Raw genomic sequence first — 144,179 nt, forward strand, 5'->3', positions numbered from 1 at the left:
GAGGACATGTGGCCTCTTTAAGAATGCAGGCACCCCAGCAGGGTTGACTGCATTATGGGACTCTGTAGCCACATTCCAGTTGGTGTGCCCAATGCTAACTCCTGTCCACTGTCGAAAGCACCTACAGTGGGTATGTGAGCATCAGAACTGGACTTTGGATGGCAGAAGATCTCTTGAGCCAATGAATCCTATTCTTTTGTATCATGGTGATGGCTGGGTATATTTTGGTTGTTCACCTGAGAAAGAGAGAGTACCAGGATGCACTGGGGGAAGAAGACAAGCCGGTGGAGGTGGTAGATGCTTTAGGCAATGTTCTGCTGGGAAACCCTGGGTTTGGGCATTTATGTGGATGTTAATTTGACGTGTACCACCTACCTAAACATCATTGCAGACCAGGTATACCCCTACATAGCAATGGTATTCCCCAGTAGAAGTGATATCTTTGAGGAGGATAATGCGCCCTGACACACTGTGTGAATTGTTTGGGGAGATTTGTGGAATGTGATGTTCAAGAGTCCAAGGTATGGCCTCCTTTGAGCATCTGTGGGGTGTACTGGAACTCTCTTCTCTTGCATCTCCTAGTTCCCTATGGAACATGAGACTGTGACAATCTGCTTCCATCTTGTTCTGTCATTGGCTGCTGTTGTGCTTCGCCCCATGAGAGGTGTAATTCTTTCAGTTCAGCTTCTACAGTCCTCCTCCAGTTTGCTTTTTGGTCTTACTTGCTTCCTTTTCCCAGGTGGTGTGTCCAACTCATGGCTACTTTCGGGATGGGGTTCTGGTCCATCAGGAGGACATTCCCAAGCATGGTGGAACAAGTCCAATCTGCATTGGTTCCATCTCACAATTTGACAGCAGTTAGGTGGCCAATTGGTGAACAAAGGATGTTGTGTGGCCCCTTTAAGAAAACTGGCAGGTCCTATCTCGTCTTTCGTTATCAGATCCTTCAGCACTTTGCATTCTGCACTTCACTGATATTAAACAGAAAGTTGTTCCAGAAGCCTAACCATCCATCGTTTGTTTCTTCTTCCTTCCTAAACCTTTTGAAGTGAGGATTCCACTGTTTGCAGAGAAACAAAGGCATCAGTGCCCACGGGAAAGATTCAGAAATGGAAGAGATGTGAGTAGATATGATTAACCTTACAATATGGCACATGTAGTTTATAACATGTAATGAATGAGTAATATCACAAAAAACACGTATAAAAGGTAGGGGTAGACAGGAGGTCTCTCCACTTATTGACAGGTGGCAAAGAACACTACAGTTGTGGTCATGCGAGTGTGTCATCTGCAGCTGATGGTCAAAGTTGATGGATCTTGAGTGAGGTAAGGTAAGTATCCCGGAGAGGAGATTGGGGAAGGGGTCAACAATGTGTTAAGAGGAGCAGTACTGGATCGTGGTCCTTGGGACAAATGAGTGAGCCATAGTGCCTCCTCTAAATTCTTTACTGGTGTTCACATAAGACTTGTGTCAGGCTCCTGTGTAAGACATTGTAATTGTGTCTAATTAGCATGTATCTGGTGTAGTGGTATAAGTCAAAACACGATCAAGTGTGACATCTGTCACACACGTAAATGAGTGTTTAACTGTGTTGAGTCTTGGAGGACCACCATCTTTTATAGTTGTTATGTATCTGCTACATATACACACTAATGAGAAAAACATCAGAACCACTCCCAAGTGAAGTGAATGACATCAGATATCTTGTAACAGTGGAACATGTTGAGGTCCGGGATATTTTAGACCAGGGGTTCCCAATGCGTCGATCACGATCGACAGGTAGATCGCATTGCATTAAAAAAAAACATTTTTTTAAATGTTAATCTATCATATCCTCCCTATGGCATTTGCCACTTGATTGACATACATGGTGGCCAGTCTGAGATCTCTCTTCTTCTAACACACTGGTCAACCCGCACGCATGATCAAACGCACGAGCTACTGCAAAACTCTGGCAATGATCTAGTTAGCCTTCTAATTTATATCAACTAAAGAAGGGATTTAAAAAAAAAATGTTGGTTTGGGTATGGGCCGGATGTGGAATTGGAAGAGGATTTTTTTTCTCACAATGTCACAATCGAAGTGCATTTGTCTGACGTCTGAGGTTTGATCCCTGATGAGGGGTGCAGTGGAGTGTGTATGCCTGATGAGCCAAAAAATGGGTGAAACACGTGTCGCATACTCTGCATTATTTGACAGTTAACTATGTAACATTCTATGATCTGCTTCTCGCAACTGAGAGGGCACCCATGGCGGATGACTGGCGACTTGCAGACCAACCGCAAGCCTTACCTGGTAGGTAACCACCCATACAATCAGATTGTGATTCAGACTTCGAATGCTATATATATATATATATACATATATACATACAGGGGGTCCTTGGGTTATGACACAGTTCCGTTCCTACAACAGTGATGTAACCTGAATTTTGCTGTAAGTTGAAACACACCCTAGGCTAAGTCACTTACCTATCCTAACACATTTGAAAAATCATAATCTACTGTAGAACATAAAAACACATCTAAGCCACAGAAAAAGGAAAAGGACATAAATATATTATACTGTACACTGTACTGTAGTAACAGAAAAAATGAGTGTAAGAAAAATTCCTTACATTTTATTTTTTCTGATCTCTTTACAATGTCTGATTTCACTTCCATCGTGATGGCTTTCCTCTTCTTCAAAGCACTACCATCTGAAGACTCTGACGTTCATTTAGGAGCCATGATAAGGGCCACAAAGTCGCCAAACAAAGCCACACAAACGGAACACTTCCTCCACGCACAACAAAACTAGTTCGCCCACATAGTCTGTAAGTACGACGCTAATGGCGTTAGCCAAAACACATGTCTCAATTTTTTAAGTTTTTATTGGAGAGGGCGTTGTAAACTCGATACGTTGTAACCTGAGGACTCCCTGTGTGTGTGTGTGTGTGTGTGTGTGTATATATATATATGTATATGTGTATATACACACTCACCTAAAGGATTATTAGGACCACCATACTAATACGCTGTTTGACCCCCTTTCGCCTTCAGAACTGCCTTAATTCTACGTGGCATTGATTCAACAAGGTGCTGAAAGCATTCTTTAGAAATGTTGGCCCATATTGATAGGATAGCATCTTGCAGTTGATGGAGATTTGTGGGATGCACATCCAGGACACGAAGCTCCCGTTCCACCACATCCCAAAGATGCTCTATTGGGTTGAGATCTGGTGACTGTGGGGGCCATTTTAGTACAGTGAACTCATTGTCATGTTCAAGAAACCAATCTGAAATGATTCGAGCTTTGTGACATGGTGCATTATCCTGCTGGAAGTAGCCATCAGAGGATGGGTACATGGTGGTCATGAAGGGATGGACATGGTCAGAAACAATGCTCAGGTAGCCCGTGGCATTTAAACGATGCCCAATTGGCACTAAGGGGCCTAAAATGTGCCAAGAAAACCTCCCCCACACCATTACACCACCACCTCCAGCCTGCACAGTGGTAACAAGGCATGATGGATCCATGTTCTCATTCTGTTTACGCCAAATTCTGACTCTACCATTTGAATGTCTCAACAGAAATCGAGACTCATCAGACCAGGCAACATTTTTCCAGTCTTCGACTGTCCAATTTTGGTGAGCTTGTGCAAATTGTAGCCTCTTTTTCCTATTTGTAGTGGAGATGAGTGGTACCCGGTGGGGTCTTCTGCTGTTGTAGCCCATCCGCCTCAAGGTTGTGCATGTTGTGGCTTCACAAATTCTTTGCTGCATACCTCGGTTGTAACGAGTGGTCATTTCAGTCAGTTGCTCTTCTATCAGCTTGAATCAGTCGGCCCATTCATTCTCCTCTGACCTCTAGCATCAACAAGGCATTTTCGCCCACAGGACTGCCGATACTGGATGTTTTTCCCTTTTCACACCATTCTTTGTAAACCCTAGAAATGATTGTGCGTGAAAATCCCAGTAACTGAGCAGATTGTGAAATACTCAGAGCGGCCCGTCTGGCACCAACAACCATGCCACGCTCCAAATTGTTTAAATCACCTTTCTGTCCCATGCTGACATTCAGTTTGGAGTTCAGGAGATTGTCTTGACCAGGACCACACCCCTAAATGCATTGAAGCAACTGCCATGTGATTGGTTGATTAGATAATTGCATTCATGACAAATTGAACAGGTGTTCCTAATAATCCTTTAGGTGAGTGTGTGTGTGTGTGTGTGTGTGTGTATATATATATATATATATATATATAATATAGCATTTTTAATGTAGGTAGATCATTTTGACCTGGTCATTTTAAAAGTAGCTCGCAAGCCGAATGTGGGCACCCCAGTTTTAGACGGTATGCTGTCATTTGGTACTCCTAGTCAATTTTTCTTAGGTGTAAAGACCTGAATGACTCTGAGGAGAGCCAAATCATTCTGGCCAGACAACTGGGTCAGAGCATTTCCTAAATGACAAAGCTTGTGGGATGCTCATGGTCATTCATGGTGCATACCTACCAACACTGGTGCAAGGAGGGATAAACCCCAAACAGTTGACAGGGTGTTGGGCAGCCAAGACTCATCAATATGAGAGGTTTCTGAGAGACTATGCAGTACGATATCAACCATCAGAAAGGCTACTGTGGCACAAATTGGCGATGATGTCAACGATGGCTGCAGTAGTAATTTGTCTCAACACACAGTGAATTGAAACCTGCTGTGAATGAGACTGTAACCACAGACCAGTCAGAGTCCCTATGCTAACCCCTGTCCAGCATCAAAAGAGCCTACAATGGGCACACTCTGGACCTTGGACCAATGGAAGATTGTTGCCTGGTCTATTGAATCCCGTGGTCTGTTTTTATGAGTATGTGTGCATCGCTTACCTTAGAATGAGAAGGCACCAGGAAACACTGTTGGAAGAAGACTTGCCAGTGGAGGGTGCGTGATGCTTTGGGCCATGTTCTGCTGGTAAACCCTGGGTTTGGGCATTCGTGTGGATATTACTTTGATGTTTACCACCTACCTAAACATCATTGCAGACCAGGTGCACCCCTTCATGGCAACAGTATTCTCCAATTGGAAATACAGGATAATTTTCCCTGCTACACTTCACAAATGGTTTGAGGAACACAAGAAGGGCTTAAGGTGTTGTCCAGGCCTCCCAGTTCCCTAGATCTGTGTGATTTTATTAAACCAACAAGTCCACTCTGGAACGGCTCCACCTTGCAACTTAAAAGGAGTTAGAAGACCTGCTGCTAGCGTCCTGGTCCCAGATACCACAGGACACCTTCACAGAGTCCATGCCTCAGTGGGTCAGCACACAGAGGAGTAAACAGAATATTAGGCGAGTGCTCCTAATGATTTGGCTCATAAGTTAGGACAAGACACCAGTCTATGGGGTACATACACTATCTTCCTCCCTCAATTTTGCTAGAGCACAAGGCAGGAACCAACTCATGGGAGACGCATCTTTGTAGCATATTCCACATATACTTTACATCAGATTCTCAATTTGCTTGCTTCAAAAAACGGCCAAGGGAGCCGGGGCCCATCCCTATAGTTCTGAGCACAAGGCAGGAGCTAACCCAAGATGGGATGCCAGTTCATTAGAAAACACTGATGTAGCAGGCATGAGATTGTTAAACCTACTTAATGGAGTTCTGAGTCATGTGGGGTGATTTAGCTTACCCCAACAACGATGGGGTACAAGCCAAGGGCCAACCTTGAATAGAACTGGAAACTTCACACTGATGGAACTGGGATTTGTACCCAGGAGCTGTGAGTCCGCATCCCACCCAGTTTACTACCAGCACCATTTATAGATTATGACGCGGCCCTTAGACTAAAGCCCACCCCACATGCTCAGTTTAGGGTAGCCGCCCTGTCATTTCCCATATTTACAGTAAGGCGGTGCCACGTTTTCGTCAGTACAGTAAGTGTTTACCTTCATGAATAGCAGCGAGCGTGAAGGAGGAGGAGGAGCAACTCCCTTCTAAATACACAGAACCATCGGTGGAAACTTTCATTTGGCTCTGGGAAAGCAGCAGCTACAATGGACACTGCCACTCCGCCAGCTCAAAAGTAAGTGCATGGCACGCAAAGGAGTGCCCGCGGGCACAAAGGGTTAACAGGCTCCAGGAAATGAACGTTTCAGCTTTTGTTAATTTGCATTTATGCCTAACAGGTTTGATGATGCTAAATTGACTGTGTGTGTGTGTGTGTGTGTGTGCGCTCACCCTTGAATGGACTGGTGTTCTCTTCAGGGATTATTCCTGCCTTGTGCCCTATGCTTGTTGGGATGGGCTCCAGCTTCCCCACGACCACAGTGGGTCTAGAAAATGGGTGAAATTCTGTTTTTTAGTTTTGCATCTACAGGGCAAAGCTGAAATGTTTTATCTGTTGTTGGCATCACAGAGTAAGCGTCCCACACTCCGTGGGTGTCTGTCTGGAGTTCATGTGTTCTCGTCCTGTGGAGAATTTCCACAAGTCAGAAGTGGACTAACATGGGCAACCACTTCCTGAAATCTGTTTAATCCCGATCGTGGGTACCAGAGCCTTGCCTGGCAACACTGGGCACAAGGCAGGAACCAGTGCAAGAAAAGTGCCCAATCAGTTGAATATGAGGTGATTTATCTGGACTTTCAGAATGCATTTTATAAGGCGCCACATGAGAGGGTGGGCATCCAACTGGATGAAGTGGAATTTCAGGGTGGTGTTTGTAGATGGATGGCAAATTTGGCTCAGACACAGGAAGCAGAGAGTGATGGTGTGAGGGACTTTATCAGAACTGGCTGAAGTTAAGAGTGATGTCCCACAGGGGGTGGTACTAGAACCGCTGTTATTTTTAATATATATAAATGATTTGCTGCGGTAGGCTGGCGCCCTGCCCGGAGTTTGTTTCCTGCCTTGCGCCCTGTGTTGGCTGGGATTGGCTCCAGCAGACCCCCGTGACCCTGTGGTTGGGATATAGCGGGTTGGATAAAGGATGGATGGATAGGAATGTAAGTAAAAAGCTGGTAAAGCTTGGTGGTCCGGCAGATAATCTGATATCCATTGGATCATCACAGAGAAACTTGGGCAGCATTCAGGCTTGGGCAGATTTGTGGTAGTTAAAGTTTAATGTTAGTAAATATGAAAAATTACATGTAGGAAGTAAATTGATTTAGAAGTCGTTCATCTTCTCAGATGCTTGCAGACTGGTCTCTAAGAGCAGTCGCACCAACTCTGGAATCAAACGATATTTACTTTTTATGTCTCTCTTATATGTATTTTGATCCATAAGAGTGATAAAGTCACGTCTGACGTCTCAATTAGACTGTCCAAAAATAGACTATTAGAAAGCGGCATAGCCATTAAGTATTGTCCTGCCAATGGAAAGCGTCTCTCTCACACCTGTTCAAGCTCAGGCACAGACATGTTGAGATGTTGTTTCACCTTCGTGATATCCCTCAACCCCCACACAAATACGTTTAACCTGGGGTTGGCATGGTCATTTTTAAAGAAAGGTCTTAAGATTTACCAGCAAGACCTTATCAATGGTCTCCCAACTGCAGACCAGAATACTCCTAGCAACTGCTGTGAAGGTTAGGGATAGGGTAGGGGATGCGATATGGCCGTAAAGGCAACACTAGTGTGATCAATTTTAATTGTGAATTATCAATGCCCAACCATAAGACTCATACTCCTATAAAACCCATAAATTTATCACTTACTATATTTATAATAAATAAATAAATAAATACTTTCAATATATTTAAAATTGGCTAAAAAAACTGCTTAAAAATAGTTCAAACAGAGTGGCCCATCTCAGTATTGCAGCTAAAAAAACCTTAATTTATATATTTACTTAATAAATCTACTAAAAACATTATTCTAGGGATTACTAGGGTTATAAATATATATATTTTTTAAATTAGGGATTATAAAACCTTAGGGCTCATATTTGCTAATTTTAAGTTAAGTGTTTATGTTGGGGTAAGACATAATAATATGAGTTAGGGTGGCACGATGGCGCAGTGGTAGCCTTGTAGTTGGGAGACCTGGATGTTCGCTTCTCGGGTCCGCCCTGCGTGGAGTCTGCATGTTCTCCCCGTGTCTGCGTGGGTTTCCTCCCACAGTCCAAAGACATGCAGGTTAGGCGCATTGGCGATCCTAAATTGTCGTGGGTGTGTGTGTGCCATGCGGTGGGCTGGCGTCCTGCCCGGGGTTTGTTCCTGCCTTGTGCCCTGTGTTGGCTGCGATTGGTTACAGCAGACCCCCGTGACCCTGTGTTAGGATATAGCGGGTTGGATAATGGCTGGATGGATGGAATATGAGTTGATTAGGTTCTGCCACCATACTTTAAATGAGAAATTAGCCGACTGAGATGTTAAATATAAATCATCATCCCGCTCTTTCCAAAACACCCACTGGACAAGACAAGGGATCAGGAAGAGGTTCCACAGTCCTATTAAAGGAATTTATTTGCTCTGAGCGTTCATAATTTAAAATAGGCGGAATTTGTGTGAAGGTAAATCTAGATCCCAGAAAAGCTCTTGCCATGGCATTTAACACATTTCCCATATGCCAATGTGGGTGAGTTGATTTAAGGAGATCCGTAAGTCCTGCATATATTAGGGTTAGTGCAAAACACCGTGGAGGGCCGGGTTCAAAGGGTTAAGCTTTGTAACACACTGGTGAGGCCTCATCTCGAGTACTGTGTGCTGCTTGGATCTCCATATCACGAATAAAGACGTAGCAGCACTAGAGAAAGTCCAGAGAAGATCAGCTAAGCCAATACTGGGACTAAGACGTATGAAGAGAGACTGAAGGAGTTAGACTTTGCAGTTTAAGCGAATGGAGATTAAGAGGGGACATGACTGACATTTTTTAAAATTATGTAAGGAACTGGTGCAGTGGATTGAGGGTGCTACTCTTAGCCAGTGTTCCCCAACCATTTTTTCTGTGGTGGCCCACTTTTTGTAGCCAAAAAGCACACCATCGTTCTACTAACCACAAACAAATTATATCTCGTACATGTGCTCAACTGTCTGAAGTGGTGGGACTACCAGAAAAAACGGTAAAATAGCAGCTCTGAGATCACAGATAGCGCACTTAGGGGGCATCTCCCAGCTTCGTTCCTCTCCCTGAGAGGTAACTCGTATGTCCCACTATCCTCCGGTCCCGTGAGACTCACTGGTGAGCACCCACCCAGGGCAGATGGACTCTAGCAACCACGAGAAGCCTTCCAAGTGCTGCGTCTGTAACATTTGCGTCTGCTTCTCCAGGTTGTCCTGTCGTCCTCGGACAAGTCTTGACCACCTGCGGAGCTTGTCCTTCTCAGGTTCAGACCCTGGTGCGCTACACTATTATTTTCATGACTCACTTCGGTACCTTTCACGGCGCACTACTGAAAAATGCAGCTTTAAACCAAGGACATGGGGACGCAGCTGGAAACGTAACAGTAAATTTTGCCCAGAATTTAGAAGGTTTTTCTTCAACAAATCACACAAAGGACCACAGACACATTGAATAAGAAAGCCAAGTAGTGTTGTAGACAGTAGGACTTTATGGGACCTTCAAAACTTGGCTGGATGATATTTTGGAGAAATTTGATGGAAAGGATTGGAAAACTTTTAATGGGCTGAATGGCCTGCCCTGGTCAAAATGGTTCTAATATTCATTCCTGGATGGGGTGCCAGTCCATCAAAGTTCAGGGGTCATTGCAGTACTTTTATGTTTCATTTGCAAATATCTGATGTACCGTTCACTTGTGTTAGAGAAGCTGTATCCATCGGTGATGATGTTGATCCATCTTCAAATCAAATCATTTCAGATTTTAATGACACCTACTCGGTGCATCGTGTATTGAAATACTTAAATACAGAAGTTCAAGAAAACCAAAAACGTTTTAAAAACCCACCACCAGACAGGCATTAGAACACACTGGACACGAGCAGGCCATTCGGCCCAAAAAAGCTCGCCAGTCCTGTCCACTCATTTCTTCCAAGAAAACATCAAGTCGAGTTTTGAAAGTCCCTAACGTCTTACTGTCTACCACACTACTTGGTCGCTTATTCCAAGTGTCTATCGTTCTTTGTGTAAAGAAAAACCTCCTAATGTTTGTGCAAAATTTACACTTCACAAGTTTCCAACCCGTGTTCTTGATGAACTCATTTTAAAGTCACCATCTCGATCCACTGGACTGATTCCCTTTATCATTTTAAACACCAGTCAGGTCTCCTTTTAATCTTCTTTTATTTAAACTGTAAAGGCTCAGCTCTTTTAATTTTTCCTCAGAACTCATCCCCTGTAGTCCTGAATCAGCCTAATCGCTCTTCTCTGGACCTTTTCTTGTGTTGTTATGTCCTTTTTGCAGCCTGGAGACCAAAACTACACCCAGTACTCCAGATGAGGCCTCACCAGTGTGTTATAAAGACCTGAGCAGAACCTCCTGTGACTTGTACTCCACACGTCAAGGCACTATATAACCTGTTAGCCTTCTTAATGGCTTCTGAACACTGTCTGGAAGTCGATAGCTTAGAGTCCACTACGACTCCTGAATCCTTCTCATAAGGTGGACTCTCAATTTTCCATAAAATAGGCATAAGAGCGTCTGACTTGGAAAAATAAGAAAGCGGAGAGCTGGGGCAGTCAGTAACCAGCTTGTACGTGACATTAGTCATGGTCGTTATGCCCACCAGGCGGGGGGCTTCAGAGGATGACTGGAAGACAAGGATGTAGTCAAAAAAAACTACATAGTGAGGGTCCGAACCAGGAGAACAACAATCGGTAACCTGAGATAAAAATCGAACTCGTAGAGAGTTGAAAAACCAGAGAAACAAAATCTAGAAAAAGGAATCCGTGTAGAGAGATGGGAAAGCAAACCCCGTGGAGGAGTTTTAGTCTCGTTGTGTTGTGATTGACAGGCCACGACCTCTAAGGACACGCCCACTCCTGGACAGCCTTAACAACGGGAATCGACTATAATGCCGTCAAAATGACAATCAAAATTAAAACTATATTTAAAAAATAAATGAGCCCAACAATTAGCGTTCTGGAATACCCCTAGGGGTCCAGATAGCTCAGCAATTGCTCCGCAGCGAAGTTTAAGACGATCTCAACGAGTTTACACAGTCAAGTCGAGTGTCCTGAGTAAACAGCAGCATTCCCATTTGTGGACGTCCCGTTCCAATTGTCGAGTTATTTTCTGTTTAGGGTCACATTGAGGTTATGCTTATCATTATTATGTAATTCATATTTTACATTCCTCACCACGTCCACGGTGATAACCTCACTAAAGCCAGCCATATGCCATGACGCTTATTACATAGCAGCACATCTGGTGTGTTTGCTTATATTATTTGTGTTTACACTTGGGTGCCATAACTGGTGTCGTGTGTGTGTGTGCCATCTGATTTGTGAAAAGACGACGTGAAGAACTCAAATACACATATTTAATATTTGCATCACTTGACCTACTTGGCGATGTAACCTCCTTTGTGTTATGTTTACCCCCAGAAAAACGAGCCAAAAATGTTTTACGCAGAAACGCACAAATACCAAACTGTCAACATAAATACTGTATGTCGAGTGTCCACTGCTGCACTGAGGCAGATTTAATACACATCCTTCGTGTGACATGTCTTGAAATGGTCACCAACCAGGGGTGACGGGTCCTTAAAAAAAATGAGAGAATGTTCTCGTAAAAATGGCCTGTTCTTGTGAAGATGTTTGTGTAAAAAATGGCGCATTCTTGTCAAAATTGTTCTAATATTCTACACAAAGACGTCATATTGGAAGATGGACAACGGAGCATTGTCAGGCAATGTGCGAGAACTACATGATTAGTCAGTTTATGTAACAGATAGTTGGAATGAAATGGCCCGTTCTCATCAAATTTACTTGCGCCAAAAATGACCCGTTATTGTCAACATGTTTCTAATATGTCAGAATGTTCTCGTCAAAATGGCTTGGTTTCATCAAAATGTTTGCATAAAAACGGCTTATTCTTGTCAAGACGTTCATATCAAAAATGACCTGTTCTTGTCAAAATTGTTGCAATATTCTACACAAAGACTTGGTGTTAGAAGATGGACAACAGAGCAATTGTGAGTTTAGAAGAACATGCAGAACAGGAGGCAATGGGTGAGAACTGCGTGATTACTCCATTTACGTTACATAAAGTTGGAACAAAATGGCCTGTTCTTGTCAAAATGTTTCAAATATGTCAGAATGTTCTCGTCAAAATTGTTCTAATATTCTACACAAAGACATAATATTGGAAGATTGACACAGTTTAGAACAGGGGTCTCCAAACTTCCCCCAGAGAGAGCTAATTTTACATAATGAAAATGGCCGCGAGCTCCTCATGTTTTCTAACGTTTCTTCTCATCGCTTATTTCAACCGACACTAGCTGATTAAGCTCGTTTTGCCTGAACATTTACAAAATGTTGGTGTCCACAACTCACATTTTGCATTAAAACATCACAAAAAATACTGAGTTCACCTGCAAGTGCCTTTTGTATGTCTGTGCGCGTTTTCTAGTGGATGTCGCACTATTGAATTAAAACAAAACCATGCAATTCCAAATCCACAGATCTGACCTCATCATTTGTCATTTTGTCACATGTCACTGTGTCACTTTATTCACAGGTCCAGTCGCATGTGTGATGTGATGACTGGCACTGAGGTGTGTGGTGGAGTGGAGCCCGTCGGCGTCACCTCTTATGGAGTCATTTCGATGTCCGTCTGTCCGTCGTGTTCTGAACTTTGATTTCATGACATTCACGTCAGACTCGCAGAGGTATGGAGACCCAAACACAGCTGACATTTTCAGAGCTGCTTGGTGAAGATTCTTATGGTCATCCGGCTCTAGATAAGCTCCAGAAATGTGGCTGAGACTTTAACTTCACGTTATTTTGAAGGTTTACTAATATATAAAATATAAAATTCAATGTTTGTCTATCTGTCTGTCCGCTTTTCATAAAAGAACTACTTAACGGATATAGATCGGGTTTTTTCTAAAATTTGCTTGAACATTCCAGTTCTCATTTCGCTTAGATAGATAGATAGATAGATACTTTATTAATCCCAAGGGGAAATTCACACACTCCAGCAGCAGCCTACTGATATAAACAATATTAAATTAAAGAGTGATAACAATGCAGGTATAACAGACAATAACTTTGTATAATGTTAACGTTTACCCCCCTGGGTGGATTTGAAGAGTCACATAGTGTGGGGTCTCCTCAGTCTGTGGCTGAAGCTGCTCCTCTGTCTGGAGATGATCCTGTTCAGTGGATTCTCCATGACTGACAGGAGTCTGCTCAGCGCCCGTCGCTCTGCCACGGATGTCAAACTGTCCAGCTCCGTGCCTACAATAGAGCCTGCCTTCCTCACCAGTTTGTCCAGACGTGAGGCGTCCCTCTTCTTTATGCTGCCTCCCAGCACACCACCACGTAGAAGATGGCGCTCGCCACAACCGTCTGGTAGAACATCTGTAGCATCTTATTGCAGATGTTGAAGGACGCCAGTCTTCTAATGAAGTATAGTCGGCTCTGTCCTCTCTTACACAGATCATCAGTATTGGCATTGTGTATCACAGTTCACTTGCGGTACTGCTGTATTTGCGCGAATCCAAGAAACACGCAGCGGCCCAATGACGGTCTCCTCACTCACTCGCCAACGTCGGGGCGTGTACCTTAACTCCACTTAGCTAGTGAATGAAAGAACAATTGAATTCAACTTTGTTTGATATTTAAAATAAAGTGTTACTTCGGTCTTGATGAGTTTGAGTCCGGATATTCTCTTAGGTGTATGCCGCATTGAAAAGACAGATTGCAGTTTAGATTGTGGATCGTGATTTTCTGTTAAAAGGATCGTGATATGATTTTTTGGAAAGATCGCCCAGCCCTAGTTTGACTAATCAAGTTTTCAAATTTATGTAGGATTCATTAACCCTTTGGTGAGCTACTTGGAAAGGGCCTGCGAGCTACCGGTAGCTTGCAAGCGACGTGTTGGAGACCCCTGGGTTTAGAAGAACATACAGAACAGGAGGCAATGGACGAGAACTGTGTGATTGTCAGTTTGTGTCACGTGGCACCTGTGGCAGGTGAAGGCTTCCCCTGCTGCTTATGAATTTTGATGGCACAAAAACATGCTGGCCTACTGGGATGGTCCCATGACACCTCTTTCACCTTTACATCCGTTATGGTTGGCGTCCTCTCTGTGATGGTGAGCAGATCGTTCCATAGTTTCAGCCTATGGTTTCTCAGCAGGGTCTTAAGGTGGTCCTGGTGTGGCCTTTTCTGTTCCTTGACTGTGTCCTCCGATCTGTAAACACTAACGGGACACTTGGGTTGTTGTGGTCGCCATGTTAGGTTATTGTGAGAGGGATGTCTGACTCTTCAGCTTCTCAGTTTTTAAAATACAATATTATATTCAAATCAGATTTAGGCTACAGTTTCAAACATTTGTACTTTCAGATTTACTTCATTTTTTTCTCTCTCTTTTTTCTTTTAAGAAAAGGAATGTTTTCTGGGATGAAGATAAAGAAGAAGAAAAAACCAGATAAAGGACTGGTCATTGCAAATAAAACTGCTCTCGGTAAGGCCTACAAAACAAACACGGATCTGTGAAGTTTGGGGAGCCTTTATTATTTGTTAAACTTTAACTTTGTTTGAACTGTCACTGTGAGAGGCGTTTATTTTATCATGTTACACTGGATACACGCTATCAGAAGGTGCTTAAAGTAGAAGTGCGTCCCACCATATGTCAACACTAAAGCCACAAGGAGGGCACTAAAAATGTGAAGTCGCTCAGTTGCTCCGTGTTCTTCTTCAAGCACCGGCTTGAGATGTCCGAGTAACTGCTTATCATTTTGTGGTGGTACTGACGAGTGATTCACACGAAACAAGGTGCAAGGCGATACATGCGGTGGGCTCACACCCCTTCACTCTCTGCACACTTTATTGTGTTTATATGCTTCATTTGAAATGGGTGTTTGCTGTTTTTGCCAGTCAATCTACTCTCGATAACCCATCATGACTAAGTGAAGACCCGTTTTTCAGAAAGGTTTATAAATTTATTACAAATCAAAAACTGAAATCTCTTCTTCATTGAAGTACTCTGACCCTTTGCTGTGGCCCCTCAAATTATGTTCAGGTGGTCCTGTTTGTTTTAATTCTCCCTGAGATGTTTCTAGAACTTAACTGGAGTCCATCGTGGCAAACTGAATTGATTGGACATTTTTTAGAACGGTCCCTCGATGTGTAGATGGTCCCACGATTCACTCTGCATGTCAGGACAAAATGGCAAGCCATGAAGTCCAAAGAACTCTCTGTAGACCACCATGATCAAACTTTGTATAGCTTTGAGTGTTTCCAGAAGCTCGGTGGCCTCAAGAATTGTGACATGGAAGAAGTTTGGAACCACCAGGACTCTTCCTAGAGGCTGACCTGATTAACTGGGCAAGAAGGACCTTGGTTGGTCAGGGAGGTGACCAAGAACCCAATAACCACTCTAATAGGGCTTTGAAAGTCCCCTGCTGAGATGGGAGAACCTGTTGGAAGGATGAATGTCTCACCAAAGCTTTCCATCAATGAGATGTTTATGGAAGAGTGTCAAGACAAAAAACGCTCTTGAGTAAAAGGTGTGCAACAGTTTGATGGAACCTGAGTGCGTGAGGTCTGATGAGACAAACAAATGAACTCTTTGGGTAGAACTCCAAGCACTATGTCAGGAGAAGACCAGACACTGCTCATCACCTGCCTAATACAATCCTGTATGGTGAAGCATGGAGGTGGCAGCATCATGCCATTGTGGTGCGGGGACAGGTAGACTGGTTAGCATTGAGGAAAGGAGGAATGCAGTCAAATACAGATGGGTCCTTGACGAAAATCCACTCCAGAGTGCACACCACCTCAGACTGGCATGTTGCTCCATGACAATGACCTGAAGCATACACTCAAGGCAACACCACAGTGACTTCAGGACGAGTCTGTGAGTAGCCCAGACTAAGCCCATAGAGCATGTGTGAAGAGACCTGGAGAAGGCAGTTCACAGATGCTACCAATCAAATCTAATGGAGTTTGAGAGGACCTGCTGGGAACAATGGGATAAACTGCCCAAATCCAGGTGTGGAAAGCTTGTGGGAAAATACCAAGAAGACTCAAAACTGGAATTGCTGCTAAAGGAGCTTCCACAAAGTACTGTATGGAGGGTATGAATACATCTATGAAGGAGAAATTAGCTCAATGCAGTCTGATGGCACTGTATATAAGATGGTGGATAATTTTACTAAGCAATTGCCACCGCGTACCTACAACATGGAAGTACCTGAAGAAAAAGATTGTGCAAAATGAAGGTGGGAAAAAATAGACACACATATTAAAATAAATTTAACGTGTCATTAATACACTATACAAGAAATGTACTCCATAGTGCAGATGTGACATATTTTGTCACTGGTAAATTTCCTGCCCACACTCCGTTCTCATTCACACCTAAGGGACTTCATCACAGTTGTGAAGTGTCCTTCTAAAGCTTCTCCTCTCTGAGGAGAATTCTGAGGCTGGAAATTTGAAAATGTTTATCTTTCTGTGTACACCATCAATGGAAATACAGCAGGCATCCAATTCCTCGATTTTTCTTGTCAACATCTCATCTAATTTTTCTTAACTGCTTTTCCTGGTGAGGGTCAAGGTGGTAGCATGCCAAGCAGGTCAGCTATTCCCAGGTGTCCCCAAGCCAGTCAAGATATAAAATTCCTCCAGTGTGTCCTGGTCCTGCCACAGAGTCTCCAGCAAGTGACATGTGCCCAGAGCAAGTGTAATGTTTAGGGATAGGAGGGTTACGACATAACAAACCTCCTCGACTGGTTCCTTGACATCCGGAGGAGCAGCGGCTACAATCTGAGGTTCTCCAGAATTACGAAACTTCTCACTCTATCATGGAGTATCAGCCCAGCCACCCTGTAAAGAAACCTCATTTCTGCTGGTTGCATTTGTGATCTCATTCCTTCAGGTATTACCCACAGCTCATGACCATCGGTGAGAACATTGATGTGGATCGACCGGTTAAACCGAGAGTCTTGCCCTTAGACTTGACTCCTTCTTCACCACAATGGACCAGTACAACATCTGAAGAACAGCCTTTGCCGACCCAATTCACTTTATTGATCTCACGTTCCCTTCTATCATCTCTCATAAAGAAGATCTTGAGATAGTTGAACTCCTCCACTAAGGGCATTTGTTCTCTGCTCACCTGGAAAGAGCAATCCACTCTATTCCAAGAGAGACCCTGGACCTCCGACTTGGAGACTTGTCCACATTATTTTTTTTTTTCAAATATTTGACATTTGTGAGAATAGAGGGTGGGCAACAATTAATAAGAACTCGGTGTGTCATAACAATAAGAGTAAAATTGAATACAGTGAAGTTTCCATTACTGTGTTTGTTTTTTTTCTGTCAAATAGATGGATCTGAACAAGAGCCACCACAAACAGTTCCAGTTGTTGCTGAAGTTTCTGAAGTTGAAGATGTCAATATGGAGGGGCCTTCCAGCAGTTTTTCCACTAGACCCACCTTGAGGAAAAGGTAAAGCCTAGTAAACTGCACATGGTATGTTTGGTGAGGGTGCAAAGAGATGTGTTGAGGTCAGGAATGGTCGAAACCTTACCGTCCTCAGTCTGGATGTTCTTCAGGTGTGTAGTGTAACACGTATCATATCGGAAGATTATTGCGAACAAACTGTCCAGGAGGAGGAAAGGAAGCCAAAAGACGTGCTTAAACTCGATTCCTGTTGATGGTTTTAGTTGACGGTGCTTAACATGGAGGCAAATTACTGGTGGGATTCTAATTAAGGCGATACAGCGACATTCGATCAAATAGTTTCTTCTTCCTGTTCTAATTGTGGGTATTTTGTTATTGTTTTTTGCATCATTTTGACATCATTTTGGGAAGTTGACAACTGCTATGTTGTGCATAGGCATCTAGGCAACTGTCCTCCGAGATTGTGTGTCTACTCTTCCAAGGTCAAAAGTGGAAAGTTCCTCTCAGTTCTCCTGTTCGCTGTCCAGGTTTGTGGATAAACTACAAAGAATTCACAAGAGTCTTTTGTTATTTTGTTTCTATGTTGTTTCCGACCCCTTTTTCGGATTCTTAGAGTTCAATTCTTGGTTAAGATGAAGGTTTGGTTTTCATCTTTGGGTGTCTCCTGGCGTTTCTCTTCTGGCCACCTCCATGATTATTTCTCTGATAAACTTTAACAAGTCCCCCAAGAAGAATCCTGAAGAGACACTGATGCTCAGAAAAGGAGCCGTTACGGTGAAGCGTACAGCGTTGTGTCATTGAGATTATACAATGGCAGTAGAGCGGGAAGCAGGGTGTCACTTGTGATAATCAAAGCCCACTAATACCTGACAGTTCTGCATCACTGCAAGGATTCACTAGGGTGCTTGTGACATCAATTTTGTCATCAGTCCTGGTACGTTGACCCTCATGTCAGTGACTGCGTTCCTCCAGAATTTTGTAACCATGTGGCCCCATGCGCATTAATTGCACACGCGCTAGACGAGAAACCGTGCGCTTATTGAAGGAGCAGATTTGTGAAATGTCTCCATTTTCACTTTCACAATCCAACCTTAAAAACTCAGAGCAACAGCCAAATGTCCACAGGTTAAAGATGAGAAGTTGGCCAGACCCGGGGCAACGATGAAAGTTTGTGCAGGCAGAAATGAAAACATCTGCGAGATCGATATGTAAAAACAAATAAAAATCATAGAGGGGAAAAGCCAGGGGGGATTCTGCAAGCACGAAGTGACACGCAGTCCAGAACACCAAACGCTTGAACCGGTTTGTGAAGTGTCTCACGATGGGTCACCACGGGCAATTGATCGACATTGTTCCTCTTTGGCAGTAGGTGGTGATTCTCCAACCCAGCACCCCAGTTAATGATGGTTGGCGATGATGTTCCAAGAGTGAAAACCTAACTGGGGCTCCCAAAGACACCGAAATTGGGTCGCAAGAAATATTTTAAAAAAGAGTTTAATTAACAGACCAGGGTACGCATCCCCTCTGCCCAACCACGTCTGAATCTGCCTGTGCCCGAGTAGAAATGGGCCTTGACGAAGGTCTATATGTTGAAATTGGAAGAGGTCTTGGTGTCATGATCTGGGCTGATTTTTGGGGTCTTTTCCTATAGTGGAAGCCATTTTGAGAACCATTGTGAGGGTCTAATCCCATGTTTCAAGGGGCGTGGTCTCCATGGTCATGACCTCGAGTTCATCAGCAGATGGGATCAAAGGTCGGCGGTAGTACTGAGCTTTATCCAATCTGAAGATGATAAATCTTTCAAAACCTTCATCGTATGCTCTTTGTGACTGATTTTTCGCATCTTCTTGCCCGAGTTTTGACTGTGATTTTTGCCTCTCGTCTGGTTGCTTTGTTTTATTTTTATTTGTTTTGTTTTGCCTTTTGCGCGGATCTCCCAGTGAAGCTCAAAACCTGTAGTTCTTTTTTCCTGCCAAGTCAGGACACCCAGTGAGTCCTGGCACACTTCAAGCGCTGATTAGAGGAAACATTTGAGCCAGAGGAGAGTTAATGAAGAGCTCTTGTAGGAACCCTTGAGGAGAAGGACCTCAGGTGTGATAAAGTCCAAGTCTTAAACCGAAAATGATCCCGGGGGCTTTCTGCGCAGAAGGAGAAGGGCTCTGAATATTTTCAGAATCCACTGTAACTATTGTATACTAAACCTGTATTTTTCTGATTTAAAATCTAAACAGGTCCAAGCCAGCAACCAAGATTCACGATAGTGAAGCCAAAACGCAGACATATCAGGTAATGTCTAATATTTGTATTTCCATTTAAAGTAAAATGCATGGAGATGTTCTACTGGAGATGGCCATCCTCTATTTAGAATTCCTAAATTTAAAATAACTTTAGAATGCTGAGCAATTGGTGGCATGATGGCTCACTTTGCAGGCACCGACTGCTTGAGTATTGAGTTTCGATTCCAGCCAACTTGGGTGGGCGAGCGATTCGTAGAGTTTATATCGGCTTTTTGAGGATGTTCATTCCAGGGGACACCTGTGTTGTTGAGTATATCAAACGGTGAGCGTGTCTTTTTACTAACCTGTTTGTACTCTCAATGGTTCAGGAGGGATTCGGGTTACCAATGAATTCGGTGCGGGCAGATAGCAGTAACCGGATTTTTTATATAGTACTAGGGTGTTGCACCATGTTAGCCATTATGGATTGTGGTAAATAAACAAGCCTCGACACAACAAAAAAGGTTTGGGTCAGCCTCCCGTATAATTGGAAGTGGCTGCAAATGCAAAAGTTTACAGACAGAAGTCCAAAACAGAACTGAACAGGTTAGGAAACACGGAAGGAAGAAGATCTTGGACCGGAACTGGAAATGAGGTCATCAGGCTGCGACTTCTCGGGACGTAGAAATGACGTCATTATGAGGTGGGCTCTTCTGCTGGTCTGGGAGTGACGTCTTCTGGGACGGAACCGGAAGTGGCGTCATGGGAGTCGGACGGAATTTCCTGCCATTTGGTCTGCGGGGAGATAAGAGAAAGGATTAGTGCACTCTGGCGCCCCCTGGTCTGAGCGAGAATTACCTTCTTTTGAGCCCTTGTGTCCTGTGTGTGACAGGATGTAATGAGATTTTTTGTAATGAGAACGCTTTTTATTGGCTAACTAAAAAGATTACAATATGCAACTCTGGCCCCTTCTTCAGGCAAGATGTAAATCACGTCTAATTGTAATTAAATTGTGCTTGAAGGACGGGGCTTGTGTTGCCTCAGAAGCTTGCATATTGTAATCTTTTTAGTTAGCCAAGAAAAGGTGTCATTTTGTTTGACTTTTGATTTTTAAAAGTGTAGTGTTGCAACTTGCACTGACAATATCTGGTGGGACACAGCTGGGATGCATACCATGAATGAAATACCATGTAACAGATAAAGAGTCGGGGTGCCAGAGTACGCCCTGTTTCATGTCCAAGAACAGTAAGATCGAAAATAATAAGAAAAGGCATATTTGGATCCTGTCGCCAGTTCTAATGCCTCTACATGGTACAGTTCCCTCTTCCTAAGAAGTAGGTTTCAGAATGAATGCTAACTTACAGTATTGCGTCTGTTTAAATAGTTGGTGGCACCGAAGGGACATGGCTTATATACTTCACCTCCACTCTGAAGAGATGCAAATGGAAACTAGGTTAAGTGATTGTTTGTCAGCTTTAGTCTTCATCCTGTGTTTCACTTTGCAAGACCCAATGTCCCCTGTGCTCCCAGGACACTGAAAATTACAAACGATGGCTTCTACTATCACTCATACCTCAAGGATCAGGTTGAGTGGCTTCTTATATGCCAGACCCCAGCAGTACTTCCTGTATCACATGATTATACTCTGGAAGCACTTCCGGGTCAGGCGGAACCTCCTTAAAACTAGTGAATCCACTCCCCACAGCTCCCTCTGGTGGCACCTCGTATCCAGTCAGGACTACAAATCCCAAGGTGCCCTGCGGGTGTACTAACAGGAGCTCACCTTGAGTGATGCTGCCATCTGATGTACTAAGGAACTTCATGAACCAAAGAGACAGTCCTTCCCTGTCCTTCTGTTACATAGTCACATTCAGGAAAAGGTATCCGCAACTACCCTGGGCAGGACACTTTTACATCCATATTCTTCCTTTATGGCTGCCCATTTTGGTAAGAAACCACCATCCCTCCTGTTTGGGATTCCAATCTGTTCAACTTGATGCCTACAATGTGCACATTTGTATCTGTGAAATTGTCAAAAAGTCAAGACTTGGGTGTGTATGATTTTATTATATTTTTAAACTCTAATACATCATGTAAAGACAAACAAAAATATGAATTCAAACTCCCCAAATGCCTATGCATCTTTTACTTACCGTATAGATTGCTATAAACATCATCGAAGCCCGGCAGCTGGTGGGTGAAAACATCGACCCCGGAGTGATAATTGAAGTTGGAGATGAAAAGAAGCAAACAACGGTTAAGGAGGGCACAAACTCGCCATTCTACAACGAGGTGAGGCGGCTCTAGGCCCCTATTTACCGTTCAACTGCTGCGTGTTACGATTTCTGTTTTTTTCATATTTCATGACATTCTTGTGTTTTTCACATTTTTTTCTCGCACTCCCTTATGTTCAGTTTGTCTACATTTTGTTTTGTGCTTTCTTTTTATCCCCGAACCCTTCGTCTACCCTTTTGTCAATTAGGATTCTCAGATGTTGCCAAGGATACTTTTTTTTTTCCTCCCAGTTCAGAGTAAAGTTTTTAGGGGTTTTGAATTTTGTATTATTTTGTATATATATTGAGTTTTAAATGGTGTCAATTCTTATTTACATCATTGGCTTGCTGATTTTGTTTCTCGGGGTCGACGCCATTTTGCTGACTGGCTGCTGAGCCGGTGTTCTGTAACGTAACGTAGGTGATGCTTTATAAACCAGCTCATCTAAGATCAAGGATAAACACAAAGGTGCTATTTAATCTGTTTCTGGCTTTGCAAAATTAACCCTTTCTTTTTGACTTGGGGTTTGGTTAGTGTTCAGTAGTGATGAGCGGTCCCCGCTCTATTCACTTTGCCTCAAGTTCAGCGAAATTGCCGAAATTTGTGGGAATGTCACTGAACTCCATGAAATGTATTAAAGTCAATGGGTAAAGGAGAAATTGAACTAGTTTTGAGAGGGTTATAAAGGTGCTACAGTCTACGAAGTGTCCCTGGGGGCCTAGGGAAGCCTCTGCCAGCTACGCTGCAGTAATTATTGTGCTGTGAGGCAGCTGTGCTAAACACTGCACTCCCTGAGATAAAATACATGCAAAGGACATTTTAGACAATGGTGTGCTTTCAGTTTGTGGAAGGCCCTTTTATCTGCTCCAGCCTGACTGTGCTCCACGTCTATAAAGACATAATGGAACTCAAAGGACCTGCACAAAGCCCTGAATAATTGGAACACCAATTGTGAGTCAGATCTTCCCGATCAACCTTAGTCCCAATTGTGAGTCCTAAGTCCCTGACATGGGTAGAAATTCCTGCAGACAAACCCCAAAATTTTGTAGGAAGAAGAGAGTAGGCTGTTATTGAGGGGGGAGGCACTGCATTTTAATGCTCATGGTTTTGGAATGGGGTGTCCTACAGCCTCATGTAGGTGTGATAGTCACGAGTCTTCAAACTTTTGGACAATTAGTGAAAAACTAAACATAGTCTTATAGCTCCTGTTACAAAGCAGCAGCTAAAAGATGGCCAATATCTTCTTCTTCTTCTTCTTCATTATACTTTCCCACTTCCATGTGGGGTCGATGTGTTCTCTTCAAATCTGCTTCTATTTTATCCATTGTTGGAGACATCTGGGGGGGGCGCCCAAGAGGACCGGAGGAGGGCTTATGCCTTCCCGAGACCATGTGGGGGTGACCGCCCTGGTACCTTTGGGGGCCACGGGTACAGAGCTTTGAAGCTCAATCCTGTAGGGGCCCATGGTCACCACCAGGGGGCGCCCCTATGCCTTTGGAGCCCTGGACCGCAGCACTTCCAACTGGAAGTGCTGTGTTCAGAGGAGAAGGGACACCTGGAGTGCTTCCGGGGATGCAGCCGGCACTTCCGCCACACTGGAGCGTGTTGGTGGAAGATTGCTGGGACACACCTGGAGCACATCCGCCTCCCTTCATACAGGGGCTAGAGTCGGGTGGAAGAGGACAAGGTCTGTGGAGGAGGCAAGGAGGTGGCCTGAAGAAGATAAGGCATTGGACTATGTGGCAAGGACTTTGGGGATTTTTGGGCTTTGTGAGCACTCAGTTGTATATAATTATGTATAATAAACACGTGTGGGGTGATTTACACGTGTCTGCCTGTCTGTGTCCGGGCCAGCGTTCACATCATCCATCTCTGCTTTGGACGTTCTTGCTTTCTCTTCCCCATCTCCTCATCACATGTCCATAGCACTTCAACCTGCCCTTTTTCTTAGATATCTCAGACACAGTTGTTGATCCTCTGATTGTCTCATTTTTTATTTCTTGTAACTCCACACATCCATCTCCACGTTCTCATTTCTGGAAGTACCTAAGGAGCCCCAATTCTAAAGTGAAGCTAATAATCATTTGTTTTATTTTGCAGTACTTTGTTTTTGACTTCATCGGTACCCAGGAACTGCTCTTTGATAAGATTATCAAGTTATCGGTAAGTGTGTTTTCATACGACACAGTCGGAGTATTGAAAAAAGGGAACAATGAGGCTCTGCTTAGCACATTCCACTGATAAGAGTTCTGACTTGCAGCATTATCTACACATGGATTCAGGCCTCACATTTAATTTTTCAAAATTAATGTTCACCGTTTAAGACTTGATAACACTTTATCGTAATTTTGATTATTAACTCATTAATGTTTTTGATATGAAAATGATGGTGGGGCCACCCCAGACTTTCCCACCACGTGTGCAAATCTCACCCATTTACATGAACCTACCTCACTAATCCTGTCTGTCCCTCTTTTGTGAAACATCGATTTTGACCATTGATTTTTTGGGTTTGATGATCAAAATAAAAGACTTCCTAAAGTGGATGTCACATTACATGACTTCTTGTCATGGGTCATGTCAGATTTGTCAATCGCAGTCGCTGATCTCATCGCTGCACCATGTCATATTACACAAACAAAAATCGCAGCACATGTCGCATTGACTGGCTGAGTGCCGATCTCCCAGCACAATTGTCCCTTTTTCTGACAGCCAATATCGTGTTGCCTGACAGTTCGGCATTTTGCGAGGGGTTGACATCAGTAGCGAGTTTCACAGGATTCCCTGTCCTTTAATTCTTTTGCCATTCAGTTAAGGTATGTAAAATACAAGACCTCAGACCTGCAAGCTTCTCTTCTATTTGTGAAGATCAAAATATGCGTGTCCCTTATTCCTTGTCGTTACATTCTATGGATTGTATTTCAAGATGAACATTCTTTTTTTTTTTTGATATCCTTTATTTATCTCCAAAGGGGAAATTGTCTTTTTATGTGACTTTTGGAGGTCATAGCACTGGGCCAACCAAGGTACAGCACCTCTAGAGCACTTTTCAGGTTAAGGGCCTTGCTCCAGGGCCCAACAGAGTAGGATATGGTTGTTGCCTCTCCTGCATACACAGCCTACCCTTCCAACCAACAAGAAAATCAAACCTCAAAAATCACAAACAAAAGCTCAAAAGTTCATAAAATGGCCTAGAAGGCAATCTAGAGCAAACAGACCCCAAAGCAAATTACAATGCTACTTGCAGAACTCCACAGTAAATGAATGATCTCCAACTCCTGAGCCTGCTCAGTAGACCTAAAGAGTCGGGAGGAGGGCTCAGGAGTGATGATGTCGGGGAGACCCCACCTCCTGGGGGCTCTGCCCACAAAGAACATCAAATATAAGCATATTTAAAGAGGCAGAACATGATTACAGAATTACAAATACAGTGGTACCTCAGTATTTGTCCGCTTTGGAATAAGTCCAACTTGGTATACGTCCTGTTTCGATGCGAAAAATTTTGCTTGGTATACAACCTTTGGAATACGACTCACGTGCTAGAACACCACGCGCTACCCTTGTTTACCTCCCTCGAGACAAAGCCACGACTGCCCACGAGCGTCAGTACGGCAGTTGTTAGCATTTAGTGAACAACCCGCGCTATAACTCTGTGAATTTTCACGTGATTTTGTGTTTTTCCACGTAAATTGAATTGATTGTTAAAAAGTATGACGGTGGCATGCGTATCTGGGACTTGGCTGCTGCATACCGTATGCAGAGAATGACGGTATCTACGATTGTGAAAAACAAAGACGTTATTAAAAAGTAAAATGAGGTTAAATTTTCATTTATTTCATCTAACTGCTTTTGTATTTATGTATTTTAGTATTAAGCAGTGTTTAAATTATTTTATACAATCCCCTCAATGTATAATATGCCAATAACAATAGAATTTTTTTTTATGGGAACGGATTAATCATTTTCCCTTTATTTCTTATGGGGAAAATTTGTTTGGTATACGTCAAAGGATCTGGAACAGATTAAGGACGTATACCGAGGTATCACTGTAACATGAATTACAAGACATGAAAATGTTATGAACTGGAGAGTCCCAAAAGAAAATAACCCCAAAATATTCAAAATGCCAACAAGAGGAGGAATTACCATCAAACTCCGACTAGTCAAACAAAGTGCAATGAACAAGCTTTATTAATTGAAAGGTTTATTATTCAAAAAGGACTCTGTTTAACAAGAAGCTCCAAAGAGCAGAAAAAAAACCCACAGAAGGCAATGCCTTCAAAATAGACAAACCAAATTGCAATCACAGTCCCATTTAGGAATCTCAGGGGTGAAGCCACAAAACAGGAAAAAAAAGGGTCACAAAAATTTAGAAAAATCAGAATAATAAAAAAATCTAAAAAATAGAACAGACAAATGGGGGCTCGCCACCACCATGAGCGCATTCAATGAACCGCAAGGGACTAAGCCGTACTGAGGGCAGTCCCTCACTGTGATGGGCACATGGCCTGCCTCTTGGGGGAACCACTGACAAAACACAAGGAACATAACAGAAGATACTTTGACACTTAGAAACTACATAATCAGCAATGTTAATGTCAAAAAATGAACAAAATAAGCATTAATGAGATTTTTGAACCCCCGGCTGAAACATGACCTAAAAATCCTGACTCACAATAAGCAAAAACAACAATAAAACATAAATTCACACTAACACTGTAGATGACAAACAGCGCCCTGGGAAAAACAAAATGGAATCAAAAACGGCACAAAATAATTTGTAATAACTGAAAACAACTTATGATAATATACAGTATGCAAAATTCATATTCACTGTCTCCAAAAACCCATAGTGGTGATTGCCAACATGTTTAATCAAAGTAGTGATAAGTGGCACTTTGTTTCCCTTCTTATTTTTCTTCTCTCTTTGTATATTTTATCCCCTCTTTTTTATACGTTTGGGGACGTCTCAAGATCGCCCCCTAGTGTCCACCGAACACATTCACACTAAATCAAGAGTATCATTTGTGTTGCTTCTTATATTTTGATCAGGTTATGCATTCCAAGATTATGCGGAGCTTTTTAATTGGATCGTTTAAACTGGATTTGGCAACAGTATACAATGAGCCAGGTAAAGTATAAGAGCTAAACGAACATATGCAAATTCTAGAAGCTTTATCCTAGGCATGATTTGTAAAATTATTTTTTTTAACAGGCCACCAATTCTGCAATAAATGGGCGGTGCTTACTGACCCAACGGACATCAGGACGGGTGTCAAAGGTTACCTCAAGTGTGACATCACCGTTAGCGGCAAGGGTGAGTCGGTTCACATCACACAGAAGACGAGTGATGCAGGAGAGCAGATTGAAAAGTAAGTGCTGAACGTGGTGAAGGACTCGCTGTGAGCCAAATCGGTGTCCTTTGAGCCCTAAATACCATAATGTTTAATCATCGCAGGAATCTGCTGGTGCCCAGAGGGTTTCCTACAGACAGGCCATGGGCTCGATTTTATGTGAAGATTTACAAAGCCGAGGGTCTTCCTCGAATGAATTCCAGCATAATGGCAAATGTGACAAAGGCGTTCATGGGCGACAACAAGGACCTCATAGACCCATTTGTGGTCGTAACATTTTCTGGTCAAATGGTATTTACTTCTGCCTTTTATGGGTTTTTTTTCAGAATGTTTAGAATTTTGCCACCTAGGAATGACGCCAGGTCAGAATAAAAATGGTTGCAGTCTTCCAGTTATTATGATGGAAAACCAACAATATATTTAAAAGGAAAACCAGAAGAGGGATGCGGAACACTAAATGGTCAAAATCCGATCGAAAAATGTTGAAACAGCAAAGCCGAAGAGCAACACAAAAATCGAGGTCAGAATAACAAAACAAAAGTTGTGAAACCAAGAGATCAATGGAGAAAGAAAGAAGCATTCCCAATAGGCATAGCATCCACAGCTCGAATAAAGACACAACAAAATGGACGGCTAATACCAGCAGGTTACAAACTTGTAAGCCACTCCCCTCAACAACGAGAATGGTTACCCTGACAACTGGAAGAAACTGTGCTGCACTCAAGTCACACAAGATGGCAGCCAGAAGAAATAAAATTCAAAAATATAATACGAAATTTGGGCAATTTGCTTAATCAAAATTAAATACAGAAAGATGAGACAAGGAAGAAAGTACTTTTAGTTGTGCAACAGACAACACGTGATAAATAAACAAAAATAAAGAAAACAAAACAAAGTAAACGCTTTCTCATGCTTTGCCTGGTCAAGTTGATTTGGCATTTTTTACAAAAAATGTTGTGTTACAAGACCAAGAGATGAAAACGAGGCAAAGACGAGTAGCTGGGAACAAGATACAGAGAGAGAAAACCAAATTCACAAACCCAAAAATAAAATTCAAAGTCAAAAAAGGAGTCACAAAATCTAGCTTGAAAATGAAGCTAACTATCTCTAAGATTTATACAGAATTGCAAAAGTATTCACTTTGACCACAAAGGGGTGCCACTGAGCCACTAGCCCTCAGACACAACTTTTACCCAGCACTTTTCCGGGTTCATTTTTTATTTGTCAGCCTCATCTTCCAAGTGCACACAGCCCCAAGAAGCACAATTATAGAAAGTTCTCTCCTTCCTCTTCTTCTGGTGAGTTTTGCCGCTGCCCCCCAAATCTGACTCGTTGAGGTACAGTGGCAGACTCATTATTAAGCTGGATATGGAAGTGCTTCTGATATCATGGCACTGCCTGTTGGAAGCACTTCTGGGTCTTGTGGAAGCCAGGATGGTGCAGCACCCAAGGACCCTGACAGGGTGGCACTTCAGTACTCCAAATCTCATGCAGTCCTGCAGGGTGTCCAAACTGGGATGCCTCAGGAGGGACGCTGCCATCTGTCATATGGGGGGGGGTTGAACCTCACCTGATCTCTAATTCCATTATCCCATCTGGAACAAAGGTTGCAAACCATCCAGGCTGGGTTGAGTCCCCACTGACACAGTCCTTCTGGTATGGCCTACCAGCTGGGCAAGATATCAACTTCCATCCCAGCCAGGATGCCCATCCATCTTCCTTGGCACTTACACTACCTATAGAAAACAAATGAAGAATTAATAATATTATTTAACCCTAAGAATTTCTTAGTAGAATCCATAATCTTGGACGCCATGATGTACAATGTGTTGGCTTATAAAGTAAATTTGAAAATTCTGCCAGAACACATTTTACAACACCACCATCTACTATGAGACACATTAATTTAGCAGATTTTGTCGTTACTGAGAAGCTTTGGAGACCCAAGTGGCAGATCACTGCGAGTGGGGGAGAGTAGCAACAGAAGTGTCCAACTTCCTATCCTGTCTCAAGAACCGACTCAAAGGGAATCTGCCATATTTATAGCATCGACTTCCTGAGATGTGAGAAACACGACCAAATTGTTCACATGATACTTCTCAGTGTGTTGTATAAACAATAATGACAAGGCATTAAAAACCTAAATTGTAACACGTTCAAATCAAAAACCAACTTCAAATCTATATTCCAGAATCTATTGTTATTAACTGAGAGTCTCAAATCATAGAAGTTCCGAAAACAGTTCTAAAAATACTTACTAGCTGGGGATGTACCATCAAACCTCAGCTAGACAGAAGAGCAAACAAGCAAGCTCTGTTGCACGAAAGATGCTCCAAGGAACTGCGGTGGACAGCTGGGGCCCAGGCCCAGCCGGGACGCCTGGAAGGACCCGGAGAGAGACTATACCTCCCCTGGGCCACAAGAGGGCAGCCGTCCTGGTCTGTATGGGTTCCATGGGAACAGAGCATAGAAGCTCAGCCTTATTGGGTCTCGTGGTCATCACGGGGGGGCCCCTGCAGGATTGTGGAGCCCTGGACATCAGCACTTCCGCCACACCCAGAAATGCCGATGGAAGGAATTCCAGGGACACCTGGAGTGTTTCCGGGTGCTCATGCGGCACTTCATCCATTCCGGGAAGTGCCGCCAGAAGATCGTCAAGGAGCACCTGGAACACATCTGGGTGGCCGCCTTTCTCCACTCAGGAGTCAGGAGGAGGGAGACGAAGCTTGTGTGTGGAGGAGTAAAGGCGGCAGAAGAATAGTAGGGAAAGAAGGGACAAAGTTTGGGCAGATTAGGGCACTGTGTTGTGTGCAGGACATTTTGTAAATAAATAGTGTGTGATTTGGGACATTCGGTGTCTGTCTCTCTTATCACAGAACACAATAAAAGAGTCACCTAAACAACAAAGCAATCCAAAGCACACCCAGACCCAAAAACAGAATCCAAAAGCAGAGTCGGAAATTCACAAAAGTACAAAGCACATCAAAAGATACAAGAACTCACCAACTCCAACAGAGTGCCTTCACTATGAACCACCAGGAACTGTGGGAGACCCTCAGATTTATAATGCAGTGTCCCTTGGGCAGCAGCAAAACAAGATGGCATCTCAATGTAGCAAACATCATTTTTAATCAGGGAGAGTTGTTAACACCAGGACTCAATTCTGTGTAGTTACAAATTGCCAGAACCATCTCTAATAGTCTGTGGAAAATTCATTTCCACAGAATATTTTAAAGTAAGGTGAATCATAAAAAGTACAGATTATAGTAGAGGATTGGCATGAGTATAGTTGCTGTCTCTTACCAAGAGGGGCTTTGTTGACTTTGCAAAGGTCTGTCTAATTCCATTATGACACTCTTGTCACTCTGTCTTGTCAGGGTCGAACATGTGTTCAGAAAAGTTCGGCAGATCCAGTGTGGAATGAGCAGATTGTTTTCAAGGAGATGTTCCCACCTCTCTGCAGAAGAGTGAAAATACAAGTTTTGGACGAAGGGAGTGTTAACGATGTTGCAATAGGCACTCACTACATCGATCTAAAGAAGATTTCTAATGAACAGGATGGAGACAAAGGTAAGAACATTTTATTTACTGATCATCTTTGGAGGATTTATACAAGGGGGATTGTGTGTGTGGTTGATGAACAACTGGAACCCCTCTGACTAAATAACACAGATCTGTCTGTAACATTAGTACCGTTCTTCCTGTCTTGACACACATAATGTGTTTCTGGGTTTATTATTCACGTAATACATTTTTATTGATTTTTTTCAATTGTAACAATGTCTAGTAACTCAAAAAATAGTATTAAATTAAATCCCCGTAAATGTGAGACCTTGAAACTTGAACTCTTGTATCACGAGAGAAACGTGTAATCATCCAAGAAGAACTACGGTTTAGACTTTCATGTCACTGTGCGATCGTTTGGCTGTCATGTCTCTGCCAGGGGTTCAGATTCATATTTTGTGTCTCTTTTGTTCATTTTAGATTATTCTATTTATGTTGATGATGTAAATCATTCTTTATTTTTGGATTTGTCAATTGCAATAACAAAGCCAAGACAGGGAGAGGTTTTGAGGCACCCGAGGGCAAACCTCATATCACTGAAGGCTCAAAAAGGGTGAGAAATAAAATGTGGGTAAAGCGTTAAGTTGTGCCTTTTCAGACAGGAGTCTTGTTATGACTACCAAAGATGGCGGTTCTTCCAGTTAAGACTATTTTCAGGAGGAAGGGACACTAGAAGTGACATTAGTGGTTGAAAAACCGTCAATCTTCCTGTCCTCAGAGGGAGAGGAAAGAGATATCGTTATTCTAGAGTGGTAGAGAATTACCATTACCAGAGCCATTAAACTATTCCCAATGCACATGTACGTGACACCATGAATATCAGTTGCCTTTGTTCTGTTCAGTGCGTTTTGTGGGTGGTCTCCTCAAAAGGTGGTCCCCCAGTAACTGCCAGGAATCCAGAGGGTCTTCTATAGTTCCTGGCAGTTCATTGTGAATGCGCTCCGGAGTTGATGAGTCCTTGTGCCTTTTTCTGTGTTTTTTGTCAATTTCCAGATTTGCTCCGAGTTTTGACTTTGCCTCGGATTTTTGTTTTGGGACTTTGTTCACCTTGGATTGCCCTTGCTGGCAACTCGTGTTCTTCATGTAATTTGCAGAGCTTTTTGTGAAATAAATCTTTTTATTTTATAAAGATTTGGCATTTGCCCCTATTAGTAGCTGAGGTTTGTTGTACTATCCCCCTCTAGTGCGTCAGGGACTATGAGACTCCCAGTCCATGACATTGACATTCCAACACAGGACACCGATCGCCAAAGAGGGGCACCCATGCCCTTTGTGAAAGTGCTGCCGATCATCATCCTAGGTTTTTCCCGCTTGGAGGAGCGGCGACCCATCGCAAGTCTTTCCTCAAACTGTTTGAGACCCTTTCTCATTCAGTTCTATTTTAAATCACAGCTCAAGTTCTAAATCACATGACTCAAAATGGGTCAGAACCAGAGTTAAGAAGCACGGCAGTAGAGTATGGAATTCACAACACTAGACTGTCTCTCCACATTTCTCAAATGTCTTCACCCTGCATGGCATGTACCTTTTTTTTTAGGCAGAGCGGTGGCTCTGAGGCTAGGAAGGTCGCTGGTTCGAATCCCGTAAATGCTAAAAGGGACTCTGCTCTGTTGGGCCCTTGAGCAAGGCCCTTAACCTGCAATTGCTGAGCGCTTTGAGTAGTGAGAAAAGTGCTATATAAATGCAAAGAATTATTATAATTCTTATTAATTATTTTTAAATACATTTGACCACTTCTTTAGATATTTGCTTTACTCGACCGGCAGCGCCTATCAGTGCGGACCGACACTTCACATGACTACCAACCTGTATTTAGAAAAACAATTTGTGGATTCATTAAGCTGTCACATTTCCGAGGCCCTCCTTCCCCATCACCACTCTGTGATATAAACTGCTCAAAAAAATTAAAGGAACACTTTGAAAACACATCAGATCTCAATGGGAAAAAGAAATCCTCCTGGATATCTATACTGATATAGACTGGGTAATGTGTTAGGAACGAAAGGATGCCACATCGTTTGATGGAAATGAAAATGATCAACCTACAGAGCCCTGAATTCAAAGACGCCCCAAAAATCAGAGTGAAAAAATGATGTGGCAGGCTAGTCCATTTTGCCAAAATTTAATTGCAGCAACTCCAAATTGTACGCAGCACTTTGTATGGCCCCTGTGTTCTTGTATACATGCCTGACAACATCGGTGCATGCTTCTAATGAGATGACAGATGGTGTTGTGGGGGATCTCCTCCCAGATCTGGACCAGGGCATCACTGAGCTCCTGGACAGTCTGAGGTGCAACCTGGTGGCATTGGATGGACCAAAACATAAGGTCCCAGAGGTGTTCTATTGGATTTAGGTCAGGAAAGTGTGGTGGCCAGTCAATGGTATCAATTCCTTCATCCTCCAGGAACTGCCTGCATACTCTCACCACATGAGGCCAGGAATTGTCGTGCACCAGGAGCCACTGTACCAGCATAGGGTCTGACAATGGGTCCAAGGATTTCATCCTGATACCTAATGGCAGCCAAGGTGCCTTTGTCAAGCCTGTAGCGGTCTGTGTGACCCTCCATGGATATGCCTCCCCAGACAATCATTAACCCACCACCAAACTGCTCATGCTGAATGATGTTACAGGCAGCATAATGTTCTCCATGGCTTCTCCAGACCCTTTCACTTCTGTCACGTGCTCAGGGTGAACCTGCTCTCATCTGTAAAGCACAGGGCACCAGTGGTGCATCTGCCAATTCTGGTATTCTATGGCGAATGCCAATCGAGCTGCATGCTGCTGGGCAGTGAGCTCAGGGCCCATTAGAGGACATGGGGCCCTTGGGTCACCCTCATGAAGTCTTTCTGGTTGTTTGGTCAGAGACATTCACACCAGTGGCCTGCTGGAGGTCATTTTGTAGGGCTCTGGCAGTGCTCATCCTGTTCCTCCTTGCCCAAAGGAGCAGATACTGGTCCTGCTGATGGGTTATGGACCTTCTATGGCCCTCTCCAGCTCTCCTAGAGTAACTGCTTGTCTCCTAGAATCTCCTCCATGCCCTTGAGACTGTGCAGGGAGACACAGCAAACCTTCTGGCAATGACACGTATTGATGTGCCATCCTGGAGAAGTTGGACTACCTGTGCCACCTCTGTAGGGTCCAGGTATGGCCTCATGCTACCAGTAGTGACACTGACTGTAGCCAAATGTGAAACTAGTGAAGAAACAGTCAGAAAAGATGAGGAGGGGAAAAATGTCAGTGGCCTCCACCTGTTAAACCCTTCATTCCTGTTTTGGGGGTCATCTCATTGTTGCCCCTCTAGTGCATCTGTTGTTAATTTCATTAACACCACAGCAGCTGAAACTGATTAACAACCCCCTCTGCTACTTAACTGACCAGATTAATATCCCATAAGTTTCATTGACTTTATGCTATACTCTGATTAAAAAGTGGTCCTTTAATTCTTTTGAGCAGTATAGTTTTAAGAAACTAAGACATTGTAATAACGCCATTGTGTCTAGAACGTTCTATGTCGGAGAAGGATGAAGAAGACAAAAACAACATGGAGTGGTACTCGGAAAAACATGTAAAAAATACAGAACCAATTCAGCTTATAAAAACTGTAACTCATCATAAATAATTACAGGCAGACCTCTAATGTATTCAGGCTTCATGTAGATAATTAAGAGTATCCTTCATTGCAGGATTTTTGCCGACATTTGGCCCATCGTGGATCAATCTGTACGGTTCAGCTCGGAACTACACGCTAATGGACGACTTTCAGGAGCTAAACGAAGGCCTGGGTGAAGGGGTCTCGTTCAGAGGACGTCTTCTGATTGAGCTGGCCGTGGAGATCCTTTCTGGAGCGGGTGCCGAATCAAAGTTATCAAAAATAGCCAAAGAGCTGAAACTGACCAAGGAGTCCAAAAGCTCCAAAGACCAAAAGCCAAACGCAGAAGAGGAAGGAGGAGCAAAACCGGGACAAGCAGAAAAGACAACTGCCATCGGAGCGGAAGTCATTCCCGTTGAGCCGTGTACTCAGGTTAGGTTTGGAACAAGCCTCTCAAACTTTGTAATGTAAGATATCATTTGAAGACGATCGTAACGGTGGGCTTAATGTTAGTAATCATTTTTTCACGTGTTCTCTCCGAGTTTCATTTAAAGACAATCAAAATGGTGGACTTTTAATCACTGAATACATAATGTTGGTATTCATTTATTCATGTGTTCTCTCAGAGTTTCTTTGCGTTTTTTTCTCAATGCCATGGTATTCCTGCCACATCTTCAAAGACGTGTATGTTATATTAATGGTTGATTTCAAATTGGCCCCATGGGAATGTGTGTTTGTGTCAGCCCTGTGATGGACTGGCATCCTGCCCGGGGTTAGCTCTTGACTTATGCCCCATACTACTGGAGCGGGCACAGACCCCTCATTGAATTAGTGGGTTCCAGAACAGTAAATGATCTATTTGTGCTTTACTTACCACGCAAATTCTGATGGCAGTGAGACATGTTTTCAGGTGACTCTTATATATTTACTAATAATTTTAGGAGATTTATGGCTAACAACTTACTTTTAAAGTTACTAAATAAGGCAGTGTGTGGTAAACATCAGTTAGCACGACTAACATTTTTCTTTTTTTCATAGATTGATATGACTGGAATGGAAAACTTTCTCTTTTTTGCTGCTGTTTTCGAAGCGACTATGATAGACAGAAAGATTGGCGACAAACCCATCAGTTTTGAGTTTACTATTGGTAAGGAGTTCCCTTGCTGCTTTTTAAAAAAAATAAATAAATAAAATTGTGATGGTGTTTTCTTAACAAATCATATATGAGTTGTGTTTGTACTGGTAAGAGGATGCCCACTTTGCCAATTACAATGACCATCTTGGCGAGCACAAATTGCATCGGAGGCAGAATTGAAACCCGAAATTTCAATGAATATGAAGTTATTGCTAAGTAATGCCATGATGGGAGGGGTGTGGGGGGCAAGCAGCTTTCTGTACAGCGAGTTTTCCTGTGGCGAGAACCCAGTAACGTGCACAAGGATGTGTTTTGGTGTGTAACAGGTCACATAAATGCACTCCATTGTAGTAATGTGAGCGAGAGGCATAACTAGGATGGATTTTGCCAACATGCAGGCGACTCTACCTGCATTACATTAAGTCAAGTCAAGTTGGGGAGCATGCACTGGTACAGCACGTTGCCGCACACACTACACGACGAAACAACTCCAGATCCCAGTTTGCAACCCCCCAAGCAGACACGCGGTCCAGTCATACCCTCCCAAAATGACCCTCCATCTGCTGCAGCCAGGTGTTACGTGGGCGACCCCTTGGCCTGGTCCAGCCACTCGGGTCCCCAACAATGAGGATCTTACGAGCTGGATCACCCTCGGGGAAACGCGCCACATGGCCGTAGTGCCGTAACCGATGCTCCTTCACAGTGCAGGTCATGTGTGTCATTCGGGACACAAAGTCAAACCAACAGAACCCAAGGATTCTCCAAAGAGACGCACATGAAGGAGTCCAGTCTTCATCTCAGGTCACTGGATAGCGTCCATGTCTCACAACCATATAGCAAGACAGGAAGCACCAGGACTCTAAAGACTTGGACCTTCGTCCTTTTGCAGAGATATCTATATCTATCTGCAGAAAACAACACCGGTAAACACGGAAGTGTACAGAGTCTGTACGGAGCAGCATTCCCGTCTTCTACCCCTCAAAACTCTTTTGTGTAAATGTCAAGTTTCACAATTGCGAAATCACCAGTGAAGTGAATTTTAGTGTCAATTTCACTAATGTGAATCGAAACTTGGCTGTTGCGCTCATCACCACGTGCAAATCTTTGACATCTGGCTAGATTTATTTTTGATTTGTGCTTTGGTGAATTCTTTATTTTTTCTAGATCAATTGTTTATGTAACTTCAAAAAAGAAGAAGAGGATAACAAAGTCAAAATATTTTCATTTTATAAGATTGAACATCCCTCCCACCACCCCGTTGTCCATCCCCAGAGCTATACAAACAAGAGACGTGCGCGTGAGCGAGAGAGATAAGGAGATAGAGACACGCATGAGAGAGCTCAGTTGTGATCACATGACGCTCAGCAGACAAAGTGTATCCATACTACTCGTATTGCAAGACATCGCTCGTTTATCAAGTCGAAAGTTATTAAAAAATGTAGCTTGTCTTGCAAAACACTCGTAAGCCGAGGTTCCACTGTAATGACAAAGCTGTAGTCCTTGCTACTGAGAAATACTATTAGTCTCTCTAATGTTCACCAATTAGGTCCTGCTAGTTGTGGAAGAAAAGACTGGCAGTGTGGTGTAGTGGTTAAGACTTTGAAATTCAGATCCGGAGGTTGTGGTTTCCGAATCCCACTACTGACACCATTGTGTGACCACAAGCATCTGCCCTTGCTCCAACTGGAAAAACAAAAGAAATGTAACCAATTGTATCTCCAATGTAGTAAGTCACCTTGTATAAATAATAATAAGTTTAAAAAAAAAAAAAGTCTTAAATGAGATTAAAACAAGACTAGAAGGAGAACTCACGAAATATAACGTGTTTCAAATGAAATTCGTAATTTTGACTCCCTTTGCCTCAGTTATATCTCGTTTGTCTCCTTTTTGTCTGCAGCCGTTTCTCCTAAAGAATTCTAGGAGAAACCTCGGTGACAAAGTTGATTCTTAAACGAGAATCTCTCTGAAGTCTCATGAGCCGCCGAAGATCGACTTTTGAGTGTTGAAGTTTTCCTATACAAAAGAACTGCAATAGTGGGACATTCTCAGAACGTCTGGAGAAAAATGCCCTGATGCCTTATGGGAACACTGGTGACAGAGTGGGTCGGGAAACACTGTCTAGGATAATGATGTTTTGGCGAAAGACTGATTTTCTTTCTGATTTTGATATTTGTGTGTTGTTCTGGTTAATTTGATGTTAATCTCCTAGCCCTGTTGGCCCACCATTCTCTACCTTTTTGGCAGTACAGGGTATAATTCTTCCTACATTGTCTTGTTTAACCCATCCTTCTGTAATTAATTAAGTTGCATTGAAAAACTGGAGCCTTGAATAGGTCATTGGTAAGTCGAACTCTGCCCCTGTGTTAGATTGAGCTTGCCTCAGAAATGGAGGCCTAACCCTAAACCTAACCGTGAGAAAACAGAATTTTATGGAACGTGTGAGGAAATATAACATTTAGGTAACTATTTGTCCTGCAGGAAACTAACCATTGGTTATACTTTTTCTATTCTTGTTGCACTGTTCATCATTAAGATAAACAAAAATGTTTAACAAATTCATATTTGTCTTTCCAGGAAACTACGGAAACCTAATGGACCGGGCAGCTCCTTCACATGGCAGTAAGAAGAAAACGCCCGATTCTCATGACACTGAAAGTGCCCCACTTCTCCAGCATTCTGAACCAGACCCCGAGTCCATAACATGCAAATCTACCACAAAACCAGAGAAGCCAATTTTAATGGAGGGCAACAGGTTTGTACTGTGGTACTCACTTCTTTTTGTTTTCCAAAGTTATCAATGGATAGCATAGTGGCATATTGTTCAAGGTCACCGCCTCAGTTCATCTTCCTGTTGGGGTCAGTTTACACATTGTGTCCCGTTTCATTTAGGACTCTGCTCTCATTTATAGGGTGATGGGTAAGTCATAATTTGGCTGGGTATCCCGGGTGTGAATGGATTATGCAGTGGCCTGGAATCCTGGTCATGGAGGTCTTCCATTCGGCTCTAAATTGGTTGTATCACCCTTGACCTTGTACAGAAACAGACACTGAACGAAATCTCCAATTGGTGTAACGTTCAGGGGACTGCATGAACTGTTTTGAACACTGAAGCATTTTTACATTTTCTAATCCCTTCATCAAACCGTTAACAGAATTTTGTTGATTAAATATTGCTTTGGGACAAATGAGCTGGACTCCCTAAGAAAATTTAGGAAACTAACTGGGCCACCCTGTTTAATGCAAAAAAAAAAAAAAGGAAACTTAAATAGGCGCTCGGTGGTTGAAGAACAGAAAACAGGAGCACAAACCGCCTGGGTGGAATATGCAGCTCCTCAAACTTTAGGTCTCTATCAAGCAGGTCAATATCAGGGAGGTCCAACATGCTGGAGGTCTGCTTCTCAACTCACGCCTCCTTCTGGGGATGCCAGCATATTTGAATGGTCTGACATATGAAGACAGTGTATAAATACAAACACAACAGAAAATACAATAAAATGTGATAAAAATAATTTAAAAATGACAATAAAACATAACATACACAAAAATATAGATCCCTCCAAAACATGTCTGACTTGTTCACAAATCAAATGAATGAGAATCATGTGATTCGTTCTCAGGTAATGATTATGTTCCTGAATCAAACGAATGAGAATTGCGTGACTCGATTGCAAATTAAATCAACAAAAATTGTGTGACATGTTCGTGAGCCAAATGAATGAGAAATCATGTGACTCATTCTTGGGTAAAGCCTCAGTTTCTGAATCAAATGAATGAGAACTGCATGACTAGTTTGGAAAACAAATAAATGAGAATCGTGTGACTCGTTTGTAAATCAAATGAGCAAAAGGTTGTGTGACTTGTTCTTGAATTAGATGAACGAGAATCATGTGACTCCTTCAAGGGCTAAGATTCAGTTCCCTGATCAAATGAATGAGAGAATTGTGTTACTTGTTTTCAGGTAGTGATTCAGTTCCTCAATCAGATGAATGAGAATTATATGACCCGTTCACAAATCACATGAACAAGAATCATGTCATTCATTCTTGGGTAATGATTCAGTTCCTAAATCAAACTATAGAATATTGTGTACAGTACAGTAACTCGTTCACAAATCACATGAATGAAAATCATGTGACTTGTTTGTGTATCAAATGAACAAGAATTGTGTGACTCATTCTCAGGTAATTATTCAGTTTCCCAATCAAATGAATGAGAATTGTGTGACTCGTTTGGAAATCAAATGCATTAGAATTGTGTGACTCATTCTCGGGTAATGATTCAGTTTAAATTCAAAAGAATTCGTGAAAGATTCCTGCTTGATGTGCAAGTGTGTAAGACCAGAACTTGAACTCTGGCTTTAGACTTTGAAGAGTCATTTCATTCAATGCCCATTGTGCCAACATCCCATCCCAATCCAGTGCACCTGCTTTACCCGCTTTCTTGCTGGGTCAACTCTTCAATTGTCAATTTACATTTTTAATTTCTTTTTGCAGAAATTATTACTTCCTGCCATTCTTCAAGAACAAGCCGTGTGCACATTTCTCAAGCTCTTGGGAGGAGCACACCTTCAGATTGTTTCACTCCAATGTGCTGGATAAAATGGCAGTGACATTTGTAAGTAAATACTTTTCCTAAAAATATAAAAAATATAATCATTAAATTTAACCCACCAGTATTTAAGGTGAAGAGTTCACATACGAGATGTGATGTCATAATAGCAGCGCTTGGCACCATTACATAAAATTTAATGTGAGAAGCAACCAATGAACAATAGAAGTGAAATTTTGTATTTGAAATTATTTAGGGTAGAAAATGTTATTCAAAGTCAAGTCAAACTACAAAGTGTATAAAGATGGCAACACCTCTCAGCTTCACGGCTCAGACTTCCATTTCCACTCTGGTGACAGTCTGTGTGGTGTCTGCAGGCTCTCTCTTGTTGCATCTCAGTCTCCTCGGCATTCTGTCCCACCTACTGAAAACAGGTGGGCTCAGCAACTTAGTGACTTGAAATTGACCCCTGAGTCTGGTGTGTGGCTCACTGACTGACTGGCATCTCATCCAGAGGTGTACCCTGCTTTGCCATCTGAAGCTGCTGGGATTACAGAGGGCCCACAAAATAGACAGAACCTGAAATACTCCAAGGAGAGTCGATTTGGCCCAATATCTATCATATAGTGCCTTTCATTTCTATCTCTCAATTATATGGTGCCTTTCATGTCTGTCTATTTATTTAGTGTGGTAGACAGTAGCATTTTAAGGACCTTCAAAACTCGAATATAATTAGCAATCTTTGTTAGGCTGAATGGCTTTTTCTCACACTTCTTGTAATACTTTAATATTATAGTGCCTTTATATTTTTATATATACTCTGTGTGTGTGTGTGTGTGTGTATATATATAATATATCAAGTATACAGATAAATCAATATGAAATGAACTATATTTTATATAGTGCCTTTATATTTTTATATATAGTCTATATAATATATCAAGTATACAGATAAATACAACAACAACATTTATTTCTATAGCACATTTTCATACAAAAAGTTGCTCAAAGTGCTTTACATAATAAAGAATAGAAAAATAAAAGACACAATAAGAAAATAAAATAAGTCAACATTAATTAACATAGAATAAGAGTAAGGTCCGATGGCCAGGGAGGACAGAAAAAACTCCTGACGGCTGTTAGAGAAAAAATTAAAATCTGCAGGGGTTCCAGGCCACGGGACCGCCCAGTCCCCTCTGGGCATTCCACCTAACATGAATGAAACAGTCCTCTTTGGATTTAGGGTTCTCATGGAAGGACTTGATGATGAAAATAAATATGAAAAGAACTATCTTTTATATAGTGCCTTTATATTTTTATATATACAGTCTATATAATATATCAAGTATAAAGATAAATCAATATGAAAAGAACTATCTTTTATATAGTGCCTTTATATTTTTATATATACAGTCTATATAATATATCAAGTATAAAGATAAATCAATATGAAAAGAACTATCTTTTATATAGTGCCTTTATATTTTTATATATACAGTCTATATAATATATCAAGTATAAAGATAAATCAATATGAAAAGAACTATCTTTTATATAGTGCCTTTCCTATGTCTGTGCATCTATCATGCAGCACCTTTCATTTTTCTTTCTATCTATTATATGATGCTTTTCATATGTCTATGTATCTATCATGTACTGCCTTATATTTCTATCTTGTTAACTATTATATAGTGCCTATGATATGTCTATGTATCATATAGTGCCTTTCATTTCAATCTATCTATTGTATAGTGCCTTTCATGTATCTATGTATCTGTCATATACTGCCTTACATTTCTATTTATCTTGCTATCTATTATGTAGTGCCTTTCATTTCTGTCTATTATATAATGCCTTTCATGTGTCTGTCATATACTGCCTTGCACTTATATCTGCCTTCTTGGTTCATCCAGTCTCTTGCCAGTTTCTCAGACACATTCAATTTTGTTGCCACAGCGCAGCTAACAATTTCTTTCGCTACTTCAATGACGTTTAATTTAAAACAGGCTTCATATTTCTTCTGATTGAATGTTCCATCGTAGATAAAGGGATGCTCTCACGATAAAGATGTATGATGGTGTGAGATACAAAAAACACAAATCAGTGCAAACATCGCTTCAGAATAGTTTGTGTATTGCCGTGTGGTCATGTAGGCACAATACATAGAAAATAAAGGCCGTGTGCTCCGTGCTTACTCTTTCAGGTGGGTGTTAGCATATCATAATCTCTTGGAGTTTTCTACATTCGACTTATATGACCGACATTATAAAATACCACAAATTATATGATAAAATCAAGTACCGACTTAGCTGCGGGAGAACTTAAACACGAGTATATACGGTATCTATTTGTGTTAAGTGGGGGATCTGAAATTTGTAAACTTTGATTGTAAATCCAGAAGAGGACATTGAAGGGAGGCTCACAGCAAATGTTTCCCCCTGACTCTTAAGACTGAGGAAGTGAAGGAGACACCATTGGTCCTGTGAGCCACAGCGGTCACAACATGGCTACTGTAAATCTGATGTGCTCTTTAAAAACACAGAAATTTCAGCATGTTGAAAGACCAGTTAAACATAGACTGGGAAAATAAAAAGTGCAATTTCCTAGGTTCCTTATTGTCACATGTATAAAGTGCAGTGACATTCTCACTTGCCCGTGCTAATCCACACGCGTACACGTCGCCGCTCTCTGACGCCATGACCTTCTGTCTTCAGTATGTGAAACATTTCGGACTGCGGGGCTGCCGCTCCTCTTCTCTGTGCTGCAGTATTAGCAAATCTAACATGAAGGTCCTCGTACTGCAATGGTTACAATTAGCAGTAACAGTGACCTCAAATTGGGTTGTTTTGCCTTGGAAGGGCGGTGGGATTTCTTACTTTCTTAAACTCATCTATGAATGATATTTTAATAAAAAGAGCCATTGTTACAATCCGTACTGCAACTCCATCCCTGAATCGTGAAGTGTACAAGTGAAATCTTGGAGGTGAGTTATGGAGTCGACGCAGGAACACTGATGACCGTTAAAAAGTACCTGGATGGGAAGTCAGCTCAAGGCTAATGGCTTTATTGCTTCAGATATTTTGGTGCCCATATTATAATTTCAAAGTATTTTGTCTTTTAGGACGAAGGCTTAGAAGAGGTGAGCAAACTGGAGCGGTTATCAGACCCGCAAGCGTATGAGCAGATGAAGACAATAGTGGATGAGTTTACAACGAGTGCTGGGTGAGTTGAGCTGAAATGACCAGGAGATTGGTCAGCATCTACGCTCCTCGTACATTCGTTTACAAAACTGGCTTATTACAACATGTTTGTAATAATAATAAACGGTTTGTATATTGGGAGACTTGCCTGGACACCACCAGTCGGAAACCACATCTTTATAAAAGTCACACCAATCACCCCTTTTCCATGCTTTAAACTCAATGTCCGTGCCCACCTTTCCTCTCCGTATGGGAGCCTGGTCCTGCTTCTGCTCCCGACTCTATCTCCCTGTTTGTAGGAAGGCGACCCCTTTTATTCCCACCCGAATGTGTTCCAGGTGCCTTGTGACATTCTTCCGGCAGCACTTCCTGGTGTGGCGGAAGTGCTGCCCTTTGCACCAGAAGCCCTCCGGGTGTTCCTGGAAGGCTCTTCCTCCATCTTCCCGGGTGTGGCAGAAGTAAATGTTTCCCGGGTTCCACGAGGCTTGAGGCGCCCCCTGGCGGTGGCCACGGGTCCCAATGGATTGGAACTTCTTTCCTCCTCTCCCGTGGTCCTCTCCTGATCCAAGATGGTTGCCCCCTTGTGGCTCAGAGAACATAAGTGCCACATCCCTGTCCTTCCAGACGTCCCGGCTGGGTAAGGACCACAGCCATCTGTGACAATATCCATGCTTTTTTTGATTTTGATGCATATTTTATGTTTGCAGTTAAAGTTACAAAGTTCACTTGCATTGCCGTTGTGATCTTCAGGAAAGGAGTGAGGAACATAAAAGGGGTTGGCATACCAGCTGGCACACCCTGTTTAATGATGAGAATAAAAAAAGGAAACATTAATGGCATGCAAAACAGCTTGTCATTCGGCCAGCCGACACAAAGGTGAGGAATTGAACCTTCCACCTTCCTAGATGGTCCACAAGTGAACGTCCGCTTCCAGTGAAACGGAGGTTTTATAAGCGCCAACCCAGAAAAGGCAAAAGCAGTGCCCTCTGTCATCATATTACGTGGACCTTCCCTGATTGGATCCTGCCGACTACAACATCTCGGTCCCTGATTGGTCACACTGGTAGTGCTGTAAAACGTCACTGTACTCAGACTTCCTGTCTCTGTTCTCAGCTGCTTTGCTCGTCTTGTACTCACTTGTGTGTTACCCTCAACAACAATTCTACCTTATTGACAGTTTTTCATATTCACCATTATTGTTCTCCATGAATAAATCATTGCAGCTGCAAATGAATGCCTAGCATGGAGGAGACGTCCTCTTCCCGTTGCTGTTGTTGTGCGCTGCGCATGCCCAGTGTAGTCGAACGGCTACGTCAAATGTGCTTTTGGTCGCTTTAGAGTGCGAGGAGATGTTTTCTTAATTGATATGAAAGCGTTAAAGGTGATGGAGATCTTTTTCATTGAAAAAACACCATAGTGCCGACGTAGCCTGAATTTCTTTCTAATATGGACACATGACCTAAAAAAATGGAAGGAATGTATATGTTATCACACTTTCCTACAAATGTTACATCAAATTTCTTTAATTTTCTTCTCCTAACAGAAAATTTATTTCAATTGCTGAGAAGAAAGCAGCACTGAGTAACCCAACTAGTTTGGACAAGAAGAGGATGACGCTGTGTAAGCAAGAGCTGGTAAGCTGTGACGCGTTTTACTTCATCCCCTTGACGCGTGTGTGTGTGTGTGTGTGTGTGTGTGTGTGTGTGTGTGTTAATGAGACTGTATGGCGGTGAACTCTTTAGCAAGCGAGCACGCTGATGACAACACCTCCATCGGGCCAAAGGAATGTGTCTGTGACTCGACTGTGGATTCACGGCAGGGACACAACTAGCAGCCTCATTGCTTAAAGTCCAGCAGCCTACTCACTAGACCTCGCTGCCTCTCGTACAAACTTCTTCTTTTGGCTGCTCCCATTTTGGGTTCACCACAGCGGATCATCTGTCTCCATCTATCCCTGTCTTTTATATCATTACACCGACTGCCTTCATGTCCCCTCTCACCACTTCCTCTCTGGCCTTACTCTTTTTCTCTTGCCTGACGGTTCCATCCTCAACATTCTTTTCCCCCGATGTACCCTTCAGCTCTCCTCTGGACGTGCCCAAACCGTCTCAATCTCGCCTCTCTCACTTGGTCCCCAAACTGTCGTGGCTGTGTTGTCTCTCTAGTATACTCGTTCCTAATGCTCTCTACCCTCGTTACTCGTCGTGAAAGTCTTAGCTAAGGTTGTCAATACTGGGATGTGGTGAAAAGGGTGTGAGGCCTCCTAAAAGCTGCACCAAAATCAGGACCGGGTCTTCACTGGCCAGCCCAGAAGAAGTCCACCCCAACCAGAGTTACCGGGTCAGCAGTTTTCTCAGCCAATTGGGTTTTTTTTTGATCGCTGTGTTTGGGGGGCAAATAAAATGGGCTTTCACGGGTTGCTGTTTATTGGGCTACTTTTTCTAAAAACAACATGGTATTTTTGGCTGTTTTACAAGCCCCCCGTCCCCTTTTAATGTTTTTCATCCATCAGACAACCCCTTCCCCTGCTATTTGCACTTATGTATGTTCTTTACTGCTGTAATCTCTGTGGGTGACTCTCCATGGGGGGCCCACTCCCCCCTGTATTGTGTGATGGCACGTATATACCCATACTGTCACTCTGAAAGACCACTGAGGGGAATTCTTACCCCCGCTGGGCTTTGATGGTATGTACCTAACCCTCTTGCTCTGACACCCATCTCCAACCCATTGCTTTCAGGTGTGTTATTTTGTCTACTTCTGGCATTTGGAAAGTTTTTTATTTTTTTTTTCTTTTTAGACCAATTCGCTATTTTTAAGGGGCTAAAATGTATTTTCTTTTTTAAAAACCTGGTAACCCTGACCCAAACTCAGCCAGGCCACAAAGACTACCTGCTGGCTTCAGCCAGCGCAAACCTGAATACTGGGGAGGGAGCAAAACAACTAGAAATATACAAAATATAACATAAGCTCAACAAGAGGAGGAATGACCATAAAACCTTGGCATGTATTAAAAAGGCATTTTTTTGTTTAGTCAAAGATTTACTTAACAAGAATTAAATTGAAAAATGCCCGTAAAAGTTCAGCAGAGTGAAAATAAGCACAATGAATTGCTTCAAACGGCAACCCTACACAAATGTGTCCCAAAACGATATCCAATAAAACAAACGAGAACAATCCCGAAAACCAGAAAATCCAACAAACGGATCGTTAGTAGTCAGACCTACGATGGGTGGATGCCAGTGCATAAAAAAACAGTGGTGTGGCGCTCAGAGGAAATCTTAATCACGCATCACACTCATTCCGTAATAAATTATTCAAAGTACAAAAATGTGAAATCTGTCTCTTTAATGAAGCAAATAAATAACAGAAAACGTCCCAACTTTCAAATCAGTTAACTAAGTTGCACCCAAATGTTATGAGGTGCGATGTGGACATTTTCTAAGTTGTTAAAATACGAAAGTTCTTATTTAGCCACAATTCAAATACGAGGACAAATAAACATAAAAAGCAACGTTTTCTGTCATTTATAAAATGTTAACAGCATTTTGTGTACTTTTCCCTAATTTCAGTGTTTTAAAAATGTTCACATAAGTGAGACTTCATATTGCAGCTTTACATTAAAAACAAATTGTGAAATTTGATACTGGGAAGTGATATAAATATACAGCAGTACAGCTGAGACTCTGCAATAGACAATAAATATTTTATGGTTTGTCTGACCGGTGTCGTGATCTTGCTTATAAATTTTTTAACTATATCCAATTGTTCCTTGGCCTCTAAAAGTGGCCTGAGACCCCGAAAACCATAATTAAATCAAGGAATTTAATGCTGTAAGTGTCATGGAGGAAAGGCAGGCATCCTGGCCAGGAGACCATAATGGATGGACCAAGTGGACATGGGTGCTGGGAGTAGTTTGTTCTCTAACATGGAAGCTGGCAGTGTTCCTCAGGGCTGAATTCAGTCAGTACACCTGCAGGGTATGCTGGGATTTGGAGTTCGGAAACAGAGCCCTGTTTGGGACTTTGAGTAATGCCAGAAGATGCTGTCAGGGGAGGACTACCCCGGTTTCCACAAGATAAAGGAAGGGCAATGGACAACTAGTGCAGGAACAGTTCCTGGGTCTAATTCCAAAGAAACCCGTGGCCTTACCGTGAAGAATCAGAGTTGGGAAGCAGCAAGAAGCACTCACTAGGAAGAAAGGAGGGAAGAAACTGATTATTTACTGGATTTGAGATTGACGTTTTGTTTAATAGTTATTGAAAACGTGTTGTTGGCAAAGAAATACCTTAATTTGAACCCAGAATCGTGTTAGGTGATACCATGTCTGAGGTTTGGGGCTATATAGTCTTCTTTTGCTTCCTTTTCCAGGGCTACAAATGATTCACATTCTCCTGCTGCGCCATCTTGTTGTCCTTATGGACTACTTGCGTATTTCCTTAATATGATTCTAAGCACCTGTATATCACCTTCGTTTTTTTAAGGAAAGCCTACTGAATGATGTCAAAGCCTTGACACAATCAAAGAGAATGAGGATGCCCTTGAGAGATATCATTGAAGAGGCCAAAACCTACATTCAAAAAATCCTGTTTCTGGTAGAAGAGGTAGGCCTGTCCATCAGTTTCTTCTAGAAGTCCTCCATCCAGATAAGTTGAGTGCTAACTGAGTAACACCATTTATGTTCGACAGCCTCAGCATACCATCCCGGACATTTTTGTTTGGATGGTCAGCAACAATAAAAGACTGGCCTACGCCCGAATTCCAGCAAAGCATATTCTTTACTCCAGGCTGGAGGAGCAAATGGGCAAGGACTGTGGAAAAATTAAGACATTGTTCCTAAAGGTAAGTCTGCTTTTGAACTGTCTTTCTTAAATGTGTTTTTTCTCACAACCCCCATAGTCATATTGGGCGGGTGGCCGATAGCGAAAGCAGAGTAATGAGGGTGACTTAAATTACACATGGTAACCCATCACGAGGCACTTCGCAAACTGTACACTTGTCGTTGAATAAAACGGAGAGTCAGGACTCTGCACAATCCATAATTAGAGAACATGTGATGAAGAGGACTGTAGGATGACCAGAAGGCATTGAAGTTGATGGCACTAAAACTTTAGCGGCTCACCACTCACTGGTTCTTGAAATGTCCTGTAAGGTACCCTTGGATAAATCACTGCCATCAGTCATCTTTGGGTGGGAAGGGAGTCCCAATGGACATACACCACCACAGATCAATTAATTAAACCGTCCATGGTCACCCAAACACACTCTGCAAACCTTACACAATTCTTTAATACTGAATACAATTGTGAATCTTGGCCAAATTGAGGCAACCCTTGATCCATAGTTTATGAAATTCTGCTTTCAACTGTTCATTTTCAGAATGTTAGTGTGCTTATTGTTCAGCCAGTGTGGCCATCTATTTTTACAATGCACTGTGGCCACAAGGGCTACTACCTCAATGGCACTTAGTTCAGAAGCTTGCCTGCTGTTTCCTGAAGTTCCTACAATTATTCACTGCAAGACAATCCTGTTAGAAGTGGGCAAATATGTTGGTCCCCTTCTAGCTCATTAAAAAAAGTGCTGTGTGCCCCCTGAAAAGTGATGACATGAAAAGCCATTGTCCCCTCTGTACTTACATGCCTTTGAGATGTCATTAAGTAAAGCAAAGCAAAGGTGACAAGAAATCAAGTGTTGCTTCTCCTACAAAGATCTTCTAAAATGGCCTTGACATGTTTGTGGGGACCCCTAGAAAAGGTCCCAAATAATTGGATTTGAGTGATTTTTTCCCCCAAAATTGCTGTTTTCTTGAATTTGTGTTACACACGTCTCCAGTCGTGCAATCTGTCAATCAGCCGATTTTAAATGGAGAAAAGTTGTCACTTTGCGTTTTGGTGTCATTTTGTGTCCCACAATGAATACGGACCAGTGAAAGCAAAGGAGAGAGTTGTCCGAGGAGATTAGAAAAAAAATGATAGGCCAGCATGTTAAAGACAAAGGCTGGAAGACCATCTTGAAGCAGCTTGATGTTCCTGTGTCAGTTGTAAATGTTATGAAGAAGCTGAAGGTCCATAGAACTGTAGCCAACCTGCCAGGATGTAACCCCAGTATGGGCAGAAGGATAGTGAGAATGGTGGACAAAAAGCCAAAGGACCACTTCCAAAGAGGTACAAGCTGAACTCCAAGGCCGAGGTCCATCAGTGTCTGGTCACACCATCCGTCACTTTTTGAGTGACAGTGGACTCAATGCCAGAAGACCCAGAAGGACTCCACATAAAAAGCCAGACTAGAATCTTCTCAAATGCATACTGACAAGCCACAATGCTTCTGGGAGAATGTCCTTTGGACGGATGAGGCAAAACTGGAGCTTTTTGGAAAGTCACATCAACGCTACACAGATAGATGAGAATATGAAGCTTTCAAAGAAAAGAACACCAGACCTACTGTGACACATGGAGGAGGCTCGCTTATGTTTTTGGGCTCTTTTGCTGACCTTGGCATGGGGGTCCTTTAATCTATGCAGGGGACAATGAAATCACAAGACTATCAAGGCATTCTGGTGTGAAACGTCCTGCCCAGTGTCATAAAGCTCTGTCTCATTCTCACGTCATGGATCCTCAAACAAGTTAAGGAGCCAAAACACACAGCATAAATATCCAAAGAATGGAGAAGAGCAAAACATTGGACTATTCTGAAGTGGCCTTCTATGAGCCCTGATCTGAATCTCATCAAACATCTATGGAAAGAACTGAAACATGCCGTCTGGAGAAGACCCTCTTCAAATCAGACCCAGCTGGAGCAGTCTGCTCATGACGACTGTGCCAAACCACCTGTGGACAAGTTGCAAAGTCTCATGGAGAGCTCCAGGGATCAGTTGTGTGCAGTGATTGCTAACTATGAAGGTGGTGCAACCAAATATAAGGTGACAAGTCCCATCATTTTTGTCCATGCCATTTTCATTTGTGTTATTATTTGAAATTTTCACTTATACCCAAACTCAAAAGCAAAGTCTGATTTTTGTTAAATACGGAATAAACAATAATGGGGTGGAAATTGCTTTTGTCAATTTCCAGTTATCTCAGAGATTATTGTGGGTGGTTCTTTTTTCGTGGAGGGTTACCCACACATTTGTCCACAAACCATTGATACAGAGCCTAATGGATGCAGTAATCTGTGGTTCCTACCTCATGCCCAAGAGTGCCGGGAAAGGCTCCAGTCATCTGCAGTCCTAGTTAGAATGAAGGGGGTCCGAGAGTGTAAAGTAATGTCACATTGTGCTGGCCATCTAAACAGATGCCCGGACGCCGAGTAACTGGCTGGAACATTCAGGCCAAAGTGGACGTCTACTTCTGGCTGGGCCACACCAAAGATGTCTCCAGCATGCTGCAAAACCTGCCGGCTGGATATGAACTTTATGGTGATGCTAAAAGTGCAGAACATCAGGCCCCCTCCATACCAGACATGCTGATTTATAAAGGTAAGTTCTCACATTTTAATATACCTTTTAAATGTGGTGCAGAGGACTGTGCATATCGTACAGCACTTAAAGCACTTTTATTACTTTTATTTATAACTCCACCAGTGCCACAGGGTACATTGTAATTCCACTGTAAACCACGCGAATGTCTAATCTAATCTGTAAACCGAAGCGATACAAAAAATGGTCATAGCTCTGTTATTTTAGTGTCCTATTTTATTATGTTTAATTTTCCCGTATATATATCACTTAAGCCATTTCTGATTAGTGTTGATTGGCAAAATTCGCCAAACCGTTTTTCGCATCGAATATGCCGTTTTCGCCGGTGACTTTTATCACACACGTGCACATGAGAGACGGCTTAAGGACTTTGGTGATGGTAATCGCCTGTCAAACCAGGGGTTGGCGCTGTCTTCTAATGGCTTCTCTTCTCCTCCCTCCACAGCATGGAAGCTTGACAGCCATTGTCCAACCTCTTAGACCCGCCCCTTCCTGCCACATGATTATATAATCCGGGAACTGGCCATCTTGTTTCCAGTTCTATCTGGAGCTCTCTTCTGAGAGTTTTCTGCGTGGTTTTGTTTTAAAAAACCTTCAGCTCTACGGGGTTGCCAAGGTGGTGCCCCAGCTCTTTATCTTTGTTTGTCTCGATTTTACACCTTGTACAACGGAGTTTTACTTGGAATTCACCTTATGACTGACTCTGACTACCATATATACTCGCATATGAGTCGGGTCTTGAAACCCAATAAATCGATCAGACCCCGACTTATACTCCCATTCAAAAATGCGACATTTACATTTATTTATTTATTTATTTATTTTTACATCTTCTTGCCTCCTCCAATCTCGCACTAGTTTCCAAACACATCAAATTTTGTTGCAGCAGCCCAGTTACCAATTTTTTTCGCTACTTCAATGACGTTTAATTTAAAACCAGCTTCATATTTTCTTCTGATTGAACGTTCCATCGTAGATAAGGGATGCTCTTACGATAAAGGTTAGGAGTCCAATTAAAAACAGAGGATGATTGGAACAAAAACCTTAACATGATGAGGCCCATTACTTTTCTATAATGATTATAATGGTCTAAAAAGAAATATTTGTCATTTTTAATATGAAGCTCTTTGACAGTATGAGTCTGTGCCTGATGGGCTGAAACTAACCTGATGGCCTTGAGGCTTGATAAAGCAAAGTGAAATGGCGTTTCCGGAAAGGACAGCGATACCCTGCAACTACAGTATTTTGTTTTTTGCAGTGCTGTTATGGTGCCACCTCTAGACATTGCCTAGATGGTGAATAATACCACCAGACTACAAACTATACACTATTTACAGGCACACTTCAATCAAAATAGGTTACAACCTACTCAGACAGGCACATCAAATAACCTTAGTGCTGTGAAAGGTTAAAGAGAGATAAGAGAAGGAACAGACACAGTTTCTCGGACGCATCGAATTTTGTTGGCGCAGCGCAGTTACCAATTTCTTTCACTACTTCAATGATGTTTAATTCAAAACCAGCTTCATATTTTCTTCTGATCGAATGCTCCATCGTAGATAAGGGGTGCTCTTACCATAAAGGTGTATGAGGGTGTGAGATACACAAATCGGTGCAAACGCCGCTTCAGAATAGTTTGGGTATCGCCGTGTGGTCACGTAGGCACAACAGAGAGGTGAGGAGCTCACGCTGATACAGAGCATTGCCGCACCCACATAAACAACAAAGGCCGTGTGCTCCGTGCATATTGATGAGTTATTTTAAAGTAGCAAAACAAAGAAACATTCATGATTTTATTATTTCATCCACTAGATGACAGCAGTATACTGTCTCCAGCATTATATCAGGCTTAAAAATATAAAGCGGATCATTGCATTCACCTCAAGTCTGACTCGTGGATAACTCTGAATGAACAGAATTCTGAGCCCCAGCCACACTCTGGGTTGACACCAAGGAGGTTAATGGTGGTGTTAGTCGTGAGTCATCAGTGTGAAAAAAAATGGTTCTTATGTATTGCTTTGTGATTTCTAAAGATAATTTGATATTTGAGAAAATGTTGTTTCTGTCAACTGTAATCAAGAAAGCGACACAATTATCAATGTACTTTTGCAGGTGAAAAATTGTTCCAGCTCCGGGCTCACATGTACCAAGCAAGAGGCCTGATCGCTGCGGACAACTCGGGACTCTCTGATCCTTTTGCAAAAGTGACGTTTGCTTCCCAGAGTCAGACCACAGTGGTAAGATGCATAGAATTTTAATTTACTTTGGTTTTTGGTCATACGTACAGCACCAACTCTTACCATATATGTTAAGATCTGGCTGGCTCACATAACTCAAAATGAGGCTCCAGTGAGGGCCTGGAAAGAACAATCAAGGAATAGCTTGGACCCAAACGGGCCGAAGCGAAGCTTAGGTTGACAGAACTTCACAAAGGGAGAGGGAATCATACAAATGGAAGAGAATCTCATTGAGTTTTCGTAGCATCTCAGACGAAAGCACGATTGCACAAGTTATCTCTGTGTGCTCTGGTTTTTAGAACATTAGAACAAATCCTACGACCAAAGCAGATTGGAGAAAAATAATGAGCTGAGATTGCAGCTTATTGCAGCGTGGTCCATGTTGATTGGCTGACAAAATGGGGCAACGTTTAGGCACTTTTGTGAAACAGCACAACATTAGGAACTGCAGCGAAAAGCCACATGTAGATGTTATAAATAGGAGTTCCAAAACACGTAAACCCTAAAAAGTGGCAAAGCACTTCCAATTGTGTTTGGACCAATGGCTTCTGATGGGGCTGTCAGGGATCAGCTCGGCTCATTAGCTCGGTTTTGCAAACCCCACGTCAAAAATCTTGGGGTTATCCTTGATTCCGATCTTTTTTCAGCTTAGACTGCTTACTAGAGTCAAACTATTTCTGGGGCACTCTGATTTGAAGAAGGTAGGTCATGCTTTTATTATATTGAGCCTCGATTATTGCACTTCACTTTATTCTGGAATCAGTAAATGTCTTCTTTCACGGCTACAGATGGTTCAGAATGCTGCTGCTCGTTTTCTTACCGGGTCTCAGAAAGTTGTGTCCATTACTCCAATTCTGGCCTCGCTTCATTGGCTCCCAGCTGAATTTAGGATTCATTTTAAAATTTTACTTTTGGTTTATAAGTCGTTAAATGGTGTGGCCCCATCCTATCTGGCCAAGTTTCTGGTTCTATATACACCAGTCCGCTCTTTACGTTCCTCTCAACAGCCATTGTTGGATGTGCCAAAGTCTAAGATGCAGACGAGGGCTGATCGTGCCTTTGTAGTACTGGCACCAAAGTTCTGGAATGCTCTGCCAATTGAAATTAGGTTAGCTTCTTCAACTCAAATGTTTAAATCAAGACTTAAAACACGCTTATTTACGATTGCTTTTAACTGTATATGAGTAACTCTGGAATCAATTTTATTAATAATTTATTAATTTTTTTCATATCCTTTGTTTTTCTGTAAATTGTTTATCTTCTAATCGGTTCCTTTAACTTATTTGTTTTAGTATTTATGTAATTTTTGTTCTTTGCTTACTGATTTATTATTGATATTTTTCTGATTTTATTGTACAGCACATTGGTTTACACTTATGGTGTTTTAAAATTGTGCTTTATAAATAAATTTTGATTTGATTCGATTCAATAATACCCACTAGAGAGGGATATGCCACCAAACTCCAGTTAGAAAATCGGGCAAACGTCATAAAAAAATAAAAAGATTTTATTCTTAACAAAAAAGAATCAGACCACACAGCGGAGCTCCATAAAGCACAATACAATACAATACAATTTATTTTTGTAGGGCCCAAAATCACACAAGAAGTGCCGAAATGGGCTTTAACAGGTCCTGCCTCTTGACAGCCCCCCAGCCTTGACTCTCTAAGAAGTCAAAGAAAAAAAAATCCCCAAAAAAACCTTGTAAAGAAAAAAATGGAAGAAACCTTGGGAAAGGCAGTTCAAAGAGCGACCCCTCTTGGGCGTGCAATGGGTTTTAAAAAATAAAGGGGGTCAATACAATACAATACACAGACCAGAACAGAAGTAATTCCTCAATACAATATAATAGTAAAATAGAAATATTACAAGTACAGAGCAGAATTCAACAGCAGATCACGCAATGGCAAAATGGCGATGCCTAAAAACACAAAACAATCCCGAGATGAACAGAACACGGAGTGTCAAAAATCCAGAGGAATTAAAAAAGCACAAACGCAGAAGCAACATGAACAGCTTGACAAAACTCCCAAAGCACCTTCAAAATGAACTGCCAGGAACAGCAGAAGACCCTCTGTAGGTATAGGCAGTTCCTGGCAGTGATTGGTAGGTGGCCCCGCCTCCTGAGGAACCACCCACAAAACACATGGAGCTTTGTTGAGGCAGCATACTGTTTATCCAGGATCAAATACAAAGAATAGTGCACACAGTCAACAGAAACAGCATTAACATTAATAAATAGCACACAAATGGACAAAACAAAAGACACGAAAGAAGACATTGAACCCCAGCCAGGGGAGTAACTCCCGCTGAAACATGACAATAGACACCAAAATGATTACTGTTACTTTAAAGCTAATTCATCAACAAGAACACAAGAACAGAGATGGAAACTTGTTAAGGGCAGATTTCATACAAATGTTACAAAGTCTTCACACAATGGACTACAGACAAGTAGTGTGGTGGACAGTCGAACTGTGGGGACCCTCAAATCTTGACTTGAGGCCATTTAGGAAAAATCCAATGAATAATATGAAAAAGCTTGGTTGGGCTGGATGGATGGTATCTTCTCGTCAACATTGATCTGATGTTCTAACACCCTCAGTGTCAAGAATCCTCACCTCAGGCTCGCTGACTAGAAGTTGCGTCAAGGCCTGTAGTGTGAATCTCATGTAAGTTTTCTAAAACTTAATCCAGTTTCCAATCCAATTTTACGTTTTGACTTTTCAGGTTTTTATGCACTTTACGTTCTTATGAATACTTCTTGACTTCTGCCCTTTTTGATGATTCCAGATTATAAATCAGAGCCTGACCCCGACTTGGAATCAGATGTTATTCTTCAACAACATAAGCCTTCATGAGGATGCCAAGGACATCGCCTGCGATCCTCCTCTTGTTGTCATTGAGATTTATGACGATGATGCACTGGTGAGTCCAATCCGCCATATTAGGACCTCATAATGTGGCTTCATGAAGTCTTCACACCCCTTCACTTGTTCACATTTTGTTCTGTGGCCTTGTTGTATTAAAATCATTTCAATTCATTTCTGTGCCTCATCAAGCCACACTCAACACCCCAGAGTGACAAAGCGAAAGCAGAATTTTCGGAATTTTTGCAAAATTAGAAATAACAAACTGAAGTAATAATAATTAATTAATTTCATTTATATAGAGCTTGATGAGCCACTTCAGCCCCCACTAATGTGTAGCATCCACCTGGATGGTGCGATGGCAGCCAGTTTTGTGCCAATATGCTCACCACATATTAGCTGTTAGATAGTGAAGGAGTGAGAGAGAGAACCAATTAGAGACGTGGAATGATTAGGGGGACAGAATGACTAGGTCATGGTGGGCAATTTAGTTAGGACATCGGGATACATCCTACTCTTTATGAAGGATGCCCAGGGATCTTTTATGAAAACAGAGAGTCAGGACCTTAGTTTTATGTCTCATCCAAAGGATGGTGCCATTTTAACTGCACTGGAGCATTGAGATCCACCACCGAGTAAGTGCCCCCTGTTGGCCTCACCAACACCTCTTTCAGCAGCAACCCAAGCTTTTCTTAGATGGCCTCCCATCCAAGAAGTGGCCAGGCCTGAAAATGCTTAGCTTCAGGTAGATGAGTTATCCCAGTGACACAAATATTCAGGTGCTTCAGATGTTTGGAGACCACCTCTGGTTAATTCAGTTGACTGGACTTGACCAGGAAAGACACACACCTGTCTAGTTGAGCCAAAAACAAGCCATGAGGTTTAAAGAATTGCCTACAGGGCTCAGAGACAGGATTGTGTTGAGGCTAAGATCTGGGGAAGGCAGCAACATTTTTTGCACCATTGACGAATCCCAGAAGCCTTGTGGCCTCCATAGTTCTTAAATGAAAGACGTTTAGAACAACCATGACTCTTCCTAAGCTGACTAATCAGGAGAGAAGAGCCTCGGTAAGAGAGATGACCAAGAATCCAATGGTATCTCTGTCTGAACTCCAGAAAGCCTGTGTGGAGATGGGAGAAATTTCCAGAAGTACAACAGCAACACTCCACTAACCCTGACTACCAGGAAAAAAAATATTGTCCAATCACATTTTTTTTTAAATTCTCTAATCTTTGTAGGGTAATTAGAATACTGAAAACATTTTTTTTCAAAAAAAAGTTTTTATTTTCCAGATATCATGTGTCCACAACAGTGGACATCGGAACGCCATACATGTGAAACTGAATCTTGATGGCAATCAGTTAGTGCCAAAGAAAATACAAAAAAGTCAACATAAGAATGAGTTTAACATCCATAACTGTCAATCATAACTTTTGTTTGTCTGTTTTATTTTGCTTTGTTGTGCTTATTTGGTATGATACTTCAAAAAGCAATTCCCCTTCTTGGAAACACAAAGGAATACTTTGCACTTCGTGCACATCACATATGTTTTGCTCTTGCAGCCAGATCTGCGACACCTTGATGCATGTGTTTCGTCCACCATCTCTGGAAGATGGATGGCGCCATAGTGTCTCAGAGCTGCATTTGGCTGCCGTTTCCACTTTTGACGTGGGGGAGTGTAGTCATCTTCGCTGTCACTTGCGATTCCTGCTTGAGCCCGGGTAATCAACTCCTCACCAAGGAGCAGTTTGAAGTCAAGGAACTTCAGTGGTTTCTTCCCCAGAAATTGGCAGTCACTCTTATACTGAAGCCACGAGTTGGTGATTGCCAAGTCAAAAAAGTGGAATACTGCACGCACTGTCCATTTCCGAGTGCGAGAGGCCATCCTGTAGAAACTCAACATTCGGTCAACCAAGTCCACACCACCCATGTTGGTGTTGTACTCAGCAATTGCCAGTGGCCTTGACACCTGGACAAACCTTTTGTCTTTCTTGGACCATCTTCTGCGTGTGTCCTGAGGTTCAATGCCATAGGCAGAGGATGCCATGACAACTGGCTTGTTGTCCAACCACTTTATGACAGCAAGTTCAGGAGGGTTTCGTCTAACTACCATCTCTGATGTCCCTCTTCCTTTCTTTTGAAGGGCTTATCCCCTATGATCTTGCACTCCTTTGGAACCCTGTTATTCATGAGGGTTCCAGTTCCTGTCAGCCCTTTTGTCATCAGGGTGTCGAGGAGGTTGACCTTGTAAAGAACCTGTCAAAGAACAGGTGGGTTCCTTGGGGAACAGACTCTGCCAAATGAAGAACAGCTTGTTCTCCAATGCCTTTTCCTCCTGTATCTCTGAAAGTAGTCTTGCCTTGGTAGACTACAAAATCCAAGACCAGACCATTTGGTGCAGCCAAGACAAACACCTTCAGTCCAGTTGGGTATGGTTTGCCCGGTACATACTGGCGCACTGGGCAGCGACCAGTAAATGGAACCATTTGCTCATCAATGCACAATTTTCCTGTTCTAGGCAGATTTAGACATCCTTGCCTTACTTTGGTCAAGAGGGGCCTGATTCTCCACAAGAGATCACTTCTTTTTTCATCGTCTGGAACATCAAGGTCGTTGACGATCTTAATGGAATTTCTCAGCTTGTAAAACCGATTTCTGGTCATGGATTCAGAACAAAGTGGAGGAAATAACTACAAATGTCCACTACAGAGGACATTTTTTTAACACTTAAATACTACACTAAAATACAGTTAAAATTATTCAGACAATGTTTAAATGTGTTGTTAAAAGACTTACATTAAATATGCCACCAACATTTCAAGCCAGAATTTGCTCAATAAAAAGTACAATGCACTTACTTTTCCTCTTCCCATAAAATGTGCCTGCAGTGATGGACGCCATTTTCTTTAATGAAAAAGAGAAAGGTACCAAAGCCCCACCCCTTCACATTTGGCATCATTGAAAAGCCCTAAATGTCCTCAGTAGATGGCAAAAGGAGTTAATTCAGTAGTATGCAGTGGGTTGGAGATATTCAGGTTTACATATGTCCTCCAGAGAGGACAAATTTGAACTACTGGTAGTCAGGAGGCTAAGCTGGGCTTTATGATAGAGTGACCAGACAATACATGTGAGCCCACCTGGAGTCTGCAAAGAGACACCTAAAAGACTCCCAGACAATGAGAAACCAGATTCTCTGGTCTGATGAAACCAAGATCTGGCCTTCCAAGTGTCACATCTGGAGGAAACCAGGATAATCGTCTGTGTAGTGCCTGGTGGTGGCAGAATACTGTTGGGGTTGTTTTTCTGCAGCGGGGTCTAGCCAGGGATACGGAAAACTTGAATGGAGCAAGGCACAGAGACATCCCTAAATAAAAACCTGCTTCCGAGGCCTCTGGATCTCAGACTGGGCCCAAGTGGCTCACCCTTCAACAGGACAAAGCAGAAGTGGCTTGGAGACAACTCTGGGAATGTCCATTAATGGGCCGGCCACTCCGTTTGTTAGAAAATAATGGATGTTGTCCGATAAAAACTATTTGAAATGCAGTTGTAAAGAAGATTTTGGGTGTTTTAGTGTATCTGTAGAATCACCCTGAGTGGGAATCAAAGACCTCCATGAACTTCTGAATTTCAAAGTACAAATGAGGCTCTGCCCCCATCTCCCAGCAGATGGCACTGTTGTTCAAAAAACGAATGCACTAGGATTCAATTCCCATTGTTTACTTTTAATTTAAGCGAGAATTGATAAAGTTAGTTTTAGTTAGACCACATTGTCATTGTGCCTCTGGAACTGACACTATAAACATGGCAGCATTGCTTCTTATCTTGTCATTTCAGTATCCAGGTAGCTGAGAATTATTGGGAGAGCGAAAGAACTGGTGTTGTTTTCTTCTTAATTTGAACTATGAGGATTCCAAATTTTTGGTGGCTTTTTAACGTTGCTAAAAATATTTTGTGTCATTCTGGTCAAGACTTGGCTTCCCGGTGGTTAGGAGGTGTGGCCTTAGAGTTCACGACCTGTCACTAATTACTAGCAGGTTTAGAGGTCGACACTGGCGGCCATTTGATATCCGAGTTTACGGATAACTTCCTAAAAGACTCCACTCCCATTTGTTCTTTCCTTTCTCTCAGGCATACAGCTTTTTTGGAGCATCATATTTGGGTTTTGTTTTATGGGTTGTTGTAAGAAAGTTTGGGTCTTTGGTCTTTAACTATATCTTTCTCTTTCAACATATTTACTGTCTTTCCATTTGTGTCAACGTAACTGGAAGATAAAAGACGCTGAGTAAGACGTCATCGAAGACTGGCAAAAGTCAGAATCCGAGAAGTCGAAACAAAACCCAGAAAATGAGAGTCAAAGGGCGGGGCAAAAAATACGTCAAGAGTCGTGAACCACGGAGGAAACCTTAAACATTAGATTAAACATTACTAATCCCATGGGGAAATTCAAAAAGCTAGGTATGCTTGAAATAAAGATGACTGTCTACTAAGAGAGCGTAAAGTAACATTGGTTGTCCTCTGTGGGCCCTATTTAAACTGTCAGATGTGTTATAATAGAAGATCTACCAAAATAAAGTGTGACCAAGACAAAAGGTGAAGTTAAAATTAAAAAATGATAAACAAAAGGGCAGAAACCGAGAGATCAAGGTGTGGCGACTTTTAAAAACCTCGACAGAGGATGAAGACCTGATGTGCAAAGGCAAGTCATTCCAAAGCCGTGGAGCAACAACTGAGAAAGCTCTGTCTCCTCTAGACTTCGGCCAAGATGTTGGCGCTGCAAGGAGAAGTTGTCCAGATGACCTCAGTGTTCTTGGAGCCACGTAGGGGTGAAGGAGGTCACAGATATATTTTGGAGCACGTGTACACAGTGCAGTTAAATTCTAACTGAACTGGTGCAGACTTTTAAGCTCTTTAAATTAAAATGGCACTCGCTCATCTTCATCTTCATCACTCATGACTTACAAAATTAGACTAAAATAAAAAAAATGCATACATTCACTATTTTATTTATGTTATATTTAACTAGTCATGTTACCTGTCAAAAAAACAGGTAATAGAATACATTTTAAAATATGTGATATCTCTTCTTCGGTGGGCTGGTGCCCTGCCCAGGGTTTGTTTCCTGCCTTGCACTGTGTGTTGGCTGGGATTGGCTCCAGCAGGCCCCCATGACCCTGTAGTTAGGATGTAGCGGGTTGGATAATGACTGACTGACTGATATCTCTTGCCCTACATGTACTTTTCTATTACTATTTCCACTGAACAGTGTCATCTCCAGACAGAGGAGTAGCTTCAGTGACAGACTAAGGAGATCGTTCCTCCCCCTCACTATGCGACTCTTCAATTCCACCCGGAGGAGTAAATGCTAACATTAATTTTATTTTAATTTTTTTCATTTTTATTACTATTTAATTTAATATTGTTTTTTTGTATCAGTATACTGCTGCTGGATTATGTGAATTTCCCCTTGGGATTAATAAAGTATCTATCTATCTACTTTCAGCACCTTTCCTCCGTATTTGTTCAGGTTTTTCTTCTAGTATTGAATTTAGTTTTGTACTCTCGTTTATTGTCTTTTATTCTATTTAATGCTTTGTATATCCTGTATTTATCTGTTTTTAGTGTTCTATGTGGATATTATTTGTGTCCAATGTTACGGACCCTGCTGTTCATTCTGAGACTCTCTGAAGTGCCTTGAGCATGGGAAAGGCACTACAGTGGAACCTTGGTTCACGAATGTCTCGGTACACATACAACTTGGTTACGACCAAAAAGTTTGCCAAACTTTTGCCTCGGTTCACGACCACACACTCTGTATACGAACAAGCCAGTTTCCCTTTAGGTTTGTACATGTTCAGTCTCTCCCTGTGCAGCAAGCAAGCGAGCAAGAGAGAGAGAGAGAGAGAGAGAGTGCGACACACACATATACACGCACGCACACACACGCACGCGTGAGACAGAGCCACACAAACACACACACGCGCACGTGAAACAGAGGCACGCGCACACACACACACACTCACACACACACACACACACGCGTGAGACAGAGCCACACAAACACACAGGCGCTCCAGGCTCGCGAGAGAGACACACGCACACACGAAAGAGAGAGAGACCGAGCGAGCGAGCGAGGAGAGAGAGAGAGAGAGGGAGGGAGGACTGGACACATAAGGTAGAAAAGGCTGGTTTTTGTTTTCACTTCTGTTTACAGCGATTGGTTCGTAGCATGCATTGTGTCAATGTTACTTTTCTTGGTGGTTTATTAAATTACGGATTTTTCAAATGTTCATTTTTTTCCCCTGTGCTTAAAACTCATTAAAAAAGGTGTTTTTAGCGAGCAGTTCCTAGCACTATAGCGTAAACTATTGCAGTGTTAATTTTCTCTGTTGTTCAAGGTTTTCTCAGTGTTATTCAATATTTTTACATTTAGTTTACTATTACGTTGTACATTCTATGGTATTATTAACTATATTTGTGCTTAAAAACTAAAAAAAATATATATTTACATACAGTTCATACAGTCTGGAACGGATTAATTGTATTTACATACAATCCTATGGGGGGAAATTGCTTCGGTTCATGACCAAATAGGTTTACGACCAAAGTTTTGGAACGAATTATGGTCATGAACCGAGGTTCCACTGTATATAAATTAAATATGTTTTACTATTGTCTACAAAAAACAAAATCAAAGTCAGAAACTACAGGTCAGTACCAAAAAGATCATAAACAAGTAACAACTAGTAAAATCCAAGAAAAAAGGGTTTAAGAATCCGCAAACTCGGACAAAGAAGTGAGCCTGCGATGACCTTTATATCCCAGTGCATCACAACTTTTGAGGGTACGCAACATGGGATACAAACCTAATGACGGGCCAACAAAATAAAGGCCAAAACAGTGACAGTTTTAAAGAAGATCAAAACTAAGACCTGAATCCAAAATTCAAATATAGATTCAAATTCTGGGGCTACATGATGAGTGGTAAATGAGCAAAATTGATTAAGAAAATCCCATTGCTGACCTGACTTGGCAGGAGAACAGATAACTCATTTCTTGAGTTTAACCGGGTGCAAAAAGGGCAAAACAAACAAAAATAAAATAAACCAAATCCCAGACGAGAGGCAAAAGTTGCAGTCGAATTTCAGGCGAGACATGCAACATTGCCACAAAAAGAATACAAAGGAGATTGAGAAGGATTTAACTGCAGATCATATAAAGCTCAGTGCAAACGCTGATGAAGAAGTCAAGGTCACGACCCCAAGACCACGCCCCTAGAAACACAGGATGCAACCCTAACAACAGTACACAAAATGGCTTCCACTATAGGAAAAGGCTATAAGACCCCAAAATTCAACCCTGATCATGATATTAATGACCCTGTCAGTCACGGTCATGTGACCTAAGAGAACAAGATGGTAAGCAAAACTAACTTTATCAATTCTTGTTTAAATCTTATATATAAAAGTCAATGTGTATGTATGTATGTCCCTGCATCACTTCTGAATGGCTGGAGCGATTTTCATGACACTTGGTACGCATGTTTCTCATTGGTCGACTAAAAATACTGGAGGGTGGAATCAACCCTAAACCACCCCCTTCTGGGTAGGCTGGGGGGTGATCTTGCGGTCTTGTATGCACGTTATCATCCAGTTGGCACTCTGAACGACCACCAGAGGGCGAACTGGAGGTGACTGCCAGCAGTCCTTATGTCTGAGTGCCACCGCACGCTCCTGTTGCTTTTGAAATTAAATGGAGTTGGCTGGTTCCCAGCGTCAACTGCATACAAGACCGCAAGACAAGCACATTAGTGGGTCTTCATTGTTTGTTCATTTATTTTTATTTTTAAAGTTGTGTTTTTTTTTTATTATATTTTTCTCAAACAATATAAAAAAAAACTTTATTTTCCTCCTGGGCAACGCTGGGTGTTTCAGCTGTGTTAAAAATAAAGCCCAAAATGACATTGTTTTGTGTTGCAGGGTAAGGCGGAGTACCTTGGCTCTACGGTGGCTGTTCCTGTCGTGAAGCTGGCAGAGGACCCCTACACGTCCCCTCAGCTGCAGTATTACCCCATTTTCTGTGGAAGCACCCCTGGAGGGGAGCTGCTGGCAGCATTTGAATTACTGCAGGTGGGTATTTTTTTTTTAGCAGTGTAACATATTGGCTTTGAAGTGTGTGATGTTTAGATAACAATTGTAGCTGTGATTGTAGGCACCGATTTACCACACTGCAGAAATGATGGCTGCCAGTCAGAGAGCTTCTGCTGATTTGGACTTTATGTGGAGCTGTGGAGACGGCCGGTCCTGACTTGTGTTTTGGGTTTTCTTTCATAGACCTTCATAGAATGGATGTCCTTACTTCATATTTAATAAAAGAAAGCCTTTTGTTTTAATTTCTGTTGATGGTTTGAAGACACTTTTTGTCTGGCAATGCTTTACAGATTCCTGACTCCGAGTCTGAGGCTGAGGCCATTCCTCCCATTGATCAGCCGGATGGACAAGTGTATCCGGTGCCTGCTAACATCCGGCCAGTGCTGAGCAAATACAGAATTGAGGTACGTTATGATCATGGAGGCGACGGACCCCTCAGTCTTTATGTTTAGGCTGGGGACCCTCAGTGTGTCATTGAGGTTTGTTATTTTAAACGTGTATTGTGAGCACTTTTTGGGATTTTTCCTGGTTGAAGCAGATTTTGCTTCGTCTTTCGTTTCTGATTTTTGTAGAGCAGATTGGACTTGAGGGCCTTGGGTTGTCTTTTCAGGGGAACCTTTTCTTGCCCGTTTTTTTTTTTTTTTTTTTTGCCTTTTTCCTTGCCTTGCCATTGTTGTGTTTCTTTTGTTTATTGTGTTTATAAGAATTGCTTAGAAAATGCTTTGAGATCACTTCAGGTTTTTTGGTTTTCTGTTGTCTAGCATCTCCTGACTCCACGATGTGAGATGTGATGTACTTATAATGTACCCTTGGACCCGTCTTGATGTCTGGTTGTGTAAGACACCACCCACTACTTTTGAATGCCCAGAGGGGGCTGGGTGGTCTCATGGCCTGGACCCCCTGCAGATTTTTTTTTTTTTTTTCTCCAGCCGTCTGGAGTTTTTTCTGTCCTCCCTGGCCATCGGACCTTACTTTTATTCTACGTTAATTAGTGTTACCTAATTCTATTTTCTTATTTATTTTGTCTTTTTTCTCTTCATTATGTAAAGCACTTCATTTGTATGAAAATGTGCTATAGAAATAAATGATGTCGTTCCTCTAGACCTCCCAAAAAAAAACCAACTAATTTTTTGGCTTTTCCCGAACCATATATTCAGAGCCGGCCTTAGGGCGAAGCCAACGAAGCAACACCTGGAGGGGGCCCACTGCGCCCAAGGTTTTTTTTTTTTTTCCTGTGATGCGACGCTGCTGCGGAGGGCCCAATGGAGCAACAGACTCCTTCACTCCAACCTCTATTACTAATTTTTTTATATATATAATTCACGGGCAACATATTCCATCACCTAATTACTCCACGTGGACATCTCCACTCGGCACTCCAACCTTCATTACGCTTCACTGAGGCCCGCGCGCCTGTTGCCGCCTCCACGGCTCATCTATGCCTCTGTCTTCAGTAGGCGGCCACTTACGCTTCAGTCAGGGCCGCTCGGCCGCACTGCATTCTCGACAGAGCATAAAGGGGGCCCTTCTCTTCGTAAAGCCATCACTTCAATATACAGGGTGGGCCATTTATATGGATACACCTTAATAAAATGGGAATGGTTGGTGATATTAACTTCCTGTTTGTGGCTCATTAGTATATGTGAGGGGGGAAACTTTTCAAGATGGGTGTTGACAATGGTGGCCATTTTGAAGTCGGCCATTTTGGATCCAACATTTGTTTTTTCCAATAGGAAGAGGGTCATTTGACACATCAAACTTATTGGGAATTTCACAAGAAAACAATGGTGTGCTTGGTTTTATCTTGAAAAGATTCCCCCCTCACATATACTAATGAGCCACAAACAGGAAGTTAATATCACCAACCATTCCCATTTTATTAAGGTGTATCCATATAAATGGCCCACCCTGTATTTCCATTTTGTTAGAAAGAACGTCTTGTAGATAGTAGTTAGGCCTTGCCGAATTTCCACAGTTTGAAATGATTGTATTCCAAATGTCTTCAGTTCCACCGCCAAAGAAATATAAATCAGGTGCTCAAAAAACGTAAAGAAAAAGCAGCGAAAGATGAATTCTTCGCTACCGAAAAAGGAGCTTTACAACGCTTCCTAACGAAAACGGTTAGCTCTAGCAGCAGCAGCATTACTAGCACCAGGACTGAACTTCCATTAGTTGAAGATACCGCAAGACATTTATGCGGGCCCACTCCGACCTCCATCACTCATACCCTTCACTCAGGGCCTTGTACGACAGTCTGCAAAGTTGGCTCCTGTCAGTGTGTTATGGTTGTCAGTGTCAAACGGAAATCGTCAAAAAGTGATGGTTGTAGATGCCGGGAAAACGCATTTCTGCAGCTCAGAATGCAGGAAATCGCTTGGCAGCCGGAGTGCTGCCCCGGACCCCCTAGCTGCAGGGGTCAGTATCAAACTGTATCAGTTTGCTTCGGGCCCGAAATTGTCAAGGGCCGGCTCTGATATATTTAGCAGGAAATGACTCCCTTATGATAGACTAAACCAATAAGTGCAAAAACAATCAGAAGGACTTGACGTTGTGCAGACCACATCAGCCGAGCCAAGGGGTTCACCTGTTAATGGCATATGAGAAGGTCAAAGTTACATCTTAATTAAACTTTGAGAAACTGGAGATCGGTAATACAGACGTTTGCAGGGTCGTTTAATGCTATTTTGAGGTTACTCATCATATTTTTGATATTTGATTCTTTACCGGTGGTCTTAGCCCCCTCCAAAAGTCACTCCCAGAAGATGAAAACAGAGGCATGTGGGGTATCGTTTCAGACTATTTCATGGTTGGTGATTACGAATATGAGGTTATTTTTGATTTTTGATCCTTTACTAGCCCAGAGGGTGACAAGTTTCTATTACCTTCGGGAATATTTAGACTTTAAACATTTAAGTCAAGTACCAGATTTTAATATTTTCAATATTATTATGTACAAGGGTTAATCAAAAGGTAAAGGAAATTTGAAAATTATGCGGTCACCGTCACGTGTAGAAGTTAATGCAATACAACACGTTGTTTGTGAAGGCTTATGGGTAATTGGAACTCACACGGAACAGCTTTCTGCCATTGGTCTGGTTGAAGCCAAGGTTAAATGAACATGGACGCTCCGCAGCGGGGCTGCACTGTTGTTGAGCAGCACACTGTAGTGACATTTGTTTGGGCAGAAGGGGTACAACCCACTGGAATTTGCGGAAAATTTCACCAATGAACCAAATTCAGCAGAGTTCACTTCTCTCTAATAATTAGCTAGCAAAGACCAAAGTGAGATTTCACAGTTTGGATGTGCCCAGGATCTTGAATTGCAGCAAACGTTCTGTTAAATCGCCTTTTTAAAGATTTTACTAAAGGCGTCTCATGAACACTCAAACTTTATCCTAAACGTTTCTGATGTCTCATGTAACACTGGTATTTTAGACATTTGCATGTTCAGTGTCACATCTTGTTTTTTTTGTTTTTCAAATTCATGTTAATTAAAGCCGAGTGTGGTGATGCAGTTCCTCACTTTTTTCTCTGTGCCCGCCATCAGGTTCTGTTTTGGGGACTACGTGATATGAAGAAAGTTCAGCTGCTGTCAGTCGATCGGCCTCAAGTTTTCATCGAATGTGCGGGTAAAGGAGTCAAATCCTCGGTCATCCAGAGTTACAAAAGCAATCCCAACTTCTCTGTTCTTGCTGATTCATTTGAGGTGGTAAGTAACTCAACATCCATTCCCTTTGTTGATGCTTATTCCATGCTTGCCTTATTGCTGACACATCATGTTTATTGAATTTGGAACAGGAGCTACCAGAGAATGAACTTCTTCATCCTCCCCTGAGTATCAGCGTCGTTGATTGGAGGGCTTTCGGCCGAAGTACAATGGTTGGGACTCACGTCATCAACAGCCTGAAGCAGTATGTCTTTGAGTTACCAACACGTCCTGTAGTGTCAGAAGTAAAGGAGGAAAAACGGCATAAGCAAGGTAAAAAAGCAGGTAATGCTGCTGATATGTCTTCCTGTTCAGTCCTAAATCCAAAATGGCACCAGCTACAGAGCAAATGTACAAATGGCATATGACAATGACATATGCATTACATTTGTCATTCCAACAGATGGTGCACCACAACATTTTAGTAATACAATTGTTGTTCCAAAAGAAGGCACATCATAAACATTAACACTGCTTTTATGAATCCCATACCAAATGGAATATAACAGTTACATATGCATTTCCTTTGTCATTCCAACATATGGCGCACTACAAACATTAACATGAATCCCATATCAAATGGCATAAAACAGAGACAGTTGGCACATCACAAACATTTTTTGTAATAAAATGCATTGGATTTGTCATTTCAACAGATGGTGCTGCACAAACATTTTTAGTAATAAAATGCATTGCATTTCTCATTCCAACATATGACGCACTACAAACATTAACATGAATCCCATTACAAATGGCATAAAACAGAGACAATTAATTTTTCATTCCAACAGTTGGCATATCACAAACATTTTTATTAATAAAATGCATTACATTTGTCATTCCAACAGATGGTGCATCAAAAATATTAAGAGTGCTTTTATGAATCCCATACCAAATGGCATATAACAGTTACATATGCATTTCATTTGTCATTCCAACATATGGCGCACTACAAACATTAACACGAATCCCATATCAAATGGCATAAAACAGAGACAGTTGGCACATCGCGAACATTTTTTGTAATAAAATGCATTGCATTTCTCATTCCAACAGATGGTGCATCAAAAATATTAAGAGTGCTTTTACAAATCCCATATCAAATGGCATATAACAGTGACATATGCATTGCATTTGTCATTCCAACAGATGGCACACTACATACATTAACACTGCTTTTATAAATCCCATATCAAATGGCTGATACCAGTGACGTATGCATTGCATGTTGCACTTCAAACGCTAATACTGAGGTCTATGTTGATTATTTAGATTTCAGCACATCTTCGATGAGTAGCACAGCTAGAATAACAAAAAAATGGAAAGCTTCCAAAAGGGTGAATTATTTTTATAGGCACTGCATGTCTTTTATAATTTGGAGACGAAAACCGTACACAGGACTCCAAACAAGGCCTCACTGGTGTGTCGTACGGCTTAACCTTCCTCTACACATCAGGCTGACTGATCGTTAAAGGGATGTGTAATGGCTGATTTTCTCAGCTAGTGATTCATTGTGAGTAATTTATTTGCTTTGTTGCATTTCATTTTAGTCAGTGTTGTAGAAGAAGTCGACGTGATAGATGCCTCACCCCCAGACATTTACGTGAACATAGATCCAGAGCCTCAAGCCAGTCCTTCAACAGAAGCTCCAAAATCAAAGGTACTGAACCATCAGTATTTTAATTCAGATCTTTTTTTTTATCTCATTTTCTGAAACCGATTTTCCCACCGAGGGTTATGGTGGCAGCAGGCCAAGTAGGTTTCCCCAAAACTTTCCTGTCCCCAGCTACAAATTCCAGCTCTCCCAAGAGGATTTCTGTTCATTTCCAAGCCAGCCGAGAGATGAAATCCCTCCAGCATGTCCTGGGTCTGCAGCAGGGTCTCGGTGCCTGGAGCAGTTCTAGAAGGTTCTGCGTGGCAGGCATCCTTACAACATGCTCGGACCACCTCATCTGGATCCTCTTGATCAGGAGTAGCAGCGACTTTCCCAGTTTGCTGAGCTTCTCATCCTATCATTGAGTGTCAGCCCCTGCCACCCCGTGAAAACACCTCGTTTCTGCCCGTTGTACTTGCGACCTCATTCTTCTGCTCATTGCCCACAGCTTTTTATGATTATGCCAGCAATCATGGGATCCATTTCTCACTGCAGTGCCAGTCGAAGCCCATTTGGAGCTCTAGGTGGGGTTGACAGATAAGTTATCCATATGGGGTAGTTGGTATTATTAGACTTCGGCAACCTGTATGGTGCCCGGGGCACATGCCCCTTCAATAGCACAAATGGTGCCCCTTTGCACATACAGTGCATTCAGAAAGTATTCCCAGCGCATCACTTTTTCCACATTTTGTTATCTTACAGCTTTATTCCAAAATGGATTAAATTCATTTTTTCCCTCAGAATTCTACACACAACACCCCATAATGACAACATGAAAAAAGTTTACTTGAAGTTTTTGCAAATTTATGAAAAATAAAAAAAACTGAGAAAGCACATGTCCATAAGTATTCACAGCCTTTGCCATGAAGCTCCAAATTGAGCTCAGGTCCATCCTGTTTCCCCTGATCATCCTTGAGATGTTTCTGCAGCTTCATTGGAGTCCACCTGTGGTCAATTCAGTTGATTGGACCTGATTTGGAAAGGCACACACCTGTCTATAGAAGGTCCCACAGTTGACAGTTCATGTCAGAGCACAAACCAAGAATGAAGTCAAAGGAGTTGTCTGTAGACCTCCGAGACAGGATTAGATCGAGACACAAATCTGGGGAAGGTTAAAGAAAAATGTCTGTTGCTTTGAAGGTCCCAATCAGCACAGTGGCCTCCATCATCTGTAAGTGGAAGATGTTTGAAACCACCAGGACTCTTCCTAGAGCTGGCCGGCCATCTAACCTGAGCTATCAGGGGAGAAGGGCCTTAGTCAGGGAGGTGACCAAGAACCTGATGGTCACTTTGTCAGAGCTCCAGAGGTCCTCGGTGGAGAGAGGAGAACCTTCCAGAAGGACAACCATCTCTGCAGCAATCCACCAATCAGGCCTGTATGGTAGAGTGGCCAGACGGAAGCCACTCCTTAGTAAAAGGCACATGGCAGCCCGCCTGGAGTTTGCCAAAAGGCACCTGAAGGACTCTCAGACCATGAGAAACAAAATTCTCTGGTCTGATGAGAAAAAGATTGAACTCTTTGGTGTGAATGCCAGGCGTCACGTTTGGAGGAAACCAGGCACCGCTCATCACCAGGCCAATACCATCCCTTTAGTGAAGCATGGTGGTGGCAGCATCATGCTGTGGGGATGGAACTGGGAGACTAGTCAGGATAAAGGGAAAGATGACCGCAGCAATGTACAGAGACATCCTGGATGAAAACCTGCTCCAGAGCTCTTGACCTCAGACTGGGGTGATGGTTCATCTTTCAGCAGGACAACGACCCTAAGCACACAGCCAAGATATCAAAGGAGTGGCTTCAGGACAACTCTGTGAATGTCCTTGAGTGGCCCAGCCAGAGCCCAGACTTGAATCTGATTGAACATCTCTGGAGAGATCTTAAAATGACTGTGCACCGACGCTTCCCATCCAACCTGATGGAGCTTGAGAGGTGCTGCAAAGAGGAATGGGCGAAACTGGCCAAGGATAGGTGTGCCAAGCTTGTGGCATCCTATTCAAAAAGACTTGAAGCTGGAATTGCTGACAAAGGTGCATCGACAAAGTATTGAGCAAAGGCTGTGAATACTTATGGACATGTGATTTCTCAGTTTTTTTATTTTTAATAAATTTGCAAAAACCTCAAGTAAACTTTTTCATGTTGTCATTATGGAGTGTTGTGTGTAGAATTCTGAGGAAAAAAATGAATTTAATCCATTTTGAAATAAGGCTGTAACATAACAAAATGTGGAAATAGTGATGTGCTGTGAATACTTTCCAGATGCACTGTATATCTAAAATTTAAGGAGCATGTGCTCTTTCACTTTCATAAATGGTACACTCACTATCATCAGAGTTCTCCTACTTGGGGTCCCACATGAGCGCACCCTCAGAAAAACAAATGGCACCCCTTTGTTTACAAACAACAGACATTATCATCATACTTCTACAACCCCAGGTCCCACTCAGTTTCCAAAGCATGCGCTCCTTAACCTTCATAAATGGCGCCCCTCAGGTGATGGTGCCTTTGGACTGACCAGCCCCACCTTACTGTCTTATAGCTGTATCAGATGAGATGGGGGTCCGGCTCCCTATAAGATGGGATCAGTAGATGGGATGGTGACTAACAGGACAACTTTAAAATGTCATACAGATTTCCAGAAAAACATGTCGAAGATCCACAAAGAGAAGGAGACGCACCATAGCCGATGAATCAGCAGAGAATGTTATTGACTGGTGGTCGAAATACTACGCCTCCCTGGAAAAGGTCAAACAGGTGAGTCGTTTTATTTCTAAATGAAATTTCTTGACCGTGTTGTGTGTCATGACACGAATCGTCACATTCTGGCGTGTGAATTACACCTTCTTCTTTGGGGATAGTGCCACACTGCTTTATCAGGCAATCCAGGGAAGTGTGGTCCGTTTTGTCAACCATATGGTGGAAAGGTAGAAGGATATGTGGGGAAAGAAGGAGGAAGGAAGGCTGGGAAGTGAGATCCATATGGAGTACGGTGAGTAGGTCCCTTCAGAAAATAAAGAGCAGAACTAGAGGGTGTGCAGAGAAGGGAGAACAGACAGTCCTTCTACACTCTTGAATGAGATGGCCACATGAGGACCCAATATTGATCTTCTAAATTGCCCAAATCATTATTTTCACTTGAAAGAATACTCCACTCAAAAATAAAATATTTTTTATGTGTTGCTTACCCCATACACTTTGTAGTGATACCCTGGGGAAGATGTTTGATCTCATGTTTTCATGCAGAATAGAGACGATCAAGTGTCTGATGTAATAGGCCTCTATGGTGACCAACGTTAGATAACTTCTTCTTCTTCTTCTTCTTCTAAAAGCTTTTCCCACTTTTGGTTCGCAGTACTTGACCGGCCTACTTGATTCACTTTCTGCTGTACCCTAACCGTTTCTTCCTCAGACCCTCACATTACACAGCCCATCCCCTCTCCCTTTCATTGTCTTCTTCTCCCTCCATATCCAGGATTCTTCTCCGTACATTGGTTACCTCTCTTCTTATGATAAGCCTGTACCGCTTCAACCTTCTTTTCTGTATTTTCTTAGAGATTCCACCTCCTCCTAATTGCACCTCTGATTCTCTCCTTCCGGATCTTGCCAAGTTTTGTCGCCCCACACATCTACCTCAGCCTCCTGTAGCGTCTGGTTTCCTTTCACACACCTTTTTAACTGCCCAGGTTTTTCGATCCATACGACAATGCCAGTCTGCCCACTCGCTGTTTTAGACACTTTACCCTTCACCCTTGAACAGACTCTTTGGTCACATGACACTCCTGACTTCTTTTTCCATTCTATTCTGTGGTTTATTTGTAAATCTAGCTCTCCATCCTCTGTAATTGAGGATCTGATATATTTGAACATTTCCACCCTAAATCACTTGGGTTCTTTCTAGCATCATTTTTTAATGCCCTGGTGAGGCCACATCTGGAGTTCTGTGTGTAGTTTTGGTCTTCATTCTACTTAAAGGACATAGCAGCACTGGGAAAAAGTCACTCTTCCCGAGACATTATCTAGTGTGCAATGTCCTTCTTGTAGCCTGGTGACCTAAACTGCACACAGAACTCCAGATGAGGCCTCACCAGTGCATCATAAAGGTTAAGCAGGACCTCCTTGGACTCGTACTCCGCATCAGGGCGCTATATAAGCTGACATTATGTGAGCCTTCTTAATGGCTTCTGAACACTGGCACTTGACAGTATCAAGTCCACTACGACCCCTAGCTCCTTCTCATCAGGTGTATTTTTAATTTTCAGACCTCCCATTGTGTATTCAAACCTAAACCTGGAGGCCTAAGCTGCACCCAGAACTCCCAGATGAGGCCTCACCAGTGCGTTATAAAGCTTCAGCAGAACCTCCCTGCACACATCAGGGCGCTATATAACCTGACATTCTGTCAGAATTCTTAATAGCTTCTGGACACTGTCTGGAAGTTGGTTGTGTCAAGTCCACTACGACTCCTAGCTCCTTCTCCTAAGGTGTATTTTCAAGTTTCAGACCTCCCATTGTGTATTTAAGCTTTACATTTTTACTTCCTACGTGTAATACTTTACATTTACTGAGATTAAATTTCATTCGCCTCAAATCTGCCCAAGTCCATCTGTGATAATTCAACAGATTCTTGATTATCTGCCATTCCACCTAGCTTGGTATCATCTGCAAACTTAACCGTCCCGTTATTTATATTCCTATCCAAATCATTTCTATATACAGTATTCAAAATAGAAGCAGCCCCAGCACTGACCCCTGCAGGACACCCTTCTTAACATCACTCATTTCTGATGAGGTTTCTCGCACCATCACCCTCTGCTTCCTGTGTCTGAGTCAATTCCGCACCCATCTACACACTATACCCTGATCTCCCACTTCTTTTAGTTTGATGCCCAACCATTCATGTGGCACAACTTCATAGACTCAAGTCCCAGTTTAAAAACAAAGGTTTATTTCCCCCCAAATACCTCATATAAAGGCTTCAAAAAGGGAATAAACCAATCGCAGCACAATTCTTCTCTTTCTTTCTTTCTTTCTCTCTCTCTCTTTCCACTCCTCCAGGTGAGCTTTGTCCTTCTCCTCTCCCGACTCCGACTCCCCTGGATGAGGTCCAGTAGTCTCTTTATCTTGGACCCAGGAGGACTTCAGGTGCCAACGCATAGCCTGATGGAAGTACTTCTGGGTCAATCAGGAGTCCCACAAAGTAGGGATTGTTAATTCCTTCAGCTCCCCCTAGTGGTCCCCACAGAATCCAACAGGGCTGCCTCACAAGACCGCAGGTTCCAACATGTTCTGTGTCTGTCTGTATGGGGATTGTAACCCAAGGAAGCTGCCATCTAATGTACTGGGGGGAAAAAATGTCCCGAATACGTTGCTTTCATTGGTCCTTCCATTATACTGGCCTCTCAACCAGGTATGGACCCTTGTTCAGTCCTGGCCGGGATGCCAGTCCCTGCATGCCATCCATTACACACCTTATGAGTAAAAGTGACAGTTTTAGGTTTGAGTCGTCGTGATTGGAGGAATATTACGGACACATTTAAATAAATACTCGACAAAAAACACGTCTATTTAGTTTTGTCTGAAATATTTCTTCATACAAACCACATAGGGGTAAGTAACATAAAAAATGTCATTTTGGGTGGAGTATTCCTTTAAGTGTTAAAATAGATGGTGCATCCTGGCCTGTCTTTACCAGCATTTTAAATGTTTAAATTAAGAAAAGACGCTTCCTTGGATTAAACATTTTCACCATACATCACAAGTCAGAGTTCAGTATTCATTCTTAACATAAGTCCTTTCATCCACTGCTGTTAATGAAAGCATATTGTGAATGAGTGTCTATGTATGTGGTATATTTGTTAAGCAAAAGCAAATCAATTCTAGTGATTTTCATAAAAACTGTGATTAAAAGCTAAAATAAATCAATTAATAAATAAATATCCTTTGTTTTACCTGAAGGATAAGCTGAAAGGCCAGCCTTTTCCGACTCCGGACACAAACGGTGAGTATTAACGTTCTTTTGTTTTTAACGAAACTCCACTTCAGTGTTCCACGTGTCTTTCCTGCTTTGGTGTGTCATTGCGTTTATTTCGACATAAATCGGCCAAAACAAAGACAAACTCAATACAATCTTCCCCACTATGATACGCCCCAATACTGCCAGTCTGTTTTAAAACAGTTTGTCGTCAGTCAGTCAGTCATTATCCAACCTGCTATATCCTAACACACGGTCACGGGGGTCTGCTGGAGCCAATCCCAGCCAACACAGGGCACAAGGCAGGAAAAAAAACCCTGGGCAGGGCGCCAGCCCACTACAGGGCACGTTTATGTCGTCGTTGCTGTTATTTACAAACTAAAAAGCATTTTTGAGAATCTGTAAACCGCAAAGGTGACCGGCAGTGATGAGTGAAACCCATTGAAGTCGGAACAGAAATGTTTGTGAATTTCAGCAAACTCTGCAAAATGCATTGACGTCACAGGGGAAGGAGAAGCTAAACTAGCTTTGATTGGATTATAAACAGTTCAATGGTCTTTGAAGTGTCCTTGGGTGCCATCTATGCTGGACTGATTATATGTGACCTGAGCTGTGAGGCAGTAAGAACTGACCCTGGCACCACTGTGCCTCCCTGAGATCAAATGTTGCCAAAAATGTTATTTGTTTTTAATATGTTACTTACCTCATGTAGATTGTAGTGATGGCCAAGAAAAAAACTTTTAATGCAAACTGGAGAGACCAAAAATGTAAATGAATAAATAACCACTTTGTACCTACCTACCCATTCGTTTGCTTGTGACGGCCACTACAGGTTACTATTGGATTATTCCAACTCCTTATTTCCTCCTGTCAATCATGGCCCAGGAGGCGTGTCCTCCCCTAGCAATCCAAATCCCTCCTCCCAGCTCTTCTCCATTTCTCACACTTCAGTGACTGAGCGTCCGCACACACACAGGTCTGCATGGAAATGATTTCTCGGTCCCTCTTCTTAACCACATCTGCCATGGTTTCATCGCCATTGTAGGTACTGATTCAGTTTGTGAATGAAGTGAATGAGAATTGTGTAACTCGTTTCTGTGTAATAATTCAGTTCATGAATCAAATGGGCGAGAATCAAGCAGATAATGATTCAGTTTGTGAATTACATGATTGAAATTGTGTGACTCATTTGTGGGTAATGACTCGGTATGCAAATGAAATGAAGGAGAATTGTGCACCTTGATTGCAGGTAATGATTCAGTCCACAAATCAAATTAACAAATCATGTGCCTTGTTTGCAGGAAATGATTGCTTGTTAATTGAATGGAAATCATGCGCCTTGTTTGAGGGTAATGATTCAGTATAATTAAATGAGCGAAAATTGTGTGCCTGATTTGTGGGTAATGATGCAGTTTAATTAAATGAGACTCATGTGCCTCATTCTCAGGTAATGATTCAGTTTTTTATTTAAATGTAGGAGAATCATACACCTCGTTCGCGGGTAATGATTTGGATAGAGCTCAAAAGAATCAGTGAATTATTCATGCGGTGCAGTCAATGAACCCTAAAAATGTGTGTGTTAAGTAAAGTTGAAAGCAAATTATTATTATTATTATTAATTACAATGATATTTTTATAAGCTTTGATTTTGTGTGACTAATTTGTTCAATGTACAAAGGGCCAGGAATGTATTAGTTTAGTATTATTTTAATGTCTCTTTAGAACAATTCCTATCAAAAATTGTAAGAAGCAAACAATTAATAGTTTCTCATTTAAATGTGTTACAACTGTATTGTATTTATATGATGAATGAGAGAACTGTCAGTGACAGAGTTCTCGTTCGGCAGTAATAATTCAGTTCAAATGCGAAAGAATCGGAAGTGACGTTAATGAGAACCCTGAATTAGACGGGTGGCACTTGCACATGCACTTTAAACGACAAGATGCCGATGGCATCGCGTGTGTGCTGCAGAGCTCCTGTTGCACTCTGCTGAATCGATTCGTTCAACTCACTGAAAAGAGTTATTTTAAAAAAGACTAATCGCTCCGGAATTGCCCATTGCACTAGTATTCCCTGCATGGGTCCTGGGATGTGGGAGGAATACTGAAATATCCCAAGGAAAAATGAATGCAGGCAAGAGGATAATATGCAATTCATGAGTTTTGTTTCTCACAATTTGATTTGAATTTGGATCAGTTTTGGGTTATTAGAAATTTAGGACGTCTTATTTTCTGTGTTTTTGTGACGCCATTTTGTTTTTGCTATTTCCTTTGGTCCTCTTCATTTTGGGAGTTGTACAATATATTATTCATTAGCCATGTTATTCATTGTTGCTGTGCCTGTTGCCAGTCATGTGACTTATGATGAGTTACATCTTTGTACTTTCCACTATTTATGACGGCAGTGTGACATTCACTTACTCTAAAGATCTTCGGTTAGCATTTAGCTAAATAGGAGAAAAGACTCGTTAGATACGGCAGATTCACCTACTGAGATGGTTTTCAGCCTCCATGTTTGTTTAGCGTTTTGGATTTTGATGACCGTCTCTGTTTTTTGACATCCTGGTTCTTTTATCTGTCTTTCTGGTCATTTTATGCTCTATGTGGGACTTGTACAGTGCCTTTAAGAAATATTCTGACCACTTAACTTGTTACACGTTTTGTTCTGTTGCGGCCCTGGGCTAAAATCTTTTAAATTTCTCTCATCAAGCAACACTCAATACACCAGAATAACAAAGCAAAAACGGGATTTAAAGAGTTTTTGAAAATGTACAAAAGAAAAAAAATGTGTATATATTGTAAAAGAGGAGATAAAGACAAGAAGAAGGTTTGGGGATCCACCCTTTATATTGTCTGAAGTTTTGCTCCATAGATTCAAAAGACGGAGTCCTGAATGGAACTGATTAGAGAGGGTAAGTAACTGCTTTTATAGGCTGTGGTAAGGAAGAGGAGGGTCCAACAAGGCATTACCGGAAGTGAGGTCAGCAGGAGGGCGTGGTCTGAAAAAGGAAGTGGAAATGAGTGAGGCTGTAGTCAGTCTTCTCTTCTGTGCTTCTGCAGAGGAGGGCGACGAGATGTTAGTGCACTTCATCAACCCCCTGCCTGGAGGTTTACCCTTAGTTAAGCCCATTGACTGCCTCCCGTGCACCCATCTTTATAATATATATCCCATTGACTCAAGTATTCAGACCAAGTGAGGAAAAAGCAAATCATGAGGTCAAAGGAACTGAGGGAAGAACTTAGGGACAGGATTCTGTCAAAGAAGGGACCTGGGGAACACCACAGGATTGAAGGTTCTCAGAAACACAGTGGCCTCCATACTTCTTAAATATGAGAAGTTTGGAAAATACCACAACTCTTGTTAGAGCTGGCCAAACTGAGCAATCATGGGAGATGGGCCTTGGTAAGTGAGGTGGCCAAGCAACCTGATGGTCACTCCAGCTGAGCTCCAGAGAACCTGTGTGAAAATGGATGAAACTTGCAGAAGAACAACCGATACTACAACACTCGACTGATCTTGTCTTTTGGACAGAATGGCCAGACAACCCATAAAAGCCCACAAAAGGTCCCTAAAGCACTCTAAGACTATGAGGAATAAGATTCTTCAATTCTAGAGGTCATGTCTAGAGGAAACAAGGCAGCGTTCATCGCCAGCTTAACACCATTCTGATGTTAAGGCATGATGGTGACTGTAGACTAGTCAGGGTTGAGGAAAAGTTGAATGAAGCAAAGTACTGAGATGTCCTTTATGAAAACCTGGTCCAGAGATCTCTGGACCTCCGAACAGCTGGATGGTTCTCCATGCAAAGAACAACCAATGAGTGGCTTTGGGAAATCTCTGGAGCCTTTATCTGAACCCAACTGAACATCTCTGGAGAGAACTGAAAAGAGCTTTCCACTGGTGGTCTCCATCCAACCTGACAGACTTGGAGAGGATCTGCAGAGAAGAACAGCAGGAAACACCCAAATCCAGGTGCATGAAGCTTGTGGCGTCAAACCCAAGGAGATTCAGCGCTGGAATTGCTGCTACAACTAAGTATTGAGTGAAGGGTCTGAAGAACTTGGGATTAATGGGATATTTCAGTGGTTCATTTTGAAGAAATTGGCCAAAAAAGTCTCAACGATGATCACCTGAGCCAAAACAAAGGGAAAGAATACTTGTGTCAATGGGATATTTCAATATTTTATATTTTTTAATAGGTTTTCAAAATAATTGTAAAATTCTTTGTTCTCTGTGTCATTCTGGGGTACTGAGTGTTGCGTGATGTGGGGAACAAAGGAACCGAAACGATTTTAGCACAAGGCGGCAAGATAAGAAAATGTGAGAAGGGTCTGAAGACTTTGTGAAGGTGCTGTAGGTTCTTCCCAGTCCCAGTGCCTGTGTCGGTGCCCATGTTGGTGTTGGTGCCAGTTTGTTTCCACAGCCCAAATGCCCTCACGCCCAGTTAACGGCCTTCATTGTGTGAGCTGCGTGCTCTGCGATGGGCTGGCATTTCCTCTCCTTGGCCCTCCAAAATGTCTGGTTAGGAGGGTGAATGATGGCAGCATCTTCTGAAAGGGTGGATGACGACTTGAATTCTGCCCAGTATGACCGATCGATGTGAGACAGAGAGATTGATGTATTCAGTTGATATCAAATGCTCTATTATGATTTCATTCAATACTAAAATACTTTTTTCCCCCACCAAATTCTTATGCTTTTTGGACCAGCTGGCAAAGATGCTGTCATGCCACTGCAGGCCTTACTGTCCCATGGAGTTGACACTTTAGGTAAGGGTTTAGCTCTCACTTGTTTTTGCTCTTTGAAATTTACAATATGGAAATTGTTTTAACATTGAAAAGAAAAATCTATCAGCTTTTTAACGTGCCTATAAAAAATGTAACATTCTTTAAATAAGCTTATTTTGTTAAAGGGGTCCCTGAAGTTTGCACTAATTTGGACTTTATAAGAAAAAAAAAAAAAAATAACAATAGAGCAAAATGGAATGGAAAATGGTGACTCAGTGGTTGGCACTGCTATTGTGCACCCGGGTTCAACTCGAGGTACCCCAGTTCTCTGCATTCAGATGACTGGTCAACATGAATTTTTGAGGCTGAATCATAAATGTGCCCTGCATTGGTCTGGCATCCCATCTGTGGTGGGTCCCTGCCTTGTGCCTCATGCTGCTTGGACAGGCTCTGAGCACTCGGGACCCCAGAAGTGTATAAGCAGGTGTGGATACTGAGGGACAAGTCTGACCTAAAATACAAAGAGGAGACAGAAGGGGAAGATCACGATGGCCTTGTGGTGCCTAAATCGCTAAAGCGCAACAAGGTCGAAACAATGATGTGGATAACAAACAACTGCTATTTATATAGCGCCTTTCTGCAGTCAGCTCCACCCCAGTCTAAGTTAACTGACTCCTTTAGGATCGCACTGAGTGGGGGCTGAACTGCGGTTTAATGCCCAGAGCCATGTCCTCTGAGCCACACAGCTTCACAACTTTGTTTATATAGCGCCTTTTTAGATTTAGGAAATAAAGTATAAAAATACAAATAACATAGCAAATAAGAAGACCAGCAGTCAATCCCAAACCCACAAAGATAGCCATGAGGTTACACAGCCCATCCCGCCACAGTTGTGCTTTAGACAGATTAAAATGGCAAATAAGATGAAAAGGTTAGGCACAGGTCTGGTATATAGCGCCTTTCTATAGCAAACACCTGTCTGAGCTGCTCCCCGACTGCCCGCCTGCACCCAGTGCTGCCAAGATGGGCTTCTGCCCTGTGACTGAACCAAGCTAAGCGGGGAGGACAATTGAAATGGCTGATGGTATGCTGTGTGGAGTTATGTGGTTGTGTGTCATGTTATGTCATATCATGTTATCTTGTGTAATATCGTATTATGAAGTGTTGTGTTGTGTTACGTCTGTGGTGGTGTTGTTTTTTGTTGAGTTATGTTGTGTAATTTCATGTTATAAAGTATTATTTAATGCTGTTTTGTTGTTTTATGTTGTGTTGTATTGTGTTATATCACATTATGTTGTGTAATATTATACTATATTGTGTTGTGTAATTTCACAATACATTGTGTTATATCATATTATGATGGTGTTATGTATGTGTCTCTGTTTTGTTTTATGTTGTTTTGTATTGTGTCATATCATATTGTTATGTTGAGTTATATATCTGGTGTTGTGTTGTCTTTTGTTGAGTTATGTCATGTTGCGTAATATCATATTATAGACAAGTGATGAGAGATTGTGGCTATGAGTTCAATCTTAACCTAACTGATCACTTTCTAAATTGTCATGGAGGCACAGTGACTTGTGAAGCCTTGTCACTTTATGCATCCAAGTTTGATCTTTGGCTCAGTCATTGTCCAGGTGAAAGTTTGTATGTTCTCCTCCCTATACTCTCCAGTTTTAAAGATGTGAACTTTAGACAAAATGGCAACCCTGGTCGCTGCAGTGGTTCAGTAGCTGGCAGTGCTGCTTCACAGCCCCAGGGATCAAGGCCAGATATAATAGATAGACAGATATGAAAGGCACTATATAATTGATAGACAGATATATAAGGCACTATACAATAGACAGACACATATGAAAGGCACTATATAATAGACACACACATATGAAAGGCACTATATAATTGATAGACAGATATATAAGGCACTATACAATAGACAGACACATATGAAAGGCACTATATAATAGACAGATATATAAGACACTATACAGTAGACAGACAGATATGAAAGGCACTATATAATAGATAGACAGATATGAAAGGCACTATATAATAGACAGACACATATGAAAGGCACTATATAATAGACAGATATACATGTATAAGGCACTATACAATAGACAGACAGATATGAAAGGCACTATATAATAGACAGACACATATGAAAGGCATTATATAATTAATAGACAGATATATAAGGCACTATATAATAGGCAGATATGAAAGGCACTACACTTTATAATACATACTGCCTTATATATCAGTTATTCCTTGTAGGTTGGAGGCTCTAGCTTGAATTTCCCAGCTCCACCATTGTCTTTTCAAGCTTTATCTTTTCTCCTTGTGTTATTACAGCTTTTTATATTGTTTTCAGTTGGAAAATCTAAGCGGTCATGGAGGCGTAGTGGTTAGTGCTGCTGCCTTACAGATGCAGATTCAGTTTTATTCTGGTAACGATCTGTTCTGCTTTTCAATGTCCTCCCGATTTCCTCTCCATGGATGCTCAAGTTTCCCTCCCATTCTAAAGATGTGCTCCTTAACGTGACGTGGTAACACACTGGTCAGTGCTGAGGCCTCATAATTAAGGAATCTGAGCTCAGTTATTGACTTGGCATGGATCTTCTGGTTTTCTCCCACGTTCCAAAGATACAAACATTCATTTGAATGGAAGAGGAAGAGCTGCCTGCTTCTCCTGGAGTCTTAATAGAAGAGATGATGCTGTGGATGGCCACATTTGACCTTCCTGGGCTTGTCTTCTTTTGACAGAAGTGTGGCTCTCACCTCACGCCTTTAGGTGTCTGTAGCCCAACTAGATGAGTCGAGGGGGTTTACCTGTGCTAGACGTCACCTGGAGGTGCAGTGAAGTGTCACGGTACCCGGTCCATTACAGATCTTCATAGAGGACTATGTCAGTGTGACCTTAGAATGGCTATGATGTACAGTATATAGAGTACAGTATGCTGTTACAGCAACACATTTTTAAATGCAAATTAGAGATAATATGCCAAAATTTCCTTCCCTTCCACCAAGTTGTATTCCTGAAGCGATGCTGCCTAGTTTTGATTAAAGTATCGGTGGTATTTCTAGGTTGACTTCAAATTTTAAGGAATTTATCCCAGGGGGTGAGGGGGAAATGGTCTTTCTTTTAGAAGTTTAAATAAGGAATGGAGCGCAGCTATTCAGAAAATAAAATTCCTAGATTTGTGCAAAGCGTACTATAATTGAGGTAAGAATTTAACATCCGGCACATTTGTCTCTCATTTAAAACTTCCTTTAAAGTATCCAGGACAAGGGGGCTGCCTCTCTGGGTCATTTGTTTTGGGAGTGTTCAAAGAACTGAGGCCTCTCTCCGGTTACCTTGGGCATTAAATCACTGCCGGCCCTCTCTGTTGCAAAATCAGACTGGATACGCTATGCAAGGAAAACTCGATTACCATGTCTGCAACTGCAGTAAATAATATTAAAATGTCCATGAAAAAATCTCAGACTAATCCACAACTCAGTTATCCAGTTGTATTCTCACAATGTCCAAAACGCGTGCATTGTTTTGGTAGAATATTGTCAAATAAATACTTGTAGATAATCAGAACAGTGCATTAAAGTGAAGCGTTTTCAAGTGAACTCCAGCTTTTGTAATGAAGGCAGCAAATTTCTCAACAAATTTCGTTGAAGAGGAAGTGTGACGGATTTCAACAAAATCGGTGTACTGGCCCTCATGGAAATGAAACATATTGTAATATACCCTAAAAAATATATGAGCGTATCTTTCAATATAATGTAACATATATGCAGTTCAAATATATCTGAAATATAAGAAACATATAAAATATTCCAACGAAAACATTTCCAAACAGACTGTGTGTATAAGATGTACACTATACTGCGTGACCAGACCCTTGGTGGATTACTCTTTTAACGTGGAGCCAGTTCAGTCCAGTTTTCCCAGTGATCCCAGTTCATTTTGAACTTCTTCTAACTCCCTAAAAGTACTTCAAGTTGGTTCAAGTCCGCCAGGGTCAACCTTATTATTAACTGTAATAGCCTAAGGATAAGTTTAGATTTTAATTTGTACTGTTTCACAGTGTAGTTTGGATATCGCAATATAAAAAACTCCTGTGAGGCAGCCATTGGATACACTTTTCAATTTTAGGGTAATATATTTTAAACATAGACTGCAATATTCAACAATGACAAGTATAAACTCTTTAAAAAATGCACAGTATATTATTCCTAGTATTTTAAAATACTTCATTGTAAGAAATATATTTTTATATTTTGGAGATATATTGCAGTATATTAAAATGGCAGTAATTTATATATTTTACAATATATTTTAGTATACTTCAAGATATTGTAACACATTTCCTTGTCATTTTTTAATATATTTTAAAATATATTCATACAGATAGAAATGTATTTATTTAAAATATGTTTTAGATGCATTTCATTTTTTTAAGGGGGAGCCCACTTGTTTCACATATGCAGCAGACAGACAGACAGACAGACAGACTGTAACAACCACAGTAGGTGCTTTTCACCTGAGATGCAAATACGCCTAAAAAACCATACGGGTGAGACGCGAACTGCAGTGCGTCTGATTGCGGTCAGACATTCTGCCGATTACAGACTGGTACCACGATGGCCATTTCCAGCTATTAAACGTAAATATCATAACGGTTTTCTTTGCCTTGGTCTCGACGTTCTCGTTCCTGTTCCCTCTCTCCTTGCCTTTTGCTTAATTTTGCTTAATTTTAATACACAATGGGTGGTCGGAAAATCGAGAGTCCACCTTATGAGAAGGATTTAGGAGTCATAGTGAACTCTAAGCTATTGAGTTCCCGACAGTGTTCAGACGCCATTAAGAAGGCTAACAGACTGCCAGGTTATATAGCGCCTTGATGTGTGGAGTACAAGTCACAGGAGGTTCTGCTCCAGCTTTATAACACACGGGTGAGGCCTCATCTGGAGTCCTTGGTGCAGTTTTGGTCTACAAGAAGGACATAGCAGCACAAGAAAAGGTCCAGAGAAGAGCGACTAGGCTGATTCAGGGCTACAGGGGATGAGTTATGAGGAAAAATTAAAAGAGCTGAGCCTTTACAGTTTAAACAAAAGAAGATTAAGAGGTGATATGATTGAAGTATTTAAAATGATGAAGGGAATTAGTCCAGTGGATCGAGACTTGTATTTTAAAATGAGTTCATCAAGAACATGGGGACACAGTTGGAAACGTGTGAAGGGGAAATTTCACACAAACATTAGGAAGTTTTTCTTTACACAAAGAATGATAGACACTTGGAATAAGCGACCAAGTAGTGCGGTAGACAGTAAGACGTTAGAGACTTTCAAAACTCGACTTGATGTTTATTTGGAAGAAATAAGTGGACAGGACTGGCAAGTGTTGGTGGGCTGAATGGCCTGTTCTCGTCTCGAGTGTTCTAATGTTCTCGTTTTCACCCGTCTCTTTCTCTCGTTTTTTCCTTCTATTCCCACGATTGTGCCCTCAGACCCCTTTTATCCGCAGCTGCGTTAACTGCCTGTGTGCATCACAGTTGGCCAATTCCCTCATCAAGAACTCAATCAAGATTTTAGCCTCAGTCCCCAGAGGGTTAAATCATACCAAATGACAATAAATAACTTAAGTAAATAAAAAAAATGGAGAAAATGGATTGATATTTAATTAAAATTGCATTAATTGTGCCCACAGTGAAAGGACCTCCTGACCAGTTTTCCGTAGTAATTGAAGATGGAGAAGGCAAACGAAAGCCGCTAAGAAGGACAGGCACTCATGGTCACACCAAACTGGCGACTTTGCAGGTAATCAACACATTAGATCTAAAAGTATGTAATTTAGGGTCATGTTGCGGGTGGGGGTGCCTAACCTCGCAGCACAAGACAGGAGATGGTGTGGGGCTTAACACAACAGGAATGGGCTTGTTCACTATGGAGGCATTAAATGTGTGTATTTAGTAAAAGGACAGAGTTTACAAAAGAGCTCAGTGACCTCGTAATCTATCGGTTCATGTAAATGTACATTTTAAATCTACCTGTAGGGGGGGATTCTCAGGCTTCACCTGATCCCAAAAAGAAAGCATAGTGGAGAAAATACCAACAGATAACGCAGGGAAGGGATGAACAAAAGGAGTAACCACAAAGCAATGATACGAAAGGGAAAATGATCGCCACCCTGCTCTTCTAGGCCAATCTAAATCTTTAAGGATGCCATTGCACCCATCAAAACTAAAAACAACAAATCAAAGTCAAAAAGCATAAGGGGATGTGATGCTGGCACCAGGGTCAGCCATTATACAGTGCCCTGGAGCAATATTCAGGTCAGGGGCCCAACAGAGCAAGATCCCTTCTGTCAACCAGCAACCTTCCAGATACCAACACAGATCCTTAGCCTCAGAGCCATACAAAAAAATCCAATAAACAAAAATGGAAGATCAGATACTCGGTGAAATAGCAAAACTCTCACACAACATGCAAACTGCATGGAACTCACTAAACCAGCCTGCCTTTAAAGGCTTTCTAAGGATGTAGTGGTCCCTTAATGGTGAGGTAATGGCGGCCCCGCCTCCTGAGGATCCACTCACACAATACAAGGAATATAGTAGAACACAGTCACACGCATAGAAACCAAATAATAAATAAATCATTCACAAATAACCAAAGTATAAAATATATTATACACATCTACTAAATGATAAACGAACAGAGCAACATTAGCAGAAACGACAATAACAAATGCACACAAGCGGAGAGAAAAAGGCAGAAAAAAGAAATGTAAACATTCGCCTGTGGACGAACCTTGGCTAAAGCATAACACGATAAAATCTCTCAAAAAATAAATATACAGCAAATTCTTTGTTTCTTTTTTCTGTACAAATTCATAAAAATAGGAAGCCGTGGTTGTGGCCTTTATATCCATGACCCTGTGGTGTCACAGCTGCTAACTACCGGGTCATTTCCCTAGCAATGCGTCAACAACCATTCCACAAATTTAGCAGTGCCACCGTAAACAAATTGATGTTGCTGAAAAGACAATGAAATAAATCATCCATTAAATAACATTTTGTGGACACAAACTAAGTTCATATTCTGAATTTTGGGGTTAAACCCTGCTAACAATGTGTAAATATTTTTAGGAAAGGCAATGAAAATCGTAACCTAGAAAATATCTGAGGTTTGTAAAACCAGGAAACCAGTCTGCTGTGTAAAAACCCAGTGATCTTGTCTAGAGCTCCCTCTGGTAGACCCATTTGCTTCTGCACTTGATGCTCTGTCCTCTCCGTTGGGTAGTTGGATTCCATATTACTTCCATATTTCTGACCCCTGGAGGACTTCTAAGGTGGTTCCTCACTGACCTCCATCCAGTCCAGTAATTAGCTCCTGGGCTCCCACTACTGTGAACACTCTAATGATGACCCTCCCTACTGACCGTTCCTGTCTCTACACTCTCAGGACCTTATAAGATCTTGTAACTCTCTGCTTCTGTCAACAAAAGGGGATCAAGTTTCAAAACTAAGGTTACAAGTTCCAAACATACGACAAAAGTTCCACAAGAGCAAGGATGACTGTAAACTCTCAGCTTGTATTAAAAACAATGGGCAAGCAAAGAAGCTCTATAAATGAACGCTTTACTTATAAAAATACAGAAAGAATCTCAGCAGAGCGAAAAAAAGGCAGAATCCTAAACGAGTCCTAAAACAGAATCCAAAATTGGAATCCATTACGAAGCAAGAAAAATCAGATCAGAAATGCAGGAAATCCAAACGGCACACAAGCCTTACAGAACCAAAAATGAATGATTCCCAACTCCTGAGCCTTCTCAGCTTACATAAAAAGGCCAGAAGGAGGACTCAGGAGTGGTGACGCCAGGACTCAACTCATGAGGAACAAGGACAATAAGTAAACTTAAAGATACAATACATAACCAATAAAAGACAAAATCGACATAAAAGTATGAAAAATTAAGCATACAAAGAAAGAGAAAAAAAAAACAATAAAACGTACATAACAGGTAGTGCCTCCTGCTGGTTAAAATATGGGTTTATCTCGACACTCTTCCTCCTTTAGTATTAAAAGAACACAAAATATCAAAAACAATAAGTGTATAATTTGTATGGCTAAGGAAGGGATGATTACAGGGAGGAACATACAGGTGACAAAGTAAAGCAGGTGACCCAAATTTTACCCTTAAAAATTGCTGTTTGTGAACATTCTTTTCCTTTTTTTTCCCCACTTTTTTAGATATATGATAAAGAGTTGGAAACGGAGTTTGGAGATTTTGACGATTGGGTTAAAACATTCGATTTGCTACGGGGCAAAGCGAGCGAAGAAGACAGCAGCATTCATGAGGACAGAATTGTTGGGAAATTTAAGGTTGGTGACTTTTTTACAAGCTAATTTGCATTTTTCTAAAATGTAACTGTATTTAAATACTTTCTTTTTCCACAGTTTTCTATTAAGGAATATTTCAGAAAAAAATTAAATAATCAAGTATGCAAATTGATAGGTAGATTGTGAATGTGAACTTAAAATCGTAGATGAACATAACTAGTTAAATGTGTCATAAACAGATGTGCGTATTGTGTTGCTTAATTTAATTATCCCCTTATTTATTTCTTTCAATGGCACATCACTCAACTTGCAATACGTCATTTTCCTAGTCAAAGTTGAGGGGGCGGGCTCTAACGGGTGCTGTGTTTTGATTGGTTAATCCTCAGCAGAGTGGGCATAGATTCTCATGCATCAAGTAACACATTTACAGCAGACGCTTCAGATGCCGACTTCTGCTGATGAGTTTGGAGCTTCTAGATTAAAGCAGCCGTCTTGTGCGTCACCACAGACGTACGTAGTCATAATGTCACCGTGCGTTTGAGCCACAGATTCCCTGAAGCAAGCAAATCTCTGTTGTGAACGTCTGTAGCTGCGATAGTATTCCAAACTACAGCTAATTGAAAGGCCTTCCAGCAGTTCGTATGACTCCTTTCCAAAAAGAGACTCTACAGCCCTACAGTGTCTTCATTTTAAATGTTTAGTGAAATTCAAACCAAACAATTTACACAAAAAAATAAAGAGAAAAATTGATATTACAAAGAAAAGGAAAGTTTTTGTTGAAGATGTTTAAGGCTTAAGTTTCTAGGTTACATTTCTTAAAACTTTCTTTATTGCTTCAAAAAGATTGTGGGTTCACATCCCGGATCGTCCATGCGTAGAGTGTGTTTTGAGTAGTGAGAAAAGAGCTATATCTATCCATCCATCCATTATCCAACCCGCTTTATCCTAAAACAGGGTCACAGGGGTCTGCTGGAGCCAATCCCAGCCAGCACAGGGCGCAAGGCAGGAACAAGTCCCTGGGCAGGGCACCAACCCATTATATAAATGGAAAGAATTATTATTTATTATTATATGTTGGCTCATACACTGGGACCGTACACTCCATGCCCTTCATGCCTCTCTGTCCAACAGTTCACATTTCCTTCTGGCTGTCTACCTACAATCTGCGAGAATTCTGTTCTCACACAGGGATACAGTTGAACATAAAGAACATCCATCCATCCATTATCCGACCCGCTATATCCTAACTACAGGGTCACGGGGGTCTGCTGGAGCCAATCCCAGCCAACACAAGGTGCAAGGCAGGAAACAAACCCCGGGCAGGGCGCCAGCTCACCGCAGGGCACACACCCACACACTAGGGACAATTTAGGATCGCCAATGCACCTAAACTGCATGTCTTTGGACTGTGGGAGGAAACCGGATCACCCGGAGGAAACCCATGCAGACACGTTCCACTAACTTATTAGCTTATGGGGCGTGATGGACAGCACCCATGGGCTAGTAGACCATGCTGGATTGGTCCTGGTCCATTACCTGGCCAGGATGATGGAAAAACAGACCATTTTATGTTCTCTGCCAGAGATTGGCTGGCAATGCCATCAATATGAAAAGTGTGTTGGCATCCTAGATGGCATGGAGAAGTGACCTTTACCCAGCACAATGAACGGACCAGGGAAGACCATGGAACATGGCTATAGTTTTCCCTAATACACTACAGGACAGCAGCCCTGCTCCTCGATACCCAAATGGACACCAGTGGGTCATGATGGGTTCCGTGGGTGCCACCAGAGGGTGCTGCAAAGGTTTATACACCCGCTGAATCTGCTTTCACTGTATGCAAATTAGATTGGCTTTGTCTTTCTTACTTTTTCTTCACAAAGAGAACTACGACACTTGGAAAAGGTGACCAATGAGTGTGGCAGAGAAGAGGACTTTAGGGACCTTCAAAACTTGACTACTACGTGTTATTTTGGAAGAGTTAGGTGAATGGAATCAACGCACTTTGTTGGGCTGAATGGCCTGTCCTCATCAACATTGTTCTAATATCAATGACAATCTTTTTACATTTCATAGGGGCGATTCTGCGTGTCAAAGTGTCCTGATGCTGACGACATCACTGCAGATGTGGGGCAGTTCAGAGTTCTACAGGGGATGCCCCCAAACCATCCGGTGAAAGTTCTCATAAGAGTCTACATTGTTTCTGTAAGTACTTGGAGTCACGATTGCACAACTTATTTCATTTTGTTACACGTTTTTCTTTGTATTTCTAAATCTTTAATTAGTTTCCCAATCAGAGATGCACTGTTACCATCTTTTTTTTGTTATGATCATTGTCCAGGTAATTCACCTGTCGTTAGGATAGCTCTACCATGATTCCAAGTGGGGGTCCTGATAGATCGTGACCTTTGACTAATGACACAAAGAATTTAAAGGTGTTATACTGAACTTGTAATTCTGTGAATAATCAATCTGCCACTACTGCTATGTCACATCCCTCGACTTTTCCAACAATTTTCAGTCGTAGTCATCGTTTTGCAACCACAAGGGGTCGCAATGTGGCACCAAATCACAGACACAGTAATGCCCAGCACAATTCCAGGTTCAAATAAATGATTGTCACAAACTCCTTCCAGAGCAACAGCAAAACACACCACTACACAATTCACCTTCCACCTCCAAGAGATCGTTGCCCACTGCTTCTCAATTTTGACTCATTTGAGTGAGGTGGTGGGCTCTCTTTTAAAATCGACCTGGGAACTGTTTCCAATCTCTTGCCCAAGACATCCGGGTCATGCCAAAAACCAAGGCACCCCTTTCCCTGGTAGCACCTTCTGGTGGTCCCCAAAGATCTCGACAGTGCTGTGTTTCAAGACCCCAAAATGCCATGCCACCCTGTGGGTGTCCTAATCGGGCTCAGCCCAGAGGAACACTGCTAAGTGTCGTGTTTGGGAATTAACTGCTCCTGGTGAGCCCATTCTCCTGGTCCATCCATTATGTCCTACTGGCCGGGTAAGAATCTTTCATTTACCCCTGCCTGGTTGCCTGTAGCTCCTTCCTGGCACCTACAGTTTACATAATCTTAGCGAGTCAGAGGCAGTTGGCAGAGCAACTCCCATGATGTTAGTCATGTAATGTGACATGCCTGTTAAACAAGTTTGATTTTGTCTTTAGCTGAGGGGTCGGGATCTGCGGGTGTGAGAGCTGACAACCAATGAATGCTCATCTGGGAGTGCAACACAGAGAAGGCAGTGATGAAGAATAAGGAAGGCCGGGCCTTTGGACCTCACAAACAGAAGCAAAGTGTGTCTGTCTGATGTCTCGTGTTTTACATACCACAACAGAACAGAAAATGGGCCAACGTTGTGGCTAAACTCGTCAAAGTTATTAACCCTACATATAGTGCCACATGCAGCTGGCAGTCAGAAAAAGGGGGCAAGCAAGACTGTGCTGGAAATATGGCACCCAATCAGTAAATGTCACCTAGGCAGCGACTTTCAGTCACATAAAGTGGCTCAATGACAAGATGAGCAACAGCAGTTGGCCAATCTGAGCATAAATCTTATTTTTTGTTTTCATTATTTTTATTTTTACAGCTGATGGCACCATCTTGGATAGATATGGTTGGCGCCACTTCCAATGGGTGTTTCTTCTGAGGTCATAACCTCTAACTAGTTAATTGTTGGAGTTTAAAGCTGTGCAGTAAATAAAGTCACTTCCTTATCCACGCTGATGCTTTTCTAAACAAATCTTTTTGTCTTGTGATATTCCTTCAAAGAATTTCCTTTTTTCTGTCTTTTTGCAATTTTTTTTCTTGCATTCGTGCTTTGGTATCAATCCGTTTGACTTCCCGGTTTTTGACTTCTTTTTTTGTCCTTTGTCTCCTCTCCTGGTTACTTACATAATCCTCTTTCTAGAATATCTAGCATGACTAAAGGTTGTTCGAAAAAACTCACTTGCTTATCCGAGTTTGCGGATCCCAAAACTCTTTTTTTTGCCAGTCATTCTTTTGTTCAAAGAATCGGGTTTTCTAAAAGTTTTTTTCTGGTCTTGACCCTAATTGTTGTGGTTTATCCATCCATCCATCCATTTTCTAACCCGCTGAATCCGAATACAGGGTCACGGGGGTCTGCTGGAGCCAATCCCAGCCAACACAGGGCACAAGGCAGGAACCAATCCTGGGCAGGGTGCCAACCCACCGCAGTGTTGTGGTTTGTATTTTTATTTTTTTTTTTTTTGTTTACAGGCTTCCAATCTTCACCCTGCAGACCCAGATGGCAAATCAGATCCATATATCGTACTCCGACTCGGGAAAACCGAAATTAAAGACAGAGACAATTACATTCCCAAGCAGCTGAATCCCATTTTTGGAAGGTGTGTAAAGATAAATGAGTGAAGGTTGGTTTATTGTTAAGTGTCGAAAGTGGCTACTGAGCTTCATTGATAATAATCCTGCTCTCCAAAAAAAGTTTACTGGTGAGTGGTAGAAGCTGGAAATTGTTTAAGAAATTTGTTAGCAATACTGCGTAGATTTGTGGAACACCGTTAAAGCCTGCATGGCGTAGCACTCCATATAAACAGTGGTGCCCGAGGTATGGTCCGGCAGACCACATATCTGTATTGGGGTTCCCTTTGAAGGAAAACCAGAAGAACAGACGTAGTCAGAGTCAGCAAAGGGTCAAAACCTTAAGATCTACCATACAGAGTCAAAACCAAATCGAGAAGCAAAAATCGAACCCAAAAAATTGGCAGAGAGAATAACTCCTCACAAAGTCGACCAATCAAAACAGGTTTTTGAAATCCGTGAAACTTGGATGGAGAAATGGTCTGATGGTCTCATTAATGCAGGTCATGACCTCTGAGGACACGCCCCTAACAACATGGGAGCTGCCCCGACAAAGGGAAGACAAACTAGCAGCTATAGTAAGATGGCACTGAAAATTTGTTTTGGTATATTGTGTTAATCCCCAAAGGGGAAGTTGTCTTTTTGAGTCCAGGGTCAGGAATTGCACAGCACCCCCGGAGCAATTTTCAGATTAAGGGCCTTCTTCAAGGGCCCAAAGGAGTAAGATCCCTTCTGGCAGTAACAGGATTTGAACCAGCAGCCTTCCAGATACCAGTGCAGATCCTCCACCTTAGAGCCACTACTCCACCTGGTACAATAGTATGAAATAATTCATAACAAAAGTAAATGTTAAATCAAAAAACTAATGGAAGGTTCAGAATCAACCGCTTACAAAACAATTGCTCAACATTAACAGCTGATGCTAAAAAATGAATAACGAACCCAAGCATAACAACGTGAGTCAAATACTCCACAAAATGGCACTGATATCCCAGTTACATTATCCCGCTATTGTAATAATGATGCCCTTTTATGCACATATTTTTGTGTTATTTTGGGTTTTTGTGCCTGTAGATTCTAATTTTGATATTTGTGTTGATTTCAAAAAGTTTGTTCTGTATGGTGGTGCCTGCATTCTCAGTTATCCCTCGGTGTCATAGCCCACATTCATTTTCGTAGATTTAATGGTTTGGAACTTCTTTGAGGACAACTGCTGTCTATTTTAATTTTCCAGTTTATTATTTATGTGACACAAATTACAGGCCACACAATCGTGATCATCACAGGAGCCTCCAGGGTAATTATGGCTGTGGCGTGAGTTGAGATTATCACAAGGTGTGTAGTGTTCATTTTATTTTTCCTCTAAGTAGGCCGAGTGCTTGACTTATTTTGCTTTTCATCTATTTTTTGAACTTTATGTTGATTTTTGGTTTGCACCTTTGTGTTTTGGTTGCTGGTCAATAATCCATTAGACATCGGTGGGCGCCTATACCCAAGGGGAGCTGTTTCTAAAAGTTAAGGGGAGTGCGATCCTACAGCGAGGGGCCCTGTCTGTGTTGCTCTGTACATTTCTGTAATATCCACACTATAGTGAGTAAGGGGCACACTGCGGAGACTGAGATGGACCCCCCCCCAGTTCTTACAGTCTAATAATTTTGATTGCTGTGGGCACCAAGGGGTCTCACTTTGGTAATTCAAGGTACACATGCTCTACTGTAGATAAAGAGGGGGGCCAGATTTTCAAAGTCTGATTACACTGACAGCATGCTGTGTCCATGCTATGGACTCCTCCTTAAGTGACTTAAGTGGCACATGCTCTTGATCATTCAGCTTCCTCTATGAATTCCAAAGAGTACAATCAAACCCACCTAGGGCTCCATATGGGCTTTGACTGGTACTGGTTGCCTGATATATTTTTTGCTAATAAAAGGGGAGATAACTTAAATGAGAATCTTATATATAAGCATCTACGCGTGGAAGTGTGTCTGTTTGTCTGTCCGGCCCAGAAGTGTGAGGCTACAGCTTGAAGCTCAAGGAAAGCGACTGTCGCCAAAGTGAAACCGCCGCTGCTAATACACAAGCAAGGCAAACACATCAGCAAACCGAAACCTCTGAGGAGAGAAAAGCTCGCTTAGCCACTGATAGACCACAGAGGCGAGCACTTGTCCGCAAAACAAAACCAACGAGGAGCCACTAATACACAGCCGATGTGATTGATTGAAGTGCCAGAATCCATGGTTTCTAGGAGCCCAGGCTTTTTACAGCACGGGTTTACACAGTGTGAAGCCTGGCCCCGGCACAGACAGACGGACAGCATACTTTGCTCCACACACTTTTATTTACACTAATATTATTTACAATACGTGCTCACGTGCACCCCCAGTGCCTCCTCGCACCGATTTCCCCAAGTCCAGGCCCACAGTCTCTTGTGCCTTCCTCGCCGCCTCCAGTCCTTCCTCTTGCTCAGTCCACTTCCACCCGACTTCCACCAATCACTGGAGGGAGGCGGCCCCTTAAATAATGCCCCGGATGAGCCCCAGGTGCTTCCGCCTCTAGCCACGCCCAGCGTGGCGGAAGTGTCGGCTGTCTTCCTGGCAGCTCTCCGGGTGCCACACAAAGTCTTCCCCCCGGCACTTCCTGGTGTGGCGGAAGTGCCGGGCTCCCGGGATAATTAGGCACCGGGGCGCCGCCTGGCGGTGGCCACGGGTCCCTACAGGGCTGGGCTTCAAAGCCCTGTACCCGAGGCCCCTTGCCTAACCAGGACGGACGCCCCCACTCCGTCTGGAGGAGGCACTCGCCCTCCTCCGGTCCTCCAAGGCGTCCCGGCCGGGCTCCAGCCCCAACCGGCAACCGCGACGGGATAAACCGGCATTGGGCGCGCCTGGCGGTGACCACGGGCCCCTACAGGGAAGGGCTTCCATGCCCTCAACCCGTGGCCCCAACAGAACCAGGACGGACGCCTCGCGGTCTGGAGGAGGCACAAGCCCTCCTCACGTCCTCCTAGCGTCCCGGCCGGGCTCCAGCCCGGCCGGGGCCACAGCTAGTTGTTTATAAAATTCTGTAGGGTAGCCATCAGGGCCTGCTGCATTCCCACTCTGAACTGAGTTTATAGCATCTACTAATTATGAGAGTGCCAGAGGTTTGTTCAATTCCTCTGCACTTGAGGGTATCTGTAATATTTTGGATCTCCTGGTATGGATGTTTGCCTGTGCCAGATTTTGGTTCACATTGTCACCCAGAAACTCGCAACAAATCTAAAGACTTTGCTTCACTTCATTCTGCAGGTGTAAAAACTCTTTAGTATTAGTTAGTTTTATTTTCAGGTATTCAGGTTGTGACCTCTTCTGTATAACTTGACTTTATAAGTTTCCTCCATAACCCTAACCATTTGTAATTTACAGTGACCAAAAACAGGTAGTAAATCATCATCTTCATTTTAGGTCTTTTGAGATGCAAGCCACGTTTCCCATGGAGTCATTACTTTCTGTTGTGATTTATGACTACGATATGATCGGGACTGATGATCTGATTGGAGAGACCAAGATCGACCTCGAGAACCGATTTTACACACAACACCGAGCCACATGTGGTTTGGCCAAGGAATATGCCATGTATGTCACTCTGACATTTTTTTAGGTGCACATTAATGCTGTTTATCCAGATGTTGCAGCTCATTAAATTGTATAATCCTTCTTAACAGTGATGGCTACAATGCTTGGAGAGACACAATGAAGCCCACGGAACTTCTGAGCAGACTATGTAAGGATCACATGCTGGATGGTCCCCATTTATCACCGGGAAAGATCATCATCGGCGATAAAGTGTTCACAGGAAAGACATTTTTTATCGAAGATGGTATGTATGCCTTCTCACAGCAAGATAACATCAAACTAGAATTGCCACAACCATTACTGCAGCTCATAGCAGTTGGAGAGTCTTTGTGTTCTGTCGTAGAAATCCTCTCAGGACATCAGAACAATTTTCACGAAAAACGGCCATTCAGCCCAACAAAGCCCATCAATCTTTTTTTCCTGAATACTCCACTTGTGCCCCACGTGAAACCCTTCTTGTGACTTGTACATTATAAAAGCTATTTTCTGTTGACTTGCATTCTACATATCATGCTTTATAACCGAACATTCTAGTCACAGGATTTTCGTTCACTTGTTTCTTGAGCTAAATTGAACCTGCAAAAGAATGTGTCACACGTGCACGTCTGAGGGTCACCTTCCAGGCTCTCTCCAGAGCCTACCAATTTGAAGCCAACGTCTAGAACGTTGCCTTTGTTAACCCTTTCACTATCAAATGCCTGCTATTTTCAGTTCTTTTGTGTTTTTCCCTTTCAAGTAAATGGGATAGCCCGGGTGACACCCTAACATTCCGTTCGAGTCCTCACAATTCTCATTGATTTGATTCCTGAACCGAATCAAACTTGCAGTTCTTGTTGACTTGATTCTCGAGCTGAATCAAAACCGTGAATGTGTAACAAAATTTCACATTCATTTGATTCTTGAACCGAATCATTACCTGTGATCAAGTCACTTGATTCTCAAAAAGAATCAAACCTGCAAACAATTCACACAATTCTCATTCACTTGATTCCTGAACCAGATCAAAGATGCAAATGAGTTAGAGGATTCTTGTTCACTTGATTCTCAAATTGAATCAAACCTGTGTATGAGTCTCAAAATTCTCATTCATTTAATTTCTGAACTGAATCATTACCCTTCAACAAGTCACAAGTCATCTTGTTCTCTTGATTCTCGTTTGCTTGACTTTTGAACTGAGTGATTACCTGTGAAAAAGTCGGATGAATCTCATTGACTTGATTCTGGAATCGAATCAGACCTGCAAACAGGTTGCTCAATTTTCTTTCACTTGACTCTCGAATAGAATCAATCCTGTGAACAAGTCACACGATTCTCTTTCATTTGATCTTTGAAAGGAGTGATTACCCTCAAAGAAGTCTCACTTAATTCTTAAATTGCATCAACCCTGTGAATTCTCGTTCACCCAATTCTCGAACTGAATACAACCTGCAAACAAGTCACACGATTCTTGTTCACTCGACTCTCGAACAGAATCAATCCTGTGAACAAGTCGCATCATTCTCATTCAGTTAATTATTAAACTGAATCAGGCCTGTGAATCGGTCACACAATTCGATTACCCGCAAACAAGTCACATGATTCTCGTTCGCTTGATTCTCAAACCAAATCAAACCTGAAAACAATTCACACAATTCTCATTCAATTGATTTCTGAACTGAATCATTATGCATGAACAAGTCTCATGATTCTTGTTCTCTTGATTCTTAAGCTGAATCAAGCCTGTGATTGGATCACACGATTCTTGTTCACTTAACTCTCGAACAGAATTAATCCTATAAATGAGTCACGCGATTCTCGTTTATTCGATTCTTGAACCAAATTAAGTGCACGACTCTCAGGTAGCTTGTAAACTACGCAGCAAATCCCAATACCAATGGCTTTTCTTTAGCATGCTGATGCTAAATGCAGCTGAGTAGAGTTACAAACTTGACTCATTTTCTTATTTTTAGCTAAGCATATTTCGCTATGGCGTCATACTTTAATATATACGTTAACATGGGGTCCTCAATACCGGTCCTGGAGGGCCGCAGTGGCTGCAGGTTTTTGTTCCAACCCATTTGCTCAATAAGAAGGTCTTATTGCTCAAGTAACACTTCTGCTTCACTTTAGTTGTCTCGCTCGTTAAGATTTTGAACCCTTATTGCTTATTTTAGTCTTAAACAGCTGTAGTGTTGGTTTTTAATTGCTCCTAATTAGCAATAGCATACAAATGACAAAAGAGACCAGCGATACCATTTAGCTAGTTACCCTTAACACCTCTGTGTGTATTTATCAGGCACTATTGGGTTTAATTAAATACTTGGAAGGAAAGTGAAGAGAAAAAAGTGAAGGACTGAGAATTACTCATTCGTTTTAGACTTCAAATCATTTGGATGATCTCCTTAGAAAGGAGAAGAAAATCTAGGATATGAGAATGACTTGACATGGTAGAGTTAAAGCACTAGCAAGCCATGAAATTAAATTATTGACAAGGATTGTTTTTTAATTAAGCAACTGGGATGGAACAAAAACCTGCAGCCACTGCGGCCCTCCAGGACTGACTTTGCCCACACATGCTTTAACATTTGTCATGATATATGTGTGGATTATTTGATTACATATTTGCAATTCACCTAAAGGGTTCCCCCACCAAGGGAAAGACTTTTCCTGGTGTCTGCTTGGATCATGTTGATGAATCAAAAGAATCACATAAATCGATTCACTTAAACGGGTGACACAATAGAATCAAATCAGTAAAGCGAGTCTTAATGCCCATCACACACACTGTGCTATGTTCAGGTCATTCCCTTTCATCTCCCTCGTGCTTTACCGAGATCTGGAGGCCACGGAGTTCTGCTTTACTGTTTTGGAACCAAAATTCCTCGGTTTATAATATGTGTGACATGTTTTAGTACCAGTAGTTAAACTAAAACTGGCACAGCACAATGTTTCCCAGTAAAAACTCTAAAGTCTTTTCTTTATTTCTTCTTTGGCTGTAGATGAAGAAGTGGAATCGTATGAACACCTTGCGTTAAAGATTCTTCACCGCTGGAATGAAATCCCAGATGTTGGGTGCAAACTCATTCCAGAGCACATTGAAACAAGAACACTTTATAACAAGGACAAACCCGGCATGGATCAGGTGAACCAGTCTAGCGTAGGGCAGACGTTTGGCTCAAATGCTTGGCCTTATCCAGCAGAGTTTCTGCCATAAAAATTCTGATGGGGCAGCACAAACCTGAGAGAGCGATGTGAAAGGCACTATATAAGAGATAACTAGACAGACATGAAAGGCATTATACAACCGATATGGGAAATGTACTCTATAAATAAAATGTAGTATTATTATTATTACTAGTCAACGCCCACCGTAGCATACGGCGGTGTAAGAATAGGAATGGAAAACGATGAGAAAGGAATTCAGAAATCAAGAAGAAATACTTCTTGAAAGACGCGGTTGTGATTAGGTGTTTTGTTGGAGATGACAGATAATGAGTCGAAAGATCTAACCGTTGAAAAAGCCAAGTGCAACAATAGTTTTGTTGCATGTATCTTGGACTTCCTGGACATGTGGACGGTAATATGATCATTTTGCCTACATCTAAGTTGTTATTTTCAGCATTTGCTTGCAGTGCGTCTGATAGTCCTTTGTATTGTTCCACGTGCAGATCTTGTTGATGTAATCTGAGATAGTTGAGACGCGCACCCTCTATTTTAACATACGCATCTACGACATACTGTTGGAATAGTTTGCCGCTGGAGTGCAAAATACTAAATGTATTCCTCATTGATAATCTGTACGCGTAAAATTGGCATTGAGTAAGCCTGATTCGGTTGGCGGTTCTTTTATCGGGAACATGTTGTAAATTTTTGTGCCAGCCAATGTCTCCGTAGGGGAATAAAATTGGGGATCGCAATTCTTATTGAGCGTGGAAATCTGTTTACAGGAGTTGCCTCTGGGATAGATGCAAATGTCCCTTTCGGCAGGGGGTTCGCCATCTTCTCCAACGAAACATCGGTGTGACATGTCGGGGCATTATATCGTCGTAAATCCTGCCTGGGGTTTTCCTTGAAAACCATTCGTACAGATGCTGTTGGATTGGACTGAATAATTTCATGCATGTGTTTGTATGATTTAAGGGGTTGATGGTTCTGAGCATGGAATCTAACTGGAGAGAAGTACATCTTCGCTGCATGCAGAGTTTGCTTTATTTTGTAAGCGTACTGCAGTAGCTTGCGCCGTGTCAAAAACATACAACTGTCCATATCCTGGAGAGGTAGAAGTGTTAACGTATAGTGGAGAGATCTGGTGATAAATCTGCCCGTGTATTTTAAAACCGTATGGTCCGTGGCCAGGAGGTTGAGTTACCTATGGAAGAGGACGAATAGGAATCGAGAAATGCTATGTCGGCTGCGTGTGGGCGGGACCGGTTTTGAAGTGGAAGAGAAATATATATGAGATTATTATTAGATAGATAGACATGAAAGGCACTACATAACAGATAGACAGATAGATAGTGAAAGGTACTATTTAACTGTAAAATTATTATTAATAGATACACATGAAAGGCACTAAATAAATAGAATTATTATTATTATTACTGATAGACAGATAAGGCACTCAATTTAAGACAGATATCAGAAGGGACTATATAATAGATAGACATGAAAGACACTATACAAATAAAATGTATTATTATTATTAGATAGATAGATTTGTCAATCTATGACATTTTCCTTTCTTATCTATCTATCTATCTGTTAGGCCCTATATAACAGACAGACAGATGTGAATGGCACTATATTATAGATAGATAAATATAAAAAGTAGCGTATAGGGTAGATAATTGGATAGATACTGTATGAAGAGTACAGTCCACATACAGATGTTTATGAAAGACACTATATACATAGATCAATTTGAAAGGCACTATATTAGAGATATTGGGGATAATTAGAAACATGGACAGACAACAAAGATTCTGTGTAATAAATTAATATAAAATGCACCATATGAGAAGCAGATGAACAGATAGTTGGTCAGACTCTATATAATATCTAGGCATTAGGTGACAAATCGTTTGATATTCAGATTAAAAGGCATTTTATAGTATAAAGATACTTTATTACTCACAAAGGGAATCTTCCAATTTGTTTGTCTGGAGCATTGGAGCAGATTTGACTCTCAACATGTGTTTGTTCTTTGGCTGCCATCATGATCTCCTTTTCCATGTGGATTTCAGGGGCAGCTGCAGATGTGGGTGGATATGTTTCCAATGGACATGCCACCTCCTGGTCCATCTGTTGACATTTCTCCACGCAAACCCAAAGGGTAAGTCTTAGTCTTTTCCAGTATGGACTCGGTCATCTTTGAGCCAATTTTTTTTCCTGACCTTGCTTGTCTCACAACATGGCGGTGCCCTTTATATGTTTTTCTGCTTGAACGAGCTCCTCTCTTGGCCATTACCACAAACAACATGGAGAAAGTGAACAGATAGTAAAAATAAATGTCAATCGCTGGGTGGGGGACTCCTTCAGGTTACGAATCGTTTAAAACTGACTGACGGTGACTTTCTGTTAAGTGTCAGACATGACAGTGGTGGCCTGCTTGTTCTTTTTATCTGAACAACATTTCAGAGGTCGAGATCACTGCATAGTGATCTGTATAAATTATGAATTGTAGAAAAATAACTAGAAATCGATTCTCCGGTAGGTTGCCATATCTATCCTTCCTACCTCAGCTGTTGACCGTTTTGTATTTTTTATTTCCCTTTTTAAGGTACGAACTCAGGATAATCATTTGGAACACCGAAGACGTCATTTTGGAAGACGTCAACTTCATAACGGGGCAGCAGTCGAGTGACATCTACGTCAAAGGGTGCGTTTTTACTTTCCTTGCTTTTTTCCAACATTTCCCCAATTTTTTGAAAGCCGGTGTCAGATCTGGTGAGCTGTCAGATCATTTTAGATGCCCCTTTCTTCATCTTCTGTATCGGTTTTCTTAAGGGTCACTGGGAGCTGACACTTTTCACACTCAGGAATGAGGCAGGACGTGGTCAGGGTGCCATTGAACAAACACGAGCAGCACACTCACTCACTCGCTCGCGCACGCTAGTGCAATCTGGAGTCTCCATATCTGGAATTTAAGAACAAACAAGAGGAGACCAGTCAGTCCATCAAGCTCGTTGGGTTCATTGACCCAAATTCTCATTCAGAAACTCTTTACAGGGAGTCAACGTTTCCACTTTAGCTCTTTGACTCTCATAGCTTGTTCACATGTCCATGTATGAAGGAGGGTCTCCTGATTTCTGTCTTGAAAATGCTTCACTTTAGTTCTTACCTGCGTCAAGGCAGTTTGAAAATTACGCCATAACCGCAGCAAATAGAAGTTGACGTCCTACAAACACGTTCACAATGGCTGATGGGTAGTTTGAATGCACACGTCAAACAAAACATGGACGCTCCACTGCAGGATTGCACTGCTGTTGAATGGCACGCCGTAGTGAGATCTCTTTGGGCAGAGGGAGTGAGACCTGCGGCTTTCCAGCGTTAGCCCCCCAAACACCAGGCACAATTCAGCCGAACATCACAGATTCGAGGTTAAATGTTTGGACCCGGCCAGGACTTGGACAGGAGATCATTAAGGAAAAGCTTGGGTTGCTGTGGAAATAGGTGTTGGTGCGGCCAGCAGGGGGAAACTTACCATGGGGTCTGAATGTGGATCCCGTTGCTCCAGTGCAGTGATGGGGACACTGTGCTATAAAAATGGCGCCACGTTTCAGATGTAAAACTAAAGTCCCGACGCTCTGTGGGCATAAAAGTTTCCTGAGCATCCTTCATAAAGAGTAAGGTGTACCCTGATGTCCTGGCTTAATTGGCCTCCAAGGCCTGGTCATTCTGGGCCCCCTAATCATCCCCTGTCTCTGATTTGACTCGCTCTCTCACCCCTTCACCACCTAACAACTAATGTGTGGTGAGTATCCTGACACAAAAATGGCTGCCATCACATCATCCAGGTGGATGCTACACGTTAGAGGAGGCTGAAGTGGCTCCTCACTCCCTATGAAAAGCACTTTGATTAAATGTAAAGAATTGTTATTATAAATTATTGTTATTATTAAATCAAAAGTTATTTATTTCACAATATCACCTTGAGAGGGTTAAAGTCACTCCAGCATCATAGCAAACTCAGATTAGCACCTTCTTCTTCTCCTCCTCTTCAAGTGTTGTCTGCTGCCTCCAGACTCTTTATGCCAGACCTGGGAGTACTTCCGGTGCCACAGCATTGCACTCAGGGTCCAGGTGGAAGCCCCTCAAAATAGCAGTAATGTTCCCCTGCAGTTCCCCTTGGCAGCACCCAAATACCCCAACAGGGCTGTCCAACAGGACTACAGCTCCCAGTATGCTCTGTGGGTGTACAAATGGGAGTTCTGCAAGAGAGATTATATGGCCCTGGGAAGCAGTTACCATTGTGTCCATCCACATCCATCCATTATGGAATCCCACCCAGGCAAGGGGTGCCTGTTGGGATGCCAGTCCCTCTATATACCGTTATACCGTTACCACCTGAAATGCCCACCTCATCTTAATTTTTTTTTTTTTTAACAGGTGGCTGAAGGGGCTGGAAAACGACAAACAGGAAACCGACGTGCACTACAATTCCCTGACGGGTGAGGGCAACTTTAACTGGCGCTTCGTTTTTCCCTTCAACTACCTGCCGGCAGAAAAACAGCTCGTGGTGAGCAAAAGGGAAAACATCTTCTCGCTGGATAAGACGGAACGCAAAATTCCAGCAGAGCTCGTGCTGCAGGTCTGGGACTTTGAAACGCTTTCTGCCGATGACTTTTTGGGTAAGTTTGTTAGTAAGTTTACTACGATGGAAAAAATATAAAAATAAATGCATCCTTTATCTATACAGAGTCAGTTGGAGATCTAAAATGTGAATATGACAGCAGGTGAAGGTTAAATTTCAGTCGACGTTCAATTGCTTGTTTTATGTCCTCTTTGTTCATTACTTCTGTTAATTATTTGCATTATTCCTTTGTTTGTGGTTTCTTCTATAAGTCTTTTTTATGTGCCTTGTGGGTGGTTCCCCAAGAGGCGGGGCCACCTGCCAATCACTGCCAGGGACTGCCCTCAGCTCTATAAAGGCAGGAGTGTCCCACAGTTCCTGGCAGTTGATTCAAATGCGCTGGGGAGTTGGTGAGTTTACTTGAGATTTTGTGAGAGGGGGAAAAAAAATCAAAGTCGAAAATCAGGAAAGCAAATGAAAACCATGAAGAGCAATTAGGAAAGAGAGAGTTTTTTGTGTTTAAAGGGTTTATCTGTACATTAGATAAAGCCTGGTGCAAATTCTGACCTTTTACCCTATCATGCCGATGAAACTGATGTCGCGACCCCAGAGACCACGCCCCTTGAAACGTGAGATGCGGCCCCAAAAACGGTTCTTCAGACTGGTGTCTAAAGCAGTAAAAGCAATGAGGTTCAAGAATCCAGCCCTTCTCATGACAGGCCTTTGCTTCTATTAGCCACCTTAACGTTTAGGGAGGTGAGTGGGCACTAGGGGGCACTAGCGATTGGCCTACTTTTGGCATGCCAGATCCTCCTATTTGTTACAACATGTGTGTGAAACAAAAATGCCGCCTTTGACCTCCTGGTGTTTAGATTCTTTGCTTCTGTCGTTGGTCTTCGATTATTGGTTAGCGATTTCAGTTTCCTCGTTCTGATTGGTTGGATTTCCAGCTTTGACCTTGGCTTATGTTGACTAAGTTTATCTTCCAGTCCCATTCATTAAATATGCACTCCGAGTCAGTAAAGACAGTAAGGTGAACGTGTTTTCAATAAGGAATTACACGCACCGGCCACTTTATTAGGTACACCTTGCTAGTTTCCAGGTTGGACCCCCTTTTTGCCTTCAGAACTGCTGTAATTCTTCATAGCGTAGATTCAACAAAGTGCTGGAAACATTCCTCGGGGATTGTGGTCCATATTGACATGATAGCATCACACAGCTCCTGCAGGTTTGTCGGCTGCACATCCATGGTGATGCAAATCTTCTATTCCACCACATTCCAAAGGTGCTCTACTGAACTGAGATCAGGTGACAGTGGAGGCCGTTTCAGTCCAGTGAACTTGTCATGTTCAAGAAACCAGTCTGAGATGATCTGAGCTTTGTGACATGGCCCGTTATCCTGCTGGAAGTGGCCATCAGAAGATAGGGACACGGTGGTCATAAAGGGACGGACATTATCAGCAACAGTACTCCGGTAGGCTGTGGCAGTTAAATGATGCCCAGTTGGTACTATTAGGCCCAAAGTGTGCCAAGAAAATGCCCCCACACCATCAAACCACCACCTGTCTGAACCTTTGATACAAGGCAGGATGGATCCAAGCTTTCGTGTTGCTGATGCCAAACCCTACCATTCAAATGTCACAGCAGAAATCGAGATTCATCAGTCCAGGCAATGTTTTTTCCAATCTTCTGTTGTCCAACTTTGGTGAGCCCGTGTGAATTGTAGCCTCAGTTGCCTGTTCTTAGCTGACTGGAGTGGCACCCGCTGTGGTCTCCTGCTGCTGTAGCTCATCTGCTTCAATGTTCGGTGTGTTGTGTGTTCAGAGCTGCTCTTCTGCACACCCCAGTTGTAACGAGTGCTTATTTGAGCTATTGGCTCAAACCAGTCTGGCCATTCTCCTCTGGCATCAACAAGGCATTTTTGCCCAGACAACTGCCACTCGCTGGATATTTTTCTCTTTTTCAGACCATTCTCTGTAAACCCTAGAGATGGTTGTGCGTGAAAATCCCAGTAGATCAGCAGTTTGTGAAATCCTCAGACCAACAATGATGCTGCGTTCATAAGTCACTTCAGTCCCCTTTCTTCTTCCCCATTCTGATGCTTGGTTTGAACTTCAGCAGGTCATCTTGACAACGTCTACAGGCCAAAATGCATTGAGGTGCTGGCATGTGATTGGCTGATTAACAAAGAGGTGTACCTAATAAAGTGGCCGGTGAGTGTATATGATCAAGGATGGGTTATTCATTTGCTGATTTATTTCCTGAACCTTCTCATTCCGTCTGATGGTCACAGGTAAACCAGCAGCTTCATGGTACAAGGGAGGAACAGTCCGGGGTGCCAGTGTGTCACAGAACAATCTGAAAGTGCCAATCAACGTATTTTGCTCAAAAACCTCCTAATTTGAATTCTTTCTTAATTATCCAGGTACTCTTGAATTGGACCTCCATGGATTTCCACGAGGAACAAAATCTGCAAAAGGATGTTCTCCGGATCTCATGAGGCCAGGAAATGAAAAAATCTCGATATTTCAGCAGAAACGAGTGAAAGGCTGGTGGCCGTTTTCAAAATCTGGCGAACTTACGGTAATTGTTTCCATCTGATGGATAATTCAAATTTCGTTACTTGCGTTTCGTCGGGAAGTGGAAATGTAATTCCCGGAATTTAAACTGTTTCATGCTGTGCTACTTCATTGCTGGGAAATATAAATAAATTACAGTGACGCTTGACTTTGTACCGCGTTACCCCGGGCACTGACCGCCACCCTGGACAAGTTTGGTTCTGGAGGGTTGCAGTGCCTGCAGGTTTTTGTTTGAACAGAACTGGTTTTTAGTTCAGCAAAAACCTGTAATTGCAGTGGACCTCCAGTTGTGAACTCGAGCTCCTCGTTTTTAAAGTACGTTTGGCTGACGCCTCGACTTGCAGCGAAGAAGTTGAAGAAACAAACAGAATAGCGTGGCAATGATGTCACTGTAATAATCGACACGTTTTGTTTCAACACAGAGTATTCTAACTGACTTTCTGATCGCATTTTGGCTCTGATGAAAGATCACTTTGATTCCTGGCTTGCGACTTTTGCTTCATTCTTTCCGATGTTGATTTCTGGGTTTAGCTTTTGACTTTGATTATTCTGATCTTCTGAGCCAGCAAAATTGTCAGAAATCTTGTCTCACGTTCCTCTCCTGCTCCTCTCTCGTTTCAAATACTATCTCCAGTTTTTGTGTACAGTACGTGTGTCTTAGATTTCAACCTGGAGGATTTATTTGCAACCCAAAAACAAACAAGCCACAATATAAAATAAATAAGCTGTAATCCTAAGGCAGAAGCAAAAAGAGTCAATGAAGATAGAAAAATCCAATGAAAATAGCAATACTCACACACTGAACTCTGTCAATGAACCGCAAAGGACTCCCCCTTCCAGCCTTCCTTTTATGGGGCTTGGGGGAGTGGTTTGTAGTGATGAACTGTGGGAGGCCCTCAAGATTTTTAGCATGGAGGGCGGTCCCTGGTGGTGATTGGCAGGTGGCCCCACCTCTTGGGGGAAGGGGGGTCAACTACCAAAACACAGGGAACACAAAAACATTTAAAGAAACCGCAAAAACCAATTATAAACAAAAGTAAAAATAGTAATACATGAAACATAATGAGTAAATAATAAATGAACCGATGAATATTGACAATCATAATAAATAATTCAAACTGAAAAATGAAAGAAAAAGAATATAAAAACCCGAGCTGTGCTACACAACTAAGTTTGAAGTCTAAGTAATCAACGTAGAACTCAGTGTTAACATTTAAAGTGCATCATGCAAGCCCTATGTCTCGTGTTATATACCAATTTGGTATGGGATTTGTAAATGCAGGGTTAATGTTTGTGATGAGCCATCTGTTGGAATGATGAATGCAATGCACATGCCTCTGGTATACACCATTTGCTATGGCAGTTGTAAAAGCAGTGTTAATGTCTGTGATGCACCTTCTGTTGGAATAACAAATGTAGTGCATGTATCTCTGTTATATACCATTTGGCATGGGATTTGTAAAAACTGTTCATGGTTGTGAGGTGCCATCTCTTTAATTGATAAATGCAACATATATGTCTCTGTTATATGCCACTTGCTATGACATTTGTAAAGGCAGTGTTAATGTTTGTGATGCGCCATCTGTTGGAATAACAAGCGCAATGCCTATGTCTCTGTTATGTGCCATTTGGTGGAGGATTTTCAAAAACAGGGTTAATGTTTGTGATGCACCACTTGTTGGAATGCTAAATGCAATTCATTTTATTACTGTACATGTATTTGATACACCATGTTTTATTACTACAAATATTTGTAATGCACCATCTGTTGGAATCACAGAGACTTAGCAACTGACCAGACACACAGACACTCATCCTTTTATTAAGGTAGATACGCCAGAGAAGGAACTCTGTTTAGATCATAACAAGTGATCAGTGTATACTTTCTATTGTCTATAAAGGTTTGAACTGGTTGGGTATTTTTTGTCTATTGTGGATGTTTTACATTTGTATGCTTTATGAACGCAGGGTAAAGTCGAGGCTGAGTTTCACCTTCTGACAGCTGAGGAGGCTGAGAAAAGTCCCGTTGGAAAAGCTCGCAATGAGCCAGAACCACTTGAAAAGCCCAAGTAAGGAACGAACGGATTTTTATTTCTTATTGAATGTTATTTTCTCCTAAAGAGAAACTCCGCTAACGATGCTGGTTTCATTCTTCACATTTCCTACAGCAGGATCTCCAAGTGAAAAACTGTCAACTGCTTGTCCTGATCTGGCTTATGAGTTTCATTTTTTTCTTTCTGTCCCCGGGCCTACTTGAGTATGTTTTGGGGGTCTCTGAGGCCATGGAATCGAGTGGTTACGTCCATCTTTGGTGGTCTTGTGTTTTTAACATTCTTAACAATGATTCACATTTTCCCGCAGCACCGTCTTGTTTTCATAGGACTGGCAGGACATGAGGTGCTTTAATGGTTTTTGGTCCTCAAGAACTTCTAAAATTCTGTTTGGTTGTTTTTTTGGTTTGTCATTCTGGGGGGTTTGAGTATCGCTTATTTTAGGGGTAAATTGAAACGAGTTTAGCACAAGGCTGAAGCGGAACACAGTGTGTAATCCGGTTATGTTACTTGTCTGAGAAAAACAAAACGAGTTTTCCTCGGGTGTGATTCATATTGTAGTTCAATTTATTTTAATTTATTACAACAAAACATTTTTGTTTTTTTATTTTCAGGCGTCCAGACACTTCGTTTTCGTGGTTCATGAATCCATTCAAGTGCTTTTTCCATTTAATTTGGGGACGTTACAAGAAATACATCATCATCGCGTTCATCATCCTCATCCTGACGTTGTTCATCGCACTGCTGCTCTACACGCTGCCGGGCGCCATCACTCACAGGATCGTCAACGGATGAGGTGCCCTCGCTTACTGATCAATATTTAAAAAGGGCATTTCTTCTAGAGTAAAGTAAATTGTACAGAAGAATGGAATGGGTGGATATTTTTGTAAACGTATATATATATATATATATATATATATATATATATATATATATATATATATATATATATATATATATATATATTTAAATATGAAATTGAGATTGCTGTAGTATAACGGACATACAAAGAAAGACTTTTAATACTAGACGGTGCGGTCGTCTGAGGAATAACAGTCTGGTGACAACTACAGCACTTTGGGGTACCAAGCCGTTACTTGTCAAAATATAAAAAAAAAAAAAAAATGTGTGGTGATCTTTAACGATAATATTAACAATTTCAGGTCGCCCCTCAGCAGTCGGGTATTCCAGTCTTCGTTGTATGCGGAAGGGGCAGAGTTAGTTGTCACAAATCTTGTCTCGCACTCCTCTCCAGGTAGTTAGCAGAAGGCAGCACCCGGGCTTGTGGTGGCATCACCTACCTGTCTAACGCACATGCGTGACGACGGGTAAACCTCTAGCAGTTGACAATATGACACATTTTAGTTTTACACAATTACAGGGCCCCATAGTTGTCCGGTAGGAAAAAGAAAAATGTCCGTACTATGGCAAAAAAGAAAAATCTGCTTAAATGAATTCCCACGAAGTGTGGAAAAACCTCGTAGGTCACATCTGTCACGTTTTCGGCAAATTGACAAAATGACGTCGCCCCCTATAATTAACGATCTCTCGATTTCATTTTTCCTGAGCTTCACATAACACAATATTTTATATTTTTCCACGAATCAACAGCACGGAGGCGCAGCATTCCGATCATGTGATCGTATTCCGGCGTTTTCATTGGTCGGTGGAGATGCCAGGTTTTTGTCTTGCAGTGCGTGTGTCCCTACGAGCTTCTTCCATCGTGCTGTGAGTGGAATGAAGACATACGTGGCCGCCAGCACTGTGGTGATCTTGTTTGGTTCCTAGTTTAATCACTACACAGGATTGAAAGACATAATAACGTTTTAATAGACAGTAGTTACAGGCATTCCTTTTCCTACAGGCTCTTTAGTCCACCACCAATCTATATGTTGCATCAGCATCTGCAGGCATTACTAATCATATTGTAAGTATTCCTTAATAGACCTTACTAATCAACTAGCATTACAACATCAGGAAGACCCAGTAAGTCCATTTTTCCATTATCTAACCCACTATATCCTAAATACAGGGTCACGGGGGTCTGCTGGAGCCAATCCCAGCCAACGCAGGGTGCAAGGCAGGAAACAAACCCCGGGCAGGGCGCCAGCCCACCAAGGGGCGCACACACATACACACACCAAGCACAATGTAGGATCGCCAGTTCACTTAACCTGCATGTCTTTGGACTGTGGAAGGAAACCCATACAGACACGGGGAGAACATTAAAACTCCACACAGGGACCCAGTAAGTCCAAAAACTTACAAAAAATAAACACAATTTTGAAACAAAATGGCAGTTACTATGTTTTTCCATTGCACGTGAGAATTATTGATCCATTTGAATGAATTTTTAATCCGTTCAGATGGCTTATTCAGATTTGCCCAAACAGATTATTATTATTTTTCCCCCTTGCAGTCCATTTCTTCTTCCCTTTCTTTCTGGCGTAGAGTTCGGTGAACTAGAAGAGATACTGCAATGTCGTCAATGTGTTTATGTCGAAAACAATCTGTTGTCCTTTTAATAGACGTTTAGGAGTTGACAAAGATATAACGTAAGATAATGGTGCGTGTGACAGCCAAAACCTTGAGTATATCCAAATGTTTGAGTCCTGGATGAAAATAAAAGTGTATTAAATCCCGTCGGTCCGTTGTCAAATCAAGTCGATTGCGGCACTGAACAGCGCAGAAGAGACAAACTCTCACTCTTCTGGTTCCGGTTCACCAAACTGCATACCATAAAAAATAAATACCTACTGAAATAAGAGTCAGAGAACACAATAAAAATAATCTGTTATGATTTACGTAATTTGTTTGAACGGATGATTTCCCTTTTTCCTGCCTGACACCCACAGGAATCTGCATGCAATTTCCAAGTCAAACATTTATAAAAGACTCTGACAGTGACGCGGACCTGGAGTAAACTCATACGAGGAAGGATGAGCATAAAACCTCTCCAAAGTACTTATTTGAATTACTTTTTGGTTAACATTTACATTAAACAATGAACAAAAATAGCTAATGAGGCAAAGGAATTGATTAGATAGATAGATAGATAGATAGATAGATAGATAGATATGAAAGGCACTATATGATAGATAGATAGATAGATAGATAGATATGAAAGGCACTATATGATAGATAGATAGATAGATATGAAAGGCACTATATGATAGATAGATAGATAGATAGATATGAAAGGCACTATATGATAGATAGATAGATAGATAGATATGAAAGGCACTATATGATAGATAGATAGATAGATAGATATGAAAGGCACTATATGATAGATAGATAGATAGATAGATATGAAAGGCACTATATGATAGATAGATAGATATGAAAGGCACTATATGATAGATAGATAGATAGATATGAAAGGCAATATATGATAGATATAGATAGATAGATACTTTATTAATCCCAAGGCGAAATTCCCATACTCCAGCAGCAGCATACTGATAATAACAATATTAAATTAAAGAGTGATAACAATGCAGGTATAACAGACAATAACTTTGTATAATGTTAACGTTTACCCCCCGAGTCGCATAGTGTGGGGTCTCCTCAGTCTGTCAGTGGAGCAGGATGGTGACAGCAGTCTGTCTGTCGCTGAAGCTGCTCCTGTGTCTGGAGATGATCCTGTTCAGTGGATTCTCCATGATTAAAATAAACCGAAAGGCAGAGAGAGCCAATAAACTTTAAGAAAGTAAAAGTGATGAGGGATGTTGTGTGCGATTTGAAGATTTTCATTTTAAGTCATTACGACATTCGTCTGACGACACTGGGGACGCACAGTTCTTCAAAGTGCTGGCTGTTCTTGCTACCTCACATGTTAACAAACTAATAGCAACGTTCCGTTTGTATGTAAAAATAACTGTAAATAAACAAAGCTATAATATTAAAAGTAATGCACACCACAGCTTGTGTTGGTCTTGTGAACTTTCTTTTATTCGTTTTTAAAGGTATCCTGCCTTCATTTCTGTAAGGTAAGTAGCTTTTGTGCAGAATTGTACATTCCAAGTGTAAAAATCTTTCCAGTGGGCTTCCTGTAAAACTCTTTAAAGCCCACCCTCTGTCGTTCAGCACCATCGATGAGCCGATGACTGAACTCTTCACAGTCGCTTCTGGCCCCTTAGTTGCTCTCTGGCTGTAAAAACCGATGCCATGCATTCATTGGATGGTGACATCGCACTCTTTGCATACATTAGAGAAGGTGTGCTAAAGAGGAATCCTGGGGAAATGTTTAGAGATAATTGTTATACTTTGATTTCATTGAATTTTGTGACTATATAAGGCTAGACATTTTACTTCAAGGACCTAAATATAATCCATATGTGAAAAAGTAAGTACACCCCATGTTTAACATTTTCAGCAAATTCGGACAGACAAATACAAGAGGAAAATGTGCCCCTTCACTCGTTTATTATCAGCAGATGAAATGGTCTACGGGGGGAAAAAAGTGAGTAGACCCCTGGCCTCAGGAGCTGCTTATCACCCCCTACAGAAGAAATGCCTTCTTTTAGACATTTTGCCTAACTACCCACCAGTCTGTGACATTTTTGACCACTCATCCGAGCAAAATTCCAAATGTTTGTGGGTTTTTTTTTTTTGGTTCTTTATTTCGCCTTATGCAATTTCTTGTATTAGGAATTTGTTAGTTTTCGCATACCCCTTGGGGTCAGAGCGCAGGGTCAGCCATCGTACAGTGCAGGGCCCCTGGAGCAATTGAAGGTTAAGGGCCTTGCCCAAGGGCTCAGCAGAGTAGGATCTCTTTTGACAGTGACGGGGATTCGAACCGGCAACCTTCTGGATACCAGTGCAGATCCTTAGCCTCGGAGTCACCACTCCGTCCTTTCTTGCGTGTCCTGCCCGTTGCAAATCCCCCCCCACACCAATTCGATGGGATTCAAAACCGGGCTTTGACCAGGCCAGTCCGAAGTGCTCCGTGTGTTCTATTTGAGCCATTCCATGGTGGACTTGTTAGTGTGCTTTGGAAATATATATTGTTTTGTTGTTGTGTTCTTATCATATATATATATATATATTGTGGTCCCCAGCCGGGACGCCCAGGAGGACCAGAGGAGGGCTTGTGCCTCCTCCAGACCGCGAGGGGGCGTCCATCCTGGTTAGGTTGGGGGCCTCGGGTACAGGGCTTGGAAGCCCAGCCCTGTAGGGGCCCGTGGCCACCACCAGGCGGCGCCCTGGAGCTCAGCACTTCCGCCACACCAGGAAGTGCTGGGGGGAAGACGACAGGGGACACCTGGATGGCTTCACTTCCGCCACACTGGGGTGTGGTTAGGACTGATTGCCGGGAAGCAGCTGGAGCCCATCCGGGTTCCTATAAAAGGGGCCGCCTCCCTCCAGTCAGCAGTGGATGTTGGGTGGAAGTGGACAGAGCTGGAGAGAGGACTGGAGGCGGCCAGGAAAGAAAGGCACAGGAACTGTGAGCCCTGGACTTTGGGGAATCGGTGCAGGAGGCACTGGGGTTGGGTTGCATGTGATGTTAATTTGTAAATAGTCTAAATAAATAGTGTGTGGTGATGAACAATATGTTGTCCGTCTGTGTGTGTCCGGGTCAAAGTTCACAATATATATATATATATATATATATATATATATATATATATATATAATACTGTGATAGATGGCCGGCAGCTCAATCCGGCCAGGACATCCCTGAAAGAGAAGAATGGAAGAAGGCAGCCTTTTCAGGGCACTGCTTCCCCTGGGATGCTAGGTGGCAGCTCCCCTGGACGGCAACGGTTCCCCAGATTCCCTCAGGGCATTCTGGGACATGGAGTCCGCTTCCTCAGCCCTGTTGGGTGCCGCCAGGGTGAGCTCACAAAGAACCTGGGGACTCCTACTGTTACTACAAGCCGGAAGTACTTCAGAGTCACGATGATGGAAGCCCGCAGTACTTCCGGGCTACTTGAGGACTGAGGATGTGGCATTTGACCCAGAAAAAGAGGAGGAGCACTCCCGGGTCATGGACTATTTAAAGGACTGGTGAAGACCCAGCAAGAGAGCCGGAGTTGGGAGTTTGGGTGACGAAGCTGCTGGGAGTGGAGGATTATTATTGTATTTATGATTATTGAGATTTGGATTAGTGGAGAATTATGGCGATCGTGGTGCTTTGTGCACTTTATTTACGAAAAACATTAAAAATAATACAAGTGTGTCTTGGATGTCTGTCTGTTGGCTTTTATGGGGTGACAGCCCCCCTAGCGTCCACAATACACATTATTACTTCAAAAACTGTTTGCTTTATGATTATTTAACTGTCGATTGGGGACTTTTTTTTGAAGAAGTACGGCTTTGTCCAACACTCCTCTCGGCTACTAATTTCTATATTGTTCCCAAAACACAGAACTTGGGAAATAATAACACATCATCTAATTAGCCGAGGAGTCCAACAGGCTGGAATAAAAACCTGCAGCCACAGGGGGTCCCCAGGACCGAAGTTGGGACACACTGGGCTATTGTATTGCATTGAGGATGACTTGTGTTCTCTTCTGTGGATTGTGTTGTATTATAATTATCCCTTTTTTTGACACCCACCCTACCTGGTAAAGGTGGTGTCTCATTGAACTGAATTTCCCGAGGTTTCTTCCATTTTCTTTCCCTTCAAGGGTTTTTCTTTTTGGGAGTTCTTCCTCGTCATCTTAGAGAGTCAAGGCTGGGGGGCCGTCAAGAGGCCGGGCCTGTCAAAGCCAACTGCGGCACTTCCTGTGTGACTTTGGGCTCTACAAACATAAATTGTATTGTGTTGTTATGTGTGGGCAGGAAGATCTCCTGTTGGTCCCTTCAAATACCTTGAAAAGGCCAACTGTTTCCATGGGGTGCTCTGATATTTTTACATAACTGTAGTTTATGGGGCTGCATGTTAAACTAGAATTAGAATTGTGTTGTCACCCTCACTGTAAGCTACCTGGCTCATTATTATCACAGAGAAGTACAATTCACAATTAGATAACAGGTAATATTTGCTTACAGATTTACTGTACTTGAGCCTCCTGGGGTTGAGTAAATAAGGATACCTCGGGATGAGAAAAAATAACAGCTCTGCAAATGAAGTTCCGCTTCAGACGTCCATCTTCTAACAGACGAGACCGACTCTCGATTTGTTGTAAAGAAACTAGGGGACTCTGCCTCCTGCTCGCTTCGCTCGCCAACCCCCTGTGTTTGGTTAATCAGATATACAATTTTAAAAGCTTTTTTTTTTTTCTTTGGAATCGTTGCTTTAACTGGTGGACCACAGATTCTCATCGCGTATGGTCCATTATTGTGGAAATCTACGTTTTGTGCATTGAGTGAAACGAAGGCTAAAAGACTTTGTTTTCTGCTTTTTGCCTTTTATTTCTGACCTCGCTTTGCCCTGTTATTTTTTCAATGACACCTGGTCCTGGTGATGAATTACCTTTTGTTTGCGCTAATGCGATCTTTACTATCTTTTTTTTTTATACTTTAGCAACTGACGTAATAAAGTGTCGCAAAAGTTTTACTTGAACAATCGCCGACTTCGTAACCACAAACACAACTTTCTAGCACCTTCTCCAACCCCTCATCCCCCGGGTCTCGATTACCGCATCAATCAATACCCCGCTATCAGTCTTCTTTTCTGTACTCCGCCATCCCTCAATCGGACCGAACAGTCACTTAAAACAAAAAGGGCTTCAACCTGGCTGGGACGCTACAATACTTTCGAGTTTTACTGCTTTCATATTCTGTACCTTTCTCTGCGTGTGTTTCGCGCCATCGCTTGTTTGAGCCTTTCGAATTCCACTGCTTTCATAATCTCTTATCTGCCTTTTCTCTCCAGCGCTTTTGGGTCTCTTTTCTCCGCGCTGCTCTTTCTTAGTCGTTGACGTTTCATCTCGAACGTATTGTCCTTATACGCTTTATATGCACTGAGAGCACAGGATCTGTGTGTGCTACGTGCCTTTACACGACTGAGTGTTTTGCTGGCCGAGCTCTTATTTGATGAGAAGGGCGTGTCTTGCAAGAATCTCATGTTCCACGTCCCCGTTAGACGGCCCTGGGACAATCTCTTGGCACCAAGTCTCATGTTTACGGTCCCCGCAAGACGCTCCGTGGCCAGTCTTTTTTGTCACGCAGGTCTTTAAAATGTCTTCCGAGAAGATCATGTCTCATCGCCCTGCTTTTCCTTTCCAGGATTTTTTTTTTTTTATAACGGAGAGATGTTCATTTGCATTCTATTCTGTAAGGTAAGTAACTTTTGTACAAAATTATACATTAGAATTCCATCATCCCATGTATGTTTGAGCAACTGTTTTGATTTGATATAATTTATTGAGGGGAAATTGTCTTTTCGTGTGACCTTTTGGCGGTCTGAGTGCCCCTGAAGCAACGTTTGAATGAAACCTCAAAGTCTTGTCAAGCTGTGATAGTCCAAGTGTCACGTGGACAGACGAGAGTGACCTTGTTCCTTGCGTGTCATTGCTCTTCAGCTCTACGTGGATCCCCCATCGTGTAAATTGTTCTTCGCGCAGTGCAGACTCGGCGCGCTGAAGCAGGTATCTGGAGGGTCTCCCGTTACTCCCCAGTCTATAATCCAAACACAGTCAGGGACGGTCACAACACGGGAGATCATTTACTTTTTGATTTATTGAAAGTAAAATAAAAAACCAACTCAATCACATTTCATGGCCTTCGCCGTTTCCCAATTTTTAACATTCTGTTTCACAATAAATCCCGGCTCAAAATTATAAAAAGTACAAAAAAGTACAAAAAAAATGCATGCAACGTCCATTAAAACCATCCCCACGTTCCCTGTAGCTTTCGCTGTACAATGAATTCTGCTACAACATTTTCACATCGCTTTACCGCAGAGCACACAATCGATATTTTTGAATTCGTGTAGATGAGAAGAAGACAATAAAGTGTCATTTTCAGTAAATCTTACCACATGTTCTTTCGCTGAATTACTCACTTGATGCAAAACTTACAAAAGTAAAGTGAATAGTAGCGTACGCGGTGTTATAAATGATAGTTGGTGCGATTCTTGTCCTGGTAGGTTACATAGTAAACCTTTGATGCAATCAAAATGAACTCCAAGAGTGCGGATTCTTAACGTCGAACGTCGGTTATGTTTAAAGGTGGCACTTAACACTCCAATAACCAAGAAATATTTCATAATGTAATCGGTGATCACGTAACATGACTTGAAATCGAATAATCAATCTGAGTGGTGTCTACATCAGCCTACGTTGATTGTGAGCAATGGATGAATGAGTTGAGCTCAAGCTTGACTTGGCATGGCACCCACTTGGTGGGCACTGCATGTCCCTCTCAAAGCGCTCGTAAGTCCAGTTGCTGGGCCACGTGCAGTGGAGTCCACTGAAGGGTTGCAGTCCATCTTCTCGAACTCTTATAAGCACAATATATAATGATACATCTCTCTCTTTTTTTTTTTTTTCCTTTTTCGAGTTCAGTTCATTATTTACAAAAATCTCATCCGTGTCCTCCTCCATACTGTACATGTCACTCTTTATAGGAAAATCCACAAATAAATATACACTGCTCCTTAAGCGTGACTCTTAGTACTTGAAAAGGTTGATGAAGTCTTGTGGTGCAACAGGAATGCAGCAGGACTCTGTGTTGTTAGCCGTACAGGGGTGGCAGGAATCCTAGAGATGATAATGGAAAAATAAATAAATAAATAAATGGAGAATTCCAATGATGTACCACACAAGAAGGAATCCAGTCATCCATACTATGAACCTGCTCCAGTACGGGGTTGACCGGCAGCATCAGGAATCAACGGCAAGTCTAGTGAAGGGCAGACTCCCAATGGGCGAGAGACTTGAAGGATTTGGTATCATGCGAAGGAATTAGAATTCCTGGGAAAATGCAGGAACAGATTACAAATTCTGCGTAGGAAAAGGATTGTCCGCGAAGACCATGTGAGAAAAGATCGGGGTAACGGGACATGAAGGTGATTTTTGACGTGAAGTATGAACGACTACAAGCTACGGTAAAGGTGCGTGAACGGTAATCGGATGATGGAGAAGGAACGGCACATCTACATGAAAACGAAACAGGAGAGGAAAGGACTACATGGCAAAGACGGAGTGCTAGCATGAAACGAATGAAGAGGAGAAGTCAACGTGGAAAAACATGGCATTAGAGCAGGGGTGTCCAACTCTGGTCGTGGAGTGCCGCAGTAGCTACAGGATTTCATTCTAACCCTTTTCCTAATCAGTGACCACTTTTTACTAATTAACTCCTTTCCCCTTCGTTTTAATAGCCCTGTTTTTAAGGATTCAGCCCACTGAATTGATTTCTTTCTTCATTAAATGGCAGCCAAACAGAACTGAGATGTGAAACGAGCCAACAGATGACCAGCTAAACTGGAACGTCAAACTCCAACCAATTTCACTCCAATCACTTTCTTAATGAGACGCCAATTCTTACTGTTAATTAAACCCGTTGTTTCATTCCATGGCTCGTTGTTCTCGTTCTGCCACAGCACGCATTTCCAAAACTGATGATTTTCTGTTGTTCCTGAGAAAATCCTCAAAATGTTTTGGTGACCTCAGAGATCAACCTTACTGAGATCGTCACCTCTCTTTATTTTCAGATCTTGTGCGACGGGCACAGGTGAGCTGGTCATGTGGCTCCTTATTTTGTGTCTCCTTATTGTTTGGCTGCTCATTAAGGAAAAAGAAACAACTAAGGGGACGGAGTCAAGTTAATTAAAATTAAGGCAAAAGAAGTTAATTAGCAGCAAACACTAATTAAGAAGGTGGTCAGAATGAAAACCTGCAGCCACTGCGGCCCACCAGGACTGGAGTTTGACACCCGTGACTTAGAGGAATTGAAACCTTTTAACGGAAGTGAAACGGCGAGAAGAGATTCCTGTATAAAGATGAACTTGGGTGCACAGCATTGCTCGTCATGTTAAATGAGACCGCTATGTACAACTTGGCATTCGACTCTACTTTTCTTCCTAACCCATCTTAGACGGGTAGCCCACCTGGTATAACATAACAGTATTTCTCAACCCAAAAGTAGGGTGCGGGCTGCCACCGGTGGATCACGAGCTGCTAGTGCTTATGATGGACGTGGGTCAAGGTGGGTCACCATCCCGACGATTGCTCGATTTCCCATTCGGTAGAATCCCCAGTAGTCCCCCCATGTTTTAACGATTGCGTTCTAACCTCCCCCTGCCTGACGGTCACCAAAGGGGGGGACAAGGTGAGTCACGAAGACACTGACATTGAATGAAGTGGGTCACAACACCAAAAGAGGCTGAGAGACCCCGTAATACAACACATAATATGAGATTTTTCTCTGGAAATTTAGGACAAGTTCTCCAGAACTGGGACGTGTGGTATGGAGACGAGGTAAGGGGTACGTCGTGTTTCCTGTTCTTGGAGTTTTGTATTTGAATCCATCCTTGCTAATCACGGTGCTGGAGAGCGGCAACATGCGGCGTGTTATCTGGACAAGCAAATCAGAACGTCTCCATACTCGGCCCATGTGCCAGCACATATCATATAACCGATGCCCTTCGTTAGACCGGTGCACCCTCAAGAAATGGTTCCTACCTTATACCTGATGCTGCAGGGATCGGCTTTGGTTTCGACCCTAAATTCAAAAATGGATGTCCTATATATAAGCATTCTGTTAGGAGCTGGAGACACCAGTCCACCATATGGCACACTCACGCACATCACACATCCAAACTCGCATTGGCCTGGTTTAGAGTTGCCAGTCAACCTGACCAGCACATGACTGGCATGCGGAGAGGACGTGAAACAGAGAGCAGCGACCGGGGTGGGCACCGAATTGCGTGAGCCCGGAGAAACACTTACCTTCCAGAAGAGGATGTGGCAGTGGGTACAGAAGACGAGGGTGTCTCCATACTGTTCTCGTCTCGGGTAACATTTCACCAGCTTAAAGTACGTCTTCTTCCAGTCCAGCTGACCCTTTTCATTTACAATCAGACGCTTGCATATCTGTGGAGGTTGACAGAAAACATCACGTCTATGAGCCTTCATCATCTCAAGACGCTTTGCAGAATCACGCGTACTAAAACGGGGATATTCTGTAATGGGTGTGGAGGACAGGAGAAGGGAGAGGAAGACAAGGGTGGGCACTCTGGGAGGTCGATTTGTTTGGGGTCCTCTGACTCTAAGATTAGTGATACCCAATACACACCATACATAAGTGAAATTAGGAACATCCCAGGGACTCTGTGTCCATGTTAACCAGGATCCTCTGAGGACCGTTTTACAAGTGAGGGCCTTCAAGAACCCCAGTGTGGCTACATGGACGTTCTTAGGGGCTACCAACAGAGACAGAAACCTGACCAGGACTTGAGACCAAGGTATCCGGAGCTCTGAGGCCAAACTCTTTATCGAGGAAGTGTGGATGTGGATCGGCCTACGTAACGCGGGACCTTAAGGTCCTCTTCTTGTTCAGGTACCTGCCGGTCTGTGAAATGATAATGGCAAAGCTTCTTCCACAGCAGCCTGTCCTCCGAGAGCTTGTTCAAGGATGGAGACACCTGCCCCAGGCTGACGATGTCCCTCCCGTCAGATAACCGCTGCATGATGTTCAGCTGTAAGCAGACAGGAAGGTCTGTCAGGGTCATCCCTGCCGGGTTTGGCTGCAAAACAGAGACGTGAAGGGGTCATCACGACATCGTTCAGATACAGGTGGGTTTTTCCATAGTCTGTATGTTTGGATTTTTGACAAATATTTGACATTTGTAATCGGCCCACACCATAACTGGCATACGACTCAAGAGCCGAGTATGTGAGAAAACTGACGGCAGCTTTATATTATGAACGGGCACAGCAGGAGGGCAATGCAAGGGGTATAGAGAGAGCAGCCTTCGATATAAACTGGAGCGGCCGTCACTCTGTGCCACCCTTACGTTGTGTCACATCAGGCTGGAGAGAATTTGAGACTGTATATACTATAATATAATATAATATTTAATCTAATATGGTGGTGCCACACAGAAAAGAGACTGGGGTTCACATCCCAGGTCCTCCCTGCATGGAGTCTGCATGTTCTCCCCGTGTCTGTGTGGATTTCCTCCATCTGCTCCGGTTCTGTCCCCAGACATGCAGGTTAGGTGGATTGGCGATAGTGACTGTGTGTGTTTCTGGGTGCTCACCCTGCAATGGACTGGCACCCCTTCTAGGGTCTGTTTGTGCCTCTTGCCCAGTGCTTGCTGGGACTGGCTCCAGCTGCCCAGTAACTCTGGTCAGGATAAGCAGGTTTGAAAATGACTGACTGATGGGAGGATATTACTGTATAATACATGGGTTGGTACAGCAGTGCTGCAGCCCCCCCACTGTCTGTGTGGCTTCCCCCCAGATTCTCCTCCCGCGTGTCCCCAAGATGTGCAGGTTTGGCTAATCTGTGACGTTAGAAACGGCCAAAAAATGAGCGTGTGGGGGTGTGTGGGCCCTGCAAAGAAGTGGCACCACATCCAGGGCTGGAGCGTGCCTTGTGCCCAAGTGCTTTTGGGATCAGCTTCAGGCCCTCTGTGACCCTGAACTGGCATAAGCAGCTCTGACCGTGTTCTGCTGTACTATAATATAATATGACATGATTACATGTATTCCTGCGAAGGACTGGCGCCTCATCTAAATCTGTCTTGTGCCCAGTGCTGCCGGAATACTCTACAGCTCCATGGACTGTGCCCACCGCTCCTGAGGATTGCTTCAAGTGACCCTAAATTGGATTAAACCGGTTTGAAAATGTTATGTAATTCCAAGTAATTGTTAAGCTATGTTCGAATAGACTCTGCGCACACACACACACACACACACACACACACACACACACACACACAAGCCGCTGTATTGGATCAAACAAGTGTGAGATTGTCACCGTTTGTCTTGTCGTCGTATAGATTAGAACAGAATGTTGCATTTGTGGTCGATACTACATTGGGTTAAGCAAGTCAGAGACTGCGATGTACAGTCCTGCCATTGAATGTTGGGTTATGACAGAATAGAAGGTGGCACCGTGGCAAAGAGGCTTCTACTAAATTAGCTGAAGGTAGTTAGAGGTTGTAATGTCTCGTCATGTCATCAGAAGAGAATAAAAGAATAGAAAGCGCCATTTGTGACTTATACGATATTGGATTATATCTAGTCATGTTATGTTACTTTATGACAGAACAGAACAGAAGGTGGCACCGTGGCAAAGTGTCTGAGCACTTAACTGGACTAAGAAACTTTGAGACTGTGAGGTCGTGTTACGCAATATCATGTCCTGTCATATTACGTCAGAACAGAATTGAATACAATGTGGCAGTTGTAGTTTATACTCCATTGGATTAAGCAAGTTTGATATCGATATGTCTTGTCATCTTATGTTCGAATAGAACGTTGTGGTTTACACCATATTAGATTAAGCAAATTATAGATTACTGTGTCGTGTCGTGTGCCATTGCATGTTCGGTTATGACAGAATAGAAGGTGGCATCGTGGCAAAGAGGTTTATATTACTATACTCAGCAAAAAAAGAAACATCCCTTTTTCCAGGACTGTGTATTTCAATAATGTTTTAAAAATCCAAATAACTTTACAGATCTTCATTGTAAAGGGTTTAAACAATGTTTTCCATGCATGTTCAATTAACCCTAATCAATGAATTAACAGGCACCTGTGGAATGGTCGTTAAGACCCTAACAGCTTACAGAAAGTAGGCATTTAAGGTGACAGTTCTAAAAACGCAGGACACTAAAGAGACTTGTCTACCGACTGTGAAAGACGCCCAGGGTCCCTGCTGATCTGCGTGAACGTGCATTAGGCCTGCTGCAGGGAGGCATGAGGACTGCTGAATAAATTGCCATGTCCGCACTGTGAGACGCCTAAGACAGCGCTACAGGGAGACAGGAAGGACAGCTGATCATCCTCGCAGTGGAAGACCACGTGTAACAACACCTGCACAGGATCGGTACATCCGAATATCACACCTGCGTGACAGGTACAGGATGGCCACAACAACTGCCCGAGTCACACCAGGAACACACAATCCCTCCATCGGTGCTCAGACTGTCCGCAATAGGCTGAGAGAGGCTGGACTGAGGGCTTGTAGGCCTGTTGTAAGGCAGGTCCTTACCAGACATCACCAGCAACAACGCCGCCTATGGGCACAAACCCACCTTCGCTGGACCAGACAGGAGTGGCAAAAAGTGCTCTTCACTGATGAGTCACGGTTTTGTCTCACCAGGGGTGATGGACGGATTCGTGTTTATCGTCGAAGGCATGAGCGTTACACCGAGACCTGTACCCTGGAGCGGGATCGATTTGGATCGATGGCTAGGGCCATTCCCCCCAGAAATGTCCAGGAACTTGCAGGTGCCTTGGTGGAAGAGCGGGGTAACATCTCACAGCAAGAACTGACAAATCTGGTCCAGTCCATGAGGAGGAGATGCACTGCAGTACTTCAAGCAGCTGGTGGCCACACCACAGACTGACTGGTACTTTTGATTTTGAGCCTCCCTTCATTCAGGGACACATTGTGAAACATTTTGAGTTTATATCTTATGGTGTTGACTCTTTTAGTGTTCATACAAATATTTACACATTAAGTTTACTGAAAGTAAAAACAGTTGAAAGTCAGAGGACGTTTACTGGATTAAGCAATTTTGAGATTATGTCTTGTGATGTCACACGTCATGTTATATTAGAATAGAAACGAATGCGGCATTTGTGATTTATACGATATTAGATTATATCTACTTATGTTACTGTAGGACAGAAGAGAACAGAAGGTGGCACTGTGGCACGGTGTCTTGGCACTTAACTGGACTAAGCAACTTTGAGACCGTGACGTTGTGTTACGCAATATCATGTCCTGTCATAATGTGGCAGCTGTGGCTCATGTTTTATTGGATTAATCAAGTTATAGATTGCTATGTCATGTCGTGTCGTGTCGTGTCGTGTCGTGTGCCATTGCATGTTATATTATGACAGAACATAACAGGACAGAACAGAATGAAGCAAAGCTGCTTATACGACTGGGCGCTGGATTAGGCAGCCGTGAGATTACGTCTTGTGATGTCACACGTCATGTTATGTTAGAATGTGGCATTTGTGGCTTATACGATATTTAATCAAGAATGTTTGCGAGTGTCATGTCATGTTAAGTTAGAATAGAATAGAGGGTGGCACTGTGGCAAAGTGTCTTATGTTATAAAGGATTAAGCAAGTCTGAGATTGTCGTGTCATCTGTCACTGCATAACACCTCATGTGCTTATAAAATAGACGGTGGCACATTGAATTACGCGGGTCTGACATTGTTCGCTCATGCCATGTCGTGCCACATCCCTGTGACACCTTCTCCAGGTTTGGTTCTGCTTTGCAGTAAAGGGATTGTGGGTTCACGTCTCCGGGTCCTCCCTGTGTGGTAGTGCTTTGAGTAATGAGAGACGTGCTATATAAATGTATTATTATTACACTTGATGCTGCTGAGATGGCCGTGTGCCCGTATGACCCCAGAAAACAGACTAGAATGGTTCTGACGATGGATGAAGTGAATATTAAACAGTCGGCTCCGCAAAGACACACAGACCCCCCGAGAGGCCCCCCGAGATCTCACCCGCGTTATCTGGATGTTATTGAGCTGCTGCTGCCACAGGAGGATGTTCTGCATGCGCTGCACCCACATGTTGATGTTGCCCACCAGCACAGATTTGCCCATGCCCTGTACCAGGCTACAGAGGGATCTGTAGAGGCTCTGAAGCAGCTCCTTAATGAGGCGGATATTCTGCTGATCTTCCAGCACTGTCAACACAATGAAACACGTCGTCCATTTATATTTAGCTCCCCATCATTTATAAAGGCAGTCCTAACATTTATAAACACAGTCACTCTCGGGACACTCTGTTCACCTTCAAGAACTCACATCAGCTCCTTCATAAGACAGAGTCGGGCTCTTAGTTTGATGTTTTTAACTCCGGAGGCCCCCACAGGACCTCATTGTCACACATGGCTGGCTTTCGTGCTTGTGATCACCTGAACTCTGCCAATGTTGTTGTCTCGTTGAAGTTCTGAACCGAACGGAATGAATAACCAGACCAGACCAGCACTGTTGGCCTTTCGCTGGAATCCTCGGACATTTCAAATTTCATTTTCAGATGAACGAGTTAAACAAACCGTGAAACTGCTGGCGGCTCCGCTGGCCTTGTTTATCTCCAAGTGGCAGACGGCGCGGCCACGTGAGCGGAGCTCGGCCTGCCGGCCTGCACTGCCGCTCGTCCAAACACATTTCTGCTTACAGCTTCGAGAGGACTGCACTCCATCACACACGTCAACACTTCACACAAATATTTAGGAGACGGCCAGGGGGGGCCGCTGCTGCCTCGGACCCCGCAGTTACATTCAGAGCAAACCCCCTCATTACCTTTCTGCACCACCTTCTCGAGGATGTTCATGTAGTTCTTCTGGGCAATTCCGCTGAGCGAAGTGAGCTGGGATTTTGCGATAAGCTCCAGCAACTGAGAAATAACATTAAGAAAAAGAAACCATAAGCAAGAGCTGAAGAAACACCTTAATACAGAAAGAGTTCATCAAAAGAAAACCGGACACGACACTCGTTAGACAGCAAACTCGTGTGTAGGAGATCTCCGGCGCAGAAATCCTCCGCCCGACGTCAGAAAAGCATCAAATACTCGAACGTCTAATTAACGGGATTGTGAGAGTCGACCACAGCAGTTGGGCTGATGGGAAAAGCACTAAGATAGATAGGTAGACAGAGAATGTATTGTAGTTGGCAGGATTAGAGAGATAGATAGACATGAAAATGACTCTATAATAGAAAGAGAGAGATATGAAAGGCACTATACAGGGTGGTCCACATCTGATCATACAAACCCAGATCGTCTGGATGACTTTGATTTATACGGAGACGATTCCAGTTCGGCGCGAAGATGATTCTCCAAGCCGTCAGTTCGCACACTTCTCGATGGTGCGCGATTTTCCGGGTAATTTCCTATGCAATAAACTTAATAAGTTATAGCGTAATAAAAATTGCATAATTAGATCTGGACACACCCTATACGACTGATTGGTAGCCAGTGTTGTGCATGAACGAGTTCAAAAGAGCGCGTCCATTGAAGAAGCTCGTTTTCTAAGAACGGTGAAGTTAATGTAACGTATTTGTCAGCTCATTCAGTTTTAGGTGACATTCTCCATATATTTTAGGTTCAGACTCAACGTTTTGCCTTACCCTGTAATGTAGGGGTGGAGCCAAATCCGAATGAAGTATTTGGATAAGCACAAATAGTGGATTTTTTTACGAATATTTACTTCGTACGATTTTTTTTTTTTTGCCATTTATTTGTATTCAGAAAAAATAACATCAAATCAAATCGGCCCTGTCTGTGTGTGCCTGCACCCCCACTGCCACGAGCACGCGGTGAAGCTCCGCTTTAGGAAAACGTTGGACTTCGCGTTGTATTTTACGTGACGCGAATGTCGCCCGGCAGTGTAACGGGTTAGCTCACCTACACGCTGGCTCCACAGTCACACAATTGGAAAGAGAGCGGTAATTTATATGTATACTTGCATCTATTTTACATATATATATATATATATATATATATATATATATATATATATATATATGTGGTTATGTGTTTGTATTGCTGGTTATAACTTCATAAAGTGTATTTAAATAAAAAAAGTCTTCATAATTATTGTATTTAATTCAAGAACACTATTTAAAATCTATTATATACGGCAGGCAAAATTGAAAAAAGTAAATTCATGGGTCATTTCTCACTCCTTAAAAAATACAAAATGAACTGACCATGAACGAGTTCTAATTGAAATGGTGAACTCTGAATGTGAATTTATTCTTTTTAATCAGTGTGAACTGAACTTTGAGTGAGTTCTTGTGAGGTGTGAACTTGCGCATCACTGTAGATAGATAGATATGAAAGGCACTATATGATAGATGAAGTGCTATATCATAAATAGATATGAAAGGCACTGTATAGACAAAATAGACAGACAGACAGACAGACAAAGGGCACTCACTATATGACAGATAGACAGATAGATAGGAAAGGTGCTATTTAATATTCCAGTTTCTTTTCAAATGCCAAGGAAGCCCAGCTGAGTGAATTGCATTGTGCCCTACGGTGGTCTTGATGCACCTCCAAGGTTCCTGCCTTCATACGATGCTGTAAGGGAAGGCTAAGGCTCCCCATAATGAATCTAAGACATCTGATAGATGAGGGGAGGTCACGTCGTGTCGTGTTGTCTGTCGGCCTGCGGCGGCTGCTCATCGCCAGATGAATGAATCGCACCGCTGACGGCACATTGAATCGTGTAAATGCTGGTCTGCACGTCTGTACTGTACTGGTGATTAAGTTGCCTTTATTTGCCCTTTCCTGATTTTCGTTATCATTTCTAATATTTTGCCACTGAATGCTCAGCATATTAGATAAACAGCACCTGAGTGAATGTGTAACTTATGTTATTAAGGTTTATTTCAATATCTAATTAAAAAAACATCTACTACCACTCTGTGGGAAAAAAAAAAAACTCCCCTAAGTTAAGTCTTCCCAATTAAAGGAATAATTCGAGTCCTGCTCCACATAAAACTCACTTACTATCCGAGTCAAGTCGGCAGCACAGTCACTCAAACAGCCAGGACACGAGCGCCAGACTCACCCTCACTATGTAGTTAAATCTTCTGGAATCCAAAATCGCATTTGAGAAATCTAAACGGTTGAAGGCTTCACCGAGGGTGCAGTAGCCGTGACGCTGAAAAGAAAAGCCACAAATAATCAGTGAGAGTTATTAGGAGAAAGACTGCGTTAAAGAAGAGGGCGATGGAGTTAGTTACCTCTTTGGTGCTCTCCTTATGCACGTATATCCATTTATCTCTGTAAAAGTCTACAAAGAAACAAATCCGAATGATTCCTATTAAGTATATGGCTTGTGCTCCAAACATGACAATATTTACATTTGAATTGCACACACACACACATCCTAACACGTTACTCCTGATTGGATCCAACGCAAACTTTAATTCATTATTGTTTTGAAATATTTCTAATTATCGAAATTCCATCTCTGATTTTTCACTATAATTTACGATTAACGTGTTCGCTCTAGCAACGTGTGTGTTTATCGGTTTTCCAGTTCCCGCCGTCTCTATTTGACGTTGATTTTTGCATCGAGTATCGAGTGTTGGCTATTTCTTTTCTGACTTGCCGGTTACGACCCTCCACTTCTAGCTGCGATTACGATTTATAATCCCATTCCTTTTTTTAACTAGATGTTACTGCTGTCACGTTGACACATTAAATAACGTTTATAAATGTCTATTTTTAGTTATTTTGTTAAAGTTCATTAGAGTTGGTTATTTTCTGTGTTGATTTGTTTAAACAACGTTTATTTTTATTTTCATATTGCTCTATTCTTTGTTTAAGTGACACTAGTATCACATCACATGACTGCAGTCATCGCTTCCCTGACATCACCGGCAATACAAAGGCATATCTGTTGTGAATTTTACTTCATTGGATAAAGAAAACAACTTATTAGCATCAGTTTCTACTTCAAGATAGGCCGAGCGTCACGCCTCCTTTTTGACTTTTGAACTCTTTCTCATCTTTATCTTAGCTCCCCGGTGTGCTCATTGGTTTCAGTTGCCTTCCTGGTGATCTTTTTTGCTCGTACTCGGCTTTTCATTACGATTTTTTGCCTTAACATTGCTATCTCCTGGTCATTCCAGGAGTTCACAAAAACCTTTCGACATGTGCGTTGTATTTTAACATCCATACAGTCACTACAGTCCAGTCTACCAGAAACATTACTCTCTCCATTCTGCATGAAATCATGAGATTACGTTTTTTTTTTTCTCTACTTTCTAATTGGGGAAAGTAACAAATAAATATCATTTTTGAGTGGCGTTAGGCCTTCAACGAGGAGTCTCACACGTACTCCATTTCAAAGTTATTTAACCTATCGTTATTCGAGAAGTCTTCTTTATTTTGCTTTTCTCCACCAGGCAAAGAAATTCATATCTGAGAAAGGTAGGACAGCAGAACCTCCACCTCACGAAAAGAAAAACTTACATGGGAGCTTGGCATTGTTGTTCAGAAGATCCTTCTTCCTTTTTTTGATGGCCACACCACAGTTGAAGGTATCAAAAATGTTTTCCTTGTTATTCCCTTCACAGTTGCTATAAATGAAAACAAAGAAATGAGTTGCGTCCAAGAAAGTCAGCAGTAAGTCCTATTAGAATCATCTGAAATATACAGTATATACACTGGAGAATACAACTTGACAAATCCGCTCAAACGGGACATGCGGACCTCAAAAGTGGGGCCCCCTTAGGTGCGGGGTCTGGGGTGGTCGCCCCACTTGCCACCCCCAAACACTGCTGTTGCCCTGGAGGGCTACAATGGCCCTCCATTGGTATTCGGTTGCGGCAACTAACTGACCCAACGTCTTGTGCCTTCATTTTTGCTGTGTTTTAATATCAAGAACCTTCTTCTGTTTACATCTTCCTTAATCAGCAGCCAAACGACGATTAGAGCGACGGGTGATGTGGGCGAGTTCACAGGTGTCAGCTGGCATCGTGTTTCTAATGCCGCGAGGGTAGCCGACCTGAAGTCTGGGTCACGGAGTGGCACTACCCCGATCGGTGCCGCTGCACTGAGGTCCAGTCTCTTGTTCGATTCTTTTTTCGGTTATTGGATTTTGTTGTAGTTGTGAGCACTTTTTCTTATTGACGTTTGTGCATGGAATTTATTTTTTTTTTTAGTTTATAATTTTTGGATTCCTTATTTTCGATTTTTAGTTAATTATCGGTATGCTAGCAAGGAGTATTTCATGACAGTGACCGGGGAAAAAGACGTAGTAAAAAGCTGAAAAATACAAACGTGTCGAATCATGGATGTCAAAGAACACGACAGATAAAGCCAAAACAAGAGATGAAAATCGTTTACAGCTCAGCGGAAGTCGAGGCCAGAAAAATAAAACCACTGAAAATGAAAAGATGTTTGAAAGAAAAAGAAAAAAAAGATTTTATTATCCGCTGATTCAGACAGGAAATGCTTCTTTCCATGACATTAATCGCCATCGCATCATCAATCACGAGTCACGACCTCTGAGGAGACGCCACTTACGAGGGCAGCTGTCCTATGGATGGTGGAGACAACATGGCGGCTATAACATCCATCCATCCCGCTACATCTTAACTACAGGGTCACGGGGGGTCTGCTGGAGCCAATCCCAGCCAACACAGGGCGCCAGGCAGGAAACAAACCCCGGGCAGGGTGCCAGCCCACCACAGGCGGCTAAAACAACCTCAATAAAAGTACAAACATGAAAGTAAACTTAATTTCGGATTTCTGCGTTAGGTAACAAACCCCCCACAAACACAAGAGTAAGAACCTCCCCCCCCAACTGAGAGAGACAGAACTTGGATTTGCCCCCCAGGGTGAAATATGGCACAGTGCCACATAAAGACACAGGCATTTCTGAAATATACAAGTGTTGTGTTAGTTGTATAAATCTCTAAAACTAAAGGAACACTCTTTGGTTATCTGGGCCAGGGGTTTTTACACTTCCCTTCCCTCTGTTATGATCGCATTGGAGGTTTCACACACTAACTGCTAAATCAGAGTTAACTTGTAGTAGGCAAGCAATTTATGGGTTATCTGCAAATTGTCTTTGGGGCTGCGAGCGCATTGGTGGGTAACACGTAAATAGAGAAGAAGAGACGACTCTAACAAGCCGTTGAAATCGAATATCACGATTTCAGACTCGAACTTTGCGGTGGTGAGTTGCTAATTGTTGAGATATTCAGATGGTTAGGGGTCTACGTATCAGAGTCAGAATCTCTTTGTCATTGTAACAAACACAATGGGTGGAGTGGTGGCTCTGAGGCTAAGGATCTGTGCTGGTATCCCGAAGGTTGCCGGTTCGAATCCTCATCACTGCCAATAAGAGATCCTACTCTGCTGGGCCCTTAACCTGTAATTAGTCCAGGGGCACTGCACTCTGACCCCACGGGGTATGCGAAAACTAACAAATTCCTAATACAAGAAATTGTATAAGGTGAAATAAAGAACAAAAAAAAAATACAACAAAATTCAGTACAGTCCCTGCAGTGTCAAAAACAAAAAATGTAAATAAATAGGATTACTTTTTTGGAAAAATGAACGTAATCCAAACGCTGGCTGAAACCAAAAGTGAAATATTCTCTATTGTGATGGCAAGGTGATTTTTTTCATTCTTATTTAAGATGCCTATAATCTGCCCTTTCCATGTGTGACTTACAGATATGTTCGTATTTGGCACAAATAACTCGCCCACCCCATCTTCTTTTTGGGCCTTCTTCTAGACTTTGGGGTGAACCCCCCCTTGACAGCAGACCTCTGTGGAGCTTTGAGGCCTACTTCTCCAAGCCGAGTGTCGCCAGCCAGCAAGAATCCTACCACCCCGTCCCCTCAAGTTCAAGCATTCTTCACAAATTCAGTGTCCCTTTCGTCATTCGTTGGGCGTGGGATCCAAAGTATTAAATTTGTTCAGCTGTTGGTTGTGTTTACTCTCTCGCCAGCCATCTGTGAGTGGGCATCAGCGGCCGGCAGAAGGTCATATCCCAAACAAATCTATTTTTATTCTTGGACTTAAGCAACAGTTATTAAAATCGGAATAAAAATAATTGGATGTAATGTGAATAGCGGGGCATTATCTCCAGCAGTCAAAGGGATGAAATGCCAGGGAGGACTTCAATGAGGTTAACACCTTAATTGAAAGACACGGGCGTCGCTTCTGGTTTACATTTCTCTCCTAAGCACGGAGGACGTGAAACAAAGAGCATGTAACGGGAGCGGACCGGCGTCCCGCCCAGGGTGTGTTCCTGCCTTGTGCCCAATACTGAATTGGAGTAAATGGATCTGAGAAGCTGGTCTTTCTTGACTCTTTTTATTTGTTTTAGATGGCTTTGTTATATCAAAGAGGCTCAGAAAAATGACTTCTAATGAAGACCCCTCCAGATTTAGCCATTTATCTAATCCCCCAACCTTCTTAGCCAGGACAATATGGCACAAGAACAGACCCAACCGTGGCTGAGCTGGCCGTCTATCACTCAATACTCATAAGAAGATAAGAAATGTGACAAAGGATTGGAGACCTTTACAGAAGATCTAGCTAAGCTCTCCCGTTATCTCGTCAAAGCCTCGGTAGTTTGTTTCAGATTTGAGTAATGAAGTGCGTCTTGGCTTCAGTCCTGAACACACGTCCACAGGCGTCCTCCAGTATGCCATTCACCGTTTAGTTAGATCAGCTCTGAGGATTCTGAAGAGCCGGTTGAAGTTCCTATGCAGTCCCCTCTGAGTTAATTCACGGTCCTTAAGTCCCATGATGCACCTGCTCGTCCTCCGCCACCGAGCTTCATGTGCTGCTATGTCTTTCTTGTAGGGTTGGTGACCAGAATGTCAGATGAGGCCTCACTATCGTAACGTCCTATCGTACACTATCGCCACTGGACCAGTCGCCTGCCATTTATAGAAATAGGACTGGACTGGCACCCCATCCTGGGTTGGTTCCTGCTTTGTGCCCAGTGCTGCCAGACGTCCTGTGAACCAAAACTGGATGAAGCGGATTTGAAAACGGTCCGTGTCTTCTGTCATTGCTGACCGCATTTTATGTTAGACAGTTAGAAAATGGCCGGTCTACTTCATGTGTGCCTGCCCAGATGTAGCCAACCTGGCACAAGACGAGAACCAACCCTGGAGTGGACGGTGGCACAGCGGGGGCTATTCCCTGGTATCGCCTAACGCTGCAGCAGTTTTAAAATTTACAGAAATAGGCCTGGACTGGCACTCCATCCTGTGTTGATTGCTGCCGTGTGCCCAGCGCTGCCACGCAGAATTGGATGAAGTGGATTTGTAAACGTGTCACGTCTTATGTCATTACTGCATTTTTACATTATGGTGGCTTTGTTATGCTGCTCTAATTAACATTTGCCCGCATTTCCAATCCACATTGTTGTCATCCATCCTTTATTTTCAGAACCTCCTAAGCAAGAGTCATACAAGTCGACATGACACAAGACTAGAACCAGTCTTGGATGGGATGCCAGCACATCAAGGGATACTTATGAAGATATCTGACTGAGGACGTTTCTTGCCCAATGCTGCCAGCATGGACACAGTGGGCACACCAAGGGTTGCCCAATAGCAGCACCTGTGCCTCCTTATTTGCACCCAGCTAGCACTCCTTTTCCAGAGCTCACTGATTCAGCCATAGGGGCACAAAGAGCAGAAGCCTACCCTGGCAACCCCTGGCACAAGACAGGAATCATCCCTGGAGAGGATGGCAGCAAATTTAGTGTCACCAGTCTACCTATGAAACATTAAGTACAAGAACATCGGGAGAACATGCAAACTCGACCGCGAGGGAGCTCATGCATCTCGTGTGTACCCGTTCACTGTGCCAGCACCTGCTTTAAAACCAACTCAGTGCTAAGGACCAAAGTGCTTCACAACCACCCAAAGTGTCCGTGCCAGGAGAGAATGCCACGTGCCGTTGGTCTTAAACCTGAATGACGCACAGCAGCAGGCTGGCTCTGTTTTTGTTTACATTCCCAAAGGCGAGGAGCAAATGAAAAAAAAGAAAAACCTCACAAAGTATTAAAAAAAAAAAGGACAACGCAGATGGGCACGGGTGACAAATCTGGTGCGCTCTCTCTCCCTCATGGGGCACAAACTCCACTGGCACAAGTTGTGTCGCCACTCTCTCTCCCTCCACTAACCTCTCAAAGCTCGCACAGTTGTTGTCTTCTTCGTTTGAATATTTTTTCCAGCCGTCTCCAGTTTTCACCCAGCTCTGCCCAGGTGATCGCCAATCCTGCCCTAGAAATGGCATGATGATGATGATGATGAAGAAGATGATACAATAAAGTCAGAGGAGCTTCGGATTCAAAGTGTCTTCCAAGAATGCTGATTTTCTGTCTGCGCAGTGCAGCAGCGGCTGCTGTATTTATATCTCGCCTGCTGTTGTTTCCGGAAATCTTTTCGAGCTGCTTGGAAAAAATGGCTCACCACGTGGCTTTGTTTATCATCTTACATTGTTGCTAAATGTCGCTGGCCGCGGATCCTGTTACTCTGTAGGCAACCAGCTGCTGCCACTTCTCCAAAAGCAAAGCCTCTGCCCAGGTTAGGCCTGAAGGGGTGACGAGCAGATGTTGGTGAAGGGGGAGCTCAGGGGCAGAACTTAACACACGAGAAATAATACAAGGAATAACTTAACACAATTATTACATAACACGACATGACACACAAGGAACAACATCACACAAATGTGGCATAAGAGAACACAATTACAGTATGTGGCGCAACATGGCATGCAGTCAAACTAACACAAATACTACACAGCATAACCTGACATACAGTTAATATAACACATACTACATGGCATAATAAATCATGGCATACAACACAAAGGTTACATGGCACAACATGACAGTCAACATAACAATAATTATAGGGCATAACATGACACAACACAAATAATACATGGCATAACAATTATTACATGGAACAACATGACGGTTAACACAATTACATGGCACAAGGAAGCCACACAGATATTACATAGCATAGCATGACATACAGGGAACATAACTACTGTATTAGATGGCACAACAGGACATACAATTAACACAAATTGTACATGGGGATAATGTAACATTACACAAATATTAGATGGCATAATGTAGCATAACACAATTATTAAATGGAATAACACAACTATAATGTGGCATAACACAATTATTAAATGGAATAACACAACTATAATGTGGCATAACACAATTATTCCATGGCATGACGTTACATAGTTAACATAACAACTATTACATGGCATATCATAATAGAACACAAATATTACATAGCATAACAAATGACATGATAGAGCATAATAACTTTGCACAAGACACACTACAAGGCATAGCATAATAACAATCTTACATAACCTTACAGTAACACAACAACACATGCAGTACGTGGCATAACAAGACATACAGTGATATAAACATTATAGCATATTTAACAATGTAACAATGTAACACAGCCTAACAACACAATGTAACACTTACAGTACATAACATATACCTGTATAGTAACATGGCATAACATACAGTAATATAACATATGCAGTACATAACATTGTTTTATATATATATATATAATATATAATCTATCACAGTCTAGCCAGGCCTTTAATGACCCCCTGGGCTCGGCCATCAGCAGGGTGTCTGTCTGTCTGTCCAGAGCGTGTCGACCTCGGCAGTGACATTCATGTGACTCTTCCTATGAAGTCAGTAGACAGACTGGGACAGCAAGGGGGGGGGGGTCATGGGGTCACTGGAAAGGGGTGTGTGGCGCTCCAGGTATCTGCAAAACGTTGAGGGCTCAAGTCTTTAGAGTCCTGGGGCTTCCTGTTTTTAAGTCATGGATGCTATCTATCCCGTGACCTGAGATGAGGACTTGACTCCTTCAGTTCGGTGTCTCTTCAGAGAATCCTGGGGTCCCGCTGGCTTGACTTTGTGTTGCTCATGGAGTCGCATTGTGAGGGAGCGTCAGTTACGCTACTACGGTCATGTGGTGCGATTACCCGAGGGTGATCCAGCTCATAAGATCCTCATTGCTGGGGACGCGAGTGGCTGGACCAGGCCAAGGGGACACCCACGTGACACCTGGCTGCGGCAGATAGGGGGTCATTTCCGGAGGGTGGGACTGGACCGCATGCGTGCCTGCCTGGGATCCCGAGTCGTTTCGTCATGTGATGGGTGTGACAACAAGCTGTACCAGTGCAGGCTCCCCGACTTGACTTGACTATCCCAACATAATGTAATATAACACAACACGTATTACATGGCACGACTTAACATACAGTGACATAACATATAGTTTAACATAACAATGTAGCACAATATAACATAATGCAGTATCACATCACTAGCATAACATACAGTATGCAGTAGATAACGAAACAATTTAAGAAGACATAACAAATGTAACACACACACTACTATAACAATGTAGTTTAAGATAACCTAACATATCACATTGTCCTGTGCCAACACCACCACCACCACATGGTTGACCATTTATGATACGTTTACTTCCATTTCTTTTGCTTTTCCAGTTGGCGTGCAGGCAAGTGAAGGTCACATGGTGTCAGTAGTGGGATTTGAACCCACAGCCAGAGCCTTGACCACTACACCCACAGTGCCTGCTGTAATACACAGAGCACATAACATGATATACAGTTAATACAACACAACATGACGTAGCGTAAGGTAAGGTAAGATAAGATAACGTCATTAACACAATCACAGTACGGAACACAAACTGCCGTGGCCTGGTCTGACGAATCTCGATTTCTGCCGAGGCGCACAGATGGTTGGCGTCAAACAGTCCAGGCTGATGGTGGGAGGCGTGTTTGTGTGTTTTTTGGACACACCAGTCAATCATCACTTGAATGCTATGTGATCGTTGCTGCGGAGCAGGTAGACCCTTCATGGCCACAGTTTAGCCATCTTCTAGTGGATCCTTCCAGCATTCCAATGCATTGTGTCACAAAGCAAAGTGAACATGACAATGACTTTGGGGGTCTTACCAGTTCCCAGACCTGAATCCAACAGCACACCCTTAGGATGTGGCAGAGCAGGAGATGAATGTGCAGCTGACACGTCTGCGGACATTTTGTGACAGAATTGGGTGCAGACGGAGCAGAATCACAAAGGACTGCTTCGGGCATCTTGTGGAATCCATGGCAGGGAGAACCGAGGCTGTCTGGAGATCAAAAGGAGGTCCGACCCGGCATTAGGGCAGTGGTCCTGAGAATTGTCTCAGTGGGTGTGGATAGCGATTTTTAAAAATACCCCAAGAATTCTAATTGAAAAGCATTTTCAAATTCAGTAAATATTTACTTTCCCTTGTTTTTCTGGCCCCTCTGGTTCAGGCCAGCAGCTGACCAGGCATGTGGTCCTCTGGATGCCACCTGTCACTGCGAAATCTAAATTTAACCTTCCTCTGACTCCAGCACAATCGCGTGGCCCGGCCGGCAAGGTTTTGTAACCACAGACCTCGGAAAAGCAAAAGGCCTCTGAAGCAACACGCAGAGTCACACGGCGGCCATGTGATGCAAGCTGTTGCTCCCCTGCTTCCAAAAATACCCCGCGATCACCTCCACTCGCGGACCGCCACTCCTGCCAGAGGGTCTTTGACGCCGAAAGGGACAAAACAGCCTGTGCTCCTCCTTCTAAGCCAGCCATCCTTAACCTTTCCACCCGATGGGATCAGTTTGCAGCCGACATCAAAACGCCGTGAAGAAGCAGCTTGTGGAGGTGGACTGCAACCAGAAGAACGCCGACCCACCTTTTTTTCCAGATTGTTGAACGTGGAGTTGGTCTAAAAAACAGCAACAATAAAAAAAAAAAAATCATTTAACATTGGAAATCCGTTCATCTGTTCAGAAGCCTACCTAACCTGAAGAAATGAAAGGAAGGCACAATGCAGAATAAAGACTCGGCTGGGGCCACCGAAGGCAAAATATGAAGTTCAGATTTCACCACTCACCTTCCTTTCCTTTGGATTAATGACTACTATAACAGGAACTCTAAAGCGCTCTAGAATACACTTTTATTATTCCTTTTTCATTGTTCTGCATTGCAAGGTGCACAGCCAAAAAGTCGAGGAAAGGGCCAAGAGACAGATAGTCAGTGATGTGCAAGTTCACACCTCCCGAGAACTCGCTCAAAGTTCACTCCACACCGATCCAAATGAATCCATTCACGGTCAGGGTTCACCATTCCAGTTTTGAACTCGTTTGTGTGCAGTTCATTTGGAATTTTTTTAAGGAGTGAGAATAAATGACCCACGGGTTGACTTTTTTTTCCCTTTCCCTTACAGCACCGTGTGAAGGCAGGAACCTTGGAGGTGCATCAAGACCACCGTAGGGCACAATGCAATTCACTCAGCTGGGCTTCCTTGGCATTTGAAAAGAAACTGGAATACTAAATAGCACCTTTCCTATCTATCTGTCATATAGTGAGTGCCCTTTGGTCTATACAGTGCCTTTCATATCTATTTATGATATAGCACTTCATCTATCATATAGTGCCTTTCATATCTATCTATCTACAGTGTTGTGCAAGTTCACACCTCACAGGAACTCACTCGAAGTTCTATCATAGCACCTTTTCTGTCTATCAATTATACAGTGCCTTTCATATCTATTTATGATATAACGCTTTGCTATCATATACTGCCATTCCTATCTATCTTATAGTGCCTTTCATATCTCTATCTGCCTACCTACAGTGATGTGCAAGTTCACAAGAACTCCCTCAAAGTTCAATTCACACCGATAGAAATGAATACATTCACATTCAGAGTTCACCATTCCAGTTTTGAACTCGTTTGTGTTCAGTTCATTTTGTATTTTGTAAGGCGTGAGAATAAATGACCCATGAGTTTACTTTTTTCAGTTTTGCAATTATTTATATTAGGCTACTAGCTGAAATTCCCAGCGTTGTTTGGTAGGAAAATCAAGTTTTTTGTTTTTAATTATATTTTTCTCAAACAACTTTAAAAATAAAAATAAATTAACAAACAATAAAGACTCACTAATGTGCCTGGCTGGTCGTCTTGTAAGTATCTTATCATCCAGTTCACACTCAGAACCGGCCAACTCCATTTAATTTCAAAAGCAACAGGCGGGCGCAGTGGTGCTCAGACATAAAGAATGCTGGCAGTCACCTCCAGTTCGCCCTCTGGTGGTCGTTCTGAGTGCCAACTGAATGATAACATGCATACAAGACCGCACGATCACCCCCACCCCTACCCAGAAGGGGGTGGGTTAGACTTGATTTCACCCCACAGTATTTTTAGTCGACCAATGAGAAACATGTGTACCAAGTTTCATGAAAATCACTCCAGCCAATTGGAAGTGAGCTGGAACATACATACACACACACATAAACATATATATATATATATATACTGTATATATATATATTATATACACATACAGAGAGATAGAGATAGACATATATATAGAGATAGATATATGGATAGATAGAGATTTATAGATATAGCCTGATATATAGATAGATCGCTGTACCCCATGGCTGCTCCTACATAGTGGTGAAACAGGACAAACTTTAAAAATCAATAGACGCTGGCACTGTATCTGATCGTGTTCAGCTCTGATGGGAAAACATAAGCACATGGCCATGATATCTCTGCCAATCAGCAGCTACCCTCTGAAACACACATAGCTCTGATCGCTCTCTGTCAAAAACGTCAAACGTTACTCCTTAACAATCTGTAGATGATAATGTCTGTTGAACAAACAGGTATCGCTAGCTAAGCAGAGGCAAGGTGCACTCCAACACGTGGCGAGCGGTAGACTAACTCGAACAGAGGCTGGCGAGTGAACGAGGATGGCCCCGCCCCCACCTGCTCTCGGCCCACAGCCACTCTCTTGGATTTGCATAAAGACATCGGGACCGCAAGAGAACTCTTTACTTAGCGAGATGAGCGAAGTCACAAAAATCAACTGGAAAGTTCAAGCAAATTATACAAAACAACCAGATCTAAATCCGTTAAGTAATTCTCTCGTGAAAAGTGGACAGACATAGAGACAGAACGCACTTGGACTATGAAGTTTTTAAAACCGTTTCTTAGTGAGCACCTATGGGCCAAGGGTCACCTACATTCTAAATTTCAAGTCCCAAATTTTAATGGTTCGGGAGATTTCGTGATGAGTGAGTCAGTGGGATTTGGCTTTTAAGTATATAGATTACAATGTTCTTTAATAAAATACAATAATTATGAAGACTTTATGTAAATACACGTTTTTCAGGTATACCCAGCAGCAAACACATATAACCATATACACTAATATCCTCCCGGTCCAAAAAAAATGAAATAGATGCAAGTATACATATAAATGGCTGCTCTATTTCCAACCGTGTGACACAAATGGTGACTGCTGAACCAGCGTGTAGGTAGGTGAACTAACCAGTTACGCTGCCAGTCACATATTGCATGTCCAACAGGGAAAAATCTAAAGTGGCCTCATGAAGTCCAGCGTTTTCCTAGAAGCGAAAGCGGAGCTTCATCGCGTGCTCGTGTCAGTTGGGGTGTAGCTTCACCACACAGACAGGGCCAATTTGATTTGACGTTCTTTTTTCCCGAATACAAATAAATGGCAAAAGATTTGTAAGAAATAAATATTTGTAAAAATCCTCTATTTGTGCTTATCCGAATACTGGATTTGGCTCCACCCCTACATTACAAGGTAAGACAAAATGTCTGTCTGGACCTAAAGCAGATCCAGAATACCACATCAAACTGAGCGAGCTCACGTTCAAGTTCTTCACTCACAAATACGTTACGTTAAGTTCACCATTCTTAGAAAAATGAGCTTGTTCAATGGACGTGCCCTTTTGAAGTAGTTCAGACACAACACTGCAGATAGTGGAGATGCTCAATCAAAGTTTAAGGGTGGGTTAGGATCAAATAACGCAACCAAACCAGTTCATGAAGCCCAAACAGCCAGATATTTTCAGGTCTCTCCGGCGAAGTTCAGTTGGGTTCAAGGCGGGCTGTGGCTAGACTACTCAAGGACACTCACCAAGTGGACCCTTCCAGTGTTGTCTTTTTGTTGTGACCCATTGTGCTCAGTCTGAGGTCCATGGCGCTCTAAGTAGGTAGGCGTTCATTAAGGATATCCCTGTAACCTTCACGATCTGTTTAACTGTCCATCAAAACAATAAAGTTACACCAATTCATAAGCCATATCAAAAATAAACACACTAGAGAAGGTTACCAAAAACGAAAAGTCTCAGAGTCATCTGGAAAGCTGCTACAAACCCATTAGGTGTTCCTCATAGGTGTCATCATTTGGGAGCTTCTGAGTACAGAGGCACACCATGGGAGGAAAGGGCACTCTGTGCGACTTTCTAATACTTCATCTAAAGTGATAAGAAGAATCCTGCACAATCTGTCCATTTTCTGTACCCACCGTTCGGAGACCTGTGGAAGAAACCAATAAGAAACATATTAATTACAGAAAGAAAATGTGTTCCTCTTAGGACCTCTTTGAGTCAGAAATCCGGCAGGAGGAAGCTTGTTCAGGTGTCTTTACTGTCTCTTTGTGAAGAGGAAGCACCCTGAACAGAGATGACAAAGCATGGTCAAAGAACAAAGTTACAGTCCCACAATTATAGACAACTAAATTTACAGAACAGTTCTGAAATAATATATCTACACAACACCTGACATTTACTCTGATTGGTCCAAACGTCAGGCACCAGTGGAAATGATGTATCCATTAGCTTACATACCCACATAAAAGTCTCAATCTTCTCAATATCTCTTCACTTCAGCTCTGTGTACGTGACAACCGTCCAGTCTTGCTGGGTACGTGATATCTGCCGATTTTGATCTTCTATGTAGAACATGCTGTGTATGACATGAGCCAATTGCTACACCACCACCTGGAACATTTCTGTCTCTTACTTAAGCATTTCAGCAGTCTCTTCACACTATTTCCAAGACAAATTCAAGATATTTCTTTTCAAATGTGTACTTCATGCGCCCCTAAACCCCCCATGTTACCCCTAAACGACTGCATTACCTCTGGATCGTTCTCTTTATTCCCTCGCAGACCCCAGCGGTAAACACAATAGCGTTAGAGTTCAAGGCAGGGAGCAGCAATGAACGAGTACTTGATGTTCGAGTTCAGCCTTTCCCCGACTCGTGGGCTATGGCCGACTCCAGACAAAACCGAATCTCCGCCCCCATTGATTGTGCTCGATTCACAGTAACAGCATCATAGGTTGGGCACGGCCAATCCTAAATGGCCTCCCCAACCCCCACTGTAACAGTCATGTTCGACTCACCTTGGAGGAAAAGTATTGACGATTGGGCCCGATTCATCTAATGCTCTGGAGATTGCGGGGGACCAATCGCACTTCACCAAGGGGGTCCGTCCACCCCACTCCACCACGTTCAGGCGATCACACTAAATTCACAGAGATTTCCCTCCCTTTGCCCAAAGAAGTCTCACTACTGTGCATTGTTCAACAATGGTGCAATCCCACAGTGGAGCGTCCATGTTCCTTTGACCTTGGCTTTAACTAGACTACAGGCAGAGCACCGCAAGGGCGTGTTTGTGCTCCCCATACGGCATCATAATTGTGATGTATTATGTCAGCTTCTATCTATTGTGGTTACCATGCAAGTTTCAAATTGCCTTTACTTTTTGATTTTCCCACGTAGCTTGTATATTCTTCCTGTATTGTACCAATAATTTATAAATTTAATGCATATGTTTTGTTATCCAAGGAACTTATGGTAAAAAAGAACAGAAACAGCACAAATATGCACGGGTACAGAGTCATCAATCACAAGGATATCTTGCCAGTCACATATGTGTAACATCACATCTCCTGGACCTCCACCTGGGATGTTAACTTACATAACGACGTCCTGTCTGAAGGGCCGAAGAGCAACTTCATAGGAAACGACATCAGAGGCCGAGACACATTGGAAAGAGAGAGGGAAACCATTTCATCTGGACGTCAGAAATTGCAAACATATGCGTTTACACCGACTGTGTAATTAAAAAGCCACCCAGGATAACATCCACCCTTTACATTGCTGATTTTCAGTACGCTTACCAAGACTATACATGTATCCGGACTTTGCAGTTTTATTTTCTACTAGTCGTGCCCCCCCAGCTCCGCCACCATAGTAATGAAACAGGACAGCAAGCAGGGTCCCGCCTGGCTCCCCACTCCTAATGTCATGCTTCCTCCTCCCCTCGGCCCATACCCTCTGTCTTGGATTAGTGTGACTATATCGCTCCTGCAAGTGAACTACGATTCTTAGCGTGATTGCAGAGGTTGCAAAAATCAACCGGAATGTTCAAGCAAATTCTGGACAAAAAACCCGTTAAGTAGCGCTCTTGTTCACTAGCTAAGTGGAGGTAAGGAACACCCTGAGGCTGGTGCATGTCGAGGAGGCCCCCCCACCCCCCTATCACCTCGGCCCGCTTTGTGTCTTTCGGATTCGTGCAAATAAATCAGGACCGCAAGTGAGCTCTGATACATAGCGCAATGAGAGAAGACACAAAATCAAATGGAATGTGCAAGCAAATTATAGAAAAAAAACCGATCTAAATCCGTTAAGTAGTTCTCTCGTGAAAAAGCACACAGATAGACATATTATATTATATACAGGGTGGTCCA

The 144,179-nt window shown here is 42.5% G+C and overlaps 2 protein-coding genes and 1 long non-coding RNA gene across 5 annotated transcripts; 1 reads left to right on the forward strand and 2 right to left on the reverse strand.

Moving 5' to 3' along the window:
• The first annotated feature begins 6,020 nt into the window (after positions 1–6,020).
• fer1l6 (fer-1 like family member 6) lies at positions 6,021–110,005 on the forward strand. 3 transcript variants are annotated; one of them, XM_039738573.1, is made up of 42 exons: positions 6,021–6,063; positions 14,487–14,569; positions 17,439–17,559; positions 19,746–19,800; positions 21,891–22,022; positions 24,105–24,167; positions 27,057–27,135; positions 27,220–27,376; positions 27,463–27,649; positions 30,736–30,928; positions 34,609–34,946; positions 35,553–35,661; positions 38,224–38,401; positions 40,143–40,263; positions 43,319–43,419; positions 44,941–45,031; positions 47,882–48,001; positions 48,087–48,239; positions 50,688–50,871; positions 52,984–53,108; positions 55,902–56,036; positions 63,956–64,105; positions 64,417–64,530; positions 67,674–67,835; positions 67,925–68,117; positions 69,383–69,492; positions 72,116–72,238; positions 75,440–75,482; positions 80,166–80,225; positions 85,888–85,997; positions 88,434–88,565; positions 90,600–90,728; positions 92,770–92,897; positions 96,309–96,479; positions 96,569–96,723; positions 99,458–99,600; positions 101,702–101,790; positions 102,238–102,336; positions 104,067–104,308; positions 106,676–106,833; positions 108,798–108,898; positions 109,495–110,005. In XM_039738573.1, exons 1-42 carry the CDS (start codon positions 6,035–6,037, stop codon positions 109,673–109,675), a joined length of 5,547 nt encoding a protein of 1,848 aa, XP_039594507.1. In that variant the 5' UTR covers positions 6,021–6,034; the 3' UTR covers positions 109,676–110,005. The 3 variants fall into 3 exon arrangements, with proteins under 3 accessions (XP_039594507.1, XP_039594508.1, XP_039594509.1); XM_039738574.1 differs by having other exon boundaries at positions 67,925–68,105; XM_039738575.1 differs by lacking the exon at positions 80,166–80,225.
• Positions 110,006–117,540: 7,535 nt separating this feature from the next.
• Positions 117,541–134,877, reverse strand: fbxo32 (F-box protein 32). The gene is made up of 9 exons (XM_039738032.1): positions 134,664–134,877; positions 129,973–130,079; positions 128,736–128,785; positions 128,561–128,653; positions 126,285–126,378; positions 125,481–125,665; positions 121,338–121,520; positions 120,724–120,867; positions 117,541–118,533 (listed from the first exon to the last, which is right to left on the reverse strand). Exons 1-9 carry the CDS (start codon positions 134,774–134,776, stop codon positions 118,444–118,446), a joined length of 1,059 nt encoding a protein of 352 aa, XP_039593966.1. The 5' UTR covers positions 134,777–134,877; the 3' UTR covers positions 117,541–118,443.
• A 1,715-nt stretch (positions 134,878–136,592) lies between these two features.
• LOC120516898 lies at positions 136,593–143,668 on the reverse strand. The gene is made up of 4 exons (XR_005630941.1): positions 142,272–143,668; positions 141,799–141,960; positions 141,560–141,682; positions 136,593–138,327 (listed from the first exon to the last, which is right to left on the reverse strand). It is a non-coding gene; the product is annotated as an uncharacterized LOC120516898 (long non-coding RNA).
• Between the last annotated feature and the right edge of the window lie 511 nt (positions 143,669–144,179).

The sequence above is a fragment of the Polypterus senegalus genome, chromosome 16 (assembly GCF_016835505.1).
Source record: "Polypterus senegalus isolate Bchr_013 chromosome 16, ASM1683550v1, whole genome shotgun sequence".
Classification (NCBI taxonomy): domain Eukaryota; kingdom Metazoa; phylum Chordata; class Cladistia; order Polypteriformes; family Polypteridae; genus Polypterus; species Polypterus senegalus.

What these genes read in the sequence shown, in the direction of transcription:
- fbxo32 (XM_039738032.1), bottom strand. Translation starts at nt 134,776, where the DNA reads ATGCCATTTCTAGGGCAGGATTGGCGATCACCTGGGCAGAGCTGGGTG. An exon ending in ATAACATCCAGATAACGCGG is followed by an intron (nt 121,521 to 125,480) that starts GTGAGATCTCGG and finishes TCTGTTTTGCAG; the next exon opens with CCAAACCCGGCAGGGATGAC. An exon ending in GCCACATCCTCTTCTGGAAG is followed by an intron (nt 118,534 to 120,723) that starts GTAAGTGTTTCT and finishes TATCATCTCTAG; the next exon opens with GATTCCTGCCACCCCTGTAC.
- fer1l6 (XM_039738573.1), top strand. Translation starts at nt 6,035, where the DNA reads ATGGACACTGCCACTCCGCCAGCTCAAAA. An exon ending in ATAAGATTATCAAGTTATCG is followed by an intron (nt 24,168 to 27,056) that starts GTAAGTGTGTTT and finishes TATTTTGATCAG; the next exon opens with GTTATGCATTCCAAGATTAT. An exon ending in TTTATGACGATGATGCACTG is followed by an intron (nt 56,037 to 63,955) that starts GTGAGTCCAATC and finishes TTTGTGTTGCAG; the next exon opens with GGTAAGGCGGAGTACCTTGG.